The 138,901-nt window shown below is 38.6% G+C and overlaps 6 protein-coding genes and 1 pseudogene across 12 annotated transcripts in view; 3 read left to right on the top strand and 4 right to left on the bottom strand.

The window, feature by feature from the left end:
- Positions 1 to 6,083, bottom strand: part of LOC148867568 (bidirectional sugar transporter SWEET17-like) — a 6,464-nt gene extending 381 nt beyond the window's left edge. The window contains exons 1-7 of one of the 6 annotated variants that reach the window (XM_088980493.1): positions 5,745 to 6,083; positions 5,589 to 5,625; positions 5,269 to 5,479; positions 5,042 to 5,203; positions 3,683 to 3,802; positions 3,567 to 3,586; positions 1 to 12 (exon numbers count right to left, since the gene is read on the bottom strand). The exon at positions 1 to 12 is cut by the window's left edge and continues 381 nt beyond it. In XM_088980493.1, coding sequence (XP_088836619.1) covers positions 1 to 12; positions 3,567 to 3,586; positions 3,683 to 3,802; positions 5,042 to 5,203; positions 5,269 to 5,479; positions 5,589 to 5,625; positions 5,745 to 5,778 — 596 coding nt within the window. In that variant the 5' untranslated portion in view covers positions 5,779 to 6,083. Of the gene's footprint in view, positions 13 to 3,566; positions 3,587 to 3,682; positions 3,803 to 5,041; positions 5,204 to 5,268; positions 5,480 to 5,588; positions 5,626 to 5,735 lie in introns of all 6 variants that reach the window. The other 5 variants (XM_088980492.1, XM_088980491.1, XM_088980490.1 and 2 more) reach the window with 5 other exon arrangements.
- A 25,441-nt stretch (positions 6,084 to 31,524) lies between these two features.
- LOC148867569 (bidirectional sugar transporter SWEET16-like) lies at positions 31,525 to 35,974 on the bottom strand. The gene is made up of 6 exons (XM_088980270.1): positions 35,701 to 35,974; positions 35,575 to 35,611; positions 35,240 to 35,450; positions 34,990 to 35,151; positions 33,492 to 33,611; positions 31,525 to 32,172 (listed from the first exon to the last, which is right to left on the bottom strand). Exons 1-6 carry the CDS (start codon positions 35,891 to 35,893, stop codon positions 31,807 to 31,809), a joined length of 1,089 nt encoding a protein of 362 aa, XP_088836396.1. The 5' UTR covers positions 35,894 to 35,974; the 3' UTR covers positions 31,525 to 31,806.
- An 11,493-nt stretch (positions 35,975 to 47,467) lies between these two features.
- LOC148867570 (dolichyl-diphosphooligosaccharide--protein glycosyltransferase subunit 4A pseudogene) lies at positions 47,468 to 55,299 on the top strand (annotated as a pseudogene). The gene is made up of 2 exons (XR_016108861.1): positions 47,468 to 47,536; positions 54,999 to 55,299. The product of XR_016108861.1 is annotated as a dolichyl-diphosphooligosaccharide--protein glycosyltransferase subunit 4A pseudogene (transcript).
- Positions 55,300 to 58,683: 3,384 nt separating this feature from the next.
- On the bottom strand, positions 58,684 to 86,795 carry MFP2 (multifunctional protein 2). The gene is made up of 18 exons (XM_088976926.1): positions 86,463 to 86,795; positions 83,781 to 83,852; positions 83,622 to 83,687; positions 83,459 to 83,515; positions 83,285 to 83,352; positions 83,116 to 83,197; positions 64,808 to 64,863; positions 64,386 to 64,688; positions 64,212 to 64,298; positions 63,509 to 63,683; positions 63,183 to 63,304; positions 62,949 to 63,112; positions 62,610 to 62,864; positions 62,321 to 62,442; positions 62,088 to 62,209; positions 60,028 to 60,176; positions 59,793 to 59,931; positions 58,684 to 59,064 (listed from the first exon to the last, which is right to left on the bottom strand). Exons 1-18 carry the CDS (start codon positions 86,563 to 86,565, stop codon positions 59,029 to 59,031), a joined length of 2,178 nt encoding a protein of 725 aa, XP_088833052.1. The 5' UTR covers positions 86,566 to 86,795; the 3' UTR covers positions 58,684 to 59,028.
- Positions 86,796 to 96,975: 10,180 nt separating this feature from the next.
- On the bottom strand, positions 96,976 to 97,549 carry LOC148867572 (putative E3 ubiquitin-protein ligase RHC2A). Its single transcript, XM_088976490.1, has 2 exons — positions 97,402 to 97,549; positions 96,976 to 97,307 (listed from the first exon to the last, which is right to left on the bottom strand). The coding sequence occupies exons 1-2, from the start codon at positions 97,547 to 97,549 to the stop codon at positions 96,976 to 96,978; spliced, it is 480 nt and encodes a 159-aa protein (XP_088832616.1).
- Positions 97,550 to 101,349: 3,800 nt separating this feature from the next.
- On the top strand, positions 101,350 to 121,607 carry LOC148867573 (fanconi anemia group I-like protein). Its single transcript, XM_088974945.1, has 13 exons — positions 101,350 to 102,528; positions 102,745 to 102,826; positions 111,115 to 111,303; positions 112,964 to 113,028; positions 113,127 to 113,286; positions 116,830 to 117,075; positions 117,165 to 117,281; positions 117,481 to 117,672; positions 117,775 to 117,856; positions 118,269 to 119,227; positions 119,342 to 119,843; positions 120,700 to 120,890; positions 120,999 to 121,607. The coding sequence occupies exons 1-13, from the start codon at positions 101,492 to 101,494 to the stop codon at positions 121,425 to 121,427; spliced, it is 4,251 nt and encodes a 1,416-aa protein (XP_088831071.1). The 5' UTR covers positions 101,350 to 101,491; the 3' UTR covers positions 121,428 to 121,607.
- A 13,889-nt stretch (positions 121,608 to 135,496) lies between these two features.
- The window catches only part of LOC148867574 (Dynein light chain type 1 family protein), a 6,040-nt gene continuing 2,635 nt past the window's right edge, over positions 135,497 to 138,901 (top strand). The window contains exons 1-2 of the mRNA XM_088974758.1: positions 135,497 to 135,846; positions 135,980 to 136,085. Coding sequence (XP_088830884.1) covers positions 135,685 to 135,846; positions 135,980 to 136,085 — 268 coding nt within the window. The 5' untranslated portion in view covers positions 135,497 to 135,684. The remainder of the gene's footprint in view (positions 135,847 to 135,979; positions 136,086 to 138,901) is intronic.

Consider the following 138,901-nt stretch of genomic DNA (forward strand, 5'->3'; position numbering starts at 1 on the left):
ACCGTTCGGAATCTGTTGATCAAAAACCGCATCGTCATGTCACTTTGCCCATATTATAGGAATGATGCATTTTTCTTTGGACATAAACTTAAGGAGAGTGATGAATTATAAATGTAATCAATGAACTCGTTCATACGGGTGTTAATGGACCAGATTTTGGGTTATATCCGTTCAAATAAAAAATGATTTAGACGTTTACATCGGGAATATCTTCTTATTTGTGTACTTTACTTCATGGGTAGATATTTCCAATGCAAGGTTACAAGAGGCTGTTGGAACAGTGTAAGCACGGATTTGTTCTGATCCAAGCCAAACTCTTGGATGAGGTTCCAGATGGAATTAATCTAAATTAAAAACAATTTGAACAGACTATGGGACATTGAATTCAAGTGATCCAAAATGGTCCAAAATATTCATCAAATCGGATTGGACTTAATCCATCTGTAATACTCATATTGGACCAGATCGGATTGGACCAAAACCGGTTCACTTGATACCTCTACCCGCTCATATATTAGTGGGGTAGTTGTTCTCTTGTTGAAACTAAACTCTAGCTTTATTGGAAGAGATGCAAATTAAATAGGTAAATTTCAATAGAGAAAAATAAATTGGGGCTTATAAGGAAGTTTTCAAATAATACAAACGACAACCATAATTTTTAAAGCATTTTTTCTTAACAAGCAAAATACAGATTTTGGCTCATGACTTATTATCAACTTTATCTAAAAAAAGGTTAAACATGCATACCTCTATAGATTATATTTACTTGTGCAAGGACACATGTTCAAGTAAAGATAGGGTAACACATAAGGTATGATATTTTTATTATTTAACTTTCCACGTCTCACACTCTGGTGGCAGGTAGCCCTTTTCCTTTGGTGGCTTTCACTCCTCCAGGTAGCCTTTTCTGTGACGAATTTCACTCTACTCTAAGTATCCCTTCTCCTAGGTAGCCCTCGGTGATTTGAATTTGTAACATGGTGGTAGGTTCTAATACCAAATGTTATGTGATTGATCAATACGCCAAAAACCTTAAGACTGATAGAATGCATCAAGCCAAGCACTTTAAACATTTAGGATAGTTAAAAGCTCATGTTCAGGTCTAGGGCAAGGTTCATGTTTAGGGTTGATCTTGGGTTGGTTCTTAACTACAAATTAATTTATCTAATTTATACCCTTAATTATCAAAAGGATAATTAATAGAAAATATAAGGGATTCAAGAAAAAAAGGGAGATGATACAAACATTGACGATTGGGGTGGGGGTCTTGAGTTGGCCATTAACCTAACCCATTTGCATCTAATTTACACCCCTACTATATTAGAGAGAGAGAGAGTAATGGTTGCTTTTAATCTCTGATCATGCCCTGTTTGTTTCCATTAATCTCTTACATTTGAGAAAGTAATGGTTGCTTTTAAAAGTACCTTGAAATTTGTGTATCTTTAAATTTTGTTAAAATCTGATTGTCGAGTACTGAAAATGATAATTTGCCATTTTACTCTTAGGGAAGAGCATATTTAGCAATTTAATAAAATGATTATAAAATTAATAAAAAGACTAAAAATTAGTAAAATTATTTAACAATTAAAATTTTGTTAATTTATGAAACGATTAAACATCAATAAAGCTTATTAAAAATTAATAAAATAGATTTAAAATATAATAAATAATTAAAATTAATAAAACAAATAAAAACAACAAATGGTTAAGAGTTGTAAAATTATTGTACATAATAGAGATTGATTAATAAATTATTAAATGATTAAAAATAGTAAATGACTAAATATTTAATATATGAATAGAAAATCTATAAAATGCTTAAAATGTTAAGAAAATAATTAAAAAATAATTATTCCATTTTATATTAACCATACATAAAATTATTATTATGGTTAATATATGGGCACCCTTGTAGAATACAAGGTTGTAAAAAACAAAAGCAACCAAAGGGAAAAAACGAGAATTATATGTATGATAATAAAAAAAAAAAAAAGCGTTCAACAATTGATCATGTCGACATCCCTTATAGACAAGATTGTGTCTTCTAAGCTTGGCTAGAAGGATGTCAGCAATGGTGAGTGACTCAGCTTCTTCATGAGATCTTACGCTATGAGTAACTTCTCCTTGAATTCGAGGCATTGTTGAGTGCCTCAGCTTTATTTCTGGATTCAAACAGATTCTCTTTTTTAAGTCCAAACAACATTAAAATGAATAAAAGGGTAACCAATCAATTTTCCTGGATTCAGCATGGAGTGGGAAGATTTCTTGCTACTCTCTAAAACTCCTAATGTATTCCATAAATTTATTCTTTGACAATGACAACTTCATGGGAGATTTCCATTAGGGACAATTTGGTCCTTCAAGTTTTATCGGTTGGAGTTAATGTTCGGAAGGTAAATTGTTTTTGAAAGTTCAGGGTATATATAAGTATTTTCTCAATTGCACAAAGTATATATAAATAATTGTCCCTATTTTTAATGATTTAATTTAAAAGAAAAAATAGTAACCATGTCTGAGAAATGAGCATTGAAATGAGATGACTCGTGGCCAATTTTATCAAAGCTTTGTTGACCCAGGTAGTCAAACCGTTCAACATGGAAACCAGCCACTAGTTCTGTTTAACATCTAGGCCATTATGTTGCAAATAAATAAATTGGTCATCAAACCATTTGCCCGAACAATCTAATAATCACCAAACCGTTCAACCCGGAGAGTGGTTCACAGTTTAAAAACAAAATACTGAAATACTTTTTAAGAAGTAAAATAACAGAAAAAAAAATCCAAGAAGTAAAATAAGCAACGTCCTCCTATTCCGTCCTTTTTCTCTCCTTTGTTTGTCTTCTTATTCTTTTTCTTTCTTTCTTTCACAATCACCCTTCTCACTCTCTCCTATCTAAAAGTATGCAAATATGACCTATATATCTTCGTAACCTAACCTAATATTCTAATCTAATGTTCAGGATGCAATATACACCTATAAATTGAATTCATCAACTGTTTTTGACTTACTTGCCTCGGACTAGGGCTGTTCATAAGAATTCCCAACCCGACCAAACCAACCAACCCGAACCGATTTAATCCGAGTCGGCCGGGTTTTCATCAGTATCAATCGGTTTCGGGTTGGGCAAATATATAAACCAATATATCGGATCGGTTTCGGTTTTTTTGTGTGAAAACCGAAACCAATCCAACCCGAACCGAACTAGTACTAGTTCAGTAGTTCCTAGTTTGAGTAGTTTACTACTTAATTATAACTAGTCTTCTAATAGAACTAGAAGGCCCATTAGGCAATTACAATTAGAATAGGCAATATATCCTAATTTCTAACTTTCTATAGTCTTTTACATCAAATAGACAACCCATTAGGCAATTACAATTAGAATTCAATTAGGTGTCATTTTGTATAGGAGCAAAACTGAAACCGACCCAACCCAACTCAAACCGATTAGGTTGGTTTGGCCTATTAATGGGTCGGTTTCGATTTCCACCTCAGGTAACCCGATAAGGTCGGATCAGTTGGGAAAACCCCAATAAACTAACCCAACCCGACCCGTGAACACCCCCACCTCGGATATTGACTGCTGACCTGCGAATCAAAACAAAAAGTGATTCACTCTTATCCTCCCTCCTTCCTCTGTGTAATGTGGATACTTAAAACAATATTTAATATAGAACAACTTACTCCGACGAAGTAATCCCCCATGAGCGCCGCATATATAGCCCAAGTGCCTCCATTTAAGAAAAGGAAAAACGAGAGAAAAAATGGCATGTACTCCACACTCTTTGTCGTGACCACTGTTTTCTGCACAGTTTTGACATGTAAATGATCATCAACATTACACACTATAAAATACTATTTGTATAGATGTGGAAAGCCCGATGGCACCGAGAATTCAAAACAGTCAAGAAGCAAGGGTTTTAAAACTGGAACGGACAAGGAATCTGGGTCAAGCAGTCTGACCGTTGGGATTGAATGAATAGTTTGTTCTGACAAAAAATTTAAAAACAAAAAAAAAAAAAAGGCTAAAAACCATTATAGTTTACTGAGCAAATCACAATTTTTGGCCAAAAAATAGATTTAAGGTGAAACATAACTGGTTCTCAATTTCTCAATTTTTACAGTCCAATCATCCAGTCCGGTTTAATTTTGAAAACACTAACAAGAAGATTGACGATTCTACAGCTTTGATCCAATGCCTCTTATCTTGGAGCCCGGATGCCAACTGATGATCTCAAAGCCCGGCCCGTTGCCGGATTTCGTTTGTTAATTTTTTTTTTTTTTGGAAGGCATTTAGTTTGTTAATTTGGGCCATTTATTTAGACACCCCCGTATAATTGTGTGTATTTATTAAAAACTACCTAAATTTTGCATATTACTTAGACGCCCAATATAATTTGAAATTCCTTTACTTTGCACTGTTTTTTCTTAAAAGGTACAATGATATAAGTTGCTTTCAGAATAAATACATCCGGGCCATATCTTTTGCTATTCCTGTCAGGTGATTATTTCCAATAAAAGCAATTATATATTAAATAAAAAAGAAAAAGAAAAACTATTGTTCAGAATTCTTACCCCTACCGTGGGATGATACTTAATAGTCTATATCCTGATATTGGGAGAGAAGGTTTTAGTAAATAGGTTGAAACTGTAGGGGTATGTAAGTAAATGACCTGCTCATTTGACCTTTGAGAATTGGACCGGCGTTGCCTCCAAGTCCGGTGACCCCCAGACACCCAGAGTGGTTGCTAAGCTATGCATCATTGCACGCACCCACCGTGGTCCGTGGTTATCCACCATGATCGTCAGGACCAGCCGATTCCTGATGAGTCAAGGAACAGGGTTCACCACTGCACATGCTCAGAGAGCATTCGTTTTCTACCAGTTTTGTACCAGCCTAGATCTAACGGACTGAGTCAAGTAGATGTTTTCTCCACCTGCTCAAATATTCATTATCTACCAGTTTTTGTAGCAGCTGGATGATGAGCTGCAGCAGGCAAACCACCATGGCCATTATGAGAACTGAGAAGAACAAGTTCTTACCATGACTGCGAGGGTAGAAGCATACATAACTTTGTTGAGGCCTACACACATGATTCCTATTACATCGATACGCAGATCTCCATCCATCGCGAAACGAGTTACTCCGATCGCTGCTGCTAGAGATCCAACATCCATAATCCCCAGAAGAATCGCGATCTTTGCCTGCAAGACATATTCAATCAGAGATAATTAATGAACATAGGATGATGGTGGTGGTGGTGACTTACCCTTATCTTTGCCGGTGCAAATATAAGGAATATCAAAATATAGATAGTTTCGGCCACAACGCCGAAACCGTTGACAGTGGCAACGAGTATGGCACCGGGCTTCACAATTCCATAGTAAGTCCACAAGGCTGAGTTTAACAGGGTGCAAATGTAGGGAAGGCTCTCAAAGTCTTCCGTCGATCTGTTCTTCACGATTCGCCAGAACGTCCCTCTGAAATTACAGTGACGATAGTATTCAAATTCACGTTCAATATTCTAGTACTGAGCATCAATTAATTCTCGTCACTGAATTGTTATTATAATGAGGAGATGCTTCTTACATTGGGGAAAGGAAGACTAAAACAGAGATGATGTTGCCTGCAAAATCAAAGTAATACAGCCCCGATGAGATTAAGAGTCTTTCACGGCAGTACATAAATAAATACAAGGAATGAAAAAAAAAAAGCTAAAGAGATCTAAATTCTAACCAATGATACCAATAATGAATCCGACGCTTTCAGTTTCAGCCATCTTCAATTTGCAAAGAAGGAAAGTATACGTCCGGGGGATTTGCAGAAGGAAGATATAGAAGAGTAGGTGAGGTAACTGCCAACTAGCTTGCTAATAGAGTGAACTCCGGCCGGCCGGACGGTTTCAATCTTAGAAAAGATAGAAGAAGACGCCACAGACCCGTCGCCGGAGAGTCACGGCTGAGTATCGGAAAAAAGCCTCTTAAAGGAGCTTGATTCCAGAGGAGAATTTGCGATCTGCAAAGGAGTTTTGATCTGAAATCACTCCCAAGAGTGTAGGAGACATAATTGAGCCTGGGGAAAGTTGATACTTGATAGTTAAAAGGCTTAAAACAAGCAAAGTTGTGGGCCAATCAATGCCCGAAAATCGGCTCAAACACTGAATCAGGGCCGTTGATTTATTGATATTGCCCTTGATATAGGGGGCCCACAGCACAGCAATACCAATACTCGTACACTCAGGTCTGTGATTTCGCGCACGTTGGCTAAAACCACGTAGCAGCAAAAGTTGATTGGTCGATGGCTGTCGCATCGCAGGAGATGAAGAGCAGGTGACATCAACAGAGAGTGGTATTGACATGTGACACTTGACAATGACATACCTCAAATTATGGGCTCTTCCGCGTGAAGCCTTTTTATTATTGGGGGAATTTGAGTTCACTGCAATTTCCATTTTTCCTAAATGAATTTGGGGAACTAATTTATTTATTCGGAGGTGGAGTGGATCGTAAAATTCCAAAAATATTTTTTTTAGGGAGAATAACGGTTCAGCGCAAGGTCAGAATTTGAAAGCTCAAAGCATTATTGGGGTAGGTGTGAATTGATGTCAATCCATATGTTGGTGCATAAAATCTGGATTGTTGACATTTTGAATGTTTATAGTTTTATATTAAAAATCAGAAATTTTCATTGGACTTGTTTGTATTTTTTTGATTTTTTAATCATTTATTTGCTAAAAAAAAAGAGAAAAAAAAACTTTACATAAAATAATCGGGTTTATCTCTTAATTCAAGTCAAGGTCTGTTTGGTTTGTGATTGAAATTGAAATTGGAATTGTCCATGTTCAAAATATTGATACAAGCTATGGGGCATATCGGAAAAACTTTATTTTCTTTTTTAAAATTTTTTCTATCAAATTGATTCAAGAAGGTCTGTTTAAGTTTAAGGTCTATCTACCCCCGGAACTATATATAGGAATGTATTGAAGGGTCTATACGATAAGTAGTCACCCAGATACATTGCTATATTTTGATCCATACTCTATTGTCATTTTAATTGCAATCATTTGATAGGGTGGAATTTAAATCCAATTTTCATTTCTACGGGAATGTTATTTCTCCATTTGGGGAAATGAAAATCCTTCCCTAAGCTATCCCCCTCCTAAATAAATCTTCCCTTTCAAACCAAACACAACCTTAGGGATATGTTTGGTTTGAAGGAAAAGGTAGGGAATCCTATACTAGGTTTATAATGGTTCTGTCAACTTTCCCTTCTTTTTCTTACTTTTTTCCTTCAAACCAAACACAATCTAACAGTGTAGGGGGCTATGGAATCAATAATTAGGGGCGGATTCGAACCGAGTCGAGCCGAATAGTATGAGGCTTGAGCTCGAGCTCGGCTCGAGTCAAAAACCTGTAAGCTCAAGCTTGATTTGAGAAAAATATTTTATAAAAATAAAAAATTATATATAAAAAATATTATAATATTTTTATTATATATATTATTTATATATATTTGAGCTCGACTCATTTATTAATCGTGTATATAAATTAGGTTCAAACCTCGATTGAAACCGAGCCAAACCAAACTTGAATAACTTGTGAAGAGCTCAACTTGTGGCCACCCCTACCAATAATAACACTCTAAGCCCCATTTTTTAAAAGACAGGTCGGGAAAATTATGATTGGTCCCACAGCCTACTTTTGATGTACTATTGTACAATTTCAAACTAACTGTGTAATCCACTGTTCTCAAAAGAAAATTGATATAATTTGAGCTCTGTTGTGGTTAAATTGATAAATAAATATGACAAAACAAAATGTGAGAATGATAAGGGAGATATTTGGAACTTTGGACATCACATATATTTATGGATGAGATTGATGTCATCGGCGAAAGAATAAATGCAGACCAGAAACTAAAGAGAGCATTCAAGAATAGAAATTCTAAATATTCATGTTTGCAAAAGCAAAACTTGAAACTCGGTGAGGGATTCAATGGTGTTTGCCCTGATGCGGGGATGTCGGCAAAACGTAAAACAAACGAAGCAAATAAGCTTTTTGAGTCAAGTTCTCCTACGGATGCATATATATCAGAAAACACAGGCTGCTATATGCTGGTAAAGTCATGGATCACAGGCTGGAAATTTTAGCATAATTATTTTGAGGGGTCGGGGTTACTGTCTGCCAACTGTGCCAAGAAAATCAAGTTGGATGATGATAATGTAAGGGTTATTTTCAAACCAAACACAGCCTTCGGTAAAGCCGACAGTGGGCTGGATCCACCCAATGGATCCGAACTGACCAAACTCATAATAATAGATTTAGTTTCAATGATTTTGTTTCAATTAATAATCGAGTCAGTTCCGATTCTTGCCTATCCCAAACCGATTCAGACACAAAATCCGTTATTATATATATAATATCTATATTATCAAATTTTAAATTAAATTATTATTTAAATAAACAAATCTAGTTTTTAAGGCTCAACAAATCCAACTGATTGAGGGTGATTTGGCCCGACTTCGTAACAAGGGGACACGTGGGCGTGACTCGACATAGGTGACAACTCGGCATAGTCAGTTCGCTACAAAGTAATACTCCACTACCCCGAGCTAAGAGTTCTTCGAGCTGAAATCATCCTGAGCTAAGGGCACTTCGGTACTCATTCCGAGCTAAGGGCACTTCGGTACTTATCCCGAGCTATGGGCACCTCGATACCAAGTTGCAACTTCAGTACATAATTCAGTTTGGGGTGTACGACCATTAGCTCAAGAACATCAGTTCGAGGTAGAAACCAACTCGGGTATACCGATCTACCTTCAATATAATCCCGAAAGTCTTTCCAACAGTCCCCGGATTCCACAGGACCACGCCTCATATCAATTAAGCATTATCTCCCCGTCTGATCCGGGTGGAAGTGATTAGCATGATCAACTAAAAAAGTTGTCTCCAAATAACACAGAAACAACTTTTATCGTGGCAAAGATCTCGGAACTACTCTGTAAAGCCTGCGATGACTCCATTATATAAAGGCCTCCCTCCCGAGGCCAAGGGACACACATTTTTACTACTTACTAGCTCTCTTGCTCTTTGATTACCCTCAGTTCGCATAAACTGACTTAAGCATCAGAGTGAACTCGTCGAATAACCAATATGGATTTAAGCCTATAATTTTGTTTTTTTTTTTCAATTAATAATGGATGCGAAAGTGATTCTATTTAGACCCGACCGAGACCCAACCCAATGGCAGCCCTGGGCTTAGGTGCATTTATTTCTACGTTATTATAGATATGCTACAGTAATATGTTTTGGAGTTTGTGCTATTTTATTATTAAACCTCCAGTTTTTCCATCATCTTCACCACTAATAATTCAGCTTTTTTTTTATTAGTTTTTGATAAGTCCATTAAAAAATCTGATTGTGCAAACAAACTTCGTTACTGCAAGCCTGTAATATAGCATATCTGAGGAAACGATAACACTAGGATAGTTACTTCTCTTGTCGCTTTTACAGATTTTTACTTTTAAATACGGGGATGCATGGAACGGTCACTTTTATCCATGGTTCTTAAAATCAGATTGGACCAAACAGTTGGACTGGAAAAACAGAAATCGGTCACTTGACTGATTCTGTTTCACCTGCGAATCGTCTTTTAGCTAAAAACCATTGATTTGATCAAAAAATCATTAACTCAAACGGTCAAATCCTTCAAACCATTAGAAACATTCAAACCGTCCAATATAACTTGTGATATTCAGTCATAGATTTTAATATTGAGTGCAAATATAAATATACAATGTAAAACTTTGTATATAGTATTTTCTAAATCTTATATTTGTAATATTCTCAAACTGAGCCTAATTGCTCTATTTCAAGTGCCTAATTGTTTTATCTAAAGCTTCATTCACATATTGATAGATGAATATTCAAGTAAATGCATTTGTCCGGTAAGCATTTTTTAGAAAACACTTATCTGAATAAAAACACTTACCAATGTTCTTCTATGTCCCAGGTAAATGACTAATTTATTTAAAAATATGACATTATTAAAGGGATAATATCATCTTATCATGTAATAGTGATTTTCAAGGCATATGATTAAATAATTTAGGTAAATCTGAGGAAAATATTACTTCCCTAGGTAAATAGACCGCTCAAGAATTATTCTTTTTCATGGAACACATTAATATTAGAAAATGAATACAATTTTTTTTTTTTTTGTGAGAGTTGCCAACTTATCTGCCCCCACTTCTCGGAAAACAAGCGAGACCTTAATGTAGGATTGGTGACCTAATAGAAGAGATGATCACCTGGCACCCCTCCAAATATAAGGTGTGAGATCAAACCTAGCATAAGTGCAGGTTTTCCATGGACCTCACATCATGCACTCTAATGTACTTGCTCATAACTAATATATGATTCAAGAAAAAAGAAATGCTAATATTCGAAAAAAAAAATGCAAAAGGAAAGATAGCAAAGGTAAAATCTATGGTGACAGAAAACACACCACACGGAAATCTAACCAATCAAAACCCCAAAAATTTGAATTCATATATGCTTCCCACGATACATCGCAACTGTGTATTAAGAGTCCATTTGGTTTGCTGGAATAGGGGTCTGGAATCGGAATCGGAATGGCTCATTCTAATTCCAACTGTTTGGTTGAGCGGAATCGGAATCCCATCTTCATTCCTGCAGGAATGGCATTCCTTTATTTGAGGGAATGGCCCTACCCCTCCCTTGGGAATGAAATCCCATTCCTGCTGATTTTAATTCCTATTCCAATTCCTATCTGAATCAAGCAGACTATGGGAATGGACCATTCTGATTCCGATTCTGGAGGATTTTGATTCCGATTTCAATTCCAATTCCAACTATGAACCAAACGAACATTAAGAACATCTCTTAGTAACAACTTCAGAAATTATTCCCAATGCATAGTGAGATGTACATGCTGAGTGCCCCAGTGTCCATGGGATGCATGGGGGCACAGATGTGACCTTATTAAATTTATTAATAAATATCACTTCATTGGTTTCATATTAACACCCTACAACACATCCCAATCATGTACAGAGAACATCTCCCAATGAAAATTGGTCACAAGTTATTCCAATCAAGGTTCAAAATATTGATATGCTCGATACACCATTATGGACGTATCGGGCGAATTGATATAGCTTTTGGTACTTTTTTTTTTATTTTTCTTGCAACTGGTTCAGGGGAGCCAATTTAGGCCTCCTCCACACCCTGAACCGATCAGACCCCCGATACACCCATTATAGGGGCGTATCGAAGGGGTCTTAGAACAACACGTATCAGTGTCGATATTTTGAACCTTGATTCCAATATCTACTAAAACCCAAAACAAAATTCACGAAAAATATATACAGTGAAATTATTAAGTTCTGGTACTACTAACAAGCAAAATTATTAAATATGGCAAGTTGGTTTTCAAGCGGATCTGTTAGAGCAACATATGGGTCCAATTAAGAGAAAGATGAATAAATAATAAAATCACCCGTCTTTTTGGTTTTCAAGTCCGAATTAGTATCGGACCGGCGAATCCGGTCCAGATTTTACCAATTTTCGTCGGGCGTGGGCCATTCGACAGATTGTTATTGGCCTTTAATCATTTAAGCCTTTTGTCCCATCTATATGGAATCCTGACATCACATGCTTCCCCATTTTCCTACATCCCTCTCAACTTATGTCATTTTCATGTTAACGCATCACGTTTGTATTATCTATTTTTTATTTTTATTTTTTATACGACACTACAATTATCTTTCCAATTTTGATAACGTGAAAGGATTAATTACTTATATATATTCTCCCGTTCGTGAAAATTTTTTAAAACCTATAATTTCAAAACATACTTAGGTTCGCAGTCGGAATCAGAAACAAAATCTTTTAGAATTGGAATCAGAATCGTCTATTCCCTTAGTCTGTTTAGTTCAAATAGGAATGACAATGAAAATGAAAATCAGCAAGAATGAGATTTTATTCTCAAAAGAGAAGTAGGGAAACCATTCCCTCAAATGGGGGAATGCCATTCCAGCAGGAATGAAAATAGGATTCCGATTCTGCCCAATCATACAGTTGGAATCAGAATAACCCATTATGATTCCAACTATAGACCCCTATTCCCACGAACCAAACGGGGCCTTAAACATGCCTTGTTGAACTTTCAAGTTTTAACATTTCCACAAATGAATGTAAAGGACAAAAGTATCTTAATTGTTCATTAAATTTTCAAAAAAAAAAAAAAAACGTTCCCTCCTCTTAGAATAACTGCACCCATGAAAAATGACTAAAATATCCTTTAATTGTTAATAAAAAAGTAGTGAAAAATCAATGAAATCGAAATGAGGTATACAGTAAGCAGTAGATTGATTTTCTCGAATCTAAAGGAGAGATTGGAGAAAGGCCTTATTGGCTGGGCTCTAATGGCAGTGCATAGATGCAAAATCATGATGCCCACTGTTTCTCTTTTGATATTAATTAGTAGTGTTTGGTTGCAATGCAAATAAATTTGCATTGATGCAAATCATGGCCGTGCAAATGATTTGAATGTAAATTTTGACTTATTTTTGTTTTAAATTTTAACTTATTTTGTTTGATTGCGATACAAATAAAGTAAGTTAAAGACATGAAGCAAAATAAAGTAAAATCTAATACAAAATTAAACTAGAATTTGTATTTTTTACATTTACACTCTTATATATTTATATTAATGCAAATAAATTTGTACTGCAACCAAATACAGCATTAGGCTCTAAAAAAGAGGACAAGAGGATAATTTTGTCATTCGCTAAAGAAGGATAGAGAGCGAGAACCGTTGGAGACCTGACAGAATAGAAATAGAGGGTAAAAGAGAACATAAAAACTAAAGAGGAAAGAGACTAAGAACACTGAGGTATCTTTCTTTTTTCATGACACATCGCTCCAGAAAAATAATGTGATAAAGTAATATGAAAAATGGTGGGAGAAGATGGAAAAGAGAGAGACAGAGAGAGAGAGAGAGGGAGAGATGAGGAGTGGCAGTGAGATATCTTCTTTGGTGTTTGAACAGTAGTTAGGGCCGGTGGTTGCAGATTTTATGTTGTAGTAGTGGAAAGAAGTATATGAAAAAGGAGAGAGAATGGAGAGGGTGGCCTGCTCTGATGCGGTGATTTCTTTACTTGGTTAAGAAGTTTGAAAGAAAAATTAATAGTGGAGAAATCATATTTGCTCCTCACAAAACATATCTTATACCAACCTCACAGCACATCGTAGTTGTGCATTAGAAACATCTTGCTATGAATGACAATATATAAAAATGTGGGAGAAGCTCCCAATGCACAGCCGATGAATGCACTGTGAGATTGGTGTGAGACACACTTTGTGAGGAGAAAATCTCAATTTTAAAGGATAAACTTGAAATCATTAAAAAAAATGATAGTTATATATAAACAGCTTTTTAAAGGTATAGTTTTTGAAAATCATCTTCATTATTATCCTCAATGCTTTATCTCACTCTATGGGACAAGTTTTTGAAAATACCGGGTATAAACAATCTCTTCAAACCTCAAAATACATACACATATATACATACATAATCTAATTTGAAATATAAAAGAAAAGGTTCATCGATACTCCATCCTGCCGCCGTGCTATTTGTCATTGAGACCCTAAAATTGTTGAACTTAAGCTAGATATATAGGTAACATGACGGGGGTAGGAATTATTTGCTACTAACAAAATGCTCCTAATATTGTCCCAATAAGCCATTGTACCCATGCATTGGAAATCCCCTTTGTCTGAAATGATGGTCAATTGTCACATTGAAAAAAAAAATGAGGGTATAAGAGTCACTTTAATTCTATTATTTTAACTTCAAATTTTAAGTACATCCAAAGACATGGGTGTCATTATTTGACCACTTACTCATTACTAAAAAATAAATCTCTTACTATTTTATTGGAGTGGGGCATTTGTGAAAACTTTTAAATTTTTTATTATTATATATAAACTTTTCAAATCTTAGTGTGGGCACACTGACATATATACATATGGAAACCCCTTGCTTGCTTTTGTTCTCTCTATTTTATCAAAAAAAAAAAAAAAAACAGTTGAATGGTTATAAGATTATGAGGTATATACATTTCGGGTATCATAGTGCCCACCCATAAAAATTAGTATCTTGCCACCTTGGAGCAAATGTTTTCTTTCTGTCAAGTGGGATTGGTGAAGAATCTAGCAGCACTCGGTGAATATCAAAGTTTTTAAAATCGATCTGGAGAATGAATCGATCAGGGTTCCGGTTTTTGGGTTGAATGGTCTGACTGTTTGAATTGAGTAGTCGGTATGTTCTGACAAAAAAATTAAAAACGATATCTGTCACTTGACCGGTACCCAGTTTTTCTAGTCTGACCATCTAGTCCGATCCAGTTTTAAAAACCATATTGAATATCATAATCCAACAATCCATGTTCTGACCATCTAGTCCGATCCAGTTTTAAAAACCATAGTGAATACCATAATCCAACAATCCATGTTGAACTTGAGAACTCTCAATTAAGGGGGCGTTTGATAATGGCTAAGTTATTGAATCAAAAGACTTGTTGTTTTATTTTCAAGAGTTCACATCTGTCCCCATAAAACGTGCCCCAAAAATGTCCCACATGCATATCTTAGTGTACATTGAGAATATTGCCCCTATTTATCATTGAGAGAGATTTTCAGCCATTAGCATCCCGCAACCTCGTTAAAAACCCATTTTCTAAAAGCCAAAAAAATAAAATTTTCATCAAATAACCCGTAAGAGTCAAGAAGAAGCCACAATTTATTGCTTCGGCGGATGAACAATCAATAGATGTTGTATAACCCACGGAATGGAATCTTAAGATTGAATCTAATAAATTGACTTGAGAATTATTTGATCAAATCCATAATCAATCTACCTGTATACAAGCCTCCAATTAAGTAGCCATTAAATTGATGAAACCTTTTTTTTGGTAATTACAATTTTGACACATTTGCAACTAGATCCTCTCTATTATATTATAGGTATAAAAATATCCAAAATCCCAGTGTAATTACTATTCAAGCTGGTTTTTACAAGAAAAAAAAACAATACAAACTTTATGAACAACAAAAAAAAAAAAATTTAAGTTATAGCTTTACCTTTGAGCTTTTGATATCAAGGGTAAATTTAATAAATAAATCAAATTTAGAAAAGATATTGGAAGGGTTTAACCACCTATTCATACAAAAAGAAAATTTGGAAAATATACAATTTAGTTAAAATCAACTGCATGGATATTTAAGACATTTTTATACATCTTTTTTGAGGATTCTAATAAAGGGGGTCTAATTACAATTATGTCAGAAAATTCAGGAGAGGTGATTTTAATTACCAAAGTTCAGGAGAGGTTTCACATTTCAACAGCAACCAAAAACTTCAAGGGAGGTTTCATCAATTTACCCTTAGGCTGTGTTTGGTTGCAATAAATTTGCATTGGTGCAAATTATGGTAGTGCAAATTATTTTAGTGGAAATCCTGACCTATTTTTATTTCAAATTTTAGCTTATTTTGTTTGACTGTGGTATAAATGAAGTAAATTAAGACATGAATCCAAATAAAATAAAACCCAAAATAAAATTGAACGACAATTTGCATTTTTTTTTTACATATTTGCACTCCCATGCATTTGTACTAAAATGAATAAAATTATACTACAACCAAACACAACCTTAAAGTAAAGGATCTCAAGTCAATCAAAATAATATCAGTAGCTTAAGGATGCAATCTGCTATAGGCTTAACCATACCTGGTCCACAAGGTTTTCATATTTTATTTAGGGAGAATGACAGCCCAAAGTACTGTTGGGGTAGGTGTTAGCTCCGAATTGATGCCAATTCATGGGCAAGCGTTGATGCATAGAGTGTGGGTTGTTGACATGTTGAATGTTTATAGCTCCGTAGTGAAAATCCATAATCTGCATTGGGCTATTCGTACTTTTCCATTTAATTTATTGCATATCTAAAGCGGCAAAATTCAAAAAACAAAAATAAATAAATAAAATAAAATTATGCCGATCAACTTCATTACCAACCTAACATGGTTATGCTTTTCTTTCTATTTTAGGTACAACATATCTATATTTATATAGATCAGTAATCATGTGATTGATAGGCATTATTAAGAGAAGTTAAATACAGAAAGTAGGGTTGTTCATGGGTCGGGTTGGGATGGTTTATTGGCGTTTTTCCAACTGACCCGACCTGGTCGGTTTACCTAGAAATGAAACCAAAACTGACCCAGTACTAAGTAAAGCTGACCTGATTGGTTTGAATCAGTTTGGGTCGGTTTTGTGAATGATTCTCTCGGTGTGAACGGTAAAGGATTCAAGTCTAAGAAAGCAAAGGTTGGATGCTTAGAAATTAATGATTTGATGGATTAAAACTGATATTTTATATATCAGAAATTTTATATATAATATGTATATTTCTGGAATAAAGCTGAAATATATATATATAATATCTGAAATATTATATATATAATAAATATCTAAATCAGTTTGGGTCGGTTCGGTTTCGATTTTCACACATAAAAATCAAAACTGAACCAAACCATCGGTTTATATTTTTTTGTAACCCGAAACCGACCGATGAGGAAGAAAAACCGGCCAACTCGAATTGAATCGAACTGGGTTGGTCGGTTTGATCGGTTTGGATCTTGTTATGAACAGCCAATCTTATAACAATCCTAATTAGGTTAAGCTGGGCCCACTCCACTCAGTGGTTGAATTGATTAATCAGCACCCCTCCAAAAAAAAAAAAAACCTGTAGAGTGCAGGCTCCTATTAGGTCAGTAGACCTCACATGCAGCTTGTTTTGTTAAGTAAAATCAGGTCCATTGACCCACTTTTAAGTTATAATAATTAATTAATTATATTGAGGAATCAAACAATATAACATCGAATGGATTAAATGAAATCTAATATGTTAATTATAGTAGTTAACTGAAATGTAATCACTAACGTAAATAAATTAATAATTACTTTATTGTTAACTTGGTTAATTATAGTTATTATAATAAATTAAATTAATTTAGTGTTTTGAACCTGTTGTTGACCCGGATGGTCGGTTAAAGCTATCACCCAATTATTATAGTAATTAAAGATTTCATGATTAATTACAGTAATTATGTAAAATTAATCATAGTAATTATAGTAAACTAACTAATTAACTATAAATTTCAGTGTTTTTCAAAATGTCATTGACCTGAATGGTCAAATCGTTCAATTTGTTCAAATTGAAACCCGATTGCAATCCCAGGTCTGATTTTTCAAAAGAAAAAATTAAGTAATTTTAAAATAACATTTTTATTTTGAATAGTTAAACTTAAATTTTATCAAATAACTCTAATATTTTTATTTTGGAACTTGAATGAGTTTTAAATTAGTAAAAAATTGTAATTCAGCTAATCTATTATTAATTTAAAATTTAAAATTAATGTAATTAGTTTAATTAATTGATTGTTTTTTCATTTCTATCAATTAATAATAAAAATATTCTTTTCAACTTTTTTCATTTTTTTTATTATGTGATTTTAAAACCACTAACAGGCACATCTAATGCTGTCCGGCGTGAAGGACTTGGGTTCAGTCACTATGCAGGAAGACAACATAAGAAGCTCAAGAGCCCCAAAGCAACATTTACCAAAAGCAAAAAGTAAATTTCTGAAACCTCCACTGAAATTTTTTACCATTGCTAAAAACTCTCTTGCAGTTAGGTAATTGCAATCATTTCCTTTGAATTTTCTGTCTTAATTGCAAGTAGACCCCTTTTGGTAAAATCCTCTAAAAGGAGGTATGAAAATGTCCAAAATACCCATACAGTTACTGTTGACCAAAATATTTATTTTCTAAAATTTTTCATCAAATGAATCGCCATTTGGAACCCCGTTAATCTCTTTTCTGAAAATGATTTGTTTCTCAAATTTGCCCTTCATATCAATTGCTCAAAGGAAGGCTGCAACTTTAAATTCTCTATTTCTTTTGTTGTTTATAAAATTTGTATTGCATTTTTCTATAGAATCCAATTTCAATATTAATTGCATGTTTTTTGGACATTTTCGTTTCTCTTGTTAGAGGATTCTAACATAGGGGGTGTACATGCAACTGTCTCGGAAAGTTTAGAGGATGATTATCAAACTTCAAGGGAGGTTTCAACAATTTACCCAAAAAAAGTCCCAAGACATCTCCTAGTCCGATGCTTGGCAAGAACTGAATTGACTCTGCTTTCAGTTTTCTTTTTTTTTATTTTTCATGTTCCCGATGACTGCAAGGTTTATGGTGAAAGAAATGTTTTAAAAACCGATATGGAAATGAAATTGCTTTTACCATAGGATCTAGCTTAGTGGTTCAACCATCCAGGTTTGAATGATTTGATCCATGACAAGATAATAAAATAATGGGAAAATTCTCAATTAGTACCCTGTACTATGGGCCTAGTGCAACTTTGATCCCCAACCTTTCAAACATGCCAATTCAGTACCCGAACTTTTAAAATGTGACAATCTAGTACTTGTCATTAACCAGCTCATTAAACAGCCATTTAAGTGGCATTTGAAAAGATACAAATGCCCTTCAAGTGTTATATAAGTTTCCTTATCAACCATCTAAATGTTGATAAAAAATGAATAGTCCCAAATCCTTACCTTTTTCTATTCAAGAAAGTTAGGGTCACGTCTCAGTCGGCATTCGGGTGACCCCAATATGGCACTAGGCCCAAAGTATAGGGTATTAATCAAGAATTTTCCCTAAAATAATTAAGTATACAATAAAAATGTTACATAATTAGTTTTATTATCTAACCATTAAATAAATAAATATTACCGAAAGAAAATATGCTCAAATACCATTATGGCTTTGAATAAAGAGTATTTGAATTTTTTTTTTGGTAAACTTGAAATACATATTACTCAAAAACAACAACTACAGAACAAAACTGAGATAGTTCAGCTTCATTCAGTCAACTAGCCAGATAGACATAGCCTCAATGAAACACCCTAACTCTCTAATAGAATAACTTCTCTTTTTACAAAAGAAAACTAAAAAGAAACATTAAAACCCACAGTTGCAGCAAGAGTATATTTACAAAGGAAAAAAACATCCTTTATCCCCTTCAGGATCTCCATTAGATAGAGCTTTTAAAAGTAGGGATGCAGATGGATCAAATCAGATTCGAATCAGTGTATATCCGAATCTGATCCGATGGCAGATATTTGAAATCTGACCGGTTCTCATAAATGGTGATTTGAATCCAAATCCGTTAAGGATGTCAAATATCTGAATATGATTCGATCTTATTTGATTATGAAAAATGAAATAAATTATTAAAAGAAAAAACATAGAAGTTTATATGAAGAAAAACAAAAATATAAGCATTTTTTCAACTATTTTCATCATATATATTAATATATAGCATGTCTTTTTATAAAAAAATTACAAAAAAGTGCAATATAAACATATTTATAAATAAATATATTAATATATACATATCCTATTATAAGCAAATATATTTATAAATATATACATATATATAGATCAGATTGAATTGGATGCTTTCGAATCAGATAGGGGTGATCTGAATCTGATCCAATCCAAAAATCCAATAAAGGGTTATCTAAATCCACAAAAATAGGATTGGATTAGGATTATGATCCATTTGCACCGCTAATTAAAAGGGTCAAACTATCACTTCCAAGGACAAAGGGGCCAGAAAAGAAATCTTTAACAAGTTAGATTCCCTTCAGACAAGCCAATTCTTTTTCTTGAATAGGAGAGGAGCTATTACCAAATGGCATTTCCTATTCACTTTTTCTACCCACTCTCTATCCACCGTGAATTGCAGCCACACATCTCTATTCAGGACAGGTAAAAAGTGGGAAGGAAAAAGTGAGTAGAAAATCCAGGTTCAGCTACTACACAAGCCAAAATGATTCCTAATGACCACACCAAAAAAACTCCTGTCTCCACTTTCTCAAAGCTTTCATCAACATTAATTTTCAAAGCATTTTTCTGCTGTGCCATCCAGAACACCCACTGCTACTATCATAATGCACTTGCAAAGAATTTTGACATTTTTCTAGCAGAATCATCTTTTCAAACCAAAGAGGTAGCAACCTGATGATCTAATATGTAGTCGAAACTAATTTGGCATGCTCACAAGAAAAAGAGGTCGTGTAACACTGATGCATTCTAAACACATCTTCAAATTAGAAGGAAATGTTTTTATCTTTGGCTCAATTTTAATACTTCAAATTTCTTTCCAAGCTTTACCTGTTAACCTCAATTTCAAGCATACAATTCAGGTTTGACGATCCATTTTGATCACTTTGCCAATTTTTAGCCAAGAGGCTCATTTGACTGTGAACTTCTCCAACGAGCTTCCTTTTTAAACAAAATGATCCTCCCAATTCCCCTAGCAGATGTTCTTGATGTATAATTGTAATGGCTTTTTTCTTTTTAACCCCAAACCTTACACCAGGTGGAGGGGCGACCACCTTAAATTTTATTAACCATTTTCAAAAGGAAAATTTGTAATAACAGGGGAAGGGCTTAGTTCGCCTTACCCCATTACCCAAGTATACATAGCTCTCCCTCACCATCTTAGACTCACAAAAAATAATAAAAAATTAAAACCTAGCAAAACTTAATTAATTCTAAAGATAAAAAAACCCAAATTATCTTCGCGAATACCACAAGCCAGATCTTTAGGAATTTGAGATTTGTTATTGATCACTTTAAAGTACATTTTTTATCAATTCAGTACAATTGTAATGGTTTGTGGACCGAGTTTGATGAAAGTTCACATTTCCACCCCACAACGTCCCACAGCACATCCTACCATCCTCTTTCAAGGATTTAGTTTTATTTTTACCAAAAAAATAAAAAGATATTGATTTTTCTTGGGATCTTAGGTTTATTACCTTCCTTGGTATGGCTGGTCAGGTTCATCCTTTTTAGTTTTCACTGTTTTATCAAAGAAAAAAAAGTTTTTTTTTTATAATAGGAGAAAATATATTAAAATAAACCAATAGGAAGACATAAACAATAAGCAAAAGAATTCAGATTCAGTCCTCATAAAACCATCTTTACATCCTTTGTAGTCGTGCACTGGGAACATCTTTATATTTATATACGTTTTTATTCAAACAAAGAAACCAAACTCTACCTGCCCTCTTTTAGCAAGTTCATGAGCAGTCTTAGTTGCTTTGAACTTACCGAATTCTAAGATATCTCAACATAAGAAGATAGCACTCTTTGCTTAGGTTATGAGGTATGATACATTTCCGGTATCATAGTCAGACCTAAACATAGGTAACGTGACCTTATTATCCACCTTTAAAAATGAGTATTGCCACCTTTCTAAAAGGAGCAAAAGTTTTCTTTATGTTAAGCGGGATTGGCCAAGAATAACAGCACCCAGGTGAACACCGTGAATCCAATAATTCATGGTGTTTGAACTTTAAACTTGGAAGATAACGGCTAAGGTTGCTGAATCAAAAAGACTTATTGTTTTGTCTTTTGATTGATAAAATAATTAAATAATAAAGTTTTCAAAGCATATAATGCAATATTTTAAAAATCAATCCGGACCCAGAACTATTTTGGCCATCGGCTTTTAAATCAGCGGTTCGACCGTCTAATTCAAATGAATGGCTTGTTTTAATTAAAAAAATAAAAAAATATATATTAAAATAAAAACAGTCAAAATCCATTATCTGGGTCGATTTGTTTGGAGGGGAGACATGCCCCCTCTGTGATTTCAAAATTCCCACAAAACCCATTTAAATTTCATATATATTTTGACCCCCTTATCCATATTTCTTAGCTTTTGACCCCCCTATCCATATTTTTTAAGTTTTAGCCCCCTTAACCAAAAATTCTAGCTCTGCCCCTGGTTCGACCACCCAGATTAATGAATTGCTGATCAAATCAATGATTTTAGGGTGAAACGTTTGCCTGGTTGATTCTCGAGCCAATCAGTCGGACGGTTCGATTCAATCCGATTTTCAAAACCTTGATATAAATTATATAATGACCTATCACCTACCCAATTTCATTTTAAACCATTAAGATCCCACCCTCCTTAAAAACGTGTTTTCTAAAAGCCAAAAAAAAATAATAAGCTTTAAATCAGATTGTTCATTGTGGCAAACAAGTCTATATCTTTTTTTTTTCTTTTTCATTAGAACATTTCTTTATATATTTTTTTTTTATTACTCTAGCGTTTCTATGTATTTTAGAGTTTAGAACATGCGTTCTCTCTACCCAAAAAAAAACCATAAAAAAAGACTTTAAACAGATATTCTCTCTACCTAAAAATTTGACATTCATGAGTAGAAAGGAGCTGATAATATCTTTACATTTTGGCTAATTTTGCCTTTTCTTTAATATCGTTAAATTAAAGCAGGTAGATCATGAGGAAGTTCAAGAAGGCAATGATAGGAATGTCAATGGATTGGGTTAAACAATAAATTCAGCATTATTTAGGTATATAGTATCAGGTTAGGGTTTTGATTCTGACCCGAGTCGAGTCTGGTTTTGGATTACTAGGTAGACCCATTAGATCATGATATCCCTATATTGGTTAACCGCTGGTTTTTTTATATTGGTTAACCGAAACTGAACCAATACCTTTGATTTTTAAAAACATCAAACCAACCGGTTCAGTTAACTTATTTTTCAGTTTGATTTTGGTCGATTTTTTTCAATCAGTTTGATTTTTTGGTTTTTTTTGCTCACCCCTATAAACAGAAGAGGACATAGCCTGCCTAGCTTGCCCCATGCCCAGTACAAAAAGCACTTAACACCACCCTCTCAAACCCACCCTCCAAAGATTAACATAATCCTCCTACAAAAGCCTTCCAAGATCAACCTGGATTTGAGAAACAGAATTAAAAACTTCTCTAAAAGTTCTTTTTCTTTTTCCATGTTAATGGGGTCGGCCGAGAATCTAGCAGCAACATGGTGAAGTTCACAATAGTGAAGAAGAAGGCACGGTTTGTTGCTTGGACGGTTGAACAACCACTCAATATTGTAGAATCCACGGAATGTAATCGGAAGAAGAGTCGATCCAATAAATAAACTAATTAGAATTATTTGATCCAATTCATAATAAAAATTGGGAATATGACCCGTCTTTCATGTTAAATTTATGGGGGATATTTCCAATCCGGATCTCTTGCTCACAAAAACTCAAAAACTCAGTATACATCTACTCATACGGGCATTTAACTACTTGTCAGTAATATCTCCCATACATGTGTACAATGCAAAACCTTATATTTGGTAATATTTTATATATATTTATGTTATACATATTTGCATTTGTACTTGATGAAGGAAGATTTGGCCCGACCTCGCAAATCACGCCACGTGGCAAAAAACAAGTAATTCGGCACTTAAAACAGCGTACCAAGGGTACAAACACCAAAGGGAAGAGACCAGCGGTCCGAACTCCCTACAAGGTGCCCGAACTCCCTACTTAGAGTTTGAACTCCCTACAAGGTGCCCGAACTCCCTACTTAGAGCTCGAACTCCCTACGAGGAGCCCGAACTCCCAAGGTGCCCGAACTCCCTACTTAGAGTTTAAACTCCTTACGAGGAGCCCGAACTCTCCCTTTCGCCCCGTTACACAAAGCAGAGACCCGAACTGGCCCGTCTTATGACAGTTCGGAACCTCCCCCCTTATCCGAACTCAAGACCACCTCACGCACCGCTCCAGGCACTTTGCTTCCAGAGCGTTGAACTGGACGAACCACACCGTACCTGACACCAAAGGAGTCCGTATCCAGGGGCGGCGCACCCGACTGACTTGGGATCTGACGCTTGACGGCCGCACTACAAACGGCCACCTGCCACCCTCACCTATCACCGCTACCTCCAGTTACAGAGACGACTCAAACAAAAAGAGCAGTGACGGTTCTGCCCCAGTAGAGGCGAGGACGCCCGAACTGGCAGAAGCACGGAAATACTCATTCCTGACCTGACGGGAGTCTAGGAGTGAGTGCGCGAGGTGGTTATAAAAGGTTTTCTACTCCCCCAAAGAGGAGGTATGCAAACTTTGCGCTATCTGGTTTTATCTTGCCTTTGAAGGATTCTAACTTAAGCTTCAGAGCCTTTACATCGGGTTCCCCCCGGAGCTTCCTCATCTCGTCCGTTTCAGGTTCCCTGCTATTCAGTTCAGAAGCAAGGTCATTGATATCTAAGACCGGCCGGATCGCGCATCATCAATTGGCGCCGTCTGTGGGAACACTTCAAAAAGCCTCCCTCCAAACTTCCATAACCCCTTTTCTTCAAAAAAACCCAACACTCATGGCCTCCTCCAGCAACGCCGGACGTGGCACGGAGACAAACACCACCGGGGAACAACTTCAAGTCCCCGTGGTGTGCGTTGGACAGTTCACCATCCCCCTTTTGGTGGATGGGATCCCCAGCTTGAATGCGCCACAAGCAGTGGCGCCCGTAAACCTTCCTGCCACAAGCATCCCCTTTCCTCCCCCTATTGAGACAACCTTTACTGAACCGACTGCCGTCCCCGTGGCATCCAGCCAAAACCGGTTGGACGACCTGATGCAGTGCATGCGGGCAATGCAAGCCCAAATGCAACAGTTCCAGCAGCACCAGCTTCACCAGCACCAAGTGCTGCACAACATCTCCCAGTATCACTATCAACAGCAGTTCCCCCAACTGCCACTGAACCAACCACTACTTCCACCTCGCCACCCCGCTCCGAGGCCGGTCAAGGCCTCCCCGCAGGATGGACGCCCCCACCAAGGAAAGGCCTCCCAGCCCCAAAACCCCCCTAACAGCCAGGCCTCGTCCCCAGGCCGAAGAGAGAAAAAAATCATCCCCGCCTTGCAGCTCGCAGGCGGGTCGGGAACCTCGCCCGCGAGATCGGCACCTCGGCGCTCCAAGCCCGAGTTCCCGCTCACGGAAAACCGATTCGGCGCCCTGGCGGCAGACTACCAGCATTCCGGGCCCATCGAGCTCGGCAACACGGAGGCCAGCAGCGCCAATACAAGGCCCACTCAACAACGAAGGTGCCGGCGAAGTCGCCGAACCGCAACCCGTGTCTTGTCAGAGCTCAGAGGCAAAGAAGAGACGAGCTCGGACGAGGTAGGAGCTGCCCCGATTCTCTCGGTTCCTTCCCCCCTCGCATCAGAACTCCTGGTGGTCCCCTTACCCAGAAATTTCAAGCTCCCACCTCTGGACAAGTACGACGGGTCCTTCGACCCCAACGACAACGTTGACGCTTTCCAGTCCCAAATGCACCTCGCCGGGGCCAGCAAATCGTGCATGTGCGTGGCCTTCACCACCACCTTCAGGGGAGTAGCCCGCACTTGGTACAGGAACCTGGCCCCCAGGTCGATAAAGTGTTGGGCCCAATTCGTGCAGGTCTTCACCGCACACTTTGTCACCAGCAAACGGTGCCCCAGAACAGAGGAAAGCATCTTCGGAGTAGTCCAAAGGGAAGGAGAATCCATCTGAGGCTACATCGCGATTCAATGAAGCATGCTTGCAGATACCGCGGTTGGACCCCGCGGTGTAGCTCGCGGCGGCCAAAAGAGGGGTAACGCACAAAGAATTCAAATGGCACATGGTAGCTAACCAGCCCGCAACCGTGGCCGAATTCTTCAAGCTCACGGACAAGTTCATGAGGACAGAGGAAGAAATCAACCAACGAATCGAAGGCGGGAACGAGAAAAGAAAGAGGGAAGGCGAGTCCTCCAACCCAGTCGACAGGAAAACCCGGCCCGGGAGCCGAAGCCGAACCAATCGTTCCGAGCTCCCCTAGCAGTTCGGACGGATTACACGCCGTTAAACACAAGGCGGACCGAGATCTTAATGATGATCAAGGACGCCCCATACGTGAAGTGGCCACCTCGCCTAAAGGGAAATCCGAACGAGAGAAATAAGAATTTGTATTGTAGTTTCCATAGAGACCATGGTCATAGTACCGAGCAGTGTAATAATCTCCGGGACGAGATAGAGGGACTCATCCGTCGTGGATACTTGAGAAACTTTGTACAGCACAACAATAACAATAAAGCAGGTCGGCAAGGGGAGCACGAAAAGGATGCCCCCGAGTCTAGCAACAGACCTGCCGAACCATTGTAGAAGCAGCCTCCGGAAGAGAGGCCAGTTCGGGGAACCATCCATGTAATAGTGGGAGGTTCGGTGGTAGCAGGGTGTACCTCGGCAGCAGCCCGGACTTCAGTTTGCGAAGTGGCCCTCGAAGAACGGAACCCCCCAAAGAGACCAAAGAACGAAGAACCAATCTTTTTCGCAGAGGACGACGCGCGAGGAGTCCACTACCCCCATGATGATGCGCTTGTCATTAAGCTAAGGATCAGCGACTTCGAGGTCAGGCGCGTACTCGTAGATTCGGGCAGCTCAGCGGACATCCTCTTCAAATCAGCATTTGACCAGCTGCAGTTACAGAGGAGCGAGTTGAAGCCCACGAACACTCCCCTGGTGGGTTTCAGCGGATAGGAAGTCAGGCCCCTCGGAAAAATAACAGTACCTGTGAAAGTCGGTACATGGCCTTGTGCGGTCAGACTCAACCATGATTTCCTGGTGGTCGCGACCCCCTCCCCATACAATGCCATAATAGGGCGGCCGATCACGCATATCCTACGGGTGCTGGTCTCCACCTACTATTTGGCCACAAAGTTCCCTACGGACTTCGGTGTGGGGGTAGCGCGGGGCGACCAGCTCGAGTCCCGCAAATGTTATGTTACCTCACTAGTGTGCCGACCTTAGCCCGGCCCGAGGAGGGCGAGGTCTTATAACTATACCTCTCGGCAAGCGACGAGGTGGTAAGTTCGGTACTAATAAAAGAAACAGACCGGGTCCAGCGACCCATCTATTATGTTAGTAAATTTTGCAGGGAGCAGAGACAAGGTACCCGCAGATAGAAAAGCTAGCATACGCACTGGTGACAGCAGCTCAGAAACTCCGCCCGTATATGAATCCACCATCAGATCATCAAAGCCCGTCGAAGCAATGTACTCATTGACGGCCTTCTTCTTGGCATCTTCGATACCTTGGGAAAAGATCTACGTCCTCTCCCTGATGTCCTCCTAAAGATACTCGACCTGATGCTGCAGATCCAGCCTCAAGTCCGCCATGTGCTTCACCACCACTCCCATGGCCTCGGCATCTCTCTGAGACCTCGCCTGCCTGATCCGTGAAAAACGAGCACCCTCTTCGGCAGCACGAGCAGCCTCCTCGGCAGCGCGACGAGCCTCTTCGGCAGCTCGCGCCTGCCTCGAGCTCCTCTCCACCTGAGCCGGCAAGGCATGAATAGAAGAATTCACCTACCAAAAGAGACCAAATGATCAAAAGAACCAATAAAACAAAAGCCAAAGAGCTCTAAAAAAGGAAAACACTTACCACCATGGCATGGTTAACGGCACGGTAGGCCACTTGATGCAGAGGGAGATCAGTCCACGCCGCGACCTCCTCGGGGAAGATAGCCTCTTTACTCTTTTGAAGAGCATGGGTCGGCGTCAATACACTCCTGAAATCCCCAGGGGCCCCCGAGCCCGAGGGCCCAGCTCGCGTAGGAGCAGACCCGGAGTAAGCAGGAGCCCCGGAGTATGTAGGAGCCCCTGTGTATGTAGTCTCAGCATAAGGGCCCCCTACCGGCTCCTGCATCGGAGGGACCACCTCGGGCTCCCTGGGCGGATCTTCTGGCTGATAGCCCGGCACCTCGAGCTCCGCATCCTGAGGCATCTCGGCGCGAGTTCGCTTGGCAACCCGCTTTCTCCTCTTCATACCTTGAAACAAGTGCCCACCCCGGGTCCCTCGCGAATCCATCACACCTGAGAAAAGAAGTTCGCCATCAGTAAAAAGCAAGAAAGACAGCAAGATAAGAGTCTCTAAGTGAAGAACCTACCCGAGCTCAGGCCGGCTGCAATGAGCTTGGCCTCCGTCAGATACTGTTGACACTTTAGCCCAAGCCGCGCCCATTGCCGGAGGCCCTTCGCCGTCTCCTTGTCAAGCGTGACCCCGGAGTCAGGAGCGGCCATCCCCCACCCGGTCTGAAAAGGCCACCCCAGCACACTTTGCACCCCGAAATAGTCCCGCTTCCATGCTGGAACCTTGTTGGGGAGCTCATGTAAAAGCTTAAAGCCCGGGCGAGGAGATAGGTAGTAAGCCCGCCTGCGTCCGGGGAGGGGACCCGCTTGCTTCTTAAGCATCAAGATTGAAGAAAAAATCTCCAAGTCCAACGGAAAGCTCTCGTCGTAGAATAAGGAGATTGTCCCCACCAAGTTTCGAATGGAATTCGGGTGAAGCTGGTCGACTGTCACGCCGAAGTGGTTCAAGACTTCGACAAAGAGGGGATGGAAAGGAAATCGCAGCCCTGCGGCGAGCTGCTCCCGGAATATCACGATCTCATCAGAACCGTGTTCCCAAGGAAAGCTACCCGAAGGTATGAATTAAGCATACTCCCCGGGCAAGTTATAGTAAGTAATGAGGGATTGGAGCCCCTCGGGCGTCATGGTCGAAGGGCCAAACTTGTCTAACATCCGACCCCAACGAGAGGTGGATGCCAAACTACCCGAAGCGCCACGGCCTACGAGCTCGAACTCTTCCTCGAGCTCTACCTCCGGCTCGCTAGGGCTATCAGGGGATGCAACTTGGTTCGTAGAACCTGCATCAGACCCGCTGAAAGTACTATCTGAGCCATCCAAGCTAGACATCGGGAGTGATGTGATCCAGGAAAGTACTCACCCGGACAGAAGCTGTAGACCACAGGAGCTCGGACGAGCGGAAGACCTTGAGCGCGAACTGAAAAACCTGGACGTGAACTGGATGCGAGCTGAAACTCAGACGCGAGCTCGAGAGAAGTGACAACAACTGCCCCCCCCCCCCGTTATTTATGCTCACAGTGACCGAAAGGCAACGGCTTAGATCAAAGCCAGTCCGACGGCCTACAGCCGCACTGACCACACGTCTCCCGAGACCGAGACGTGATTGGTGCACGTCTTTCTGAAACTGACGGCGCCGGCGCACATCTTTTCAAAACTGACGGAACGCCAGCGCACGTCTCCTCAGGAAAAACGACAGCGGCACGTCTTTTTCAAATTTGAAAAGACGCCCACTATCGCGCCCCCCAAGTGACGCGCTTTTTTGAAATTTCAAAATAACGCCCTCGCCGCCACATCTATCAGCATTTAGACAGGCCGGCGTGCTTCCCGCCTAAATGGACGCTCGAAGAAGCTCAAGAAACCCTGACAACGCACCTCGCGCTAGCAGAACCAAGATTCAAAGTGCAGTACAAATCTACCTGACACCTTGCGAACTCCCCGCGCCAGGGCAAGACCGTTAGCACGAGGAGTGGGGGGCAATTGATGAAGGAAGATTTGGCCCGACCTCGCAAATCACGCCACGTGGCAAAAAACAAGTAGCTCGGCACTTAAAACAGTGTACCGAGGGTACAAACACCAAAGGGAAGAGACCAGCGGTCCGAACTCCCTACTTAGAGTTTGAACTCCCTACAAGGTGCCCAAACTCCCTACTTAGAGGTCGAACTCCCTACGAGGAGCCCGAACTCCCTGCAAGGTGCCCGAACTCCCTACTTAGAGTTCGAACTCCCTACGAGGAGCCCGAACTCTCCCTTTGGCCCCGTCACACAAAGCAGAGACCCGAACTGGCCCATCTTATGACAGTTCGGAACCTCCCCCCTTATCTGAACTCAAGACCGCCTCACGCACCGCTCCAGGCACTTTGCTTCCAGAGCATTGAACTGAACGAACCACACCGTACCTAACACCAAAGGAGTCCGTATCCAGGGGCGGCACACCCGACTGACTTGGGATCTGACGCTTGACGGCCGCACTACAAACGGCCACCTGCCACCGTCACCTGTCACCGCTACCTCCAGTTACAGAGACGGCTCCGACAAAAAGATCAGTGACGGTTCTGCCCCAGTAGAGGCGAGGATGCCCGAACTGGCAGAAGCACGGAAATACTCATTCCCGACCTGACGGGAGTCTAGGAGTGAGTGCGCGAGGTGGTTATAAAAGGCTTTCCACTCCCCCAAAGAGGAGGTATGCAAACTTTGCGCTATCTGGTTTTATCTTGCCTTTGAAGGATTCTAACTTAAGCTTCGGAGCCTTTACATCGGGTTCCCCCCGGAGCTTCCTCATCTCCTCCATTTCAGGTTCCCTGCTATTCAGTTCAGAAGCAAGATCGTTGACAGCTAAGACCGGTCGGTCGCGCATCATTAATACTCTTTCCAAACTGAGCCAAAATGGGTGAGTGAATACCCATGTGAACAGATGTGTGCAGAGTTTTTGTGAGAAGGTATTCCCATCTCAGATATTTCTGATATACGGATGGATACTATGCCTTCAGGGTGTGTGAAGGAGTGTACACATAGAAATATATAGAGTGCAAAACCATCTATTTTGTATTTTTTATGTATTTATACTGTAGATATTTATCTTTGTAAAATTTATTTCGTTTTAAAATTTATTTAAACATATTTACATTAAAAACAAACAAACAAACAAAAAGTACAAAGTCGTTTGAACTGTATGGACCCATTCTAGATGCAGGTTAGGGTTGGGCTTTTGTCAGAATTTGTATGGACCCAGCAAAGCCCAAACCCAACGGCCAAAGCAGTGTGAACTGTGAAACGCACCAACCCGAGTTGCACCCTTGTACGCAATGTTGATCATGCTTGTCAGGTGTCAGCCTTTGATTTTACAGTTACACCAAGAGATGACCTCTTCTCGATTTGAAATGAACATCGGATTTCTGGATTACAAATGATATATCACCATCCAACCATGGAAACCAATCCGCCATTGGGCCGGAAGTATGAGGTCGGACCAGACTCAGGCCTAGCACCTTGGGCTGAGTTTAGGAGCTGACCTGGCCCAACATGAGACTAAAGTCTAAGTTCATCCTTCCCAGTGCTTTTGGAATATGGTAGTTAGTGGCAACAGGATTTGATCCCAAGTCTTCACTATAACAACGCAGAGACCCTATCAACTGAGCCACCATAAATTGTTACTCAAAACTCATCCTAACTTGAAAGCCCATATGGCGAATTTGGTCTCTAGCAGATAGAAACAATGATTAGAGTCCATTGTGTAGCTTCCAAAGGCATATTTGAGCCAAAGTGTGGAGATATTTCTCAGCCTGATTAGCTTCTCGATTTGGTTTGGAGTTGAGTCTAGAGTTGTTGGTGGGTCGTTATTGGTGTGTGTACCAACATACAGTAGCCTCAACATTTAAAACCTTAGCAGTGTATCCTTTGTACTTTTCTCTTTCAATGAAAGATTAAAAAGAGGAAGGAATTAACAGCAATCTAGAGTCGATATTAGCAGGGTAGGTCATAATCTTACATACCAATTAAAACCACAACCACAACTTGCTTGTCCCCCTTTGTGTGTTGTCCTTGTAACACTCAGACTAATAGACACACATAATAAAGGCAAAAAGGACTGAGGACTGAGAAATGATAATGCGCTCTTTAATCGTTAAACACAATAACAGGCATTTCAATTGATGACACCCCACAACATAGACCCGGGATCTGCTGCACTCCCATAAAAGTTTAGACTTGAAAGTTGAAACCACTCAGGAGACCAATGCAGAAAATAAAAATAAAAAAGTACAGCTAGCGGATCCAAACATCTTTCATTGTATGTTATGCGTACGGGGGACTTTTATCCTAGGTTTGATTTATTTACGTCGCTGCAGTAGAACTGTAGAAGTAGATGACGATCAATGGTGACTGTGGGTGGTAGTGGTGGTGGTCCCTTTCTCGACGTCGTCTTCGTCGTCGTCGGCCAAACTGGAGTGATGCAATTTGTATGGACTCAAAGAAAGCGTCTTGAGGATTTTGGTGAAGCTGTGCTGCCGAGCAACAGACGACTTGGGGAGGCTCATTCCTTTGTTCAGGCTTCGATTCTTCGTCTTGAACTCGCTGCTATCTTCGTATTCAGACATCTCCACGTTTCCACGGACAAGGTGGGCCGAACCTTCCTCCTCTTTCGCCTCTGTTGATTTTTGGGACGCCGATTTCCTCCTGTAAACTGCGTACAGTATCAACTGAGCCGACCCCAGTACGAAACCGATTGCGTTTGGAACCTACGCATACACAGACGTATTATACTTAGTTGCAAATTGTGAAATTAAAGTTCGAACCAGTCTACGGTTCTCGTCGTCGTAATACTTGACCAATCATGGTATACCACGTCAGCTCCATACATATGGGTTGGGTCCATGCATACTTGACCCGTCTCAATATGGTCCAGACTCCAGAGGATTCGGTAAGTTATTTATAAATCCATTCGTCCATGGACCCAAGCTGGTGTCGGTGTGGTCCATTGGGTGTACTGTGCAAAAGGCCAAATGTTTCATGGCCCACTCGCTTTAACCAACATAAAAATAGTAAACAGTATGATCAACTTTTGCAGGCATATCTGTTATTTTGATCATAAATTTGAGGGTAAATTAATCCTCTCCTTCCACAGTTGCAATTACCTCCCCCTGAATTTTTCGACTTAAAAACTTTTAACAAAAGAAATGAAAATGCCCAAAATACCCACACGGTTACTTTCAAGGCTGATTTATACGGTAGAAATAATACAAAATTTATGAACAACAACAATAAAAAAAGTAGAGTTTAAAGTTGCAGTTTTACCTAAAAAATTTTAAAAAATAAATCAATTTTGGAAAAGAGAATGAGAGGGCTTGGGGTAGTGATCGATATGAAGAAAAAATGGAAAATAAATATATTGGTCAACGTAACCAAGGTTCAAAATATCGATATACCCGATACGCCGGTAGGGGCGTATTGGTCTAGGACCCCTCCATCCCCTGAACCGGTCAGACCCCCGATACACCCACTGTAGGGGCATATCAGAAGGGTCCCGGAATGATACGTATTAGTCGATACATAACGATACTTTGTACCTTGAACATAACTATATATATGAGTATTTTGGACATTTTCATGCCTGGTTAGAGGATTCTAAGAGGGGGTCTACTTGCAACTGTGTCAAAAAGTTCAAGGGCAGCGATTGCAATTACCAAACTTCAAGGAAAGTTTCAGCAACGGTCCAAAACTTCATGGGAGATTTTAGTAATTTACACAAAATAATTAACCATTTTTATCCATAAATTTTATTATTGGAATGGAAAATTTTGCCCTATAATATTTTGACAAGTGAAAAAGTTATTTATCCACTTAAGAGATGAAAATTGATTTAACATAAAACCCGTGTGAAAGTGAAAAAATTGGTTAATTTCTTATTAATCAACTTCCCCCTCTATATACCGAAAAAACCGACTGTGAATTGAGAGTTTGAGAAGTGGAAAATGTATATATTGGAGGGGTGGCAAACAAAGGAAAAGTTAGAGGAGAAAAAAGAAACGAAAGATAAAAGGGAAGACGTAAGACATACCCCAATAAACAAGTCTTTGACGAGCACAGCATAAACAGACCAAACACCCCCATTGAGGAAGAGAAAGAAGGAAAGTGAGAAGGGCATGTAATCCACGCTCTTTGTCCTTATCACCGTCCTCTGTCAATCAAACAGAAACAAGAAAAGAATAAAGTTGAGCTATGCCACACAATCGGTACAAACTTTTTCTTGAAAATACGTGATTCATTAGAGTAGATAATGCAATTGCAAGCGGTGTCTGTTTGTCCGATTAGAATTGGAATCCATTTCAAATTTGGATCGAATATGCAAGGTTCCATCGATCTCTATCTCAAACCCTTCTGTTGCAATCCAACCTGATAATCTCTCTCTACCAAATAGCTAGACGATCTCACATTCCCAACTCTCAAGTGGTCCTAATTAAGGGTGTCAATGGACTGGTTTTGGATTGGGCCCCGTTCAGTCCAAAATCAATTTGGATGGATCAACAAGACATATTGGATAGGATCAATCCGGTCCAAAATATTTATTAGATTGGATTGAATCTGGTCCATCTGTAACAAATTTATATTAGACTGGATTGGATTAAGCCAATGTCTGGTCCATTGATAAAAGATAAGAATATATGTGTCAATGGACTGAGTTTGAGTTGAAACCAACCTAAATCAAAATGAATTTGAACAGATTGGACTGTTTAGACATTGAATTGGACTGGACCAAATTAATTCAAAACATTCATTATATTGGATTAGACCTGGTCCATTTATAATAGACTCACATTGGAGTGGATCGGATTGGACCAAACTCAATCCAATTGAGACCCCTAGTCCTAATAAATGAATTTTGTTCTACACTTCTACTGTCATGGGCCATGACAGTACAAAAATACTTCCTTTGAAGCTTTGTCATCAAGTGGAAAAGGACTAAAGGAATTTATGTGGCTCTAATTCTAAATACCAGTGTTCACAGGTAAAACATGCTTAAATTAATTTAAAAGCAAATTGAGAGAGTGAGAGGCTAACAAAAGTCTAGAACAAATTAATGTACCAAGCAACCGTATAAACGAATTCCTCGTGCAGAGACTTACAACCAAGTGTTAGTGGGAGTGAAATACATGAACGTAGCTGTTGGTTTGGATTTTTTCGGATTATAATTATCATTGTTTATAATTGTATAAAGTAATAAAAATTTGTTAGATATGAACAAACCAACTATTAATTTCACCAAAGAAAATTGCAATTCAGTCATTTATCTTAATTTCAATATAATTAAACTAATTATTAGGCATACAGTTATTGAACTATTCTATATAATGAAGCTTGTCAGCAAATTAATAATAGCAATATTTATCTAGGATATTTTCATAAGTTCCAACACCCTATACCAACTAAAGATATGAGACCGGCCATGTACGAGACTATGAGATGTGTGGTGTGAGATCATGTTGGAGAGTGTTAAAAGGTATTATATATGTTGGCCGGAGATCCTGACTCAGACAGCAAATAAGCGGCTGGCTTACCATGGCAGCTAGTGGTGAAGCATACATGCCCAGTGTTAACCCTGCGCATAAGAACCCCACCACAGTGAGCCGAAGACTTCCATGTATCGCCAGAAGAGTCACAGCGATCACAAGTCCCAGACATCCAACGTTCAAGAGAGCTACCAGCTTCATCAATTTCACCTGTACGCAATGGCCCATGCACTCAGAAACACATACACAGACAGACAGCTGAGACGCGGAGCAACAGAGAATCTAGCTACTTGGTTACCTTTGTATCCTTGGGTGCATAAATGAGGAAAAGAGTGACGTATATGAACTGTAACACAGCGCCGGTGCCATTGACGGTGACGATGAGTAAACCACCAGGCTTGAGAAGTCCATAGAAAGACCACAAGGAGGTGCTCAACAGAGTACAGATGTACGGGAGCCCCTTGAAGCTCTCAGTTGATTTCTTCTTCACCACTCGCCGGAACGTGCCTCTGTCGACAATTAACCCAATTAACACAGACTAGATATTGATGTTGAAACACACTTGAAATCTAATTTCTTTCTTTTCATACAATTAGCTAGAGAAGAGAGCCAAGATATGTCTCTGTTACTCACATGGGAGAAGTGAAGACAAGTATGGAGATTATGTTGCCTGCAGAGAAAGAACGTCCATGAACAAATTAAACAATGAACGAAATGAAGAAAGGTTGGAACTAACCCAGGTGTTAATACAATACCTACCTATGATGCCCACGATGAAGCTTATGCTCGCCATATGAATGCTCGAAGCGAGCAGCAGAAGAATTGAGTGAGAATGCTGGTCCGATACACCTTTCAAATGAGGAGTGGCTCTTTTCGCTACCAAGTATACTCTCTTATAATGCTGGATGATTTTTTTTCCTTTTTTGCCTTTCCCAAAACCAGAATCAATCATACCCACGAGTTAGTGGCGTCTCGACTCGGGACTCCCGAGTTTGGACCACCGTCCACCCATTTCTTTTTCTCTCTCGATTGTTTACTGGAAAGAAGTATTGGCTCCAACCCCTGTTATTGGCTTATTGCATTTGGATTGGAAGTTTTTTTGTCCTCGTAGATGTGAGATCAGGGGCGGAGTTAGATTTTCTTTTTTATTTCGAGGGGGTTAAAACTTAGGAAATATGGATAAAGGGTCAAAATATAAGTGAAACTTAAATGGGTTTTATGAGGGTTACGGCTCCATTCCGCCACCCCCAGTTAGCTCCGCCTGTGTGAAATTTATTTTTTCTTATTAACCCAAAATTATAGTGGCGTCTGGTAAGTCTTTTCATGTGGTCTTTTGAGTTTCAGTCAAAGTTAAAAGACCGAAAATCAGTTTTTTTTTTTTTTATAATAAAAAACCGGAAGGATAAAAAGACTAATGCATGGAAATACCCAAAAAGACAGAAAATGTGAAATTTCGAGAAACTTCAAATAAAATTTTCCAGTCTTTTTACATAATATATAACCTCTAAACATGTTTGCTTTGTAAAAGACTTGTTCCACTTGAATGTACCTACGAAGGAGCACATTGCTTTTACGTTTGTACTTCTGTCTCGGCTCTCAACGAGAGAGAGAGAGAAAGAAATAGAACAAATGTATCACTCGGTGGAATTTGTTTGTGTATATGAGCAAAGAGTACGTTGATTGCTAACTCTTGTTTTGGTTAAGTTGGTGCCGATTGCCGAAATGGCAAATGGAGGAGGTGTCCTCCATTTATCCTCCCTAGGACTGCCTCTACTGTGCAGAGGTGAGTGCCTTTTAAGGGTGTAGTATGACGGTCTGAATAGGCTTGGCATGCCTGCATGTTAGTGAGCGGTGTTTAAAAATAATAATTACTTATTCAAGTAAGCAATTATTTTGAGCCAGAACCACATAAATAAGCATTTATTAGCGATTGATAAGTAAAAAGACCGAAATAAGTGTTTGTTTAAAAAATAAAATAAATGCTCATTTGAAAAGCCTAAAATTTGGACTTATTTTTATTACTTATTCAATGAGCATTTATTTCCTTTTTGGCCCATGATGTCATTTTGAAAATACCCATACTGCTATTTGAAAAGAGTGTTTTTTGGCCCAATATAAGTGCTTATTAGAATAATCATTTATTTTTCAAATAAACACTACTAGATTTAACCATAGTGTCATTTTTGTAATTAAATACTATCAGTATTCTTTGAGCAAACTATCAAAAGCTTGACATTCTCATTGATAAGGAACATTTAACCTCCTTGGTGCATACCCTTTGACACTCTTTGGACCATACATTCCTACAAGGGCAGCCTTTGATTAATTGCTAAGATGGTTGTCAAAGTTCCTAGTGAGCATACACATAAAATGAAGGAATGAGAGATCCATCGTATAGACGTCCAAATCTTGCGGAATAAGGTGGGCAAATTTCAAAAATTTTTCTCTCCCTTTCAACTGAGAACTAAAATCTCTATTTAAAAAATCATATTTTCAATGATCAATCTTGAACCATAAACAGAACCAAATCTAAACAAAAGCAGTAAGAGAGAATTATACCTGATACAGAGAAGTAATATCTCCCAATGGAGGTGTTCACGCCCAAGAAATGATCTAAAGACTGCTCCCACTAAAGATGACACAGTGCAGGATGGAGCAGAATCAGTAGAGTTCTTCTCTAAGAACCTAGTCCTTCGCAGCAAATAGCGGGATGGCACGTGAGCACAGCTTCCTATCAATCCTTTCACAAAGAACTGATATCAAAATCAAATCTTGACTTCTCCCACTGAACTGGAGATCGAACTGGCAAGGTAGGCGGCAAGAAAGAATTCTGCAGGGTTGCTTGGTTCTTTCTTCTGTGATTTCAGCACTAAAGAGGATGTGAATATCTATCTTCTAAAGGTTGTCACCCCTTCCTTCTTTTGTAACCCTAAAGGATCAGTTCCTAATCCAATTAGGAGTTGTTGATCCAAATCATATTTGGACCAAACATCCCATTAGGTGATAAGGATAAGCCATTATCTTATCTGCAGATTAGATCAGCCTTCTCCTAATCTCATTAGGAGGTTTCCAGGTCTGAATCACATTCAGATATGGACTCTCTAAGTGGATAGGGTTAAGACCCTATCCTATTTGCTAATCCATCTCAGAATTCGCCCCATATTTAACTAATTAAATAGCCCAGTTCGAAATGGGCTTTAGGCCCATTAAGGTCAAATGCTCACTTACCTTCCTAACTGCTGCCCAATTGGGCTTCCTTGTATGGCGTGGGACCCAAGCATTGATCTACACATCAACCACATGGGTTCAGCCCAGCCTTTGTTACAAGGCTTGGCCGAATACACTGTTATGGACAATGCACCCTCTGAAACCCATCAAATGGGCTCTATGGGCCCAACACTTACCCTAAATGGTCCCTGGGCCAAGCCACCTTGTAACACCCAGGGACTGTGGGTAGATGCAAAATTAGCCCATCATGCATTATCCTCAATGGTCTTACACTTAACCTCTCAGCCCATAATGATTAAACACTGCCCGATAAGAGAGGACCTCTCCCTCGGCTACAAGGAACAATGTTGAACTCTCTGCTTATATGGATCCCGGGAATTAAAATATTTTGCAAACATTTTAGAAACCATAATATATATACTTTTATATATCATATAAAACATATTTTGCAAAACAAATCTCAACGATTGAAATCGGTTGCCGGCAGTCTTGGTTTCCATCAGAGAGAGTGCATGCCCAATCATTACCTTTGTTCGACAAAGGGGTTGATCATGTCACTATGATCACCCACTCAGATAAATTCTCAGACTGTCCCAACATACACAGGTTTTGACCCCCGCTAAGGATCTCACTGATTGGTACATCAAAGACAGCCCAATCCAACACCTAGTGCAGTATCATAATCGAGTCTAGGGGTCGGGTGTAACTTTTCAGTTTTGCCCATTAATCTCCAAGGTCTAGGCAACACTGGAAATCGGGTCTAGTTCAAAGGTTCAAATGACCCTACACTGCATGTGCCTAGGGTCTCACCCTGGTAGCTGAGATAGGCCACCCCAACCGACTTGGTGGCACATCAGTGTCAACCTTATCAGGATAGGTCTCCCCAAATCGACCCACTGGCTGTGAACGTTCTAAACTAACATGAGTCTCATTAAGTGTCCAGTTTAAGGGTATTACACAGAAACATACCAAGGAAACATGAATCAAATATGTACTTTTATTCATTTACAATAAACTCATAGTGTATATCATTCTGATTGAAGCTAAGGGCATAAAACTCATGGGGATAAAGCATAAATGTCATAAAGAGGAGGCTCAATATGAAGGATGGCTATGGCCGAATGTCCCAATTATAACCTTCCTCCTATGTTTGGGTGTATCAGAATCGTACCATCCCTTGCCCTAGAATTGGGGTGTGTCTTCAGCTAGATAATTGAGTGATATGGGTTAAAGAGAACCATCTTATCCTCCATGTGCTATGAGGTCATGATCCAGTGCTATTAACATTAAACATTGCCATCATTAAACCTAGTTTGGCCCTATCTCGTTTTTACAAGGTTTGTCCAAGTATTAAGGGTTGAGATGACGCACAAACGGTCATTTTTCACTACCAAAACTTTCGACCATAGTGCAATCATACATAGTTTGGTTGATCTTGGATCCATTCGATGAAAGGCCATTGTTTGAGAGTTTCAATTGATATTTCAGAATTTTGTATTAGAAAAGCTTAGGTTAATCAATTTAACATCCAATAGGGAAGTAGTATCAAGTCCATATCTATTCCTCACATAGCTCTCCTCACATCATGTCTCAATACACGGAGGGATTTGGTTGTGAGGTCGGTGTGAGGAGGAGAAAATTCCAATTCAGTAATACTGTAGGCCCTTGACTATAAGACAAAATACTTTAACCAGATTTTTGTTGATGCTTTATTTATTTGTTGCGCAAATCTGAACCAAATACAGTTTTGCACTTGATTCAAGCCTAAATCTCTTCTGATGTATCAATTTTTTGTGCTAAGTACCTCGTCATTTGGTATGCTTCCAAGTGGCCAATGACTCAGAGGCCGAAGTGAACTTTTGCTAGATGAGGATCTGAATGCCAAACTGACCAAGCCGAGCTGGGAGCAGATTAGGTGTCGAGTTAACTGGGTTGAGCTGGGCAGGTTAGGTGCCAAACTGACTGGGTCGAGCTAGGCAGGTTAGGTGACGAGCTGATTGGGCTAAGCTAGGTAGCTTATTAGGTGCCAAGCTGACTAGAGGGTCGAGCTGCCTATTAATCATCGAGCTGACCAAAGGGTCGAGCTACCTATTAGTTGTCGAGCTGACCAGAGGGCCGAGTTGCCTGGTGGCGAACTGGATTGATTGTTGAGCTTCGTAGTTCTTTAGAAACCTACAAGGAATCAATGTCAAAGGACCTGCGGTGGCTAACCCGGCTAGGTCGCTCCGATGCTTAAGTCATTACTCTCATAATAGACTGCGAGCTAAAAATCACAAAGTATGAGAGCTGGAATATGCTTACTTGCCCCCCTCATGTCATTGGGGTTGGTGCCTTTATATAGGCATTGTTTGGCGTGGGCTTCACGCACCATATCCGAGATTTCCGAGAAGTCACCTAAGTGGTCCGAGATTCCCGGAGGCAACCGCCATGCACGTTGACCACCCTTCGGATCGTTCGACACGTGGGCCAACTTTCAAGGATCGTGGGAGTGTTAGGATATGCATGCCGAATTTGTCGGCGAGCACGTCTTGCAGGTCACCAGGTCGGTGCCTGGGACAGGCCGCCAGTTCGCGCCAGTGCCAGGCCGCCAGGTCGGTGCCTGTGCCAGGCCACTAGGTTGGCGCCTAAGCCAGGCCGCAAGGTCGCGCCTGGGCCAAGCCGCCAAGTCGGCGCCTGGGCCAGGCCGCTAGGTGGGACACCATCAACTTGGCTAAGGCAAGTTGTTGCCTAAGTGGTTGCGAGTGTCACCTAATTGTTCTAAGGTGCCATGTGTCACAATATCATTAGAGGGTCAAATCCGCCCTCATCATCTTCCAAGCTTATATCTCTCATAATGTATGTTAAGTTCATGGAAGATGCTTTGGCTGGATCTCCAAGCTTGTAAAATGTGTGTGCAGAGTTTTTACCTGCATAAAATCCCACTACACTTGATTCACTTTTGCACTTATTTGTTTGTAACTATGATTAATCATCCTTACCTTATTCAAAACAAAAATAAACCAAAATTTACATTGAGCCTATTTACACTTCCATGCATTTACATGGGTGCAAATTTCATTTTCACTACAAAGAAATTGAACGGAGTCCGCCACAATTAATCAGCTGCATAGCTCTTGGAATTGGAAGTTGGGATAAAAACAGACCGACCACATGAGCTGAGGTAACGCATATCCTTTCAAGCCCATGATCGTCAAAGACAAAATGAATTGTCCTGGATCTCCCATCCGTTACATGATAAATAAAGGCTCATTTTTAGCCCAGTTTATTTGAACCATTAAGTCGAAATCAGTCAATCAAATCGATCGGCAACCCTGAACCCAGAAATGGTTTTTAAATGAAAAGAATAGAGGAATGGACTTGCATCAAAACTTAGAGCAGCAAAGCCAAGTCAAGCCAGTAATTGGTGGGGTTCAGGTTCAAAATATCAATACGTCCGATAAGTCGGTAGTGGTGTATTGGACAAATCGATACTTTTTTTTTTTTTTTTTTTTTTTTTGAAACCGGTTCAGGGGGTGGCTTAGGGTTCCTCCACCCCCTAAACCAGTCAGACCCCCCAATACACCCACTATAGGGGCATATTGGAGGGGTACCGAAACGATACATATCAACTGATTCGGGTCAATACGTGTCGATATTTTGAACTTTGGTGGGATAAGACTAGAGATAATAATAATTTCGTTATATGATGTCAAGGGTACTCGGTCAACCTGGCCCGACTGATTTATAGGCTAAGAAAAGGGTCCAAGGTTTAAAGTTTCGAAAACGTAAGATGTATTGGAAAGACAATTTAAGAGATATATTGGGATATGTATTGGATACGCATGAATACAGATGTAAAATCAAGATACACATAAATATTTTAGGAAATTCAAATAAATCATAAAAAATATATTATTAACAATACTTACAAGTTTTATATGATTGTAAATAAGTCATTTAAATGTAAAAATCATAATTTAATGTTTATATAAAATGTGACATATAGAGATATAATTAATAACCGTTGAAAATGATGGAATAACTAAAATGTGAAAAAAAAAAACAAAAAAAGCTAAAACGTGAATGTATATACATCAAATTTCAAATAACCAATATAATTATCTTAATATTTATTAGTATAGAAATGTTAATAATTAATTTCAGCATTTATTAATAAGCACCACTAAGAAAATAGAAAATTAACTTAAAACTAAAAATGCATATTGATGAAGGCAGATTTGGCCCTCTAGTGAAATTGCGACACGTGGCACCTCGTGACAACTAGGCGATACCCAGGCAACAACTTACCAAGTTGGTGTCCCACCCGGGCACCGGCCTGGCCAACCTGGCGCAGCCTGCGTGCGGCCTGCACAACCTGGCCGACCTGGATCAGCCTGGCACATGATCCGACCTGGCCGACCTAGCCGATCTGGATCAGCCCGGCACATGATCCAACCTGGCCGACCTGGCAACCCATAAGACGTGCCCACCGATAAACTCGGCATGCATACCCCACGATACGTGGAGGACAGCCCACGTTCCGAAAGTTGGTCAACGTGCATGGTGGTTACCTCCAAGGAGATCGCCAAGGAGCTCGGCAACTCACCAAGGAGCTCGCCAAGGAGCTCAGCAGCTCTCCAAGGAGCTCTCCAAGGTGCTCGGCAGTTCACCAAGGAGCTCGGCAGCTCTCCAAGGAGCTCAGCAACTCTCCAAGGAGTTCATCATCAAGTAGCCACCAGGGAGCTCGTCGCCATAGGCAGCTCACCACTTGCAGGGTAGCTCGGTACAAAAGAGCAGTTCGACATATCGCAGGAAGATCTCCTGCCTGACGACCGTACCTGACAGATCTGGTGGCAATGCCCACATCTCTTGCTAGGCGGCAGCGTGCCTACTGTTTCTAAAAAGCATGGCACGCCTAACGAGTCTGTACCCTGCAACAGCAACCTACACCTGTCACCTTAGTCCTGACAGTAATGGCTTGGGCAGTGGCGGTTACGCCTGATGTGACTGGGCACCACTATATAAGGACTCTGACCCCTAAAGCCAAGGGGGAGAGAATGGAAAAAATGGAGGTAATCCCTGCTCTCTAGCTCTCTCATTTCTCCAATATCATCTTCAAGCTCTCTACAATCAGAGTGCTAACTTAGGCGTCGGAGAGTCCCCGCCAGGAAAATACCCTCGGGTCCTCTGATTCAGTTCTTGCAGGTCCCTCAGTTCCCGTCGCCTACAAAGAGGAGGAAAATATGGAGTTCTCGCAGGTCCCTCAGACCCCAAAGGAGAGAAGATCACCTCATGCAGAGGGCAGTTGGGTTACGCTGCACCAGGGAGCTCCACCATTCTTTGAGTCACAGGCCACCTAGGAGTAGGGACTTCGTCACCAGGTAGCTCACCACCAGGGAGCTCGTCACCAGGTAGCTCACCACTAGGGAGTTCGTCATCAAGTAGCTCACCACCAGGGAGCTCGTCACCAAGTAGTTTGTCACCAGGTAGCTCACCACCAGGGTGCTCGTCACTAGGCAACTCACCACCACGAAGCTCGTCACCAGGCAGCTCACCACCAGGGAGCTCGTTACCAAGTAGCTCGTCACCAGTTTGCTCGCCACCAGGCAGCTCACCACCAAGGAGCTCGTCACCAAGTAGCTCGTCACCAGGTAGCTCACCACCAGGGAGCTCGTCACCAAGTAGCTCACGACCAATTAACTCACCACCAGGGAGTTCGTCACCAAGTAGCTCACCACCAGGCACTTCACCACTAGGTCAAATGACGAGGTACTTAGCCAAAAAAATTGATACATCACAAAAAAATTGGTACGTGACCAGAAACGGTTACATCACATATAACTACAACAAACAAATCAGAGTGGTTTAGTGGCGAAATTTAAATTTAAATTTGCCTTAAAATATAGGAGTAATTAACTAATTAATAAAGAAGTTAGACTTGAATATAGGAGTAATAAACGGCATTAATGAAAGATATTCGATATTAAATATAAATTAATGAAATTAATGGAACAAAGGGGAACTGAAATGATTCAGTTTGTATCGGCCTGTTTCGAGTTTGTATCGACCGATATAGATCCGAAACAGGCCTGTATCGGCTGATACATTCAAAAAGAAACGAAACACATGATTTTTACACATTCCATGTATCGGTTTTTTAGCAGAATGGTATGCATCAACTAATACGTTGCGATATTTTAAACCTTGAAAGGGCCCAATTGTTTCAATCGATTAACCTATTTTGATTTTTGATTAATAATCAATAGTGGTAAGTATAGGTTAGTTCAAATTGATTCGGTTTTAAGGTAGAACCTAGAATCTACCATGTAGAGATCAATTCCAGGTTTTTGGAACCAAAACCTACCTTGTCTTTTTTTGTTTTTTTTTGATAAATGGGTAAGGTTTTATTCAAGAAAGATCAATATGATAATACAATAAACAGATTCTGAACTCCTAACTGGTCTGTAATCTAAATACCTTGAACCTTGTCAAGATCAATTTCAATGTCAATTCTAATCTTGGCAGTTCTAGGGTCTACCCATGGAACCCTTTCTTTATTTATTCAAAAAAAGGAATATTTTCTTTAAAAAAAATAAATAAACGTTGTCATTAAAAATCAAATTAGATAGCTATATATTCTGTTGAGTTTAATATATTACTGTATATACTTTTTTTTACTTTAAGAATTATAAACTTAACATATTTACATGGTCACAATTTGTATCATTTATAATGTTACTATCAAATAGTAGATTGAACGTGAACAAAAAAAATATTAAATTGAAAAAAAAAATTATCAATTCATTTAAATTGCTCAATAATTTGTAAACATGAAGCTGATTTGAGGTAAAAATCCATTTAATTACAGGTAAAACCTACCCATCTGCTCATCCCTAATAATGGACCAGAGAGACCAAAAGACAAACATAACCATTGTCGATGATAACATTATCTAGATCTATGCACCAGACCTCTTATACTCACACCATCTGGCATAATTTCATTTGTTGGATCCAAAAACAAAACCCCAACAAGGTATACTAATGGGTAGATGCTGGTGAAACTAATTTAATATTTGATGGTTGATACCCGTCACTTCTATTTCTATATGTTATTTGATTATCAAAGTGTCTAATGCGCTAACAAGCTAGGGTGAGACTCAAATGAGTTAGAAGATTTTATCATAAATGAAAAACGTGAAATCAGATCTGCTCAGAAGAAAGATTTTTGGTCGTATAAATAAATGGATTTTGTATAGTCATTTGCCTCAAATGAAACAAACGGCAAGAGTACAAAACAGATTGCATTCATGAATCGGAATGAGTGTATTTATGCACTCTACAAACTTGTATTTTGCATTGCTTCCAAACGTAGCTTTAAGTAACTAAATTTACTCGTATAAATAACTTCTCCAACAGCGAACAGGGCCTTAAATCCACCCTTAAAAGTAAATCCATTAAATCTGTTGGATCGGAAAAAACAAATTAAAAGAAAAAAGAAATCACCAGGCTTATGAACCGTTCATCCACTGCACTTTTGATCAAAATCAAGAAACATTAATCTTTTAGAAGCAGCAGAAGCTCTGCTTCTTAGTACCTATTCAAGTCAGCCCAAACAAGTACATTACCATGCAGAACTTTTTTAATGTCAAATGGCTTCAACGTCCAACTTTTCATAATTGACCCATAATAGACAAAAAAAAAATGGAAAAATGCAGCAGATAGTGGAAGAAAGATTCGATTCCGGATCGACGCTCTGAGCATATTAATTTGCATTCACTTAGGGAGAATGACGGTTCAGCCCAGGTGAGAATTTTTAGGCCCAAAGTAACGTTGAGTAGGTATGATTTAGGAATTGATGCTGATTCATGCGGGCGGGCATTGGTGCATAGAGTGTGGGTATTTGACATTTTGAATGTTTATAGATTTATAGTGGAATTCAGAAATCTCCATTGAGCCTGTATGTACTTTTCCTCATAATAATAATTAGGGAAATTTTCCGATTAGTACCTTGTACTTTGGCTCGAGTGACAATTTGGTCCCCGAACTTTAAAATGCGACAATCTAATACCTGAACTTTCGAAATGTGACAATCTAGTACTTGTCGTTAATCAACCGTTAAGTGACATTTGAAAACTCAAAAATGCCCTTCGAATGCCATATAGTTCTCTTTATCAACCATCCAAACATTGACAAAAAAACTAAGCAATTCCAAATCCTAACCTCTTTTATTCAAAAAAGTTGGTGACTGTTTAGAAGAATCTAGACTTTGGGACTGGTCATTTTATTGGCAATGTTTGGATGGTTGATAAAGAAAATTAGATGCATTCTTAGAGCATTTTTGACTTTTCAAATATCACTTAACGGGCTAATTAATGACAGGTACCAGATTGTCACATTTTGTAAGTTTGGGTACTGGATTGACACATTTTGAAAGTTTAGGTAATGGATTGTCGCAATTTAAAGTTTGGGAATCAAATTGTCACTCGAACCAAAATATAGGGTACTAATAAGAAATTTTCCCTAATAATTAATCAGCTACCTCATTAACTTCTTTATATACTTGCAGGTTTCTATTGGCTTCTCAAATCAAAAAAAACAATATATGTTTTTGGAATCAACAAAATGTTGGGTTTTAAAAAAAGAAAACAGATTTTCTAATATAGAAATTTATGAAATGCGGTATTAAATAATAAAATGAAAAGATGTTTTTAAAACCAGATTCAAGAATATGTTTTAATTTTAGATTTGAAAACTAAAAATACATATACAACCAAGAATATGTTATTTTTTTTGTGTGTTTTTTTTTATTTTAAGAAACAATCTGTTTTCAAATCAAATGATTTTGATTTGTTTTTAAAACCGGCAACATGAAAAAACAATTCACCTTGTAAAGCGCGAAGAATTTAATCAGATAATTTTAAAATATATATATATATATATAAAATCATTATAATATGACCACCACTAACACAACACGTATATAACATGGACTTTGGCGTCAAGGAAAATAAATTGGAAGCTAGCATACCCAAATGAGCATAGTAGATGACAACTGAAGAATATCCGATAGAACAGTAGATCCCCATGAGAGAGAGAGAACATCCACTTCCAAGTTCCAAAGTTCCACAGTAGGAGATGGTCAATCCCAAGACTGAAGACCAACTACTGTGGCCATTCTCAGCAACAGCTTCAACCATGAAGACGGAGCTTTCTCACCGCGATCAAGGCGCGGATTTCGGATTGCTTAAACCGAAACGTTATTGGGTGCTTACTCAATATTGCCAAGTCTTTCGTTCTCATTTTACTTGTTAATTTCTCCGCTCCTGTTACACATTTCTCCTTTCCCCCTTTGGCTCTCATTAATTCCCTCTATTTTCTCTTTCAAGGTATGGATTTTTTTCTCTCTTTCTCTATAAATATTTCGTCACGGTTTCGGTTTTCCTATTCTCTTTTTCTTTTTGGAATTTTCCCACGTTCTGCGCTTTGTTGAACATTGTACAGAAGCCGGTCCGACTTATTTAATTTGTTGAAACTATTGCAGTTGATGAATTTCGCTTTCTTCAAGTAGGATTTCTACTCATTCGAATCTCTGCATGATATGGACTTATGTAGGATCTTTTATTCTCACTGTCTCTTTCCAGTGGAAATGAATATCGGTTCATAACTTGTTTATTAGTATCGGATCTGGGTTTTGCTTTGGAATTGTAAATTTTGAAGAAGGTAGAATTTGTTTTCACGTCGCGTTGGTCCTCCACCTCCACCTCTCTCTTCTGTTACTGAGGCCTTTAATCTCCTGTAGAAAGATTTTTGAAGAGAGAAAATTCCAGATGAGAATCAAATCCAAGTTTCTGTTTCTGCTTCAATGGGCCTTTTGGCTGAAGGGGGACTATGTATAGTTTAGCTTCTATAACAGTGATGAACAATCAATGTGTGACCAGAATTTTACCTACATTTCATCACCTCCCTTATGTTTTATTTCCTTCATAAAAGAATGGTAGGCCTTCTCTATGCCTTTCCTTCATAAAAGTTCAGATGCTCCTGACTCCCATATCCCACTCCCCTTTTCCTAGTCATGCCTTGCAGTGGTTACTTTCCACTTAACTCTTAAGAGCCTCAGGTTTTTCACTGGAATATCTGTAGGACTGGCCAATGTTGCAATATCTTGTTTAATGAATCTTCACTGTTAGGTTTTTCTTTTTGGGTGGGTCTCAGATAGAATGTTAAAGTTTCTGCGTGTGTGTATGAGAGAGAGAGATATTAATTAGTATTTATGGCTCCATGCATCAATACTTCTGCTTATTTTCCCCATGTTTTCTGGTTTTGCATTGGCCCCTCCATGTTTTATAGATGACCCTTGCCCCAATCTCTGAAAGCAGTTCTAAATCATTTCTTCAAACTATCCAGTGGAAAAATGCCTTTACCGCACCTCAAGTTTAAAAAGGATGAAATGCTTCCTATTTCAGTTTTTTTAGGAGGCATTTGATAACAGCTGAAATGGATGAACTGAATGGCTTTTTTTTCTTCGTCTTTTAGTGAATAGTTCCTCATTAAGGAGGTTGTGAGCTCTATAATGCCTGAAACTAAAGTTGGGTCAATGTTATGGGCCCGGGCGTAGGATCTCGTCATGGGGTGGTCTGTGGGGAAAACTCCTTGTCTTCCCTTGCCCTTGGCTTTGCGAGTTGACCCTATGGTGGCGGATTGAGGGGTGATTTGTTCAAGAGATCACCTAACTCTCCTTGCTCTCTTTCTTGACTGAAAAATTCGATCCTTTTATTGAGTAAAATCAGCTCCTTAAATAGGAGATTACAAGAGTGTTTCCTTCTTGTATTCGGCTAAGGTAGTCCCTCTCTTATCACAACTTAAACTTCTATCAAAACTCAAACTCCGACTTCTAAGGGAAACACAAAGATAGGGGATAAGAGAAAGGTACAACTGGCGTTGGCGTGCAGGGCTGCTGTGGCCGTATAAGTGTGGGCCCACCCGGATGAGCTATCGTGTGGGCCCGCTCTACCGCTGGCACATGCGTCTCATTATGCTGCTGCCGTGTGGTGTGTGCCGTTGTCGTGTGGTGCGTGCTGATGCCAGGTGCTGCTATCATGCGGTGTGTGCCGCTCGGCGTGCGGTTGGCAGCTTGTACCGCGACGCACTACCGGGCGGTGCATTCCGCTGTGAACGCTGCGGCCTGTACTGCAGCGCGCTACCGGGCGGTGCATGCCGCTAGGCGCGCTGCTGCCTGCGGTTGCGACGTAGCGTGTTGCCGGGTGTCGTGTCCATAACATTACATCCCTCCTGGACAATGAGCTTGTCCTCAAGCTCGAGGTCGGGGTAGGCGTTGTGCAGGTTGGTCCCGGGGATCCAAGTGGCCTCCACTAATGGTAGTCCGTCCCAGTCTACTAGAACCTCGAAGATGCCATGATTGATGCTTGACCGGACAAGAGCTCTAGGTTGAAGGATGGGTCTACCGTCCTTGAGAAGGGGTAGAGGAGGCACTTGCATTGGGGGAGTTCCTATAAAAGGCTTGAGTAGGGACACATGGAAGACATCATGGATTTTTTTGTGCTCTGGTAGTTCAAGTTGATAGGCAATCTTCCCGATCTGTCGAAGAACCTTGAAGGGCCCATAGAACCTTGGGGTCAGCTTTTAGCGGATCCGTCGCCTAAGGGAGAGCGGCCGGTAGGGCTGGAGCTTTAGCCAAACGAACTGTCCTGGCCGGAAGGTGACCTCGCGGTGGTGTTGATCGTAGGTTATCTATCTTCATGCGTGCCTGTGCCTGCTGCAAACGTAAGGAGACTTCAGCCAGTAGGGCACCGCGGTCTTGGAGGTTGCGGTCTACTTCTTCCAACCGTGTTGATCCCGGTTCGTAGGAGAGGAGACGAGGAGGGTCTCGCCCATACACCACGCGGAAGGGAGTCATGCCAAGGGACGAGTGGTAGGATGTGTTATAGCAGTATTCGGCCCAAGGGAGGTAATCCACCCAGCGTCGTGGTTGGTCCCCTACAAAGCAACGGAGGTACATTTCTATGGTGCGATTGACAACCTCCATTTGCCCGTCCGTCTGTGGATGATTGGCAGAGGAAAAGGCTAGGGTCGTGCCCTGTAATCTGAACAGCTCCTTCCAGAAGGTGCTGGTGAACTGTCACTGACAATGGACTCGGGCAGCCCATGTAGGTGGAAGATGTGTGTGAAAAAGGTGTGGGCCACAGAAACTGCGATGTAGGGGTGGGACAACGGAATGAAATGAGCACATTTGGAGAAGCGGTCCATCACTACGAATAAGATGGATTTCCCACCGACTTTAGGCAAGCCTTCAACGAAGTCCATAGAGATATCGGCCAAGATCTGCGTTGGGAGTGAAAGGGGCTGCAGGAGTCCTGCTGGGTGTATGTTCTCCCACTTCTGTTGCTGATATACTGAGTAGTTCTGGATGAAATCCCTAACCGAGCCTCGCATACCATGCCAATGAAAGTCTTCACGGGCATGGTGTAACGTCTTCTGCACCCCTTCATGGGTGGCGTTGTGATGCTGGCAAGGATAGCTGGAATTAAGGGACAATCTGCTGGGAGATATACCCTTCCTTTGTACAGCGCAAGTCCCTCGTGGATGGTCCAGTTTGGTTGGGTCTTGCTAGACTGCAATTCTTGCATCAGGTCTCTCCACATTGGTGATTGGGGCAACATGTTTCTTAGGTCCTCCAATAGGGTCACGCGGGGCTGGGAGACCGCACAGAGGTGTGACGTGTCCTCTTCACGCCTGGACAGCGCATCAGCGGCCCAGTTAGAGGCTCTCACCTTGGGGTATACGCGGAAGTCAAACCCTAGCAGTTTGCTTGCCCAGTGCTGTTGAGGTGGAGTAGTGAGCCGCTGCTCTAGAAGATATTTGAGGCTGTAGTGATCTTTCTTGACAACGAAGGGCCTGCCCCACAAATATGGCCTCCAATGCTGACGACCTTGGCTAGTCCAATCAATTCACACTCGTAGGCCAGTAGCTTGAGGTGCTGATCTGCTAGTTTGCGGCTGAAGAAGGCGATGGAGTGCTCTTTCTGTTGCAGTATTGCGCCGATGCCTATGTCAGACGCATCACACTCCACCGTAAATTCTTGGTCAAAGTTTGGTAGTTGTAGCACGAGGGTAGTGGAGAGTGTGTCCCTTAGGTTTGTAAAGGCAGTGTTAGCTGCTTCATCCCAATGAAATGCATTCTTCTTCAACATCTTGGTCAATGGGGCCGCCAGGAGTCCATAGTCCCTTACAAACTTGCGGTAGTATCCCGTGAGCCCCAAGAACCCGTGGAGAGCCCTAACGGTCTGAGGCTTGGGCCACTCCCGGATGGCTTGAATCTTGGAGTTATCTACCGAGACTCCTTCCCTGCTGACTCTATGACCTAGGTAAAGAACCTGCGGCTTTCTGAAGGAGCACTTGGTTCATTTTAGGAATAGTTTGTGCTGTCGTAGCAGCTCCAGAACTGTCCTTAGGTGACAAACGTGCTCCACCCACGAAGTACTGTAAATTAAGATGTCGTTGAAAAATACTAGGACAAATCTGCAGAGGTGGGGCCAAAATACCCCGTTCATCAGGGCCTGGAATGTAGATGGGGCATTGGTGAGACCAAAAGGCATGACCAGGAATTCAAAGTGGTCGTGATGCGTTCGGAAGGCTGTTTTCTCCACATCTTTAGGGGCCATTCGGACCTGGAAATAACCTGACCTGAGATCCAGCTTAGAAAAGTATTGAGATCTGTGGAGCTCATCTAGCAATTCGTCTACCACCGGGATCGGGAACTTGTCCTTGGCAGTTCTACTGTTGAGCTCCCTGTAGTCCACACAAAATCTCCAAGTGCCGTCTTGCTTTGGCACCAACAAGACTGGTGAAGAGAATGGAGAGCGGCTGGGTCGTATGATTCCCTGTTCCAGCATCTCTGTACACTGCCTCTCTATCTCGTCCTTTTGTAGGTGCGGGTAGCGGTATGGCCTCAGGACAATGGGTCCCGCCCCTGGTATTAAGGGGATCCGATGGTCACACGACCGGCCAGGTGGAAGGCCCTTCGGCTCTGAGAACACGTCTGAAAAATCAGCAAGAAGCCTCTCCATCTCTACGGTGTGCAAGGTGTCGCCATGGAGAGTATGCACCTGTGGTTTTCTTGCTCTCATCTTGGTCCCTTTCCAGGTGACCCGTTTCCCATGTAAGTCAAACGTCATGGTTAAGGCACTGAAATCCCATTGGATGGGGCCGAGGGTGATGAGCCACTTAATCCCCAACACTATGTCGAATTCGTCTAGGGTCAGAACAAATAGATCTGCGAGGAATGGTTCTGAGTCCACCCGGATTTGGATGCTTCGGCAGATCCCTGGATTGTGAACTCTCTCCCCATTTGCTACAGCCACCTGGAGCCGTGGTCTGTCTTCCATTGGTAGCTTCAGTTGGAGCGCAACCTGCTTGCTGATGAAGTTGTGGGTGCTCCGTGAGTCAACCAGAACCCATACCTGTTTTCCTACCACCTGGGCCTGCAGTTGCATGGTTTGGGAGTTTTGGACTCCAGTGATGGCATGGAGGCAGATCTCGGGTTCTAGTGCCGCCTGTTCCTCTTCTTCCTCCTCTAGCTCGTCTACCAGGAGGTAGAATAACCGCTTGCAACGGTGGCCGGCTGAGTACAACTCATCACAGTTGAAGCATTGGCCCTTGGCTCAGCGCTCTGCCATCTCAGCCCTGGATAAGCGTCTGATGGGAGGTGTTGTTGTGCTGCTACCCATGCTAGTTGCAGCTCGGGTAGTGTTGTTGGTGAAAGGGCATTGTTCCCTGTTGGCAGCCATCGAAGGCCCTCCTATGGTAGTCCTTGGGTTCGCCCAAGTCGTTGCGGGACGCCCCATGCTGGACAGCCCTCGGATGATCTGCAGCTTGCACTCGAAGGCTCGGGCCAGATTCATTGTTGTGACCAAGTTGGGTGGGCTCTGCATCTCCACATCGACTCTCAGGGGTTCAAATAGGCCAGCTGTGAACATATCCACCTGCTGGTCTGGCCGAACCGAAGAGGCTTTGGCGAGAAGAGTCTGAAACTGTCGTTGATACTCCGCGATGGTCCCGATTTGTTTGAGGTTAATGAGCTCCCCCAAGGGGTTGCTCGTTAATGGGGGCCCGAACCGGAGGAGGCAATACGACTTGAATAGGCCCCAACTAAGGCCTAGTTCTTCCTGCTCCACTCGGTAGAACCAGAGTTGTGCTTCATCGGTCAAGTGAAATGCTGCCAGGATGACCTTGTCCTTCTCTTCTGTGCGCTGATTGTGGAAGAATTGCTCACAGCAGTACAGCCATCCAAGTGGGTCACCGCTGCCACTGTATGAGGGGAACTCCAGACGACTGTATTTGGGTATGATTGCTGCTGTCAGTGCATCGTTCTATCGCTCACCAGAGCCCTCTATCCAATCTGAGCGGCGGCTGTGGTTAGTAGCTGCCCCTTCAAGGCTCCCTTCCCTGGTGGAGAAGTATAACTCCAGTAGACGCCGAAGTTCCCTGACGTCCTCTTTAACTTCTCTTACCTCTGCGTGATTTTCCACGAGACGGTGTTCCAGCTCGTGAACTTTGGACGATAGCTGCTCCATGTCGCCCATGACGCTTGGCTCTGATACCAAAATGTCATGGGCCCGGGCGTAGGATCTCGTCACGGGGCGGTCTGTGGGAAAAACTCCTTGCCTTCCCTTGCCCTTGGCTTTGCGAGCTGACCCTATGGTGGCAAATTGAGGGGTGATTTGTTCAAGAGATCACCTAACTCTCCTTGCTCTCTTTCTTGACTGAAAATTTCGATCCTTTTATTGAGTAAAATCAGCTCCTTAAATAGGAGATTACAAGAGGGTTTCCTTCTTGTATTCGGCTAAGGTAGTCCCTCTCTTATCACAACTTAAACTTCTATCGAAACTCAAACTCCTACTTCTAAGGGAAACACAAAAATAGGGGATAAGGGAAAGGTGTAGATGGCGTTGGCATGCAGGGCTGCTGTGGTCGGATAAATGTGGGCCCACCTGGATGAGCTGTCGTGTGGGCCCGTTCTACCGCTAGCGCGTGCGTCTCATTTTGCTGCTGTTGTGAGGTGCGTGCTGCTGCCGTGTGGTGCGTGCCGCTATCGTGTGGTGCGTGCCGCTGCCGTGTGGTGTGTGTTGCTGCCGTGCGGTGGGTGCCGCTCGGCATGCGGCTGGCAGCCTGTATCGCGGCGTGCTGCCGGGCGGTGCGTGCCGCTAGGTGCGCTGCGGCCTGTACCGGGGCGCGCTACCGGGCGGTGTGTGCCACTAGGCACGCTGCTGCCTGCGGTTGCGACATAGCGTGTTGCCGGGTGTCGTGTCCGTAACAGTCAAGTACCATAACCTCAAATATTTCATTATTTAATTATTTTATCCACTAAAACACAAGGCAACCCCTTGTGTTTGGTTCAGCCATTTAAACTGTTATCAGCCATCCCTTTAGTTTAGAACTCTTTGTTTTGCAGATTTTCTTTCACCCTTTTACTTCAAAAGCAATTTCATTTTGATGCATGGCATTGCCAATGACAATAAGAGCAGTTTCTGAACCTTCCACCTCCTTGATCTAAGCCATCATTTACAGTATCTTCAAAAAAAATAAAAAAACAATAATAATAACAAAACTGATTTTCCCTCGTTCTTCTTTTAAAGAACTAACAATTCCTATGGAAGTCTGGTTTTCACCAACTATTTCTTCTTCTTCTTCTTTTAAAACTTTTGAAACCCATTTTCTTATAATGCTTTTCAGCGTCATTTCTATTACGTCTATCATGGATTTTTAAATAAAGAGGCTAATTCTGTATTGCTGCTAATGCTATGTTGGGTTCTGTTGTTTTGCTCTTGTGCAGATGATTAATGACGAAGATTTGGGATTCCTTGCCAATTTTATTGGCATTTTTGTATTTGTTCTGGTAATTGCTTACCATTATATAATGACCGATCCCAAATATGAAGGCATCTGAATACTTTTGTCTGTTGACCTTGAACCAATGCATATCAGTTTTGTTGACAGTAACTACTTTATTAGTGGATATAGATCTGATGTAGTTCTGTATCAGGCGGTTTTTTCACCCTGCTCCATTGCATACTCTGTTAAGATTGACCTTTTGTTGCACTAATATTAGATTGCGTTTACCTTTTTGTGGTTCATGTTGACCCCTTAATGTATAAGATATTGGGTCCTTCAAGCTTTGGTGTTGACATGCGCAACTTCTGGTTTCCATAATTTTGTTGTTAGCTCAGGTTTCATAGGGGTTGTTTCACAGTTGATCAATGCAAATTTGTGAAAATACGCGTTGCTACATCATATATGAGTGTCATGTCAATCAGAAAAATGATGTGGGAGAAAGATCAAATTCTATGTTTTAGGTAGGGATGCAAATGGATCAGACCAGATTCAAATCCAAAAGATTCAGTCAAATCTTATAGGACTCATTTGAATTTAAATCTTATTATCTTCGGATTTGATTCGATCCGATTTATTTTTTTTTTAATAATAAATTATTAAAAGAAAAATAAAATATACTAATTTAAATAAAGTAAAAACAACAAATACAAGTATTTTTTAATTATTTTCATCATATATATATATATGTGTGTGTGTGTGTTTATAAAAATAAATAATATAGCAAATTTATAAAATGTATTTATAAATAAATAAATAATATATGTATTATATATATTTATATTTATAAATATATAATATATCAGATCGGATAGGGGTTATCTGAATCCGATCCAATTTCTAATTGGATCATATTATTTGATCCGATCCAAAACCAAATAGGACCAGATCGATCAAATCATGATCCGATCCATTTGCACCCCTAGTTTTAGGTAGAAAATAGAAACGATAATTTGTATCGATTAACTCAAAATGTTTTTAAAGCATGTTGCAATAGTAAAATCTTGGGTTAGCATAAGAATGGCCAATATGTTCAAGAACATGGTATGTGCCTGGAAGCAAGGTTCAAAGCATCGACACATATCGGCCGATACATATCATTTAGGGAGCTCCCCCGATACGCCCCTAGAGAGGGTGCATTGGGGTTCTGACCGATTCAAGGGGTGGAGGATCCTTAAACTAGCACCTCTAAACCGGTTTTGAAAAAAAAATTAAAAAGTAAAAAAAAAGTACCGATATAGCCTGATACGCCCTTATCGGCATATCGGGTGTATCGATATTTTGAACCTTGCCTACAAGTGCCATGCTAGCACTAATTAGATTTGCAAAATTCAATTCCCAGTCTCTAATATCTCTTGGTTATCTCCTCCAAGTTTTTCTCCTACCATACCAGGTCATCATTTTCAGGTTTTCTTGAAAAAGAGGGGAAATTCCCGATTAGCACCTGTACTTTGGGCATAATGTCACTTTGGTCCCTAAACTTTAAAATGCAGCAATTCGGTACTCAAACTTTCAAAACATGTCAATCCAATACCTGTCATTAACCAGCTATTAAGTGGCATTTGAAAAGGCACAAATACCCTTTAAGTGTCATCTAAATCTCCTTATCAACCCTTTAAGTGTCACCCCAACTTTATTGAATAGAAGAGGCAAGGATTTAGGACTATTCATTTTTTCTCAACGTTTGAGTGATTGATAAAGAGAATTAGATGACACTCAAAGGGCATTTGTGTCTTTTCAAATCCCACTTAACAGCTAGTTAACGGGCTAGTTAACGGGTTGGTTAACGGGAGGTACTGGATTGACATGTTTTGAAAGTTCGGGCACTAAACTGACACATTTTAAAGTTCAGGGACCAAAGTGACACCAGGCCCAAAGTACAGAGTACTCATCAGGAATTTTCCTAAAAAAATGATTATAAATAAGAAGAATATATTATAAGTACGTTCAACTCCCAATCCAAAACCATTGGATTTGACTCGTTTAATATCACTTTGAAATTAGGGTTGCAAACCAAGGTTTAAACTCACTTTGAAATTAAGGTTTGACCGTCCAGTTCAAATGACGGTTTGATGGCTCGAGTCAATAGTTTGCTGACCAAATCAATGGTTTTTTGGCCAAAAAGCGGTTTTGGGGTGAAACAGAACCAGTCAGGTGACCGATTCTTGAGTTTCCAGTCCAACTATCTGGTTCAGTTTTGAAAAACATGTTGCAATGATTATACATTTATAATTGGATTGAATATAGATCCACTCATTCACCCCAAATCTAACTTATACATTCCAATCTATGTATAGAAATGTTGTATGTTTAGACACAAAATCTAGTCTAATACCATTTTCTCCATGATAATACAATAATAATGTTATTTTTAATTGATTATATAATATTGTGATCATTTTTAATTAATTTAATAATAGTTTTCAATATCCAAATCCCAAATATGAAGCTATGAACTATACATATATGCAACATGCTCAAGTACTTGGCTTCTTTTGACTCAAGTCCAGTCGACTGTTTTTAAGACCTTACCCCCTTCAAGCGATGATAGTGTAGAGATAAACAGGTAGTCTAACTAAGGGCCTATTCATTTGCTCTTAAGTCTGACATTTCAAAGTGCAATAATTACATTAAGAGGTATATTGGTATTGGTAAACTTTTCTTTCCTCTGAACTCTAAATGCAAAGAATGTTGTTCTTAATTCTGAATTCTGAAAATTATCAAATATCTATTTTGATCCCATATATGAGAGTTTTTGTTTGTATTTTTGAGGATATCATTGAAAAACAAAAAATTGTATGATTACACTTTAAGAGATAAGAGATAATATGAAACAAACCACCATTTTTCTTAAAATTAAAAGATTCCACTTAAGAGATAAAAGTTAAAAAAAAACGAACAGGCCCTAAGAATCCGTTTGGTTCGAAGGCAGAATCAAAATCAAAACCCCTTGAAATCAAAATCGGAATGGCCATGCCTTCAAATTGGGGAATGTCGTTCCACCAAAAATGTGAATTGAATTTCAGTTGGAATCAAATCAAAATGACCCATTCTTAGTCTAATTCCAGATCCCTATTCTCGCGAATCAAGGGGACCCTAAATGTAAGGTGTAAACATTAGGAGTACAAACGGGAGACTTGGACTATCAAGTATCAGCTACCAAGGTACCAAAGCATTTCTAAGTTCTAACTTCACCCAGAACCTAGGGAGCAAAGCCTTCAGCCCATTTATAGCCTTCAACCTGAATGCAGATCCGTGTCTACGGAGCTGACATGGCGTATCATGTCTGGCCTAATATAACCAGAACTGTAGACGATTGTTCCACAGTTTAGCATTCAAGGTTCATTGTTAAGTATAAATATGATGAACAAAAGCTGTTATTAATTGTTGTCCCCTTTATAACCATAGGTGGGTATTTAAATATTTCTTTGATAATATACAATTATGTTTCTATAAAATCAAATGCATTTTATGGAAAATTAAAGAACGCACAAGGTTACTGGTTGAGATTCTATTTACTGAATCGGGAGAAGGCATTAGATTCTGTTTTCTCAATGTATAGGAGTCGTCCGTACCCTATTTCGTTGTTAGGCTAAAACAACAAAAAAAATAAAAAGAAAGAAACGGCATTTTGAAAAGCAGTCTGGAACTGCATGCACCATCACAGCCATTACAAGTTGTAATTTAGGACTAATATCAACTGTAATTCTACTGTTATCCTTTCTCTACATATTGATCCTCCATATCAAAGTAATAAACAGCATTATTGGAAAAACAAACAGGGGCAGATAATCAATATACATAATAGCCTTTGAAATGCAGCCCTTGACTGGAGAAGATAATACCATGCTTATATTCCTACCAATCTTGATACTCCACCTCATTAGCCATTTAGCACTTTGTCCAGCTCCCCTTTCTTAGGCCAGCAAGCTTGTTAACACTGTATCAGGTGATACACCATGCCTTGGTTATTATTATAGCCTAGACAAGGCCTGATTTTCCGGAGCGCTCTGCATTGGTTGTAAACATAGTGTATCAGATGATAATAAAGCAAAGAAAAACCACGATCCATATCCTCAAACAAGTGAGATCATTTCACTAGCATTACCCTACAGCAATCAGGCAAAAGGCCATGGTCACCCATTATGTGACTCTAATAGGTTGAACGTAAGTGGAAAAGATGGATTTTTTTTTGTCGAATTGTATGACAGGTGGCACCAGCACAGCTTCTAGGCATTCTCGCCCCCCCCCCGGTAGAAACCCTCACTCCTTCAAACAGCAGCTTGGCAGAAGAGTATAATGATACAGACCCTCCAATTAGCAAAGTGCATCTTACATTCAGCACAGGAAAAAATGACCAATTGGTTCATTCCTGCCATTTAATCAATTAACTTTCTTTCTCTGAGTTGTATAAATATTTCTATTGGCTCATTAAATGAAAGCATGGGGCATGGAATTTCATATTGGTGATCATCAGGAAATATTCTAGGTACCACATAATCCAGGTAGATGTACTTTAAACCATCCAAGCATGAAAAGGCAAGATATCATCATCCTATGTAATGGGGTGGCTCCACATTGTAGACCATATCAAATAGCCAAACAAAATGCAACTACTTCAAGACTCAGACACATAAAGACGAATACATGGTAGCCCAGAAAAGTTGCCATGCCAAGGGATCCCTTGATAGATCTACAAGCTAACAAGAACCATGAGAAAAAGGTTGAGGTTTCTTACCAATGGAGCTCCTTTAGCAGCCCTCTCTGCCAAATAGGAACAAGGCTTGAAGAATTCTCCATACATCTTTGACCATTCCTCCAATCTTGAGCAAATGTATTTGGATCCAAGAGAACCAGCCCAGAAAATTATCCCTCCCCTGATTAAAATGTGCATACCATTTGATTAGGCTAGTGTTCATTAAGGATGAGAAAGGAGCAACTCAGACTGAACTTTCATGCAACGTAGTACAGACCTGTATGGTGGGAATCCCATACCCATAACAGAAGCAATGTCAAGGTCTGATGCCTTGACTGCAATTCCTTCAGCAAGGACACGACAGGCCTCATTCACAACAGGGAAGAAAATCATCTCTACAATGTCCTTATCCAGTAACTTCATAAACTATGTCCAGGAAGTCCAACCAGCAAAAAAGGAAAAAATAAATAATTAAATAAAACCAGGAGAAATAAAGCATTTAGTCTGTAAATAATGCAGAAATATCAACCACTATAATTGTTATAAGAAGCTTTCTGCTCCACAATATTGAATACTATTGTAGCCTCATATCACAGAGGATCAATTCTGTTGCAGGCCTCACAGCAGTGGCTATATGCAAATGAAATTTTTGTAAAGCTTTATTAGATCCACATCAGCCCCCTACATTGCCAATCCCCTTTTCTGGAAATTTGGAAATAGTTAGATATTTCATATTTGCTTTAACTGGATTTGATCACAGTTCTAAAATCTTCTGTAAGCCATCCTTATATGTGAACCTTGGATGGTTGCCCTTCAAAGTTTATTATTTTCCTCTTAAGCTCTTGAGCATGTTAGTAGTATATTTGTTTGCTTCGCATAGAGCACACACCTTACTGTCTTAAGAAGTTTCTTGGTTGCTTTGAAGAGTTTATTGATGGTGTTTTATAATGGAAATCCAATAAGGGCTCTCACAAAGTCCGAATTAAAATTGTGTTTTGAATTATAAGAAGAGTAAAAGACAGATTTTATGAGCAGCCTTTGCTTTCTTCTTTGAATCTAGACATTCTTGAGGATACAAACTCCTTTCAGTTATTATTATATGCTGACCCCAGTGTTTAAAAAAGCATACAAGGACTAAGCCTTGAGGTTTGTTTCAATACAAGGTTCAAAACAAACAACCTTGAGGCCCAGCTTTAAGGTTCATACCTACAAGTACAAGGAACATTCCTCACAACTTGAGATGCCTTGTTCATGTGTATGGGTATGGGTATTTATTTGTACATACATAAATATGTACATTATATTTATAATGTATACATTTATGATTTTATCCATGCATCAAAATATTTAAAGAGGTATAATTTTAAATTTAATTCTTTTTAACAGTCATTAAATGGTTTGTAATTCATAATATAAGGAATAGTGGAGATTCATGTAGCTGACCCCATAAAGTTGGGAAGGCTTAGATGATGGTGATGATGATTCAGCATCATCTCTAAACAAAATCTACACTTTTATACTTCTCACACATCACCGTATTAGGAAATGCATGTGGAAAAAGTTACCAATAAAAACTAAACAACTGTGCAAGTGTGTTAGAACCACTGTTTCCCTTAAGGATGGTATCTTGAATGCAGTATGCATCATTAAATAACACTTCCTGTATGCTAATTGGTGAAACCCGCAAGATCCTGTGTAACTTAGACAAGATCATCAGGTTTGAAAGTATAATGCTCGAAAACCTGTAATTTGTAAGGGATTAACTAGAAATAACACCAAGATGAGAAGGCACAAAGTGGGTCAAGCCCCCTAATCTCTTAGTGGGCTACTTGACTTACTAAAAATGTACCCAAGTTAAAAGGAAAGATGAATCATAGAAGGGTGATAGGCTGTGTTCCACTCACAGGAGTTTCTGAGAAGTCCACACTTCGGGGATCTCAAACTCATCCTATGTTAACCCCATATGCCTGACACACCGATTCATCAATGAAGAATTAAGGCTGGTTTTTCATGGAATATTGCAAATTATGAATACCTAAAAGGTTAAACACCTAAAGATATATCATGTGGCAGAAGAATCAGACCAGTCTAACTTTGGGATTCACTTCTAGATGTAACTCATTATTAAAGTATTTTGATCAATTCGTAGGTAATCCACTAAGTGAGAGATCTCTCACAGTTCAATAAAATATATTTGAATTAAAAGATAACTTTTGCTAGCCACTTATTTTGCACAATTTGTGGTGTATGCTCACATATGGCGTTCACATTCATTCATGCACATGTATCTCTGTGCCTATATTGTGAAGGAGAGTGGAAGGGCAGAAAGAGAGAAACCTTAGAGTCAACTTTCACACCAGAGATGTGCCTTGCCTTCTCTACATATTTTCCTATTTCAGGGTCTGGGCTAGCCCTGCGCTTGTTGTCATAGACATAGAAACCCTTCCGAGTGGCTTCACCTGAAACAAGTACCATAAGATATAAAAATTAAAAAAAAAAATCTTTCAGAGGGGCAATTTATCCTAAAATAAGTTTAAGTCCCTAAATTTTTCACACAACCCCATCTCTACCTGCTCTCTTATCCTCTTGCATTATAGGGATTAGCATTGACTTATACGATCTCTCAGGAAAGCTCCCAATAAACTGCATACCAGTTGCAATTGCAACTCCAAAACCAACCAGATCAACCAATCTGTATGGATAAAGAAAAACGGTAAGAAAACCCAACAAGGCAATTAGACAACTTTGTGTGTGTGTGTGTGTGTGTGTGTGGGTGTGTGTGTGTGTGTGTGTGTGTGTGTTGGGGGGGGGGGGGGGAGCACATTTCAGGAAACAGTAAAACCTTGATCCATTAAATACCTGAAAGGTCCCATTGGCATTCCAAATTTAGTTATGGCTCGATCAATCTGATAGACATCTGAACCATGTTCAACAAGTAAGATAGCTGCTTGTGAGTAAGGGAAGAACATCCTGTTGACAGCAAAGCCGGTGCAATTCCCAACCACAACTGGGGTTTTCTTGATCTTCTTCCCAACATCTAGCAAGTCAACAATTACTTGAGGAGACGTCTTCTGGGTACGAACTATTTCCAATAGTGGCATGACATGAGCCGGACTGCACAGAAGCATGATTGGCCACATGCCCATGGTTGGATCAAACTAAGGATAAAGAAACCATGAAATACAGTAACAGAATTACCTGAAGAAATGTGCTCCAACAATCCGATCCTGATACTTGCTCCTCTCACCAATCAAGTTCAAGTCAATTGTGGATGTGTTACTGGCAAGTATGCAATGGGGTGGACAATATGTTTCCAGGTCAGCAAAAATTTGCTGCTTTAAAGAGACATTCTCAATAACAGCCTGTTCCAAGTATAAATGAGTAAATAAAATGGTTGCCAAAACCAAAAACTTAATCATGAATTGACCTTACCTCTATAACTATGTCCACATCCTTAAAGCTTTCGTAGTCAAGAACACCCTTGATAAGAGAAAGGGTTTTTTCCAGCTTCTCTTCGGTCATTTTCCCTTTCTTTACACGACTTCGCAAATTGGCTGAATAACTCATGTTCATATGTTAAGTTCAAATGAATTAGAAAAGAGAAGACCATGCACACAGAGAGACAAGGTCTTTAAATTAAATAATAATAGTACACTGACTGCACAAGTAAAGAACATGAATTGACACCAAATAATCTAACATAACATTTGGCCCTAATGTGCAGAAAATTTTCCTATCCTCTTTAAAAAATGTCTCACCTTTTATTCTATCAATCCCAGCCTGTAGAAATTTCTCATTTACTTCTTTCAGGATCACAGGATAATTGCTAAGAATCAATGCAGTTGCAATTCCTGAACCCATTAATCCTCCTCCAAGAATTGCAACTTTCTTTATTCTCCTTGGTACCAAACCCAGATCAGTGATTCCAGGAACCTGTTGAGAGTTTGAATAAAGGAGTTTTACCATTCTTATAGTCTTTCCAGATTGCATGTTGAAAGGAGAGTTGGGATTGGTAAACTAGGATTAAAATGCAATTAAACCCTGAAGAAGCATAAACCATATTTTAAGTGGTAAAATGTAAATGACTGATAAAGATCATTAATCTATTTACAAACATATACACTTTATCAACTCCCAAATAGAAACTGGTCGCTTTCCAGAAATACTGTGTCAACTTGGATGCCAGTGTTCCGGTTTCCAAGTTCAATTTATCCAGAATCCAGATTGATAGAAGGAATGAAATTCATGCATGCAAAATGGGATTTGCAGTTATTTACTCAAAGCCTAACCAAACCAAGTCAATGAACAAGCTTATGAATGTTACCGAGGAAAAGATAAAGTTTCAAGGCAGCGGTTCATTAAGGATACATTCAAAGATAATCAGTTTTACCAAGCTAGGAGTAGAAAGACAATTTCTTACTAACTATAGGCTACAGCAGGATTTTGTTATAGGAGAAAAACCTTTGTTGTTCCACGCTGAGCAAAGAATACATGGACCAAACTCTTGGCAGTGTCGGATCGAATAAGTCCCTGAGAAGCCTCTGCCTCCTGTATAAGCCAGATGTGATATCGATTTATCATACAGCCGCATACTTACCATAGTGTGGAATAGAGAACAATGGAGAGGATCTATACCTTCAAAAGACCAGCACGGGATCCAGAAACTATACCCTCTTCTATAACATCAATGCAAACTAATGGGTGCTTGAGATTAGGAGCTTGTTTTCGGACTTGGGCTCTTGCAAACTTGAGTATTTCCTTGGCCACCCCAAGAGGCTCTAGCTTGTTAGTCCTGTAAAGACTTAAAACCCATGGTCTTCTACACTCAAAAATATCTAGGGCCCACTGGCGAGCGGTATCTATCAATTCATCAGGTGGAGCTATGGCATCCACTAGACCCAAGGAATAGGCTTCCTCCCCTTTTACTGGTTTTGACATCTGTTGTGTGTGTGTGTGTGTGTGAGAGAGAGAGAGAGAGAGAGAGCATGTTACAAAATAAATTTAATGACTGGAGAAGAACTAAAGGCTAACTTGTACAACAAAGGATGAGAATATACCAGCATCATTTCAAGTGCCTTGGAAAGGCCCACAAGGCGTGGAAGCCGCTGTGTTCCTGAGCCAATACAAGAGTGTGTAATTGATAAACAATATCAGAGAACACTAAAAACATGTTAAGGTTGCCCCTTAACTAGAAAACACCATAATTTCAAATCCTTGATGTTTGTATTTGACATGCTACTATAAGTTAATGGGTGCAAAGACGTATGCAGGCATCCAAAATAGTATATATTAAGTCCTGGCATTTTTGTATAAAATAACTTCCCTTTCAATCATACTTGGTTTTGATTGAACCATATAACTTGAAACAAAAAGAGGAGAGGGTAGATACCTTGTATTGAGGATAGCAAACCATGCCCCTCAATACCTCCATGGCTCCATATAATTCCTCATTGCAATAGTGTTTATGCCTTTACAGGATCACAAATTGATATATTAAATCGCACTAATTTAGTTTGTTTGTTTGTTTATCCTATTTTTGACCTTTAGGTTTTATTGTATAGTGGGTGGGAACAGTACTTCACATAATTATGGTCACCTATTTGAAAACGACAGCTCAGTGCATAAGGCTCCCACCAATACGGGGACTAGAGAGGGACAGATGTCTGTGGTGTTACCCCTGTGGATACACAAAGAGGCTGTTTCCAAGATTTGAACCCCGGTAACCCAGGTTGCAATGGACCTATTCACTGATCTTAAATCCTGCTATCTCCAATGATCAATCTAATGGCACCAGGAGAGTCACGTATACAATGTATAAATCTTTGTTCTCCAATTATGGAATAAAATCCATCTATACAGATCAAACAACAATCTAAAAGAGCCTCCAGTGCTGGTTATATATCCGAACTACATCCCTCTATTGATGCTAAGAAGTTTATAGCCTCTCTGGATAAAAGTTCTCCAAAAAAATATGAACAGGATATAAGTGCAGAGACACAGTAGATAAATCTTAGTCTTTTTTATGTGTGGCCCCATATTATTTGTTGTTGTTTTACTGTTAATTATTTGGTTTTCCCTTACTTACAGGCGGCAGGGGTACTTATAGTCATCGTAACTTATTTTAATGACTCATATAAATAACAATTAGTGGGAGCAGCAGAACCATTAATTCTGCTCTCCTTTTCTTCTTTTTCTCTTCTTCTCCTTCTCTTCCTTTGTTTCCTCTTCTCTTTTTCTTTCTATTTTCTTAGCTGATCTCACACTAAACCTAGATCTGTTAACACTGTTATTCCAAGTATAAGCAAGTGAAAATGTGGATCAATCACTTAATAAATTATTGAACATTGGATGCTGCCACGATCCCGGTTAGGGACGTAACGTGAGTTTCGCCTACTTCGAGGGGGACAAGAGACCACCGATAAAAACCAAACGGTTCTAAAGAAAATTCTTCAATTGATATCCTCATATGATACTTACAAGAATATATATAGACTCCAATTAACTCTCAAATTACCATGACTCTCTAGTTAACTAACCCCCCTACAAATAAGGCATTAAACACAAGCACTATACATGTTTCACATACAATTATAGAAAATCAAATTAATCCCTATACGTTACTAATAACGTGTCCCACTTTTACTCACCCCATTTTACTTACCCACTAACCACCTTCAAATCTTACCCCATTATTCAAAAATACTATCTAATATCATGACACATGGACTCCCTTCAATAGACATGTGACTGATGCTTAATCTTATGGACACCCTGTTGTGTTAATGCAGGACCCACCCAAACATAAGCTAATTAGGTGGCTGGCATGGGCCCTAAGCAAGCTGGAAACAGGCCCACAAAGCCCTCAGGTTGCTAATTGAAACTTAACTTGCCAAACAAATTAGGCTGGAAACAACTTAAAGAAATTGAATAATCACTAGACAAATGAAGCAAAAGTGAAAATTAGATGAAAGTGACCTTAATAGAGCATACCAAAAAAAAAGCTGGTGAGGATGTAGAGAGGATTGCATAAAGTAGAAGGAAATGCAGAGGGAAAGAAAGAAAAAAAAATTGGTGGGAAAGTAAGAGGCATGAAGAAGTTGAGGAGATAATACAAAAAACGCAAGAACATTAGAACAATAAAAAAGCAAACCTGGAATATTAAGATAGAGATTCAACATTCAACAAACTAAACTACTTGTAGTAAACTATAGATAGGCAGCACTAAAGGTTCCTGTCGGAGTCAACACTTTTGTTGTAATGCTGAAATTATCATTGTGTCACTCACAAGGGCATTTTTGTCTTTTTTACTTTTAATTGTATGCTTCCTTAATATAAATAAGGTTCTAGCCTAGGCGCCACCATACTTGCTTTTTGGCACCCTTCTCTCAAGTATCATGTCTCACCTGTTGATGCCCCCATAATCACAAACTAGGTGATTGCAGAGGAGAACCTATATGATATGTCAAACAATTCCAGAGATCCTCAGGGATCAGAAGCATTTTAGAGATGAGAGAGGGGTTATAGTAGCATTATTTTCAGCACCTATTGGAGTAGGAGCAGAGGTCATGGTTGGTATGGAAGGGGTACAAAGAGCAAGAATGATGAATATAAATAAACTAATTATCAAGGGAGACTCTAAACTGGTGATGGAGTGGTTGCAAAGTGGGGAGGCAGCTTTATGGCAGTACAGAAACGAGCCAAAAAAGTTCTCATGGTTATCTAGAAAGATGGAAATGAAATTTCAATGGGTTCAAATGACTGCTAATAGTATGGCTGATGAACAAGCAAGGGGTGGAGAGGGAACAAATCTTTTGGGCACAATTGTAAGGATAGCTGTATGGGAGATAATATCTTTTTATCTCTGCCACTAATGCTTGTAACATATACTCCTAATTGACATTAATAAAATGTTCAGTTATTGATAAAAAAAGTTCCAGAGACTTGTGGGAAGATTTCTATACCTATCAATGACCCGGCCTAACATTGCTTATGTTGTAGGTGTCTGAGGTCTTAGATACCTAAAGATATTCCTAGAGACAGGTCTGTTGTTCAAGAAGCATGGACACTAAAAGGTTGAGGTTTATATTGATATTAACTAGGTTGGATCAGTAAGTAACAGAAAATCAACTAGTGGATATTTCACCTTTTATGGAAGAAAACCAAGTATTGTGGCTAAGTCTAGTAAAAATGTAAAATACAGAGCCATGCCTATTGAGTGAACTGGGGTTTACAGTAGATAGTCCCATGTCACTTTATTGTGATAACAAGGCTACCATTAACATTGCAGTTAATCCAGTCCTCCATGATAGAACAAAACACATTAAGTTGATAAACATTTTATTGGGGAGAAACTAGAAAGAGGAGAGGTGTGTACTCCATCACTTGCAAAAGCTTTTACAAAGGGCCTTCATCACTTGCAGCACAATGGTTTTTGTGACAAGTTGGGCACAATAACCCAACTTGAGAATGAGTGTTGTAATGTTGTAATTATCATTATATGTGCCACAAGGGCACTCTTGTCTTTTACTTTTAATTGCATTCAACCCTTTTTTTGAAAAAAGGTAAGGTATTCCGCCCTAATATAAATAAGATTATAGGCACCACCAACCTTGCTTTTTGGCCTCAAACCTTTCATCTTCTCTCTTCCTCGCTTTCCTTCCTACCTTGATTTCTTATGGAATAATAACCTTCATAAGCTTGAACTTGGAGTCAGCACCAAGCCACAAAATTGCAAGAGCAATTCAAATTTATTCATTTATCACCCCAAAAGTCTTTACATAATTTATATAGATGAGCATCCTTTTTTCGATGAATAACAAATAAAAAATTAGTGAAATCTAGAAAGAATTATTTACATATGATAAGCATCCCTGAGATTGTGATGGCCTTTCACTAACTTTATAAATCAAGAGTTACTCCCCTCACTCAAAAATAAACTCTCTTCCCAACCCTTGTTTCATCAAAGCATCTACCAGCCTATTTGCTGATTATAGACCCAAGAAACACAAAGCATTTTGTTGCTTTTAAGCTCCTTTATCTCCCTTATAATGTTTTTGTACTACCAAGTAGTCCTTTCTTCCTTTTGAATCCAGCCAGCCCATCACCACTTTGGAATCCCCCTCAATTAACAAATTTGTATGGTCGAGAATTTTTTCCACTCCAACCCTTGTAGTATTGCTAATATTTCTGATCTTGTTGAGTTCCCATGGCCTATTGGTCCAGGAAAAAAATGTTAGAATATCGTCATCATCCAAGCCTTATTCCAGCTATATGGGATAGGCTACATGAATCCTATTTTGTCAGCCTGTTCTGTTTAATGCCATATTCATTGTTAAATTATTAGTCCTTAAATTTTTTTACCTCTCTTTTTTATGAATGATAGAATTTTATTAATAAAAAAGGGATTGCATTGAGAATTACAAGACAAATCATCCCAATAGGGACACAAGGTGCGATCCCAACCTACAACAACCCAAATTACAACTGAGCCAAAAAAAGTTCAGACTTTAAAACCCCCACCTTTGCAAAGTAATCTGCCATCCCATTTGCAGACCGTCTTTCCCATTGAACAAGAACTGTCATGTCTCTAACCAGCCATTTGAACTTTTTCATAGACTCCTTATACTTCCAACTCACTGGTTCTGGTTCCTTCAGCCACCCTATTATCAATTTAGAGTCACCTTCAATGAGCAGTCTGTCAAATTTTAGTTGTCTAGTAATCTGTACTCCTTGCAAGACTGCTTCAAACTCTGCAAAACCTGAGTCCCCTATTCCAATCGGGCCTGAGAAGACAGCAAAAATATGTCCTTCGTTATTCCTGAAAGCCCCTCCTATACCATCTGGACCTGGGTTCCCTAGGCTGCTGCCATCAAATTTCAACTTGATAAAGCCTTCATCAGGAGGTTCCCAAGCTACCACTGGTCTGTTCCTTGCAGTAAAACTTCTAGGTACAGCTCCCCAGTTTCTCCACAAGTCATCAACAGAGAAATCTGTGAACAGATTTGAGACTTTAACCCAATGTCTAGCTCTATTAAGAATACACTGCCACACAGCCCCCACACTCCTTTCTCTGTCACTGAAGACTACCATTTCTCTCCTCCCACTGTCCCACACTGTTCATATCAAAGCAGCCCTAAGGCATCTCCAGTTCTCCACATGACTTTACCTCTCTTCTTTGGCCAGCTAGAGGTCACGGAATCAAAGAGATTTCCAATCTTCAGAGACACAATCCACCTATGACCAAAAAGATCAAAGACCTTTTCCCACAGGCCTACAACAAAAGGGCAAGAAATTAGGAGGTGTTAACTGCTTTCACGCATGCTTTACATAGGGTACACCAGTTAGGGAAAAGGCACAAGGTAGGTCTTATTTTTTGCAAGGTGTCTAACGTGTTTATTTTTTTCAATGAAAAACTTCCCAACAGAAAGTCCCAACCTTGGGAGAAAGACCTTTAGACCAGAATTCTTTAAATGGGCATGGGGAGTGGATCGGGGCTAAACTGAACACAAACACTAGAAGGAGGTGCAGGAAAACAAACCCCTAGTGTGTGGAGTCCAAATACAACCATCAGGCTTAGAATGATCCAGGAAAACAGAGTCAAGGACTTGCAAGAGCGAGGTTGCCGATTCAAGCTCATTGTATCTCAAGTTTCTTCTTAGTCCCTTGCCCTTCTAGCCCCTTCAACTTGTAACAAATCAGTTCATCTTATGGGTGTTGTTGATAAACCATCTCAGTCTACTTTCCCTCGGTTTATCACCTATTGAGGCTACTCCTAAGTTCCTACAAATGGCTTCATTTCTAATCCTATCCTTTCTAGTTTTTCCACTAATCCATTTTAGCATATGCATTTTTTTCCGTACTCATTTTCTGGACATGTTTATTAACTACCCAACACTCTGCCCCATACAACATGGTTGACCTTACAATTGTTTTATAAAATTTCCTTTTAATACATCCACATTGCTTGTTGCATAAAACTCCAGATGCACCTCTCCATTTTGCCCATCTTGCTCTAATGCTATGCACAACATTGTCCTCAATCTCTTTCTTGTTATGAATTATTGAACCAATGTACCAAAAAAGGCCACATTGAGTTCTCTCTTGGTATCCAATCAGTAGAAATCACTACTTGCAAATTTAGTCAAGTTTCTTGTGAAAGGAAAGAGGGGGAAGATGAAGATTTCAGCAGTAAAGAAGAAAAGAGTAGGAAGTCAACCAGGATTGTAAAATTAACCCTAACCGCCTACCTCTCATTATATTTATACTTAACTTAAAGGATGAGATATTACAATGATGCCCTTAGTAGGGCGGCTACTAATATAGCTGAACAGTCACAACTTAAAAAAAGAAACATAAACTAATGGGCCTAAAGCCCAACAACTTCCTAACTAAATAAAAAACAACTCGGACCAACTCAACACTCCCCCTCAAGTTGGGAGTAAATGTCACACATTCCCAACTTGCGTAGATCATGCTCCAACTTGTTCTTTGCAACACCTTTTGTGAGAACATCAGCGAACTGCAGACCAGAAACAATATATGGAAGACAAACTTCTCCAGAAGTTACCTTTTCTCTAGTAAAATGTTTGTCCGCTTCAATGTGCTTAGTTCGGTCATGCTGGACTGGGTTCTGGGCAATGTTAATTGCTGCCTGGTTATCACAGTATAGCATCATAGGTTCTTCTGCTTGTACACCAATTTCTTCTAACAGGGAACGGATCCAAAGAAGTTCTGAAACTCCATGTGCCATGGCCCTGTATTCGGCTTTAGCACTTGATCTTGCCACCACTATTTGTTTCTTACTCTTCCATGAGACAAGGTTACCCCCAACAAGGGTGCACACTCCTGAAGTTGATCTCCTGTCATCAAGGCATCCTGCCCAATCTGCATCTGTATAAGCCTCTAATTTCAACTATCCATGATCAGTAAACAATATGCCTATGCCCGGGTGTTCCTTCAGATAAGCAAGAATCATGTCAAATGCCTCCCAATGCTGGACTTGTGGAGCATAAATGTATTGCATTACTACACTTACTGCACAGGAAATGTCTGATCTTGTCATACACAAGTATAGCAGCCGACCCACAAGTCTCTGATATCTCCCAATGTCCTTTACTGGTTCACCGTCTGATGCATTGATTTTATGGTTCTGATCAATAGGGGTGTTGATTGCCTTTGTTCCAAGTTCCCCTGTCTCTTGAAGAAGATCCAAGACATACTTCATTTGAGAGATAAAAATTCCATGTTTTGATCTTGCAACTTCAATGCCTAAGAAGTATCTAAGTTCTCCACGATCCTTAATTTCAAATTCTTTATGTAGGTTCCTTTTCAGACCATCAATCTCACTCAGATCATTCCCGGTGACAACAATATCATCCACATAAACAATTAGGACTAACACCAAAGATCCCCTTTCGCTTCACAAACAAGGTGTGATCGGATTGATTCTGAGCGTAGCCAAAAGCAATCAAGGCCTTTCTGAATCTGTCAAACCATGCTCTGGGAGATTGTTTCAAGCCATAAAGTGACTTCTTAAGCCTGCATACCTTTCCCTTTTCAGTATCATTGTAAAACCCAACAGGAAGATCCATATACACTTCTTCTTGCAGATCCCCATTTAGGAAAGCATTCTTCACATCAAGTTGAAACAAGGGCCAAGAGTATGAAGCAACAAGAGAAAGAAGTATCAGAACAGAGGTCGTCTTTGCAACTGGTGCAAAGGTCTCTAAGTAATCAATGCCTTAGGTCTGTGTGTACTCTTTTGCAACAAGTCTTGCCTTGTACCTTTCTATACTTCCATCTACCTTATATTTTACTGTGTAAACCCATCTGCATCCAACTGTCTCCTTGCCTTCTTGTAGATCCACAATGTCCCATGTCTGATTCTTAATCAAAGCAGCCATCTCTTCTTGCATAGTTGTCTTCCACTCAGGTTTGGAGAGAGCCTCACTAACACCCTTGGGTATAGACACTAAATCAAGAGAGGAAAGAAAAGCACAGTAGGAAGGAGAAAGTCCATTGTAGGATAAGTACTGTGAAATACAATGAGCAGTACACTTTCTCTTCTCATTTCTAAGAGCAATAGGAAGATCAAGGTTATCTGTAACAGTGTTAGTAGAATCAATGGGAACTGAAACAGTAGCGGGACCAAGAGGAATACCTGAATCCATGTCAGCCGAATCTGGAGTCTCGAAGGAATCGACAGGAAGTGGTGAGTTTTGTTGTAGTGGAATCAACCTCCTTGTAAAGTCTTTGTCGTAAGTAATGCTGAAAAGCAGAACGCAAAGGAGGTGGCAAGGTAGGTGATACAGGGTGGTGGTCAAGCACAGGAGTAGACACAGGGACTGGAACTAGGAGAGGAATAGACTGCTGACTCACCTCCCCAAAACACTCCCCCTGAGAATGATTCTTTGAGAAGAAGTACGTGGATTCAAAAAATGTGACATCCATGGTAACATACCGGCTCCCAGAGACTGGATCATAGCAGCAGTACCCTTTCTGATTCTCTACATATCCAAGGAAGACACACTTCTTTGCCTTGGGATCAAGCTCCGAGCGGTGAGAACCAAGGATATGTGCAAAGAAGACACACCAAAACACCCTGAGAGGAATATGAAACATCTCCCCCTGAGGAAAAAAGAGACTGAATGGGGTGTTGCATCCAAGTATACGAGAGGGCACCTTGTTAATCAGATATACTGCTGTGAGAACTGCATCACCCCAAAACTGAACTAGAACTGTAGATGTGATCATCATGCTTCTTGCAATCTCAACAATGTGTCTGTTCTTCCTTTCTGCAACACCGTTCTGCTATGGACTGTAGGTACAACTTCTCTGATGGACAACACCATATTCTAACAGATATGAGGCAAGGTGTCTTTCAAAATATTCCCTGGCATTGTCGGATCTGAACACCTTTATTCTTGTTCCAAATTGTGTTAGTACCATCTGATGAAATTGCCTCACCAAGGATGGTACTTCATCGCGGGATCTCATCAGGTAAATCCAAGAGTATCGTGAGAAATCATCCAGGAATAAGAGAAAATAGCGATAGCCTCCCATAGAAGGAACATGGAAAGGGCCCCACACATCCGAATGAATAACATCAAAAGAATAACATCTTTTATTACTAGGTTTGAATGAATGTCTACAATGCTTTCCAAGTTGACAACCTTCACACTCCAGACTTGACAAACTAACAGACTCAAAAAGTTTTGGAAACAAAAAACTCAAAGAAGAAAAAGGTAAATGGCCCAAACAATTATGCCAAAGCATAATTTGAGCCACAGACCCTAACTCACTATCCTTGCTGACATGATGACTCTGATGAGGAGGAAGTACATCCATGAGGTAGATTCCATTCACTTCACGACCACTCCCAATCGTCCTCTTTGAATCCAGATCCTACAAAATACAATGATCAGGTGAAAAAATTACTGAGCAGTTAAGGTTTTTATTCAAACTACTAACAAATAACAAATTAGTGCTCAATCTGGGAACATGAAGGACAGAGAGTAGAGAAATAGAATCACTAATCTTAACAGATCCCTTCCCAGCAATAAGAACATGGAATCCATCAGCTGTGGAGACCCTATCTCTGCCAGAACAGAGCTGGTAAGTTGAAAAAATAGTAGAGCTCTGGATCATGTGCTCTGAGGCTCCAAAATCTATAATCCAAGGAGGTCCCTCCTTACCTGAAGTAGAAACATAATTTGCAGTGATGTGTGAACTACCTGTGTGAGCAAAGGAAATAGAGTGGACTCCACCAGTGCCACCTGTACCTTGCTGTTCGCTTGTAGCTGAACAGGAACTGAATGTATCTCGTTGGTTCAGAAGTAGCCCATACCTCTCAAGTTCTGCCCTTACTGCAGCAGCTGCAACAGACTCCAGAGCAGCTGTAGTAGGAGGGGCCGGAATGTCACCAGTAACTGTCGTGTGTGCACTTCCCTTCTTATTTTTCAATCTAGTCGGCACAAGATGTGGGTGAAGCTTCCAACAAGTATCTCGTGTGTTTAGGCTTCTTACAGTAGTCACAGATCAAATCTCTTTTATCTTCCTTCTTGATTTCACTGCCACCCCGACCTCCACTTTGTTTAGGCTTCACAGCACTTACCATGGCAGACTGATCAGGAATAAGATTTTTCACCATCACATCTCTCCTGCACTCCTCCCCTGACACAAAGGCATATGCCTGGGAGAGAGTAACACTGTCCCTGGAAAGAAGGTGTTGTCGTGCAATATCATACTCAGGATTAAGGCCAACAAGAAATTCAAACACCCTATACTTCTCTAGATGTTTCTTATAAGTAGTTGCATCCTTAATGGTTTCCCAAGCAAATGTCTCTAAATGGTCAATCTCCTGCCACAAGGTTTTAGGGGCTAAAAAATAGGCTGCAACAGATCTATCTCCCTACTTGTAGAAATAATCTGATTTCTCAACTGATAAGCCCTAGACACATTCTCCCTCTGTGAATAGGTTTCTGCAACCCCATCCCATATTTCCTTAGTTGTATTTGCCCATAAATTTTTTTTACTTATATGGGGCAACATGGAATTACACAACCAAGTCATCACCATATAATTCTCCTATACCCATCGGAGTTGCTAGTTTCGGGTTTCACCTCTTCACCAATGATATACCCTAATTCCCCACGAGCACCAATGGCCATCTTTGCAGATTGTGACCATTCTAAGTAATTTGCACCATCCAACCTAACTGTAGTAATGGTCCCAACCCCGAAAGGGTCTCCAGCACCTCCTTTCACTGGTCCCATTTCACTCCCGGGTTTATTTTCAACTCCGTGGCCCTCTATGCTTCTCAAAAAATGTAAAGAAAATAACTGAAATTTGCAACAAGATCAAACAAAACACTTTTTGGAACCAACAACACTGTAGAGAAGATGGGCCGAATGGCCCATAGGTTGTTACTGTATATTATCTTTATGTTCTTCTCTGTAATGGGCCTTATTCTGGGCCCATACTCTTTTATGTTCCTCTTTTGTAATTTCTTGTCCAACTAAGGACCTCTCTTGTAATTACTAAAAGATTAACTTAATAAAAGAGTATTAGAGAGTTAGAGGGAGGTTAAGTTCGAATACCTCATCCTCTAACCCTTCTTGCCGCAGCTCTCTCTTCTTCTCTAATCTTCTCTTGTTGGTTTTCTTTGTTTCAAACACAGCCCCTACTTCTAGGACTGTTTTTCAACTTGGTATCAGAGCAGGCCATTGCTTGGCGTGTCCCTCATGTGGTTCTAGTTCAGCCAACTACATGAGGAGGTTCTAGGGCTGAAAGTTTACAGTCATCCGCCTGGTTCTTGGAGGTCATTGGAGGTGCCCAAGCTTCTACACACTTGGAGAAGGGTTCGGTGTCCAGGAAGAATCAGAGAACAAGTTGTTTGGCCTGATTTGAAATCAGAGAAAAAGGTTTTTCGAAGTCATCTTAGAGGACAAGTGTTCAGCCTGGTTTATAGTTCAAACCAGAGACTCTCTTACTGTAAGTCTTTGCTCAGTTGTTTCTGGGTTATTGTTTTTTTACTGTTCTGGACTGTTAAAAGCCCGAAGTTTCTTTGGAAATAGTACAGCTATTCGGCTATCCTCTGGTCTAATTTAATCCAGAGATTTCTGGGTTGTTTTTCATTTCTTTTCTGGACTGTCAAGTAGCCGAAATACCTCTGGAATCACTACTGCTGAGACTGCTTCATTCGGCCCACTGTTGCTGGACTGCTTCTACTCAGAAATTTCCGGGTTGCTTTGGAGGTCCTATTCGGCTGATTATTGGGTTGGGATGCTGTCAAGACTGTTTTAAAACTAAGTGATACTAGTCTCATCTTCATTCCAGCCTCTTCTTGGACCTATACTGAACACTTTGAAGTGGTTTCTTCAGTTAACAGTAGGCTGTTAAGTATTGCACACTGAGTGTTCGACAAAAGGTCTCTTAAGGACTGTGGTCTTTTTTCTTCCTCTTTGGGACAACGGCTGTTAGAATCTAAAATACCTTGTGATTGGAGGTTGTTGGGTGTCCTTTGAAGGCTGAAACAGTAAAGAAAGAACTACCACCAAACTTTGCATGATGGATTTCTCAAACCTTGAAAACAATAATGTTGCTGAATATGGGCAGATTTTGGGAACCCCAATCGATTCTATGTTGGCTGTAACTACAGTCAAGCTTGATGGGACCAACTACTTGGCTTGGTCACAATCAGTGAAAATCCATATTTGTAGCAAAGGAAAATGGGGTTTTATTTCTGGGAGCAAGAAAGCTCCTTCAGAGGATGATCCATCTTATGAGAGATGGGTACAAGAAAACTACACTGTGATTGGGTGGCTTGTGAACTCAATGCAGCCACAGATCAGTCAACATTATCTGTGGATGAATTCGGCTAAAGAAATCTGGGATAGTGTTGCAGAGACTTACTCCCAGAAGTTGAATGTTGCTAGAGCTTACAAACTGAGAAGTGATGTAAAGAATCTAAGACAAGGGGAGAAGTCACTTGCAGCATACTTCTCAACCTTAAAATCTATATGGCAAGAGGTTGATTTGATAGAGGCTGTGACATGGGATACCTCTAAGGATGCTGAAACATACAGAAAATTGGTTGAACGGAATAGGGTCTTTGAGTTCTTGACAGGGCTGAATTCTGAATATGATATTACAAAGAAAAACATCTTGTCCAAAGAAGATGTTCCATTGTCACAAGCATATACTTTGGTCAGCAATGAAGAAAGTAGAAGGCAAGTGCAGGTTCAAGGAGTTGGTATCAATGATCATTTTACAAATATGGGAATTAAACCCAAAGGGGTTACAGAAGCTCACAGTGGCACAGGAAGGAAGGAAGTGGTGTGTGAATATTGTAAGAAGCCGAAACACACAAAGGACAAGTGCTGAAAATTGCATCCCAATCTTGTACCTATCAGATTCCAGAAGAAGAATGATAGTAGAAAGACAGGAAGTGCACATGCAGCCACAGGCACAGATACAGAGGTTGAGTCTACCAGTGCACAGTTGGCAGCCATGAAAGCTAAATATGAGAAGTTTGGAAAGATGATCAGTCAGCTTGAAGGTGTATCTTCATCATCCATCCCTTCTGGAAGTCCAGCCACCATTGCATTTGCTCACTCAGGTATAAGGGCTTCCGCTAACTATGCATCCACCTCAGGTAAACACAAAACCCCTTGGATCATAGACTCAGGTGCTTCTGATCACATGACCAACCTTTCCACTTTATTTGTTTCATATGATTTACTTCCTGACCGTGACAAAATCACCTTAGCTGATGGTTCTCTCGCCCCTATTTCCGGCAAGGGAACTGTCAAGGCTACAGACTCCTTACTCTTATCTTCCACTCTTCATGTGCCTAAATTAAATACCAACTTATTATCTGTAAGTAGCCTGACCAAATCATTGAATTGTTGTGTAACATTTTTCCCTTCTCACTGTGTGTTTCAGGACCTGAAGTCTCAGAAGGTGATTGGGAGTGGCCATGAAGCGAATGGAATATACTTGCTCGACACCCCTGGCCAATGCTTTGGTCATCCCAAGAATGTTGTTTTTGGTTCTACTTTTTCAGAGTCTGTTAGTCAAATTATGTTGAGTCATTGTCGGTTGGGTCATTTACCTTTTTCTGCTTTAAGCCATTTGTTTCCAAAACTGTTTAAGGGAGTCAGTGTGTCCAATCTCAATTGTGAGTCCTGTCAGTTGTCAAAGCATTGTAGAAAAATTTACCCTGTGAGCAATAAAAGATCCTCTTTTCTTTTTCATATTGTGCACTCTGATGTGTGGGGGCCATACCATTTATCCTCTATGGGGGCTTACAGATATTTTATCTTGTTTATTGATAACTTCTCTAGATTCACCTGGATATACTTAATGAAATCCCGGGATGAAGTCCCAAGACTTGTGAGGCAATTTCATGAGCTTGTTCTAACTCAATTTAATACCAGAATTAAGGTTTTCAGATCTAACAATGCAAAAGAGTATTTTGAAAAGAGTTTATCCTTGTATCTTTCTAACATGGGGGTTATTCATCAAAGCTCCTGTGTTAGAACCCCTGAACAAAATGGAGTTGCTTAGAGGAAAAATAGACATATTGTTGAAGTTGCAAGGAGCCTTTTGTTTGCCTCACATGTTCCCACAAGATTTTGGGGTGATGCTGTACTTACTGCTACCTATCTCATAAACCGTATGCCATCCAAGGTATTAGGGTTTAAATCCCCCTTCAGTCTTCTTCATCCAGACAAGGATCTCTTCCCAATTCCTCTTTGTGTGTTTGGCTGTACCTGCTATGTTCACATTCCAAGTGTGCAAAGACACAAGTTTGAACCGAAAGCCCACAAATGTATCTTCCTTGGTTACTCCCCCACACAAAAGGGTTATTGTTGTTTTGATCCAAAGACTGGCACCCGACATGTCTCTATGGATGTTACCTTTAATGAACTTTCTCATTTTTATGGTTCCTCTCAGGATGGACATTGTCCACAGGGGGAGAGTCCGTCACAAGTTTTTGCTCTTCCTCTTCCTGTCCCAGTTGAGTCTCTTGACAAACCTGTATCCTCACCAAATGAGTCAAAGGAGGATCAATCACTTCATATCTCTTGTCCTAGGGACCCTATTTCTTTACCCCCTCGCCCTATCCATAATCTCAAAGTGTATCAAAGGCAGAGATCCAGGAATGAGCAAGTGGTTTCCTTTACAACAGATGAAGCTCATACATTCCCAGTCACAGATGAGATAACAGGTACTGCTTCAACTCCTTTGGAATCATCTTTCCCAGACCTTGATGTCCCCATTTCTGTTAGGAAAGGGAAGCGGAAATGTACTGCACACTGCATTTCCAAACAACTTTCTTATGACCTGCTTTCTACTTCATACTTTGCCTCTCTCTCTCTCTCTTTTGTTGCTTCTAACCCCATTCCTAGGTCTGTTTCAGAAGCTCTTGGGATTCTAGAATGGAGAGATGCCATGGAAACCGAAATGGATGCTCTACATGCAAATGGTACTTGGGAGGTGGTGGATTTGCCTGAAGGGAATGATCCGGTTGGGTGCAAGTGGGTTTTTATCATTAAATACAGGGTTGATGGAACTATTGAGAGGTACAAGGCTAGACTTGTTGCAAAAGGCTACACACAGACATATGGGATTGACTACTTGGAGACTTTTGCCCCTGTTGCCAAGATGACATCTGTGAGGGTTCTTTTATCTCTGGCAGCTCACTTTGATTGGCCTCTCTATCAGTTTGATGTAAAGAATGCATTTCTGAATGGTGACTTACATGAGGAAGTCTACATGTGTCTTCCCCCAGGGATGTATGGGAAAGATATGCAAGGAAAGGTATGTAAATTGAAGAAAACTCTTTATGGTCTTAAACAATCTCCTAGAGCCTTGTTTGAGAGATTTAGAGTTGCACTTGTTAAATTCGGCTATGTTCAGACATAGTCAGATCATACTCTGTTTGTGAAGAAAAGTAGATCTTTAGCAGTGTATCTCATTGTGTATGTTGATGACATTATAGTGACTGGTGATGATGCCTCAGGCATTCTGGCTCTTAAGTCTTTCCTCCGTACAGAATTTGAGATTAAGGATCTGGGGGAGTTGAGATACTTCCTTGGCATAGAAGTTGCCAGATCCAAGGATGGGATTCTTATTTCCCAAAGGAAATATGTTCTTGATTTATTGTCTGAAACTGGAAAATTGGGTGCAAGACCAACTGCAACTCCCATTGATATGAGTCACAAACTTTCAGCTACAGATGGAACTCTGTTAGAAAACAAAGGGGTTTTTCAGAGACTTCTTGGGAAGCTTATGTACCTATGCATGACTAGACCAGATATTGCGTATGCTGTCAGTTGCATTAGCCAGTTCATGCATGCTCCTAGAGATACTCATATGGCAGCAGCAGAACGGATTTTGTGCTATCTGAAAGGCTCTCCAGGTAAAGGAATCATATTTACCGAGCATGACCACCTGAAACTTGAAGCCTATACTGATGTTGATTGGGCTGGAAATATGGATGACAGAAGATCTACTTCAGGATATTGCAGTCTGGTGGCTGGTAATGTTGTCTCTTAGAGGAGTAAGAAACAATCTGTTGTGGCCAGATCCTCTGCAGAAGCAGAGTATAGAGCCATGGCACATGGGGTCTCGGAATTGTTGTGGCTAAGGTCCTCAATGGAAGAACTTGGGATTGATCATGACAGACCCATGATGTTGTACTGTGATAATCAGGCTGCCATCAACATTGCTCACAACCCGGTACAACATGATCGAACCAAACATATTGAAGTTGATAGACACTTTATTCGAAAAAGAGTCTCCTCCAGAGAAGTGTGCCTTCCATTCGTTACTTCTGAAGGACAATTGGCAGATTTTCTCACCAAGGGCATTTCCAAGGCAAGACTTCATCATGACACTGGCAAGCTGGGCATGATTGACATCTATGCTCAGCTTGAGGGGGAGTGTAGAGAAGATGGGCCGAATGGTCCATAGGCTGTTACTGTATATTATCTTTATGTTCTTCTCTGTAATGGGCCTTATTATGGGCCCATACTCTTTTATGTTCCTCTTTTGTAATTTCTTGTCCAACTAAGGATCTCTCTTGTAATTACTAAAAGATTAACTTAATAAAAGAGTATTAGAGAGTTAGAGGGAGGTTAAGTTCAAATACCTCATCATCTAACCCTTCTTGCCGCAACTCTCTCTTCTTCTCTAGTCTTCTCTTGCTAGTTTTCTTTGTTTCAAACACAGTCCCTACTTCTAGGACTGTTTTTCAACTAACACCTTTCTGGTGTCCTAGACTTTCTTCCCACAAAAGATTCCTTTTCTGTGGGACGGGAGAAGAGAGAAGAGGCAGCCGCTCTCTCTAGAAGCCTCCAAGTCAGGCAGGACTTGAATCGCCCCTTACAAAAAACTCCAAGGACCCTTAAAAATTAGGGCACCACTTCCTAGGTCAAAATTGAAGAGTCCAACAGAAACAAGACTCTTCCCCTTTCTCCAGTTTTTCCTGATTTTGATGACAAACCCTAGACCAGCTACAGGGCACACAGATCCACCAAAAAAATCCAAAAACGGGGCTTACCCGAGAGCTTTAATCGGCCTCTTAAATCACCATGCAGCCGGCCGATCTAGGGCTGCATGAGAGAACAACTTCAAGGAACCTTCGGCCCGCTCTGATACCAAGTAGAAATCACTAATTACAGATTTAGTCGAGTTTCTTATGAAAGGAAAGAGGGGGAAGATGAAGATTTCAGCAGTAGAGAAGAAAGGAGAAGAAGAAAAGAGTAGGAAGCCAACCAGGATTGTAAAATTAACCCTAGCTGCCTACCTCTCATTATATTTATACTTAACTTAAAGGATGAGATATTATAAGGATGCCCTTAGTAGGGCGGCTACTAATATAGCTGAACAGTCACAACTTAAAAAAAAAAAAAAAACATAAACTAATGGGCTTAAAGCCCAACAACTTCCTAACTAAATAAAAAACAACTCGGACCAACTCAACACAATCCTAATTGCACCCTGATTTTCCATTATTATTAAATTTACTTGCCATACATTTTGTTCTAGTCCTATATTCTAAGACGTTGGCCCATAAGCTTAGTTTTGTATTTAATCCTTCATTAGTTTCATCAACTAAAATGATGTCATCAGCAAACAACATGCAATATGGGACCTCCTCCTGAATATGGTAGTCAATTCATCCGGAAAACAATGCTAAGATTCCTCATTACAATTTCTGAACAATGCTCCCATTCCCAATTGGCTCTAATTTCCACTACTGCATCCATCAAAGTTTAGTTTTATTAAGTGTGCTGACAATGGTTCCATTGAGGAGCAACAGCGAGACGAGCATCTAATCTTTTTTATATTTACAATATAATTATCTTCCTAAAAAGGAAATACTTGCAAGGAAAGGAAAGAAATTGAAATCCATATAAATCTGAAATACTTTCTCAGTCTCTATTAAATCCTTGATTGATATGATATTAAATCAAATCTTTGATTGAGAGAATTTTTCATGAGCCCCATTTAAGCCGGCCAACTACTGCTGGAATGATGGACTGTGAGCCCATGGTCTTAGGACTAGACCTTTTTTAGCCCATTTACTTCTCTCTATCTCATGCCGTGTTTGGATCATCCACTAAATCTTATAAGACAGCACCAGAACAGAACTCATGAGATATGGGACAGTTTAACAGAGCAACAGGTTACAGTTTACAATCTAAGACAATAGGGAGTGCATAGAAAAATTGGTGTGCTAAACCAAAAATCTATTTCATCTTCACTGAATTTTCATGTTGCAAAAGATAAACTATCCTGCTTCACACCGTCATCTAATTGTTAATACTGTATAAACACAGACTAACAACCATACCTCCAAAACCAGGAATGATTCCAAGCTGAAGTTCGGGCAAGCCTAGCTGTGCAGTGGCAGTAGAGATGCGGGCATGGCAGGCCTGTCAAGGAAAGAATAACCATGTCAAATAATGTGTATGACAGCTCTCTGAAACAAACTGTAGGGTTGCAGCACTGCCAGCACAAACCATTGCAACCTCTAGTCCACCACCCAAGGCAAGACCATCAATAGCAGCTACAGAAGGTTTTTTTGCTCCTGACAAAGAAAAAGTAACCATGGAAATGTTTAATAGAAATCTTGTCCAACATTAGTAGATAACCATTACAATATAGAGGAAAACAATGAAGCCCAAAATAGGCACCTTCTAAAATGTCAGAAATAAATTCTATTGATACAAGACCGGGTGTTGACTCCTTAACTGCAAGTCAGAAAAATGGATTATTAGTAACAAACCACAAAAATGGAATATTGGTAATACAGTAATATGTTATAATATATATATATATATATAACAGTAAACATACTCTTGCCAGCCTCATGTGAAACAAAAGCTGAGATATCAAAGCCTCCAGAAAATTTGCCTTTTGAACCTGCTTAGTTTATGCATGTCATGAGTGGCATACCTTTGTCAATCATCTCAAACACTATAAGAGATATCCATTGACCATATATATCACATTTACCTGTAATAATAATTGCTTTAACATCATCCCTTTGCAGTGCTTGATCATAGTGCTCTTTCAGACTGAACAGTACTGGAGAAAAATATCAAACCATGTAAATCAAAATAGATGAGAAAGAAAGGAGTAAATGAGAAGTCATAAATTATTGGGACTTCTAAAATGAAACTCCTACCTAAACATTCAAATATGAGGTTTGGAAGTGTAACATTATCAGATGAATTACACAAATGAAATTAGAATTTGAAAACCAGAGAAGCAAAAAAAGGAGATGTATATGCCAAAAAATATTAATTAAATTAAGAGTTGAAATTGAGAAACAGGAACAATCATGTTGATGGAGCCTTACTTTCAGCAAGTTTCTCAGCTCATTTAGAAGTTATAGCAGGACAACTATACTCAACCTTGGGTTTTTTTCTCCTTTGAAATTTAATTGCAAACCGAAAATCAGTAATCAATCAAACCTTGTACTCCTATGACACTTCTCTTGTGGCTTTAACCACAAAATTAAATCAACCTTAAGAGCCTATTCCACCAGAGTTGCCAACAGGGTACAAGAAAGCCTAAAAATTTTGTTCTTAATGCTACAACCTGATTAATATTAATTAGATTTCTAAATAACTCAGTACAAATAATAGGCTTAATTAAGTTCAGATTTCTGGTTTCAAAATATGAGATACTTTATTTGAAAAATACTTCCTATAAGGATAAGAATAAAACTTCATTGCTTATAATACAAGTCTTTTCATGGGATGGGAGTTTCTTTTTATTGTTAACAACGATGGTAATTTGATATGAGAGGACTTGGACTTCCTTATTACTTGTTGAGAGTAAGGCTGCAACCACAGAGACAGCCCTGCAAGATATGTATGTTTTGGAATTATCCTCTGGAGATTGTTGCATATACTGAATGAAATTCTGCTTCTCTTGGACTCTTATCCTACAGCCCTGAGGTGATTTTCTAGGTATTTGAATGTTACCCAATCCCTAGCTATTGGGATCATTCAGGGTGGAATGAAAAGCTAGTTCTGAATCCTGATTACCATAGGAAACCTGTAAATCCAACTGCTTGTATTAATTTGTGATGGACTTGTGTGAAGCATGAGGAAATACAAGCCTATTGGTACTCCTAATCCTAGTGCCCCTAATGTCATTCTGGTTCCAGTCTACCAGAATAATAATGATCCTGAACAATCCTAGAAACAATCAGGTGCAAATGCAGATTTTGCCCGTGTCAGATGTACAAGGTTCTGCTGTTCATATGCCTAAAAGTTTTTCATACACTTCATAGTATCAAATTCATAAATAATTTATTGTAAACCTTTGCTATTCTCTTTGCATCCTATGGCCAACTCTTTTGGGTGTAGGGTTCCTTTCACATTAACAAAATTCATTTAGTGTTGATGATCAAAAATAATATTCAAACAAGGTCTTGGTATCCTTGATATTTGACGCAGCAGAAAATTAAGCCAATGTTTAGCAGTATATTCCCAAGTCTTAAAGCATTCCATTACCTCCAACAAGGTTCGAAGTATCAATACTTTAATCCCATGGAAATTCTTTGCATTTTTTTTGTCTTTTTTGGATGATAATTTGTCAATGGTGATGTCACATCATCTATTACAGTTTGAAATGGTTGAAATCACCCATTTGTTGATATTTAGCACATTGGTGGATTCAAAAAAATTATACCTATCGTGGTACAACACATAACAATATGTATTGATACTTTGGATTTTTCCTCCAAAAGGATTAAATTTACCTAAGCTTCTTCTTCATCGATTACAATTACTTATCACTATCCCAGTAGCAGTGCAAAATTTGTGGTGTAGTCTATATGATGCTCCTGTCTGCTATTGTCTCACCAAATTATTTTCTTAAGGATGGTATCGGTGGCCCAGAAGTAAGTTGTGAGCTTAGAATGACAATGTTTGCTACACATGGAATCGTCATTCATCAACGCCCTTTGCTGGGCCTTTCTTTTTTTTTTTTTTTTTTTTTTTTGGAGAATCATGTGTGCTTCTATGCTTGGGAGGAACCTCAACCACAGGACTAAGTAAAATGTGTCCACTCAACAAGTGCCCACCATCTAAGCAGAAAATGTAAAAATAAGATTGACGGCCTTGATAATGCTCAACTAGCGCATACCATCTCAACAAATAAAATGAAGATTAAACGACCGATGAAGAGAACATTAAGATACAAAGTTCCTAATTTATCATGTATATGCCATGCTAATTGCAATCTATTCTCGGCAATCCTATGTTGTTTCTCATACTGCATATCCCAAAAGTCATCCAGATTAATATAATAGGTGAACGCATTAAAACGTAACCAGGAAAAAAAAAAAGCAAACGAGTAATAAGACAATTATGGTTTCGTGTTGTGGTATTTCAATTATTTAAGGCATAGATTAATTTCTCCTGAAGAATAAAATTACGAAAACTGAGCAGCATAAAGAAGGGAATAAAAGCAAAACGCAGCACATTTAAGTGCAAATGAACACGCAGAAAGCCCACCCCAAAAACAAATTAAAAAGTATATAAATAGAAATTAAAACCAAAATATGCTGTATAGAACTGAAAATCACATATAAAAATGGAAAAGGATAAACACGGTAAAATGGAGCAGAGGGAAATCTTAACGAAGGCAAAATATGTATATTTAGGAATTGCAGAAAACTACCATCCGTGGAGAGGGAATTGACAGGTGGGTTGATAATGGTGATCAGGGCCACCCCGTCAGCTCCAACCTCCATTACCGTCCTTCCCTTTGCGCCACTGCCCATCTCTGATCTCTCTCTCTCTCTCTCTCTCTCTCTCTCTCTCTCTCTCTCACAAGCTAAACGAGATGGGTCGAGTTGGTTAGACTGGCTTTTAACGTGTTTAAGTCGTTGACGACGAATGACGATGATGGTATTGAAGTTCCGTGCCCGCTGCAAAAAGCTAGCTTAAAAGAAGTGTAGTAGATCCGGACTTCTTTCTGTACCGTGGCGTTAGTTTGTCTGCGTTGCGTTGGTTTTTTTTTTTATGTTGAAATAATTAGCTATAAAATCCACCTCAGCCCTTCACTACGAAAAATGTTATAATTAAAGGGCAAATTTTCAATTAGTATGGTCCCCGAACTTTAAAATGAGATGTCAATTTAATACCTGTCGTTAACCAATATGTTAATAATCGTCCTTGACATTTGAAAAGGCACAAATCTCCTTTGAGTTTTATTTAATTTTCTTAAATCTTTGCCTTTTCTATTCAATAAAGATTGGATTAAGTCTTAAGGGGCATTTTAGTAATCCTAATTTTCTTGAATAGAAGAGGCAAGGATTTGAGATTGTTTATTTTTATAAACATTTAGATGGTTGATAAAGAAAATTATATTATACTTGAAGGGTATTTGTGTCTTTTCAAATGTCACTTAATGACTGATTAACAGACTGGTTAATGATAATTACTAGATAAGCACGTTTTGAAAGTTCGAGTACTAAATTATCACGTTTTAAAATTTAAGGACCAAAGTGACACTAGACCAAAAGTAAAAGGGTACTAAAATAGTGTCCAAATAGAATTAACTATGGTACATTAATTCATTAATATTCATTAATTTTAGGGTAAATCATGAAACCTCTCTCAAGTTTGCTAATTGCAATTGAACTTTCTAACATATTAGGTGTTTAGCATCAGACCACAATAATGTTGTGTGTGTTTGTAAGCATCGTTTTCTCAATGCTGCCATATAGGTTGTTTTTTGGGAAAGCACCTGGTTTTGTTTGATACCAATGTTGTATAATCGTTTTCAACATTGGTCTATATTATCCAATGTCAAAGATGATGCCACATCATTGCACCACTAGTCGCAACGAGATGTTTTATGAGAAAATATTGAATTTGGCATTTATTCATACCACGCTTTTCCAATTTCTAAGGCGTGGCTTAGAACAATTTTTTTTTTTTTTTGAAAAGTGATACCAAATAAGAAGTCATTTTTCTGAAGCACTGTTTTTTTTTTTTAATGATGCAGTGCCTATGTGGCACCGTTTTCTCAGAAAACGACATTGATGCCAAACAATGTCATAGTTTCAAGTATATCCCTTCTTCAAAAAATAGGCATGAAAATGTCCAAAATGCCAATGCATGGGTATTTTGGATGTTTTATTGATTTTTATTAGATAATTGTAGGAACTACTTGCAAATGAGTCAAAAAATTTAGGGGAGGCGATTTTAATTATCAAACTTCAAGAGAGGTTTCAGCAACAATCAGAAACTTAAGGGGAGGTTTTAGCACTTTACCCTTAAACTCATATCTCAATTAATTTAGTTAAAATCAGTTTATTTCTCATTGTGGTAAAATACACTGTTTAGCATTATGTTCAACCAATTTAGAATCATTTGGTTTACATTCCGAATTGAAATCAAAATTCATTTATATTGCATTTGGAATGGTCTATTCTTATGGTAATTGAAATGAGAAATGGAACCGCATTGAATGGGATTCCACTCCCAATTGAGGGGAAGGAAATGATCATTCTCTCATAGTCTCAAACATGGGAATATCATTCCACCAAAAATGGAAATGGGGTTCCAATTCCGTTTAACCAAATAGTTGGAATTGGATGGGCCATTGCGATTCCAATTCCATGCCCTTATTATTGAGAACCAAATGGGCCCTTAATCTATTGGCACTGCAAAAAGGTTGCCCAGGCCGCTGTTTGTCAGGCTCTTTCCTTCTCCTTTTCTTGAAACTGTGCTTCATTTTGATTTGCAACTAAATAAGAGTGTTTGGTTCGCAGAAATAGGAGTCCAGAATCGGAACCGGAATGATCCATTCCCATTCTAACTGTTTGATTGACTAATAGGAATCCCATTCCCATTATGGTGGAATGGCATTCCCTCATATGAGAGAATGGCCATTCCCTCCCTCTCCCTTGGGAATGAGGATCCATTTCAGTGAACTTTGATTTTGATTCCAACTTCAGTCTGAACCAAACAAGTGAATGAATTAATCTATTCCAATTCCCATTTTAAGGATTTGGATACTGGTTCTGATTCTGATTTCAACTATGAACCAAAGGGGCCCTAAATTCATTGACATTTTAAAACGGAAAAAAAAAAATTACGTTTTAGAATTACAACATTTTATAGTTTAAAACAGACGTATTTCTGGTAGGAGTATTTGTTGCGTTGTTGATTATGCCGGAAGCCTAAAACAAAATTGCAGATGCATACCAAGATGCCAAATTTGAAATTTGATAATTTTCTCTTCTATAATTTTATTTCTTCACTCTAAATCCACGTCATCTAGTTAGATGGAAGATTTTAATTTTTAAGTGGTGGGGTGATGCGCCCAAGGTTCACGCCTCCCAAAGTTATCCACGTCTTGATCGTCAGCAATCAATCGCTTTCACTTCTATTGTATTATTTATTGTTTAGCACCATGCTAGGTGAGCTTCAACGGTTTTTATTTCGGGGGGATGATTTTAGGAAACTACTACTCAGATCTCTCCAAACCAACCTCACATGACATATTTGAAACGGATTTAACCTAACACTACTCAGATCTCTCCAAACCAACCTCACATGACATATTTGGAACGGATTTAACCTAACACTTTGCCTGCTCCCCCCCCCCCCCACCCCACCCCACCCCACCCCACCAAAAAAAACCCTCCGTGCACTTCGTCTTGTCCGCTGCTCCGGTTAGACCGCCACGGATAGCCCCTTTTCTCTCGCCATTAAAAACCCCGTTGTAGTGGTGGCTGTATTCCTAAACTCAAAACATTTCTAGTGTTCAGTCACAAAGACAGCAAACTCGGGATCCCAATGGATTCCATCCCTCTCTCTCCTCTATTTGCCGCTCTGGTTAGACCGCCACCAACAGTTCCTTTCCTAATGCCGTTAGAAACCCCTTGTTGCAGCGGCGGCGGTATTCCTAATCTCAGAACACTTCTAGTGTTCAGCCACTGAGACAGACAACTCGGGATCCTATTGGGCTAACTCATTCCCTCCCTCCCCCCGCCCCTCTCTCTCTCTCTCTCTCTCTCTCTCTCCTGTCCGCCACTCCGGTTAGACCACCACTGGCAGCCCCTTTCCTCTCATCGTCAGAAACCTGTTGCAACGGTGGCGATATTCCTAAGCTCAGAACACTTCTCGTGTTCAGCCGCAGAAACCCCTCCTGCCCAAGTCTCTAAGCGACATTATTTATCAGGTTGACTAACCAAAATCGTTCTTATTTTTAAAACCAGTTCCAGCTTCTTGCTACATTGGATAACGTTGTTAGAGGCTAGCTCTTTTCTTCTCTTGGCACCAATTGTTATTAGGTGAAATGGGAAACATGATCTCTCTTATTACAAAGTCCAGGATTATTGTCATTTAAAACCAAATGTGTCTCTATAAATGTGGTTAGGCTTTTGTTGAACTAGGATTTATTTCCCCTTTTCATTGTTTTATTTAGAAAATTTGAAGAAGAATAAAGGGTAAAATAGTATCATTTGTCTTTTTGTTAGCGTGCACGAACCATAAGGGAAGTGCTAGTCAATTGCCAAAAACAGTAGGGGTAGCGTTAGTCAATTATTTAAACCATAAAGGTAGCTTAAGAAACTCATCATATATATATATATATATATTAAACATTGGGTAATTATTCATTTTTGGCAGCAAATAACAATAAATTATATGTTGTTTGTCAGAGTTTGACCGGACTATATGCGAGTGTTTGGTCATTTGTGCTTGAAGAAAACTCTTTATTTACTAAGTTTGTACAGCCCGGTTGTCGTTAGTGCTCGGTGTTGATTGTCATCAATACATCTTAGTCTTGGTGCTCAAACCCTTGGAGTAGGTCTTCCGTGCCTAGTTTTCCCCTTGAAGGGCCATCTTGCCCAAGATGACGGCGATGACCCTGACCGGGGGAGCTCAGGCTCGGGGCTTGTCGGTGTGGTGCAACTATTTTATGGGTTTATGCTCATTGGTATCAATGAGCCCACTGAGGTATCCGCGTTGGACGAGATCTTCCAGGTGGTAGTGAAGGTCGTAGCAGCTTTCGATATTGTGGACGTGGTCTTGGTGGAAATTGCAATACATGTCCAGATTACTCTTGTTGCCTTGGGTTTTCATCTTTTTGGGCTACTTGACAAAGCTGCGGTAGCGGATATGCATCTGTATCTTGGCCTACGGAGCATTGAGTGGAGTGAAGCTATGATACGTCAGCAACGAGGTTCTCGACCTGCGGTCATATTAGCAGTCTTGCCTCTTGCCTTCTTGGTCTAATCTTCAGCTGCCGTGGTCTCACCGCTTTCGGTCGTGTTGGTCTTCCTCCTCCCTATACAACGTTTAGGCCTCTTCGATGTTCATATGCTTTTGTGCGTGCTTCATGACCGCAATCAGGTTGGGCGGAGGATTCTTTTGCAAAGAGAAGTTGAACATCGAGGATAACAACTTGCTCGTGATGGTGGTCACGGCCACCAACTGGTCTAGTGCTCGAACTTGAAGGGGCTCAATGTTGAACCTCACCAAGTATTCCCTCAAGGTCTCTTCTTTCCTATGACGTACTCGCATGAGCCTGGCTAGTGCCTTTGATTGGCGGTGAATTGCGCTAGGAACTATGTCTCCAATTGCTTCCAAGAGGAAATGGACCGTGGCAGAAGGGAGGCGTATCGGGTTCTGGTGACTCCATGAAGAGTTGTGACGAATGTCTTGCACATGAGACCCTTGGATGAGTCATGCAACATCATCATCACATTAAACCCTTCAATATGGTCGTTTGGGTCCGAGGCCCTATCGTACTTTTTGAACTGAGGAGGTTACCATTCGACTGGGAGAAGCTCATCGACGATCTCTTGGACAAAGACGAGCTATTTTGCGGGTTGTTGACCACGACGTTGCTCTGTTGGTCAGGCCGTCGATGGGGTCGTGTTGTGATCCACTTGGCTGCATTCCAACTCGGTCAATCGTTGTTGTAGGTCCTTGATTTCGAGGTTCCTTTCCGTTGATGCCATGTTGATGGACTTCTCTACTTTTGGAGTTGCTTGCTGATCTCAGAATGAGTTGGATTCAGCTATTGAGATTGGAGGCTACTACACACGTTGGTCAAGTCATTCTCACACCGGAATCCTTGTGACAGAGCGATGTGATTTACTGCGGGCATCGCGCACATGAGGCCGAGCTGGGGGGTCTAGGCCCGATGCCGACCTGCGTGGTGCCTTTTGGAGTCCTTGGTATGAGGATCGGCCATGGCAGGCACCTACGCGATAGGGCGAGTGGCTTGGAGCGTGCAACGGTTGTCCCAATGTCTCCATCATGGTGAGGATACGATCAAATTAATGTTGCATGGTGAGGTATTGTGCGGGGCCGACTGTTGTCTGATGTTGACGTTCCCAAGGCGAAAAGTTGCAAAGTGAGCAGGATCCCCAATATGGGGAACGGGCTCTAGAGCGTTCAGATTTGTTCTTAGGCATTATTGCTTTTAGTGCTCAAAAAGGGGTTTGGGAAATGACTTTTTGTACACTTCCCACAAATGGCACCAATTTGATGTTGTCTGATTCGAGGTGTTCTAAATTGAGGACACGACCAGATAGTCTTGCTAACTAGATGAGGCCAAGGTGGAATGACGAAACTGTGCACCAAGATCTGCAACCAGGAGAAGGGTTAGAAGTCCAATGAGTTATTCCTAGGGTAGGTACTTCGATGCTCGAGTCAGTAGGATAGAGAGGGATGTGGTCAGGACAAGCAAGTGGAGATAGTGCAAACAGGTATTCAAAGAGTGCAGAGTTCTAAAAGTCCCTTACCTCGAACGAGGAATACCTACTTGTAGTTGGGCGTCTGTGTCCTAGATGGATAGGGCTTTTAGGGTTGTTGAGATGAGGGCATCCACTGAGGTTGTTGGGAGGTTCCCTTTTCCCCGGAAGAGTCTGCTTCCTTGTCCGTGTGGGGTATTCCTTCTTAGTTGTGCTATTCAATTACATGTGGCGTTGACGTGGCCCGAAGGGGGCAACCACAAAGATAGCCACATAGTATCTTTGGCTAGCTCAACCATCACCCGAACACTATACCCTCCAACCATCCCTACACATGAAAATGCAACCCCCACCCCCCCCCCCCCAAAAAAAAAAAAAAAAACTACCCTCCCTGAGGGTGGGGCAACTTAAGTTGGTAGGGTGAGCCCAAAATTCACATATTGTTTCATGTTATTAAGTAATAAACAAACAAAATAGCATGAACAAACTTCAAAAATTCCGATTATTTGATTGAAACATCCTTGGATTCAAAGGATTTTTAAACTCAACACATAATGCATAAGTTTATAAATACATTTCAACAACAAAAACCAACATCCAACACTATAAGTATTTTAGTAAATATAGTATACATTTTAGGGAGGGTTGTGTTTAGCCTAATACCATATTCTATCCAAACTAAATTAAAAATCTGTTTTTCAAAAAAAAAACTCAATAAATTAAGTAGGGACAGGTACCCACCGAGCAAGTGGAAATTATCATCCATATATTTATGTCATGTGAGGCCATATTACAAGTTATATATAAGTAGATTTTGAAACTAACAACAACAGATTAGAAAGAAACAAATGCCAACAAAAATAACAGAACCGATCACAACATCTAATCAACACCATTATCAACCACGGGACAAGACTAACTACCTTTCGCTATCTAAACATAAATCATAAATGCATCCACCAACCTATAGTAATTTAATTGCAAGGACCACAAGTGTTTTGAAATTGGTGTGAGGAATGCTATGTAGAGGAGAAATTTGAATTTATCCAAACCACTATACATATGCAAAATATCTTTAATTAAAAATAACACATCTTTTCGACCATGCTAAATATCATTTAAAGATTCCACTAATAAGTTTAAAGCAATCTGATTCAAGGATGGCGTTGTTAAAGATCTCTATTTTTATGAACTTTAAACGCCCAACCATTGTTTAAAGTATCAATGTTATATGTCTCATACTAAGCATATCGTATCTATCTTTTGGGGTCCAATCCATCTGTTTTTGGATTTTTTTAAGGGAAATTTCCATTTTAGTACTTTGAATCAAGGTTGAAATTATCATTCCAGGACCCTTTTGATATGCCCCTATAGTGGGTGTTCAGGAGTCTGACCAGTTCAGGGAGTGGAGGACCCCTAAATCGGCCCTCCTGAACCGGTTTCAGAAAAAAATAAAAAAAAAAAGTAAAAAAAAATAGCACCGATTCGCCCGATACACCCCTAACGGCATATCAGGCATATCGATATTTTGAACTTTACTTTGAATTTTGGGGGTAGTGTCAAGTTAGTACTCGAACTTCCAAATGTGTCACTGTAGTACTTAAACTTTCAAAAAGTGCCAAGTTGGTCCATGTTGTTAACTGACCATCAGTTATCTATTGAAAATGTCAAAACTACCCTTCAAAAGAAAACATTGTTCATTGTCTTCTACCTTGATGCTGAACCAAGTGTCTTCAAATGAAAAGATAGAAAAAACATGAAATATGATAGAGGGAAACAATAACTGAAAGTAAAGAAATAACTAGACAATAATGTGTTTTAGATCTAAAGGTATAAGACAATGACTTCGTTGGTCTAGAATCTCAAACACCTCAACTGGTTCAGTCTCAAGGCAGAAGACAATGAATAGTGTATCATTTTCAAAGGTAATTTTGGCATTTTCAACAAATAACTGACGATCAATTAACAGTAGGGACCAACTTGATACTTTTTGAACATTTAGGTACTACAGTGACACGCTTAAAAGTTTGGGTACTAACTTGATAGTACCCCCAAAGTTCAAGGTACTAAAGTGAAACATTCCCTTTTTTTAAACATACATACATACGTGCATACATACATGCATATATACATGCATGCATACATACATAAATACTTGCATATACATACATGCATATTTGGACCATTCCTCCAATAATAGCAACAACTTCTCCTTGCATAGCTGATAACCCCCCGTGGAAAAAAAAAAAGAAATGAAATGAAAAACAATATAACAATGTTTATAAAACTAGACCAAATAGGGCAATTAGAACGGTTGAACTATGACAGGCTGCCCTAGCCTGGTTCAATCATACCCCTCAAACCCATTGTGTGTAAAAAAACTAGCTAATGGGTGACCTCTAAACTATTACATCACCATGGGTCAATTAATGCATGGTCTGGTTCTCTGTACATTAAAAATAAATGCCAACATAAAACAACCTTCAGTGTTTATGATGACCACTCCATAGGAAGAAGAACCATTAACAGGTGTTCCTTGTCTATGTTAACTTTATACCATCCTTCATGTGGGGGCTTCCACAAGAATTTTAGATCATTTGCTAGGAGATGGTTCAACTTTTGGGTCATTGAAAACCTTGAAGTGTATAATTGAAAATGAATTGGTTTATTAAGACAAAATTGCACTCAAATTGGGAGTAATACGTCTATATGTTAATATATTTAAAAATGTGGTTGAATATATTTGGATCTTTTTTAATATGATTGTAAAGAATCACGAGGGGTGGGGATCCCCGTGGAGATGGGGGTGGGGATAACTTTGTCCCCGTTAGCGGGGATGGGGACAAGGACGTGGATGGGGATTTTTGTAGGGATGGGAATGAGGAGAGGCTCTTTGTCCACACCCCACCCTGTTGTCATTCCAAATCAAACTAATGAAACTAACCAACTTGATATCTAGCATTTACAATCTACTTTGGTTCAACAATTTACCAACCCAATTGGGTTGGATCAGTTTTCGCTTTAGCCATTTATAAACTAACTAAAATTGAACGAGTCGGCCATAGATATATATTAATACTTTATATTTTAAAATATATTTTTTTAATATGAGAAAGTGGAAAATTTCCAACATTCTTAGGCTAAAATAGTTTATATCATAAATTTAATTTTTTAATAATGCCATTGTAATTTTTTAAAATTTAAACTTAATTGTTAAATTTAATTTTTTAAATTTAAATCTTCTGAATTGACTGACCAAACCCAAAATTGACCCAAACCGATATAACATGAGTGACCAACCCCCCAACCTAACTAGGTTGATTTGGTTGGCCAAACAACCTACACCTGAACCGAACCAACCCGTGAACAATAGTTTAATCTCCAATAATTATTAAAATATTTATAGCGAAAATACATAATAAATTAATTTTATAAGTTAAATAATAGTATTTTAAACTCCAATATTTATTGAAAATTTTCTATTAAATAACAAAACAAAAATATATTTACACATAACTATTGAAAATATCTTTATCACAAAAAACAATAAATAATTACTAAAATACAATAAATATTAATTTTAGAATGGATAAATATATAATAAATAAAGGTTAGGTTTTTGAAATTATTATTAATAAACAATATTTTTTGAAAGTTGCTTTCTAGAATTATTAATTGGTATAAATGAAATTAGTTATTTACAGTATTATTTATTTATTTATTAAAATAATATCATTATTTAAAATTTAAAATATTAATTACTTGTTGAATTCAATAATCCATAAAATTGTAGGACTATTAATACATAATTTTGTTATTTTAATTATTTAAAATCTAGTTAAGTTAAACATTTTATTATTTAAAATACTTAGTTATTTAACTATATATTTAAAATCTTAATCTATTTATTATAATTCAAAGTTATCCAATAACTATTTAAATTATATTATTAATTGATTTGAAATATTAAATTTAATTTTTTGTTATTGAAATGTTTAAATAATATTTTATTTTTAATGTTATATTTTATTATTTGAATAATATTTAGATTGAATAATCTAGAAAATCATTGTTTGTACATAATTTTGTGATGAACTTTGTAAAAATATATAATCTTATATCTATATCTCCACGTGCGGATTATAAAGTAAGCGTGTGAGGATAATCTGTTATTTTGCACGTGATTCCCCTTCCAACGTGTGAGGAGATTCAGCTTCTTAGAAACAATTCACATCCTTTGCATTTAGGATGCAAAAATTTGCACCCTCTCTCTCTCTCTCTTCTCTTTGTCTCTCCCGCTCTCCCTCTCTCCCCCCCTCATTCTCTTTGTTTCTTGGTCTTGCAGAGGGTTAGGGTTTCTATTTGTTTCTATTCTCTTTGCAGTTTGTGTTTGGTTTAGCAGAGTTTTGGGGGACTAATATTTGGTCTTTGGTCCTCTTGCCATGGGTTTTGCTTCAGTTTTGCTTGCTTGCACTAATGGCGGGTGGTTCTTGCCGTCACTTGTTCAAGTTCAAAGGGCTGCGTGCAGACAACACAGTGAGACTCAGTGATAGCATGGTTGTTGATAATCTCAATGGTCGGCATGGACTCAACGACAACCTTTGACACCAAGGGATGTTCACAGTGCCTTACTCTGTTGATCTCAATATAAGCCAGTTGTTTGAGAAAACAGTTAAAGCTTGAATCCATCAAGAAATCCGAAATGCTTACGGGTAGTATATGGAGTCCTGAACCAGAGCCATCATCGTAGTAAAGCTCAAAGTTTCCCCTCTTTCCACCACCGCCTTCAGTGTCACCATGCAAACCTTGGTGGACAATAACAGGGTTAAAAGGTAAACGATCCACCAGTGTTCCTTCGTTTGTGGTGGAACCCTAGATTCGTACTCTGAACGCCAGCACCTATCGGTTTCTTGTGCAGATCAAGGGGCTCAATGATTTCCCCAATAAATCCCTCATCACAATCAGGGCAAACAATAGTTTCTAAAGTCGAAACCCTAACAAATCGATTGCATCTATAGCACCGGTACGAAGATCCAGCCAAAGCCATCTATATAAACAAACCTAGAAAAACTTTTTTATGTAGATTAGGGAAGCACGGGAAAGAAATCTGATAACACAAACCCTAACAAATCGATTGCTCCACACAACCACTTCCTTGAAACACTGGCCTTGGTCATTGAAATCTCACATAGAGATTTAAGAAATCAAGCTATAAAAGCCCTTAAAGGAGAAGAAATATCCAAGATTTTCACATCGATGAACAAATTCAGCATATTAATGAAGAAAGAAACCATAAAATTCCTTGTGTATTTATGGGATTATGGGTTCAGTTCAGAGGTTTCATAACAAGAAATTTATCTTATATCAAATATTAATGTGATTTTGTGTTATTTTATTGTACAAATTTTGACAAAATAACTTGAAAATTAGTCTACGATTGCAAAAGAGTTAGCGCCCAACAACTTTAATTTATTAATAAGTGAAAATCAAATTTTCCATTTTACAAACATCAAATAAAATATAAAATAAAGGAAGACTAACCTAAATTGTATGTCAAATTACCTAGAAACTTAGCAAGAAAATACTTTATCTTTCACAAACCCCTACAACGAGGGCCCCTTTGCTAGTTATTATTAATATAAATGTTATTAAATTGATTATAATTATTTGTTGTCTCTTTAATAAATATTTTAAAGTTATTATATAATTTTGTTAAGATATTCAAATAATTCTTAATTTTTTTAATTCAAACTTTCTTTAGATAGATGTAGATAAAAAAGTGGGGGAGAATTAGAGATAATTTAGGAGATAAATTCTTTACTAAATTAGAAATAACCTAAGATAAAATTGGGGATAGTGGGGGAGGTTGTTTAGGATAAATTTTAGGATATTAGATTACTTGGGTTATTGGAACATGTGGGAGAAAGAGAAGGAGAGAGATTTTATGAAGATTTCTTTTGGGAAAAGTAGAGTTTCTACTTGGTAGTTTTGAAAATGACATGGATTAAAAAAATAAAAAAATAAAAAATAATGATAAATTATAGACTTCCTTATTTTAATATAGGGCAACTTTCTTAAATTACCTCTACTGTTTAGCTAATTGATTCATGAGACCTTTGCCACAAATGAAAGTTCAGGCCGAGGTATTTATCACTGACCCATAGGTCTTTGGTTCTATATCAAATACCATATTGTATCAAATGAAAATATTCTTAAGCTTCATGGCTTTGACAATGACGTTCACCTTATTACTTAGTGATGGGTGATGGTCTCTCAAGTAAAGCAGTTGCAAATTAGGGGTATCTTTGTTATACACAAAATATAGAGGATAATTTTGTAATTGACGCTTGAATAATTGACATTTCGATTGCCGTCACTCGAGATTTCTTACTCACTTTTCCTATCCACTCTCTACCCGTCGTGAATTGGAGTCACACATTTGTATTATGAATTGAGAGATGTGTGGCTAATTCATGACAGGTAGAGAGAGAGCTAAAAACTTGTTTATGGAACCAATTTAAAGTTTTGGTTGGGATTAGACAAATATGGCTCATCACGAGAGATTCTATTCCGGTTCCTTCAGAGAACAACAATGTGGTGATTGAATGGTGAAATTCTTTGGATGCTAATGTTGATTGTCCTAAGAGTCCATTTGTGAAAGAAAAAAAAAAACTGTTGTTTTACTGTGGCATATTTGGAAGAACCGAAATAACAAGACTTTCAATAATAATGCAATCCCCCCTCTTATAATCACTGAGAGAGAGAGAGCTAAAAACTTGTTTATGGAACCAATTTAAAGTTTTGGTTGGGACTCAATGATTGAACCTAGTAAACATATCATCCATGTCAAGTGGGTAAATCCAAAAGAGGATGTTATCAAATTAAACTTCGATGCTTCTTGCATTAACAACCGATGCACCATTGCTTGTGTGGCCAAAAACCACATTGGCCAGATTTTGGATTTCAAAGCCTTTAGAATAGGAGTTGCAACTATTAATCTAGCTGAAACTTGGGCTGTTTGGGGAGCTCACAATCTTGCTCTCAATTTCCATGAAAAATCCATCATCATTGAGGGCGATTCAAAGTTAGTTATTGACAAATTGAAGAATCAAGTGGATCTTCCATGGAGACTGAGAATGATCATTGAAAGTTACAGGTCTTTGATCGAGAGGATGGATAGCAATGTTGAATGCGGGCATACCTATCGGGAAGGGAAAAATTGGCTTGCTAATTATGCTCATTCCAACCTTTTATTCTCTTGCTTCTTTGCCTTTCTATTTAAAGTGTATTTTTGTACTAGCATTTGGGGATGTAATACCCTCTTTGTCTGTTGCCACTTCTTTTTCATTATTGATTTATTATTTTCATCAAAAAAAGGGAAAATCTATGATCACATCAGATGAGATAGCCCAATCAACTTTCGACTTTTTGTTTACGTGAATATGGGTTATCGAAAGTAACCGGTTTTAAAAGCAACAATTAAAATCACATTTGAAAACAGAAATTCATTTTAAGAAAGACGTTAACTTAGGAAAAAGTACTAACTGTCATTCTCCCTGATATCTTTAGCTCACTACCCCTGTTGAATCATCGCTGATAACAATGGTTTCTCTTCGGTGTCACCTCGTCACCCTTGTGCTTCTTCTAGTGATCCTCATCCTCTTGCTCCCTCACACTGTCAAATCTAATGGTAAGCATTGTCTCTCTTCCTTTATTTTCTTAATTTTGCTCTTGTAGATCTTTTACTTTGATGGGTTTATCCTGTTTGGTTTTATTTCTCTACCAATTTATATATGTTCATCATTCTTTCATTCTTGTGTGATTCGGGTCTTCATTTCAAGTTCCAAGCATATGGGATCTCTTTATCTTCAGTGGCTGCATTGCAAGTCTGAGTTTGTTGATTAATGGGATTTTTCTGATAGAATAACATTCGTTTGGATGCCTGGTTCTCCTAAAACGTCATTAGGTGACGATCTGAACGCATTGTGTCTGAAAAGGGACTTGGATATGGGGAGAAAAATGCATATTGCAAATATCTATTTGACTGGGTATCATGTTCTGCGGTGTTAGTCTCTCTCTCTCTCTCTCTCCCTCTGGTAGTTCAATGATTAAAAGAATTGGCTTTGAGATTTTTTTTCCTTTTTCTTGCTGGGCTTTTGTCTGTCAGACAAGTGCTCTAAGAGGATACAGGAGAAATACATCCGTAGAGCATGATCATTACTAGATTCTAGTCTAGGTCTAAATTATTGTATTTTAGATCTAAATGTTGTTGGGAAGGAGATAACAAAAGATGAGAATTAATAATGGGTCGTTCAAGGATCTAAGGCTTCGCATCACCTTAATAGTTGTCTCAACTATGCTAGTTTTGTCATGAAATAGAACAGGAGAAGGTTCTCTTGTGTTTGGAAGTCTATAACAAATTGTTTACTGTGTCTTGAATATGATTCCCACAATTTATATCTTGAATTACTGGAAGAACATAAGAATGTAACAGAGTATAAAAAACCAATTCCAAATTTTAATTAACGTATAAAAAACCAATTTCAAGTTACTTAAACAAACCCGGTAACTGCTGTATACGTGGCAGCAGTACAGATTTTAGATATGATATGATTTTCATATCATAGTCGGACCCGAGTGGATGGGAAAAGTGAATAGGAAATCTGGGTCGTCTGAAGTTCGACGGAATCCGGATTTGCTACTCGCACCAACCTCACAGTGCCTCCAGTCGCACATCGGAAATATCTCCCGTAATTTGTGTTGGTATTCGTAGGGAGATGTCTCTAAAACACGGTGGGACAGGGTTGTGAGGTCTGTGAGGTGCTCTACGTGAGGAGCAAATCCCAATTTCCCTCGAAGTTCTCCCGCGCGATTGCGCGACGAAAATGTTTACGACCCATTTAATTTAAATGAAGGCGCCGGCCTCTCTGCACGGCATTTCTGCAACCCCGCCCGGCGCCCTCACTCCATACCTTCCTTTTTCTTTAATATGACCATCACCGGAGAAGAAGATCCCTCCAACCGACGACTACCGCTAACCGATGACGATATCGTGCGCCTGGCGCAACAATATCACCAAACCTGCGCACCCCTACCGCCTTTCTTCCAATGTTCCACTTCTCATCCTATAATCGTCTCTTTCCTCCACTCACGCTGCAACTCCCCTTCTCCTTCTGTCTCCGTTACCGAGTACGTCTCTTCCGTCGTGTCTCTCATCTCTTCAGCTCCTCATAGCTCCTCTCTCTCTTCCCTCCTCTCATCTCTCATCCTAGCATATGTCCGTCTTTTCGACTCCCGTAAGATTCCTCGGGACCGGAACTCATCGAAGATCATTAGTCTCTTTGCTCTCCACATCGAGAGCATTCCAAGGAAAGATCTCACTTCCATCGTGGATGTAATTGTTTCCGGTTTACCCCAAATTGCTGATCCCGACGATGCGCAACTGCTCGATCTCCTTCCTCAATCCCTTGGCTTGATTCGATCGTCAAATGAAATTGAAATGGCTCCTGGTTATGTCAATTCAGTACTTGACCGCATCCTCACAACTGACTGGTCGAAGGTCTTGCTGGTAAAGATTGTTTCTCTCCTCCGTGAATTTTCATTTCTAGACAAGGTTCAGGCAAGGGAGTTTTTCGGAAAAGTTTTTGCTGGAATGAAGGGAGTGGATTTGCAAGACTTGCCATCACTTATTTACCAGCTTCTTGTATTGGCTTCCAAAGGGTTTAGTAAGAAGGACGTTATACAAGGGATTGTAGGGTTCTTCGGGACCAAAATGGGTTCAAATGTAAATTCCATAGTTAGGCAGGTTGAAGGGACTGTCCTGTTACATGTAAATTTTGCAGTGAAGCAGGATCCTTCACTGGGACAGGAGGTTTTGGGACTTGTAAAGTCGGATCTCAGAGCTGTTAACCATTTTACGGTCATTGTTCTTCTTTCGGTTGCAAGGGTACGGAGGTTTAATGAGAGTTCCATTGGAATTCTGAAAACGGCCGTGCTTTCATCTTATCGTGAATACAAGTTCTCCAGGTAATAGTTAAGGACTCTGGCATCTGGATTTGATAATCCTGTGTTTCGTTTGCGTTACTTCGGTTTAAGCTCAGAGAACTACTTGATTAATGGGTATATAAATTATTCGTCATGACTTTCTACATGTGGTATTGTAGTTCATCGATTTATTTCTGGAAGGACTTTTCCTCTTTATGGTATATTTTGTAAGTTATAACTCCACCCTTAAACTTGCAGAGATTGTAAATGGCTACCGGATAATTTGAAGGAAGAAAGCCTCCATACTGTTAAAAGAGTACAAAAAGCAGTGACAAGAGCTGTAATTTCCACTTGCTTTTCCCTTTCTTTGCACTCAAGCAATTCTAAGCCCTGCATATTAAATATTTCCCTTATACGGTAATTTGCTCCACCCACAGTGTGTTTGACATGGATATGTTTTCTACCATTGCATTTAAACTTTAAATAGTTTACTTACCACATTGGTATTTTAGTATAGAGGGAAAAATATTATGTTTGTTGATGCCTGTCTACGCCAGCAAAATAGACTTCTTTATAAGGGGCAAACAAGGTTCAAAATATGAACATGATATGCCCACATGGACACATCATTTTGGTATCCAAAGGCATGGGCATGTGGCACAGGTGGATTGGACATGATTGTGGAAATTCCACCTGTGCTTATAGGCTATCAAGCATATTACTTTGTATCATGTCATATTGGTTGATATTGAACCGATACTGATTGATATGGATCAATACCATGAACCAGCTGATGGAGTCTCTGTTGAGTATGGACCTATAGTGGCAGTCATGGCCACTACTAAAAGTTTCTGGTCATTGGCATGGGCCAATGAATTGCTATTCAATGTTCATTCAAACTTTTTCGGTAATTTTTATAGGCTGTCCCGACAGTTTGAATTACCAACATACATCCAATTACACCAGCATTCTAACTTGTTCGATCTATGGATTCCCCCCCAAATTGGAAAAATCTGAAAATTATGAAAATTTTATATGTTTTAAATGATTTTCATTGTAGGAAAGAACTATAAGATGATTCTTCAATGCTCTATTAAATTCATTGATCTAACAATAGCTTATGTAAGAAATGATTTTTTTTTTCATATTTTTTAGGAAAATTCCAAAAAATAGAAAACAATCTACTTTATATATTCTAAATGATTTTTATGGTAAGGAAGAACTATAAGATGGGTCTACCAATGGTTTGTCAAAGTCACTTGATCTAACAACAACTTAATGTGTGTTGTAATGAATTTTTAGTAGATTGGAAGCTCTACATGTTCTAGACTTGTGATATTGTTGATTATAATGTATCTCTTTATATAAACTATTAAAGTGTGCATTTTTTATGTGTTTATACCTCATTCATACTTATAAACTTTAGATTTAGTGTTATTGATGTATTTGTGGGATTTTTTAAAAATTTGCCAAATGTATCCAAACATATCAAAGTGCATCACAATACGTATTTGTATCCAAGCTTACTGATATGATACATGATACCAATATTTTGAACCTTTTGGGTGATCATCAAAAACACTATTTTGATGTTCCTCTTATGATGTGACACATTGAAAAATAAACCCCCCCCCCAAAAAAAAAAAAAACAAAAAAAAAAACTGAGTTGCTATGCTCAAAACATTTTTTAATAAAAACATTAGAACACTTTAAATGCCTACTCAACAGTCAACACATCTATGGCAGAAATTTTGCAGAATTATGTGGCATGGCGTTGCTGATTATGCACAACACTGGTAAAAACACCACAATGTCAAACAATATCACAATGTCATAGCTGCACAAGTTAAGTTTGTGTTTCCACTAGCTATATACTTCATTTCTTTTTTCTTTTATTTTCCTTTTTCCCCATAAAGGTTGCCAATTTTAAGCTATGCAGTTTGATTTTGTGGCTGATGTCAATCCTGGATCAATGTTTTAAAAACCAAAACAGAGGTCGAATTGTTTTTGCCTTTGGGTCACAAGTTAGTGGTTTGACCGTCCAGGTCGAATGGGTCAGACCTTGCCACATTAGCATTTTACATCATGTGTGTAAACACATATTTTTATCAATAATTAATGCGTAATTATATTCTACGTGTAATATATGCATTATTTTATTTGTCAAAAATATTGAAAATTGTGATTTGAGGCCAAAAAGAGTTTCCCCCCCTGTGAAAATAGCAAGGTAAGGTGCCTATGGCTCCCTAGGATGCATAGATCTTGAAAGATTAGCCAAAATAAAAAAAGACCACCCCAATTGGACATCGGAGCACAAAGTTATGGCCTCTGGAAGTTTGCATACATATTTAATATGCAACCCATGATCTGATCACTGGGTCAAATGGGTCATCGGTCTGACTTGACGGGTTAACAGTTTTGACCTAGTTAATGGTTTTTGAACATGTTTTGACTGCTGCTATAGTAGTCCGAACCAATAAGGAGAAGAAGAAAGAGAAGGAGAAGAGGAAGAAGAGAAGATGAAAGAATTGTCGAACATGATAGACTAAACCCTATCAGTCAACCTCTTAATAGTGATTAGGCTCTAATTAATTGTACAAAGACTAAACTGCCCCCACTTAAGTATGGGACAGAGAGTTTCTAATAAGCTGCCACATAAGCACATAACAAAGGTGAGTTGACTAATCTACCCTTATTCGGCTAACTCTAACACTCTCCCTCAAGCTGGAGAATATGTCATATAATCCCAGCTTGTTACATATATAGTTCACTCTCTCTGAGCTTAAGGCTTTTGTAAACAAATCTGCCCACTGATCACCTGAGCCTACATGTTCTGTGCTTATCTCTCCAGTAAGAACCTTCTCCCTCACAAAGTGGCAATCAATCTCTATGTGCTTTGTTCTCTCATGAAAAACATGGTTGGATGAGATATGGAGCGCAGCTTGATTGTCACAGTACAATTTCATAGGTTTATCCATGTGGAACCCGATTTCTTGTAGGGGATTCCTCAACCATACTAATTCACATGTAGTGTGTGCCATGGCTCTGTACTTGGCTTCAACACTGCTTCTACCCACACCGTCTGCCTTTTACTCTTCTACGTCACAAGATTTCCTCCAAGAAATGTGCAGTAATCTGTAGTAGATCTTCTATCAGACACAGAGCTTGCCCAATCTGCATCTGTGTACCCAACTACTTCAAGTTTTCCTCCTGGTTTATACAATAGCCCACGGCCCGGAACTCCCTTAAGATATCTTACAATTCTAAGATTTGCATCCTAGTGAGATATACGAGGGTTCTGCATAAATTGGTTCACCACACTGACTGTAAAGGAGATGTCTGGTCTCGTGATAGTCAAATAGTTTAGCTTCCCCATTAGTCGTTTATACCATCTAGGATCATCAAATATTTCCCCTGTATCACTGCTCAACTTAACATTTGGTTCCATAGGAGTCTCAGCCGATTTTGCACCTAACAATCCTGTTTCGTCCAGTAGATCGAGAACATATTTTCTTTGGCACAGGTTTACACCTTATCTTGATTTAGCAACTTCTATACCCAATAAATACTTCAATGTCCTAAGGTCTTTTGTTTGAAAATGATTTTGCAAAAAGACCTTTAGTTTGTCAATCCCCAATTTGTCACTGCTAGTTATGACAATATCATCCACATAGACCGCTGATAAAATCTTTCCGGCTTCTGAGTTATAGCTGAACACTGAGTGATCAACCTAGCATTGTTTCATTCCAAAATTCTTCACCACTTCACTAAACTTCCCAAACCAAGCACGAGGCGATTGCTTCAACCCATAAATTGCCTTTTTCAGTCTGCACACCTTACCATCCTCCCCCTGAGCAACAAACACAGGTGGTTGCTCCATATATACCTCCTTCATAAGGTCACCATGAAGGAAGGCATTTTTGATGTTAAGTTGAAATAGGGGCTAATCATACATAACTGCCAGGGAAATTAACACACGGACATAGCCAATCTTAGCCACTAGAGAGGTTTTCATATAGCCCACTCCATACAACTGTGAATAACCTTTAGCAATAAGTCTGGCCTTCAGACGCTCTATACTACCATCTGGCAAGTATTTAACAGTATACACCCATTTACAACCCACAACATGCTTACCAGGTGAAAGAGTAGTGAGTTCTCACGTGTGAGTATGCTGAAGAGTAGAGAGTTCTTCCTCCATTTGCCTGCCTCCACCCAGGTGAACTAAGAGCCTCTTGGACATTGTTAGGTATGGAAATAGATGAAAATAGTGAAACAAACTGGCGATGTGAGGCGGAAAGGCGAGATACTGAAACAAAATTGGAAATGGGATGGAGAGTAGAACTACGTTTATCTTTCCGTAAGGCAATGGGTAGATCAAGTCCTGAGGGTTCAGCAACAGAAGCAACGACAGGATCCGCGGACAAGGTAGAAGCTGGAGGAGGGGCTGGTGTCGTTCGACGTGTATACACTTGCCGAATCGGTGGTCGTTTAGTAGGGATCTGCACTGGATGAGGTGACGAGTCAACTCCAACAGGAACACCCGGAACGGGATCACTAACCGGAAGAGGAAGAGGAAGTAAAGGTGGAGACGAAGATGCTTCAGTTCTTGAGAAGAAGGGAGCAAACTCAAAAAAGGTGACATCAGGACAGACATAGCACTTCCGAGTAATGGGATTGTAACACTTGTACCCTTTTTGAGTCCGAGAGTAGCCAAGAAAGACACACTTAATGGAGCGTGCATCCAACTTGTCTATTCCAGGACTCAGATTGTAAATAAAGCACACAACCAAAGATACGAGGTGTTAATGGAAAGGGAGACAAGGTGGGGAACAAGATAGAGAAGGGAGACCGACCATGAAGAATAAAGGAGGGCATCCGATTAATGAGGAAACACGCAATAAGTACATCATCACTCCAAAACCGTTTAGGAACACTCATATGATGAAGAATAGACCGAACCGTTTCAAGGAGATGACGGTTCTTCCGTTCAGCCACCCCATTTTGTTGAGGAGTGGATGCACATGAAGTTTGATGAATGATGCCATGCTGTTCTAAATACTGTTGAAAGGAAGTAAGAAAATATTCACGACCATTATCTGAACGAAGAACTTTGATTGGAACACCAAATTGTGTACGTATTTCAGCATGGAATTTTTGAAAAATGGAAAATAATTCATTCATTTCTTTCATTAAATAAATCCATGTCATTCTTAAACAATCATCAATAAAAGTGACAAAATACTTGTAACCATTATAAGACTCTATTTTGATCGGGCCCCAAACATCTGAATGAACAAAAGCAAAAGAACAAAACATACGACTTTCAACTCTAGGACTGAAGGAAACACGACGATGTTTCCCAAACTGACACGACTCATTGTAACACCGACAAATGACTCAAAGACAGAACTAGTATCTTGAGTGCCTTGAGAAAAGGATGTCCCAATCGAGAATGCCACTGTAGAGGAGTGAGTGAAGTCTGAAGTGCAATTGACGATCCACCACTGTCGAGATAATACAATCCACCAGCTTCATGCCCCCCACCAATCTTCTTCCCCGTCTTGAGATTCTGAAAAACACAAGAGGAAGGGAAAAAAAGTAATAGGACAGTTAAGAGTCTTCGTTAATTTACTAGCAGACATAAGATTGAATGGAAACTTAGGGACATATAGAACAAACGATAAAGAAAGAGAAGCCATGTCAACATTGCCAACACCACAGGTGGGAGAGGAGGAACCATTGACAAGGGTAACAATTTGAGATGTGGAAGTTTCAGAGAGAGAAGAGAACACACTTGGAGTCCCGGTCATGTGATCAAAGGCTCCAGAGTCAATAATCCAGTGAGAGGTTTTAGATGACAGGCAAGCTATACCTGAGTGGGCAAGAGTAGCAGTAGTGTGCTGTGAAGTAGACTGAAGGAACTGCTCATATTCATCACGCGGTACACTCACCATCTCCTTCCCAGAAACAGATGTAGATGTGGTAGGTCCGCTTGTTGATTATCACTGACGTCAACCCATCAGCTACAACATGATTGGCCCATGTAGAGGGAGAGCCATGGAGGTCATAACAAAAATTTACCGAATGTCCTTCTCTGCCACAGTGGGTAGACTTCCTTATAGAGTTGCTTTTTCCTTTGCCACGACCTCCCCTTGAGTCACGACCATCACCACAGCCAAATATGGAACCACCACGACCTCCTCGGGAGGCATGTCCTCCCCCTTTTGTACCATGTCCACCTCCTCTAGCTATCACAAATGCTGATTTATCGGACTGTGTGGGATTCTCTGTCTGTTCCAAAAAAATCCTACGAAGCCGTGCAAACACTTCCTCAAGTGTAGGAAGGGTAGAGCCCCCCAATATTTGGGCCCTAACTACTATGATTTCAACCCCACTAAGAACCTTGTGACATCTAGTTGTTCCCTTTGTTGTTGTTGAACCTTAACATCTGGAGTGAGAGGATGATAGACATTGAGTTCATTTCTGAGGTTCTTCATACTGGCATAGTACTCTTCTAGGGTTTTATTTCCTTGTTGCAGATCAAAGTACTCCTGATAAAGCTGATATACCCTTGTAGTATTATCTTGCCCAGAATACAGCTTCTTGGCATATTCCCATATGTCCTTAGCTGTATCTAAGAACATGAAGTTGGCACTTATTTTGGGTTCCATACTATTCTATGGCCATGCCATGATTTGAGCATCTTTCTGTTCCCAATCATCAAACCCTGGAGAGTCAACCGGTGGTTTATCTTCTTTCACATGCTTCACTTTCCTCTTTGCCTTGAGAAAAACTTCCACTGACTTGGCCCATGGAACATAGTTCTCACCATTCAGTTTAATTGAGGTCATCTGTACACCTAGATAGTCAGAGGAAACCACCACACTAGGTTTTTGATCACTACAGCCATCTCCCATTGCTGCCATTATACTCTTTCAATGTTGCCTCTAATCTGAATTCCCAGTCACCAACTAAGTACTACTGTCAGGAGTTTGATGTTCCAGAACCTACAGCAGCCTAAACACAATGATAGATACACAAGCCTTTGTTCTTGTCCACACCACTACTGATTTCACAAAACCACAAACCACACCGACATTAATTCAGCATTTATTAGCCACATGCAAGCCCTCTTACAACTACTCAACATAGGTTATGCATCACAAGCACCACCACATAGCCGTAGCTGTCACACACGGTACAGACCTGTCTAACACTTTTAAGAGGGCACTACAAGACCAAAGAGAACTCAACTAGTGCCATTGCATTACACCTTGCACTATTTGGCCACCTACAGTAGCCCCTACACCATTCGGCCACCTGCAGCAGCCATTACACCATTCGGTCACTGTAAACACAGCCTGTTGGATTTTTTTCCAAGAACCAGGGCAACAACCAACCTAGTTCTCTAGGTTCTGATCAGTCGCAGGTTCTTGAAGATTTTCAACCCAGAAATACCAACAGCACAAAGAGAAGAGATAACCAATCTTCTTTTGAGAGCTTCATCCAACCATTCACTGCTGAAGTCGTTTTCTTAAGAAAGGAGGTTCTGCGCACCAGAGAGAAAGAAGAGCTGGGATGTTTCAGGCCTAAGACGAACCAGTTTTCTCCATTGATAGCCCAGAAAAGAAAAGGAGAGAACTGAAGCACGGACTGAAGTTGTCACGAACTGAAGCAGGTCATGAACCCCGTTTTGATACCATGTTTCTACTGCTGCTACAGTAGTCCGAACCAGTAAGGAGAAGAAGAAAGAGAAGGAGAAGAAGAGAAGAAGAAGAAGAAGAGAAGAAGAAGAAGAAGATGAAAGAACTGTCGAACCTGATAGACTAAACCCTATCAGTCGACCTCTTAATAGTGATTAGGCTCTAATTAATTGTACAAAGACTAAACTGCCCCCTCTTAAGTATGGAATAGAGAGTCTCTAATAAGACTGCCACATAAGCACATAACTTAACAAAGGTGAGTTGACTAATCTACCCTTATTCCGCTAACTCTAACAGAACAAATTCCAGGTTTTACTAGAATTGGACCCAGAATCATGGCTGGGTGATGGTTTGAAAGGTTGAATCGGTTGGGTCAAACTGTTGGGTTGAGTTCTCTAGCCGTTACAGCAGTTGGACACCATGCAATACTTGATGGTACTGAACTTGCTGTAACATGCTGATGATGCTCCAAGTGGCAAGGCTTAAATATCCAAATTTATTCCTTAATTATCTTCTTCTACCATATTTTATATTACCTCATGTAACTTAATATTTATTCATGATTTTATTCTGGCCTTGGTTGCTAGAAGTTGGCATTATAGTGCACTTTTGCAGACTTGAATACTTGGTGATAAACTGCTGATGCCACATAATAACGTAATATTATCTATTGGATAACCTTAAAATAATGAATTGTTAACCACATGAACTAAATGGGGTGGTTCCCTATATTACATGCCATGGTTGCATTACATGTTTTCTGAATAATTGCATTTAACAATGTTTACCTGATTTATTTATATGACCATTAACTTTGCATACATAATGTTTTCTGACTTAATGCATTCAAAAAACAATGCAGTCCTAATTTCTATACATGACCATTAAAAATTTGCATGCATTGTTCTTTCCTGTATTGTAGATTAATGAGAGCAACTATGGAAGGGAGCACATTGTACCTAGCATTGTAGAATTTGGCTTTGTTTTGCTGGAATCAGTGGAAGAGAGTCACAATGAAGCTGGTGATTTGAATGGTTTGATGGGCGTTGAGGAGCTTAGTATTCAGATACTAAAGACTCTGTTTGAGGTCCATGACATGGCACGGAATGAGGTTGGTATCAAGGTTCAAAGTATCGATATGCCCTTGTGTATTGGCAGAAGTGTATCGGTACTAAAAACCCTGCATGTTTGTGATTTTTTTTTTCAAAAATTGGTTTTTAGGGATATTTTTAAGTATATATTTTTTTTTAAAAAGGGGGTTCTTGAAACACCTGTAAACAGGTGTATTGGGACCCCAACGATACAATACGCCCGATACAGAGCGTATTGCATCAAAATTTTGAACCTTGGTTGGTATAACATCCTGAAATGACTGAAAGTATGTACAAGTACATTGTCAAGGGTTGAAAAATTGGTTTGGTTTTCCTTCTTTTCTCCCTCTTCTTCTTCTCCTTTGGTTAAATTAACTTGCATTTAGTTTTAACTTTTAAGTTATCCAGCAATTTAAAAGTTTTAGCCTATCAAAAAAAATATACAGTTAGTGCTATTCAGCAACATTCTTCTTTTTTTTTGGTCTGCCACCAAAATAACGCTGGAAGCTTGGAAACTTCTCCATCAGTGGAAGGTCATCAAATCATTTACCCCTCCAAAAACGAACTCTTGATCCCTCTCCTATGTTATAGCTGATTCCTTTTAAAACTCTTCATAGGCTTTCTCAATCCCTTTCCAGACTGCACACCCATATGCTTAGGTACCTCCTCTTGGATCTTGACCCATATTTTATTGATAAGGCCCATCTTATACATAAATGTTATGATAGCATGGTTGTTGGTTTCTTATTCTCTTTCCTTGTGTAAAATGATCTTCCATTCTTCAATTTCTTCTTCTTGATCAATATGGTGATTGAGGTACAGGTTTCTGGGTGATTTCTATTGCAGAAAAGTGAAAAACTTTGACAATTGATCTCTTAGTTGTCAAGGTGCTAAGTTAAGGTTGGACAACAAGGGAGTGTGTTGTTGCATAATCAACTAAGCACCTGCCCACCTTCCCAGGTGTGGCCTAGGTGATATTTTTCTATATTCAAATTTGGGCGATTTTAGTTGTTTCCCTTTTTATGAATTAGTTTGTTTCCCTATTTGGCATAGCAACCAGAAAACATTATAAGTGGTCTAAAATGAAAGGATTGGAAATTAGAAGTAGAACTAAAATCACATTACATAGCTCATGAAAAACTAGGAAATGGCCTCTATTTTGTTAACACAAGAGGTAGATATAAAGAGAATATGCATGTGTTCTAAACCAAAGATCAAGAGAAAGCAAACATATGGAGGGATATAGCCCTTTAATTTTGAATGCAAGGAGAGAATATGCAATCGTATTAGTTGCAATGAGACAAAAATGAAGGGGCAGATTTGGTCACAGTTAAAAAGACAAAGGGGTAATTACAAATGATTTAAGAAAAGGACAAAAGGAGTAAAGTCCATTTAATGGCTCTATAATAAACATTAGTCTTTTTTTGATGCCCTTTTGCACTCCCAATATATAGAAATAAGGCAATACACAAGGCTATCCAAAAAAAAATGCCCTTTCACCTAGACAATGCCTTGACAACTAAGATTGATTCCTTACATGACAAATCAAGTTAGAAATTAACACACATGCATCTTGTAGAAAAGGGACTATGATTTCTACTTTTCCTGTCGAGGTTAGATATCATGTAGTATTTTTGTTAAAGTAAATTTCTGGTGTTTAATTTAGTTAATGTTTTGCAGATTATTGAGCAATGCAAATTCCGTATCCTTTCTTCGAAGCCTGAACAAAGCATGGCAATCATTAAGTAATTGCATTTTAAGTTGATGCATGTTTTAGTCGAGTTTCGTGCTCATTGTGGTTACTATATTCATTGATATTACAAGTCTGTATCATTCTATGCAGATTGCTCAGTTGTCTGGTTCAAAGCTACCCTTACCCCATGTTGGAACATGTTGCACGTCTTAAGGAACTGCTGGACTATTTTACCTTTATGCATGGAAAAGTTGCAACTTCTCTCATTGTTGCATTATTGCCTCTCATCAAACTTAGCCGTGAGCTTCAGGTAATAGTTCTTCAATTTTTTGATCCTTCAAAAGCTAAATATGATAGTGGTTTGCAATAGCAAGAGGAAGTTATCATTTTATGATTTAAAGCAAGCTTATTAAGTTGCAAATTTCATTTTATGGAGTAAAAAGGAGCTTTTGTGAAAAATTAAATCACAATAAGGATATTACTTGCATCGCTGGTTTTTTTTTTTCCATGTTACCTTTGTTTTTTGATGATTCAATGGATTGGAGAGCTCTTTGGAAGTGGTGATATATATCTCCTTTGGAAAGTTTACTATTTATAGGAAAAGATATGAAAATTAAAGAATAATCTTGAGAGTACCTAGAAAAGGCTTCCTTTCAGTTGGTAAGTTTATCAAATTCTATTTCAGTATATGCTCTTGTAATCTAGGTCCAGTAACAGTGGCATCTTTTGGGATGCCCTATTGGGGGTGGGGGGATGATTGTTCTATTGTTCTTGGTTACACATGAAGATCAGTGAGACAAGGCTGAATTTTTAGCTCTCTTTCTAGGTTTAAAAAGTGTAAGAATGATTTGGAAACCTCTTTAATAAACTGAAGCTGAATTTCAATGGTAGCTCACTGGGTAATCCAGGAAGGGCAGGAATAGGAGGTGTTTTTAGAAACCATGGAGTGGTGGTGGCATAATTTTTAGGACCAATTGGTTTTGGAGATTCAGTACAGGCTTAAATGATGGCTCTTACATGGGTTAAGATTTGCAGTACAAGTTGGAGTAAGGGAATTGGAAGTTGAAGGAGATTCTCAGTTAGTAATCTCTTGGTCCAAGAACTTCAGATCAGTTCCGTGGAAATACAGATATGCTTTTAGGGAGATTAATACCTTGGCAAAGAAATTCAACCTTCTTTTTGGTGGATCAGAAGGGCACCAAACATAATGGCAGATACATTGGCAAAGCAAGGAGTTGATAGACCTGGCTTGTTTTGGGCAAAATTGTAAACTGAGGTACTTTGGGCTGCTGAGAACCTATTAGCATTATTTTGGAATCCTCTGTAACTGTAGCTTGAAAAATCTTGGGGATGACATCATAGTCACGTATTGTAATGCTACAGATTTAATTAATTTTAATAAAATAATTATCTTTTGCTGATAAAAAGAAGATTGAGTCTTAGGAGCATTACAATAAAAGGTGACTTAGAATACTCCCATTTGGGGTCAGCAAATTGTATGGTCAAGTTGTCAGGGCATATTTGTGATTAGGCACCCTTGATTGTGTGCCTTGCCTGAATGTCTTGACTTGTAGCAACAATGCACCTGCCTAGTCAACTAGCTGCACGCTTAGGCAACAGAAATGGCAAGGCAGGTACCCTATTATAATATCATTCATATTGCTACATCTTACTAATACACTCATACATTCTATTATAAACCACAATTTTCATTAATATTTTGTTTTAAAGTTGTACTATTGAAATTTAAAAGATCCAAGGGTCTTTAGAAGAGAAAAAGAAAGAAAAAAAGGAGCATAAAGATGTTTCATTTTTTTCCTCTATCCCCCCCTCTCTCTTTCTCTTACATCAAACAAAACAATGGATCCTTGAGAGTATCTCTTTTTTCCTTTTGAGAAATGAAATTATACTTATGAAAAAAATTATAGCCTTCTTTAGTTGCTAATTTGATATGAAATTACTTCAGTAAATACTTATTGTATTAGTATTATTTTTGAAAGCATTGGAATTAACAAATTTGAAATACTATTATCCTAGATATGATTTTCCATCTATTGAGTGGAAACTTAATGTTCTTAATAAAGAAAATTGCTATATTTTTTTTTTCAATTAATATGCATGCTGAATGGTATATAAAACTAATCATCCAAAATTTAGTTAGTTTTGGATATGAAATTACTATTTTTATTTTATGAAATTCTAATCACCCAGGTGCCCTGCTGTTGTCCAAAACCGCATAGATGCCTTGGCAACTAAGGTCAACCTTCTTCACTGAGGGGTGAAACAGAAGTGTATATCCTGGAATTAGATGCTACTTATTTTTTGACTTGTGGTTATTTTGATTTTGATTTTATTTTTTTGTTTTCAATAAAGTCATATTGTTTGTTACTGATTGACAAGAGAGGAGAAAAAATAATAAAAAAAGAACACCTTACAAGTTTAGGCAATCCTTTTTGAATATTTTTATTGCACCCTTGTAAGTTGCAATTATTTCCAACCTAAAATTTCCTTTATATGACATTGTTATAAATACAATGCCCAAAGTGTCAACATACTGTTAGTTAAATATATCTTGAATTTCAGTTTGAACCTGTAAAAAGACCTTGTCTCCCCCACCAAAAAAAGGATGGATCATGGGATACCCCTTCAATGTTGATGGGTAATGGATTGCAAAGATAAGATAAAAGTTTCAATGTATTGCTACATCTTACTAATACACTCATACATTCTATTATAAACCACAATTTTAATTGATATTTTGTTTTAAAGTTGTACTATTGAAATTTAAAAGATCCAAGGGTCTTTAGAATAGAAAAAGAAAGAAAAAAAGGAGCATAAAGATGTTTCATTTTTTTCCTCTATCCCCCCCTCTCTCTTTCTCTTACATCAAACAAAACAATGGATCCTTGAGAGTATCTCTTTTTTCCTTTTGAGAAATGAAATTATACTTATGAAAAAAATTATAGCCTTCTTTAGTTGCTAGTTTGATATGAAATTACTTCAGTAAATACTTATTGTATTTATTATTTTTGAAAGCATTGGAATTAACAAATTTGAAATACTATTATCCTAGATATGATTTTCCATCTATTGAGTGGAAACTTAATGTTCTTAATAAAGAAAATTTCTATATATATTTTTTAAATTAATATGCATGTTGAATGGTATATAAAACTAACCATCCAAAATTTAGTTAGTTTTGGATATGAAATTACTATTTTTATTTTATGAAATTCTAATCACCCAGGTGCCCTGCTGTTGTCCAAAACCGCATAGATGCCTTGGCAACTAAGGTCAACCTTCTTCACTGAGGGGTGAAACAGAAGTGTATATCCTGGAATTAGATGCTACTTATTTTTTGACTTGTGGTTATTTTGATTTTTAATTTTTTTTTGTTTTCAATAAAGTCGTATTGTTTGTTACTGATTGACAAGAGAGGATAAAGGAAAAAAAAAAAAAAGAACACCTTACAAGTTTAGGCAATACTTTTTGAATATTTTTATTGCATCCCTTGTAAGTTGCAATTATTTCCAACCTAAACTTTCCTTTATATGACATTGTTATAAATACAATGCCCAAAATGTGAACATACTGTTAGTTAAATATATCTTGAATTTCAGTTTGAACCTGTAAAAAGACCTTGTCTCCCACACCAAAAAAAGGGATGGATCATGGGATACCCCTTCAATGTTGATGGATAATGGATTGCAAAGATAAGATAAAAGTTTCAATATTTAATTCAAAATTTATGAACAAACTTGTCTGTTCCATGAACATTTCAATTTCCAAGTTGATGGTTTTTCCTGCCTTGCAAAGGCTGTTGATGTTTGTTTCTTGGATGCACATGCTACAGGACTATACTATTTTGGTTGTGCGGAAGGCTATGTTTAGACGGGAAGATGCAGTTCGTATTGCTGCTACTAATGCCATCATCGGTTTGATTTTGGTGGCTACTCAAACAAAGAGAGATGGCTTGGATCCTTTTCAAGAGTCATCCAGCCAAGCCAGTTGCAGTCAGCAGGCTGAAATTTCTCATGGGATGGGAGCAGGTCTATTTCAAGAGCTGAGTGGTTTGCTTAGGAGATGCCTTTCTCAGGAGGTTGGCTGTTATCTTATTTCCATTCTTCTATATTTGTCTAGATTGGTACTCTTTGTTTGTGCTTATTATTGTTGGGTTGTTGTAACCAGGCAACAATTAAAGAGGTCATGTACCAGGGGCTTGTGAAGCTTGTGTTGATGGACCCAGTCATGTCAGGGCCTGTCTTTGATTTTCTTTTGCCCCACTTCCTTCGCTTTTACAGTGAGGTATCAAGTTCACTAGCTAAGCCATTTTCCTGAAAATTCATTGTGGCAGTATAGCTTCCTTGATCTTTAAAAGAACCCCGAAAAAAGGAAAAGAAAAGAAAAAGATTAAATAACATACCTAGCCTTTTTGGGTATTAATTTCTGATTTCCTTCTTCCATAAATTTCCTGACACTTGAAACTGAAGCATGGTATTGGCAGGAAACAGAAATCAAACTAAGTATTAGCAGTTGTTTTAAATCAGATGGTGGCAAAGTTTTCCTTGAAGAACCTCTGGATTGTCTTCTCTCTTGTATCTCTTGGATTCTTCTGTTTCAGTCACATGGTAAAACTGATTGCCAATCTGAGAGGTCATGGACTTGTTTTGGCTTCTCCCTTTCTCAAGAGCATGAGGTATTTTTGTCATTTAATTGAAAGGAGCTATTCATTCTAACTATGCGAAAAAAATGTCAATACAATTTTTTGTACCCGAACCAATCTTTTGAACTACTGCAGGCAGGAAGAACTTTGCCAGCCGAATCATTTCGTATTGCTTTATCAAAGATCCGGAAGCTTCTGAGAAATGGTCGTTTGGAAGGTTTGAGAATCCATCAATCTTACATTGTCTATTCCCTTATTTTAAATTTATTTGAAGTCTAATTGCAGTTGTTAGAAGTTTCTGGTAAAAGCAGCTTGAGGAGGTCCTGAACCTTTCTTTTCTTTATGTTGAGGTTTCATTAGGGAAACCTAGGAAGCAAATGAAAAAGCAAGGGAAATATTAATTGGAGTTTTTTTTTTTTTTTGAGAACAATAACCTTTGATTGTTTGCCATTTACCTAGTTCTGATAAAAATAAGAATTTCTTAGCTATTTTATTTAAATAGGTAAAAATTGTTGACAGATATTGTGAATGATGGAACTTGTACAAAAGATTATTGTAAAATGTCGGACATGCATTTTCATAATCTTGCTACTTTTTATTAACATCTGTTACTTTTCATGTCAGATCAGATATTTTAGGTCAGATCCAGGATACGGGCTCTAAATGTCTTGAAGAAGAGAAGGGTAGTCAATGTGCTTTGATTTTATTAGGAATCATGGAAGTGGTGCTAAATGCCATTGCAACAGAGGTGGAAAGTGCAACAGATGCAGAAAAACTGGATCTTGAAAAGGAAGTGATTGAGTTTGTTGATTTGTATGACTCCCTGGAAAAGGATGTATGTGCAACAAAGCAAGGTAATGGTATTAAAAAGGGTACACCAAGGACCACTACTAATGATGCTGCAGATAGGACTGATGCTAAAGGGTGTCGTTTTGGCCCCTTAAAGTTGTCTCTAGAAAGAAAACCTTTCTTGGCAACTTCAAGTATCTACCAGCTGTTACTAACAGCACTGAAGTTATATAATATTGAAGGCTCCAATGCTTGTGAATTTTCCCAGAGCCACAGTCGGTCATCATGCAAGACATTAAATAGCTGTTTTAAACTGATACACTTTGTGTTGAAGACTTCTCTTTGTCAAATACAATCTTTAACTTCCATTGCAAAGGATGATCAATTAAAAACTTTGATCTATGGGGACATCAAGGTGCTGGGACCTCCATTGCTGAAATTGGTATGGCTGCTCAAGTCAGGGAGAAAGTTGGGTATGGATCCAAAAAAAGAAACCAAGGGAAGGAAAGTTGCAGAAGATAGAGAGGAACAGATCTACTTAGCCTTGATTTGCTTGAAGGAGTTGATCATGTTAAGTTTGCAGGGACATTCATTGACTGGTTTATTTGAGGACTTGGTGTCTGTATCCACACCCAAGGATGATTTGGAAAATTGCATGCACGATGACCCTAATAATGACTCTAAGCTAGCCTCAGGCATTGAAGATCAACAAACCAAAAGCAGAGAATTGTTGATTGAGGAAAAGATAAAGCCACTGTGCTCTGAGTTTCTTGCACTTTCACTTTTTCGAACATCTGAGGTAAATGTTAAAAAAAGCTCCATCTCTGTCACAAATGGTAGTTGTCTACTTGTTGCTGGAGTTTTCCTCTTTATTTCTTTTCATTTCTAGAACAAAATCCATCTTTCATGGTAGGTTCTCTTTGATATGATATTGATGATCGGGAAGAAACTACCATGCAAGCTAAGGGACTATCATGCAGCTTGGGCTATTTCTATCTGCAAAAGCAATACTATAGTGCACTCTGGAGCTGCAAAAGCTTTATTTACACTTGCCATCTGTTTAAACTCGCCACCAAATGATTTCATTTTAGCCCAGGAGATGGCTTCTGAACTCTTAAAAGTCATGGGATCAGAAGAGTGTGATCCAGTGGAGACATCTGATGCTTATCCTATCATAAACCATTCAACAAGAACTACAATAGCTTCTCTCTTACTACAGCTAATTGATTCAACCATTGCTGACTTGGATTGTGCTGTAATGAAACTGAAGGCACACTATGACAGAACTCAAGGAAGCACTTGCCTTGTTCAGCAAGGGCAGAAGGCACCTGGTCTAATATTGGAAGAAGCTATATACTCAAGATCTGAAGCTCTGGTGAATTTATTTTCTTGTTTTGTGGCAATGAACCTCAATGGTATGTTTGCATATAAAATCCCCTTGCATTTGAGCATCATATGACAGGGTATGGCCTAGGCCAGTCCCAAGACTATGCTGATTTTTATTTTTTCAGCTTGAGATATTACTATTGTTTCTCTATATTTTTTTCCACATATTTTGTCTTCCTTGTTACAACCTTTTTCGGAAGCTACTTTTAGGTATACATTTGCCTATGCCTAGTCACGTACAGCTCTATTTATGTTCTCTACATCCTCTTCATCACTTAAAATGTACCAGGAATCAATTTATTATACATAATTTGTGTGCAACATTCTTTAAAATTTTTAAAAAATGTACGTTATGATTGGAGAAACTAGTATGAGTTAACATATAATTCATTTACTAGAGACTGTCATTTATTCTACTTATAAAGAGAATCATTCTAGATAAACATTTATATATATCTTTTTAGAATACGAGTCATTGATTGTATAGATTTTTTTAATCAGTAACAACCATAAATTTTATTAATTATGATGAAAGAAAAAAGAATGAGTTTTCCAAAATGAGCCAATCATCTCACTTGGGCTAGCGCGAACTCCCTGCCCCTTGACCCTTGTAACATTTTTTACATTTCCTTTTACAACTAATATTCTCGAGCAATCATCTCCTGATATGGTTTGTATTGGAAATTTCTGTTACCAGTTCCCACCAAGAATTCCTTTTTAGCAATCATCATGTGTACCCACAATTTATTAAATATATGCTTATTTTTATCTACAAAGGCATCCTAATTTTCTCTTAATAAATATAAAAATGGCCATTAAACAGTTTGTTCCCAGATAGATTATAAATATATCAGATGTTTATAAATGCATTGCTTTAATATGTAGATTCTCAAGCAGAGCAGTTATTAAGATTGGCTGCAAGGTTTTACAAGCATTTGGCTCGTATGTCAAAACTACGAATTGCTCCTAAAGGTTGCAAGCAGCTTCCACCTGGGCTTAAATTCCAGAAACACGCAGAAGTAACTTGCAAAAAGCTCACAGGTCCACTGTATGACTTTGTTGCACTAATACAAAGGGTATGGACATTGCAAGTTTCAGGCATTGCTAACCTTTATCAATTATCAACTACACACATTTTTATATCATCTCAATTTTCAAAGTTTTCTTTGTTATTATACTTGCAGAATCAACAAGAGAATGAACGCAACAAAGGAATTATCAGTAAGATTAAAAGAGAGAATAGATGCATTCCTGACTTGATTTTCCAGATAGAGGATTATGAGAAATATCTCATCCAACTCAGCAAGGTGAGCAAAGTTAATTTGTTGAGACACGCTAAGCGGAGCACTGCAAGAGACTTTAAGATACTAGATACAAAGAAAATAACTAAAGAACAAGATGCACTGGAACCTGAGCCTAATCCTGCTATTTCCACCGAGTCCCAGAATGTATCATCTGATGAAGAAAATGGGTCTAAGAAGGCTTTATCACCTGAATCTAATAGTGCTATGGCTCCTGAAGATTCTGCATCTGATGAAGATCAAAATATCAGTCTTAAAACCAAGCGGGCAAAAATGAACAAGGTTGTGCAGGATTCTGATGATGAAGCATAGCCAGAAGAAAACATAGATCTTATGAACTTCTAGTTTATACTAAATTCTCACTTACAATCATATGTAAAGTGATTTTTAGGCAGCAAATACATGGGGAAAGAGTTTGATGATGGCATGGCAACGAAAATTGTGAAGTATCCACCTAGGTCATTGTTCTATTTGAAGAGTCCGATTTTTTTATCCTTGTGTATCTTTTTTATTATGCTTGGAGAAAGAAGTTTCTAGGTGGTTATCCCGGTTAGGGGTGCAGGTTGGGCCGGGTTTATGGTCAACCCAGGCCTGGCTCTAAAATTTGGACTTAAAGCCCGAGCCTGGACCAAGCCCGAGGTCAAGGTATATTGATCTTTCCCAACTCGACCCAACCCACACTATAATATGATGCACTTGGTTGGGCTCAGACCCGGGCCGGGCTCAGGCTAGTCAATGAACCCACTCTAAAGTTTTATTTACACACATATATATACACACGTGTATAGTTGGACCAGCTTGGGCTTGGGTTGGGCCCACCCAAGTTGCACTCCTAATTCTGGTTTGATGCAGTACCAATCTGAGGCAGGTATATTGATCTTTAATTTTAATTTGAAGTAGAAGCTAAAGAAAGGTTGTCTTCTGATAAGGATCTTACAGAACCTTCTAATTGTGCATATTTGCTAAGTAATTTATATTTAGGTATATATAATAAAAATATGGGATGATATTTTTATACCTATTTTTTGTGTATTACTATGATGTAAAAAATGGTTTCTGTTTTCTTGTATTACAAGGAGAACTTCATTATCATACAAGTTGCTTGGCTGGTGCAAAAGTACCAATTGTGTATTATAATATTGATGTATACATTTTTTTTAAGTTAGGAATTTGACCAAGACCAATAAGGCACCCTGCAGACTATGCATCTCCATTCTCTCCAATTCATTTGTTTCCATTTTCCTTTTTTATTTGTATTCGTGAATCATGCAATGATACGAAGAATTAGCTTTCCTTGAAAAGAGACCATTTCCCAATGCTGGTCCTGACATTTGGTGGACTCGGAAGGAACTGGATAAGGATTTTACATCCAGCATATTTAGCACTAGAGGTTAGCATTGCTCTGCTAAAACTGAAAAACTGAACCCCGTTGTAATATATTATTTGCATTGCTAATAAATTGTGCTAAAGAAGTGGCTTTTTTTTATTGCTTTTGGTTTTGTACCGAGTTGTATTCGGGAATAGTGCAAATACAAATATGTTGGTGCAAAACCTCATATGGTATTTCTAAACCTTGTATTTGTAATGTATATATTTGTACTTACACTCTTCCCAAGCTAAGCCTTATTTGCAATGCAAATTTCACCTGCTCTGGCATAAGTGCATGGGAGTGCAAATAGGTTGAGTGTAAATTCTGGTTTACTTTTGCTTTAGATTTGACTTTGTCTTGTTTGTTTGTGATAAGTAAAAGAGGAATGAATAGAGGTAGCAGGGATATTTGTTTGAGAGTGAGGTAGTAAGCAAGATGGTATCTACTAGGGTAAGTTGAGGTAAGAGGAAGGTGGTGAAGATTTTGATTCAGTTTTTGGGATGCAAAATTTGTGGTCAATAAGTGTAAATGAGACAAATTTATATTGGATAGGAGTACAAATCGTAATTGCAAATAAAAGATGCAAAACTGAACCGGGTGATTGAGAATATGCTTCATTTTTCAAACGTTGCATGGTTGTTCTAAAAAGGTTCTTCATCTCATAATTAATTGTGCTGGAATGTAATTTCTGAATTGTATTAAATTAATTTACGTGCTCATTATCACACAAACTATTTAATACTGTAGCATGGCTGCTAGCGGCTTTGTGTTGCACAACCTATGTTCCTGGTCAATCGTATAAAGGACTTTTCATGTTGTAGAACACCCCTAAATATGTAAAACCTTCACCTTCAATTCTGCATTTATAAGATATAACATGTTAAGCACAGTTTTAATTAATCTATTTACTGAACCTTTGTTGTGTGTTTGAATTTTTCTCCAGCTAGTGACCTTGATTACTTCCTTTTTTTCATTTCCTCAAGGGCTTGACGGCAGTTTATTTTTGTGTAGTTAATTATGATTTTCATGCATGAAGTTCTTTTGCCTACCTAACTAGGGGGTGGTTTTCAATATGAATGGTTTATTTTTGAAAGAAAAAAAGTAGCTTTTATGTTAGAAAAAAAATTATGTTTGACGAAAAATCTGGCTAGCCCAAGAATTATCGTCAATTAGGGGTGTACAATTGGTCGGTTTGGTTTGGTTAGAACTAATGATCTAATTGACTATTCGATTTTACTCTCTCTCCCAACTGAATTGAGTTTAGAACCAAACCGATCATAACTGAATTTGTTTTGGTTTTTGGTTCGGTTTTAATAATTAATGGATAATTAATTGTTAGTCTTTAGGTTTAAATAATGAATCTAGGTCTTAATGAACAATTAATACAATTATAACTATACTCATTTAGTGATTAATTATTAAAACAACTATACCCATTTTTCACAAACAATTAATGAACAATTAATAATTGATCTAGGTTTTAATACTTTAGTTGTTTAGAGTCTCTAGACAATTAATTTACTATTATTAATTAAAAACTAGAATATGCCTAAAGCTGTAAAGCACAATGGGGAATTGTGAATTTGCCATTGGAAAAGATAATAATTATGAATTGATAAGTATAAAGTTTTAAATAGAATATTATATATTTAATAGACTTAATTAGATACAACCACTAGTTCGGTTTTTGGTTTGGTTTGGTTGAAAATCTTAATCAAACCGAACTGAAACTGAAAACCGATTTTTTAAAAAACAAAAAGCCATACCAAATTGACACATGAATTAATTGAACCAAACTAGTTTATTCGGTTTGGTTTTTGGTTTGTCATCCAAATTTGAACATCAAGGCTGTCTGCTTTGCCTCTTCATATAACCTAGGTGATATTTGGCATCAGTGTGATACGTGCATGTGCATGCATGCACTAGGCGCACAGCAGCCGAAGACCCGGTCAAAGTGGGTAGCAGTAGAAGACCCGGTCATGTTAGCTCTTAGTTGTGGATAAGCCTTAGTCATTCAGTTTTAGTTCTATTAGAATAGATAAGTCTTCAATTCTGTTCCTAGATAAGTGCATTCTGTTTAATAGATAAGTGCATTAGATAAGTCTTCAATTCTGTACCTAGATAAGTGCATTCTATTTTTTTTGTTGATAAGCTCCTAAGATTAAGGGTAGTAGTTCCTATTTCTACTCCCAGTTTGTAGCACAATAAGGCTATAAATATAGACTGAATGAATGGAGTTGGCATTGGCTTTTCTACACACAAACCCTCTCTCTCTTCTCCTTATTCTAGATCTTTCTCCCTCTTGTTAGATAACTTGAGCATATCACAGTGATAATTTTTCTTTATCGATTTGTCAAAATTTGGTTAAATTTGTTATTTGGTATCATTTTTGCCATGTAAGCTGATTTTTGAGAAATTGACTTTAGTTTGTTTGGTACTGATTTTCAAGGGCCGATTTTTCTTCTTTTTTTTTTGTATTAGAGTTATTATTCAATGCCATGTTGGATGCCATGTCATCCTCTGAAAATTGGGATCAGCTAGAAAACAGAAAATCACCAAAAAAGGTGATCCCCTAAAATGGTTGATTTCAATAATCTATTTTTGTCCAATTTCCTGAAAATCATCAAAATCGGCCAACCAAATAGAAATTTCGACACTGATTCCTCTAATGTTGATGTGGCTTTGGCATGGTAGTGATTTTCAAGAAATCATCATGAATGCCAAACATTACCTTAATTATCCCCATAGTGATTTCAAAACAGCTGAACTAGTTTAATTGAATCTTCAAGAGGAATTTGGGGGTTGGTGTTTTGTGAGTTGCCAAGAGCATATTCATAAACATTGGATTCTGATTAGGGAATTCCAGGTGATGTTTGACATTGATGATGATTTTCCAGGAATCTGAGCCATGTAATATCCATATCAGAATTTGAATAATCAGTGATTTTTTTCTTGTTTGTTTGGCCAATCATGCTGATTTCTGGAAAATAAGCCAATAATTGGTTATTGAAATTATCCCTTTTCAGAGATCACCTTTTCTGGTGATTTCTTGCTTTTTATCTGATTCTGACTTTTTGAGGATGACATGGCATCCAATATGACATTGAATAATAACTCTAATACAAAAAAAAATTGGCCCTTGAAAATCAGTTTCAAAGTCAAAGTCAATTCCTCAAAAATCAGCTTACATGGCATAAACATAACCAAACAACAAATTTTGATGATGTTTTAAAAAATTACGATTTCAGAAATCACTGATTTCTGAATAATCGGCAAGGAGAAATCATTATCATTGCCAAAAATACCCCAATTTACAAGATGATAATCGTTCCAAAATCAGCAAAAAGAAATCCCCTTCCCCATTATGTGATTTCTGGAACTAATTTTAAAGTACAGTAGGTGATGTTTGGTACCATTGCCAATTCTTCTTTTCTCATAAATCACTGATTTTTTGAGATAATTGATTTCTCAGAAATCAAAAGAACTGTTTGTTACCATTAATATCATATCAGCTGATTTCTGAAAATTTTGTAATAAATTTGTTTGATAGGAATTTTTTATTTTATGGTAATTATCTCCCTTACCACGTCATTAAAAAAGTAGGAATTGGCCTCAAAAGAGGAATAATGAAAAATAATGATTCTTCTTTTACGTCCAATTTTGATAATCATTTTCTAAATGATTTACTACCAAACAGCAAATTCATCATTTGTGACTTTGATATATGGCATCGACTTAAAACCGGCAACACTAACAAACATCGCCCAATTTTTTTTGTTTACTTTTCAGTTTTCTCTTGTTAAAAAGTTGCTTCTTTTAAAATTTAAAATTTTAAATGGAGCAATCAAAGAACGTCGGTGTGCATGGGTCCCACTCTGAATCTATCACTATTCATTTATTTATTTTTTTAGTTGAGAATAAATGACCATTGCTGATGTAATGTGCAATGCATATCCACATGGAAAAACGAGAATCAGTTCACGTTGGCGTTGGAAAGATGCAGTTGCACCAATAAATAATAATTGGCCAGAGGCAGTCACATGCAAACAGAGGCACACATGGTCTAAGGAATTCACTCATTCTCCATCTCCCCCCTCCTCCGTTGAATTGGGATCTGCTCCGAGGTGGGTCCCTTCCTTTAATTGGATTTTTCTCTCAAGTCTCAACTGACATAACCTTTCATGGGATGGGAAACATGTCAGACGCCACGCCAGCACAAACGGGAGATATGGTAAAGCCGTACTTCCATCCACCAGAGTTTGAGTGTGTGTACTCTGACGTGTAGACGAAGCATTTTATTCTCCATTATCATTTTGGATTTTGGTAAGTGCAGACTGCAGAGCACTGCAGGCTGAAGAAGTTACGTACCACTGCCCTCTTCCCGCTTCCCACAAATATTAGCCACGTGGCAAAGGAGTTGAACCTCTCTCGGTCTCAGCTGTCTGTATCCAAATACTCGCAAGATTTCCCTTCCTGGAAGGATATACGGCTCTCTGGTCTCTGCCTCTCTACGACAGTTGTTATCAGAACAGGTAAGATGATCATTTGGCTTGTGATGCGTTTTGGGATTTGGAACTTTGGAGTCACGCACCAGCAAACATGTCCATAACAGCACTTAAGTAAAGGGGAAAAAAAAAAAAGCCAATTCTGCTGGTTTCAGTGTGCGTCTGCAAACGAGATGAGTCATGAGTGTTTGCCGGTATTCTGACGTGTTGTTACGTTTATTTCTTTGGTTTAATACACCGGAGGTTCTCAAACAGCGCCAGCGGTTGGTGTATGTTTGGAGTTAGGATTGGTTTCCCACACCAACTCTTACAGTCGTGCATCCCAAACATGAAGCAACACATGGGCGTCTCACAGGCACATCTACCGTGCATTCGGAACATCTCCCGTGAATAATAATTAATAAATACGGGAGATGCTCCCAATGCATGGTACGATGTGCGTGTGAGGTGCCAGGTGTGAAGAGCAGATTCGGTCTCCCCGTGAACTCAATATAAGGCTGCAGTGACCACTTGGGACATTATTGGAATTGGATACAAATATGAGGTAGGGGAAACTGGATTCAGTCAATGCAAAGCCCCTTCCAATAACCATCATAACCTTGCATTGAGAATATCTCCTCATGAAATAAAGCACACAAGTATGGAGATATTCTCATGCAAGACTGTAAAGGATGTTCGAATGGTATTCAAACAGGCCTTGCACTGACGGAAGCCGATCTCGATGAAAGATTGGTATGGAATCACTATAGGGTGCCAATCTGGACTCTTATGTTTGGTATCAATGCCATTTTCCCTCCCATTGACTACTCTTTGGGTTCAATATAAAATTGTTTCAGATTTTATGCATATTTTATATTAATATTTAATGTCACTTCGGTGCTATTATATGCCATATAGGGATGCAAATGAATGCATGATTTGATGCCGCACATCTTGAGTTCACATCTCCGCCCCATAATGCCCCACAGCGCATCCCCAAAACACCTCCCGATGATGACATTATCGGTTCTGGTATATTATTAGGAGATGCTCCCAATATGCGGTGGAGATGCGCTGTAGGGCGACCCCTTGTGGGGTGGAGATGTGATCTCGCACATCTCATCAAGAGATTGGAATCCACCATAAAGCTAGGGCCTATGATGTATGGGATGTGTTTTGTTGGTAGGAGATTCAGATTCAAAGCATGCATGGCAATGAAATAGTTCACAATAATGCGTTGGAAAGACATTTCTGCTACCACACCTAGGGATGCAAATGAATCGAACCGAATTAGGATAGGTGTATGTTCAAATTCGATTAAAAAAGAAACTCACTTTATCTGAATTTGATTCAAACCTGTCGGATATTTGAGTCGTCCTATTCAAATTCAATTCAATAAGGTTAACGACCAATTCAAATTTGATTCGATTCAAGTTAAATAGAAAGGGGAAAAAAAATACAACCCTAGCTACCCTGTTAATCCCTGAAAATCTACCCTGTTCTATCCCATTCAAGTCATCGCATGAAGAAGGAAAAGTAGACTTACCTATTATGCCTTCAAAGTTTTGCAAATAGCAATCAATGGTAATGGTTTAGGGCAGCCTAGCAACAACCTCATTAATTGGCAACATTTCCATATACACGAGTCGGATAAGGTGCAATTCAGCATTTAAAGCCCTAGAAATTAAGAACTCATGATTAGTTGAAGATGCATTTTAGCATTTAAGCTTTGCAGCCCTAGAAAATGTTGAAGAGGAAAGAGACGAGGAATAAATTACCTATACTGAATTTTTACGGTTTGAACATGAAGATTATTGGGATGTTCTATAGTGTGGATGGGAAATTGATGAGTGTAGATTGATCCACACCACATCCTATGGCAGGGACTAATCCACACTACACCATAGTCCACAGTTGTTCTGAATTGTGGATAGATTGTGTGGACTGAACTAGTTCACATCTATAGTGGCGTTCTATAGGTGTGGTTTAGACTTTTTGATTCCATGTATCTAATATACATTTCATGGGAGATCTACACAGTTGATCATAAATGTATGAGTTTTGCATTTTATATGGTAAAATAAATTGAAAAAAGGGCATCAATATGTAGATAACAATTTCATTTTTTAAATGATTAAAAAATATTATTTTAAATATTAAATAAATAAATAAAATATTATTTTAAATATTATTTTATTGATAAAAATATTAAAACATTAATATTTAAATAATGAAAAAAGAGTTGAGAAGGAGAACTGTCGGACTTGTGTGCTAGAATTAACATTAAAAATTATTATTTTATTGATAAAATATTAAAAATAAAAAATTTAAAAATTATTAAAAGATTAAATAAATGAGAGTAATTTGACCAATGTAATGCAAATGCGTTATACTAAAACCTTCCCACAAACTGTCCACACCATAGTGTGGATCATCCATGAACAAATACTATGGATGATAAATTGGGGTGTGGCCCGTCCCTGTTTGCGCTATTTTGTGGACAGGGACCATCCACACATAGTAGAACGCCATGTTTTACCTTGGACAAGCCCAAAACGGTTCCGTCCACAATATATATACTACCGAATGACACCTATATGTGTGAGTAGGGAGGTAAGGCAATAATATAGTTCAACCTTAAAGAAAATTGATGGATTTGGAAAAAAAAGAGGAAGGAGAGGAGAGGTTGCAAGGAGCTATAAACAAATTTAGAGCTATATCTGCATTATTGGAATGAGAATAGTACCATCATTAAAAGTTTTGGAGTTCCTATTTTTCTAGACCACCCATAGAACAAAAGCTAATTTTTCCTTTACGAATAGAGTTTTGCTTTCTTTTTTAGTGTATTAAATCATAGGTGTGCTAACATTTGAAGTTCAACTAATTCTTACGTTATGGGCTTATGGCAATGGTCCGTTGCATCTCAGTGCAAGAACACCAGCTTGTTGTATTTTCATTGTTGGGTGAGACTATGCTGTATGGGTTATCTTAAGACTATCGGTTGTAGTTATGTATTCTTTAGCATACCTTACCTGATATTTGAGTGTGGGTCTTTAGACTTGTGATGCGATGTAATTTAGTTGTGATCACTTACTTCAGTGTCTACAACACAATCTCCATAGGGTTTAAATCTATGTACTTACAATATGCAGCAAACGTCGGTCACCGGTAGCGAAAAGATAAGAGACCACAACAAAATCTGTTGGAGGCTCTTAGGTTTGATTGGTAAAAGATATAAGGGATTTTGATGACCATGTGATTGCATACAAGAATGACTGGTTAAGTTTATGGTTTGGTAGATGTTGTGTGTGTGTGTGTGTGGGTGAGAGAGAGAGAGAGAGAGAGAGAGATCTTTGACTTTAGTATTGGGATAAATTGATGGAACCTCCCTGAAGTTTTTGGCAGTTGCGAAAACCTCCCCTCAAGTTTGGTAATTGCAATCATCTCTCATGAACTTTGGGACAGTTGCAAATAGACCTTTGTTAAAATCCTCCGATAAGAGGCATGAAAATTTCCAAAATACCCATGCAGTTACTACTGAGGTTAATTTCTTCAAAAAAAAAAAAACTTTATGAACGACAAAAAATAATGTTTAAATTTACAATTTTGCCTTTGGGCGATTGATATGAAGGACAATTTAAGAAAATAAATCAATTTTGGAAAAGAGATTGAAATGGCTTGGGGCAATAATTGATATGAAGAGAAATTTTGGAAAATGAACATTTTGGTAAAAAATAACAGCATTGGTATTTTGGATATTTTCAGCCTCTTTGTTAGAGAATTCTTATAGAGGGGGTCTACTTGTAACTCTTTCAAAAAAAGTTTGGGATAGGTGAATGCAATTATCAAACTTCAAGGGAGGTTTCAACAATTTACCCCTAGTATTGTTGAGAATTTTACATTTTATAAGTTGAAATTACAATTTTAAGTTGTAATGAGTTTGTTTTTTAAAGGGTCATAAACGTCTTTCAAATAAAACATATATATAATGTACAAAAAATAGGGTCATATTTACAAGAACACCCCTATAGTTTCATGGATTTACTTAAACATACCATATAGTTTTCATTTTACTAAAACCCATATAATTTACGACCTATTTACTTAACCGACCTTTCAATAAGAAGTGTTTGTTTTGCCATATGAAAATAGTAACATTATCACTTAAACCGAGTGAAAAGTGTTTAAGGGCATGGGCCCATGATTGTTTATTCCAAAATTACCCTTAACACTTCTTCATACAAAAAAAAAAAAACAAATAGAGCCAAATAGAGTGGTTACTTGTGTCTTATTAGGAGCAAAAATGGTATTTTCATTTTTTTCATTTTCTTTTGGTAAATTTATTAAAATAGACATTAGGGTCAAAACTTTCAATTTTTGTTGTCATCTAATGGTAAGGGTGATCATCAAGAAACTAAAAAACTGAACCATATAAAAAATTCCGGTTAATTGAACTGGTCGATTCATTTTTGATTTAGTATTTTCAAAAAATCAAAGGTTCCAATTTGGTTTTGGTTAATCAATGTGGTGGTTAACCGAACCGATTGGTATACATATATATTGTGCATATTTATGTATATTATATATTTATATATTTTATATTGTCTATATAATATAAATTAATTTATATGCATTATATATATTTATAATATATAATATATTATTTATAATATAATATTTTATATGTATTTTCAGTTTTTTACTATATATTTTTATAATATAGATTATAAATGTAAAAATAAAAAAACCAACGAACCAAACTAATGATTCACCGAAATGGTCAAGTGGTTAATCAATCAGCTTCGGTTTAGTTTTAGTTACAAATTTTCCAAAAACCGATAATACTGGTCTCGTTTGAAAAATAAGCCCCTAACCGAACCATGAGCAGCCCTATCTAATAAATGGTTGATTGGTAAAGTAAATTAATTATAAACTATATGGGGTGTTTTAGTAAAACAGAAACTATAGGTAGCTTTTAGTAAATCCATGAGATATTTTGATAAATGAATTTAAAAAATATTAAAAAATATGTTATATAATTGATGGATTCAATCAGATTTTTCGGATCAGAGTTGGGGGGTGATCCGAATTCTTTCCCCGACAGATTGTATTTTCTGAACCAATTTGGTCCAATAATTTTATAAGACCAATTCGAAGCTGGCAAAATGGAGTCGAATTCATATTCCAATCGGATCAATCCAACCCATTTGCATCCATAGAACACCTATAAAGTAAAACATGTTTCAATATTGCTGAATGGCCATATACATTCTACATTCGGTGAACAGTGACAGTGTTACATTCTATTGTTTTCGATTTGTGGTATTGACGAAAATGACACCAATCTGTTCATTACATCGAAGATTGGAGAAAGGAACGGAGAAATATCAATGATTTAAAGCCATTGCACCAAGGTTTTAAAAACTGACATGGAAACGGAACTATTATGGCCACTGGTTTCTGGGTAGCCAAATGGTTCGAATGGTTTAAATACTTTAATAGGTGATATGTCATCTTACCTATTAGATTGGAATATTAGGGTAAGATGCATATAAATATAAGAGAAATAAGGTTTGACCATTTTAGAATGAGAGAGATTTGAGAAGTTGTCGACGGTTGAGAGAGTTTAGAAGAGAGAAGAAGAAGAAGAGGAGGAGGAGGTCACTTGCAGGCTGAAGCGGCGACGGCGATGGTGATGGCGAACTACAATAGCAATAGCGGCGACAATGGTGGCAAATTGGCGATGAAAGTAAATCTAAGATTTGTCTCAGTCTCCTCTCTCTCTCTCTCTCTCTCTCTCTCTCTCTCTCTCTCTCTGTAGATATGTCATCTAGACTGCTCTTCTAGATCTCTAAATGTGAGATCTCTCAGATCTCTCTCATTGTCTCACACATCCCTCAACTGATATCTCTCTCTAGTAGATCTCAGATCTAAGAGATATTCTTCTCTTTTCATTTTTGTTCTAACTTGTCAGAAGTAATAAACTGCAAAACGTTCTTCGGTCAAACCATCCAAGTCAATGGTTCATTGACTAACTCAACGGTTTTTGACTAGGGACCGAGTTTGAGGTAAAACGGAACCGGTTGCCTGGACAGTTTTCGATCTGAATGGTCTAACTGTTCTAATCAACAACAGTTCAAAAACATTGCTTTGTACAGTTTATCGGATCGGATCTCATCCCATGATTGAAAGCCTAGAGCTCAACCCAATCAGAAATCCGATCAGATCCATGGTATCGGATTGGATTCAGATTTTATTGCAGCCTGTTACATTGATAAATAAAATAAACAATTTTAAAAACTAACCACTTTAAATTATTACATAAAAAATAAACTTTACATAAATGTAAAAAACTCGGGCTCAGTTTGAAAGGAGTGCAAATACAAATATGTAGAGTACAAAACCTTATATTTTGTATTATTTTGTATATATTCGTACTGTACATATTTGTATTTGTACTCCTTCCAAACCGAGCCTCAATAGTATAAAATTTATATTTGTTGAACGGATATAGTCTACTCCAATCATTCAATAGATATAAGCTCTAAATTTCAAATTTGGTCCAATTAAATATGGAGTATCAATCCAATCGAAAATAATCAGATTGGATGTTAAGGTTGAGTGACTTTTTGATGTCTATTGATAACCCTACCTCCGTGACTCCTCTTACATATTAAAAAATGTGTTATTTAGAATTGGGCCTACAAAGGCCCCAGGTTTGGATGGTTTATTTGTAATTTTTTTTTTTATCATAAGAGTTGGGATATGATTGGCAAAAATTGGTGTTTTTTGTTCAAAGAGCTTTTTCCGAACTTGGGCAAGATTTATAGTATATATGGCATTAATGTTGTGCATGGGCTCAACGATCCACACACATATATTAAATGATAATAAGACCCTATTTGGATTCGGGTAAACAAGAGGGGAAAGTTGGTCAATGGGTGTTTCTTTTCCATTGACCAACTTTACAATGTGCTTTTTACATTAACTAGTAAGCCCCACGGTAAATAGAGTTTCATTTGTCCCGGTAAAACTTACCCATCTACTAGGTGCGAATTGGGTAAATAACTTTTATATATGGGAAAATACTTATAAAATATAATAGAACAATTTATATCCTGTTTAAAATTATTAAAAAGATCTTTATATTACTTATCTGGAACCAAAAGAGCATAGATAAATAATTTACACAGGTGAGTATTACCCACTAAACATTTACTTGAATAACACTTACCCGAATCAATAAAAAATTTGTAAACAAAGAGGCTTAAATAGATGTGCATTGGGTTATGTGCATAACTTTACCACTTAGAAGACATACGCACAATTTTAGTCATAAGAAATGATGATAGTGCCAAGCACCACCATGTTAATTAATTAATGCAATGAATATGCAAGTAAAGATAAAAGGGTGAAGTTGTATGAAACTTGAATAAAGGAGGGTTGTATCACCACATGGATGGTAAACTATTGCCAAGCACTCCTCACGGTGATGATTTTAAATTCTTTTACGAAATTGGTGATTAAATTTAAAGATTGAAATATTAAATTATTATACAACCACAACATACATTAAATAAGCCAAAGAAGCTTGGACATCATATAGTAAAATACATGTAAGAAACTGAAGAAAGATCATTCTCTTGCGGGGGAAGAAAAAGAAAGGTGCTGATTTTAGCATAGACCCAATTATAATTGATTTTTAGGCTCTGTTTGTTTGTGATTCAAATACTGAATCAGGGTATTTATGTATCTGGATTCGTATTTGTTAGCATTTGTTTGATACATAAAAAAAGTAATGATTAATAGATCAAAAATATGTTTTTTGATACTTTACACTCTAAAAGGAGTACTTATTTTTTTAATACAATTTTATGTTCTTTTGATAATTAACTTTTTGACAAAATTAAGATGTATCAACCGTATTTACATTCATGAACCAAAAAAAAGTATAAATATACATCGTAGATATTTACATTTGTATCGCAAACAAAAGAAGCCTTAATTTTTTAAAAGACATAAGTTCTACTACGACCAATATATGATATTATTCTAACGCTTTAAGAGAGGAGAGGGCCCTCTTTTCCTCGACAAGAACAAGAAAAAAAAAAGGTTGGGGGCCCCCATCTTATTGGCTAATTCACTAATTGGTAAAAGTAGCCCATCATAAAAGCTTCTCTGCAATATTTTTTTTTTTTTTTTTTTCTTTTTCTTCTCCTTACTTTATTCTGTGTTTGATTTGAAAGAAAAGATTGATAGGAAAATGTGGGAAAACCCATCACCCATGCATGCAAGGCATTTTCCTTCAAACCAAACACGGCAGTGACCAATTTACTCGCATTCTTTGTGGAAAGTGAAAAATGAAAAACTGGGGTTGAGTTTCGGAAAATTCCATCTGGATAGTCGATGCAAATACCTCAGCTCTCTAAAATGAAAAAAAAATAAAAGATTCTAATTCAACGGCTATTAATGATTCACACTCACTGTCATGTCGTTAGATCCAGATCTATTGTATCAGATTCTAAAGTAATGTGGTCACTTGTCAAGCCAGGCCCTACACTACTGTTGACGGTCCGTCCATACATTACAGTCTTCAAGAATAAACACAGGCACACAGCAAGTGGGAGAGAGAGAGAGAGAGAGAGAGAGAGTTCGGCTCCGCTAGCACTCGGCTGATCTGCCTCACGGAAGAGTTTCAGAGAAAGGAAAAAGTGAAATGACGGATGAGGCTAGGAGAGGGGTTAGCTTCGTCAAGCCCTCCTCCGATGAGAAGAAGTCGCCGGCGGCATCTGCGACGGGGGTTGTCAGGAAAGTCATCGTCAAGAGTGCCGACATGAAGGAGGACATGCAGAAGGAGGCGATTGATTCTGCTCTAGCTGTTAGTTCTTTTTCTTTTCTCCCTCAAAAATTCCGGAACCTTCTTCCTCTTCTCGTTTTTTTCCCTGATATCATTAACTTTTGTTCTGTATATCGTGTTGGTCTAATCTTTCCGTCGAAATTTGATTGATTAGGCTTTTGAGAAGCACGGTGTCGAGAAGGACATTGCGGAGCACATCAAGAAGGAGTTCGATAAAAAGCATGGACCGACCTGGCATTGTATCGTCGGTCGCAATTTTGGTATCCCATCTACTCCCTCTCTCTTCGGTCTTTACTGTATCCCATCTTTTCGTCTGCGTAATAATTAAGTTGTTTATCGGAGAGTATCAGGAATTGAGTTATGCTTTTTTTTTTTGAACAAGCCATTCTTTCCATTTAGGTTCTCGTGGCACTTGGGGTGGCTCGTAATGATTTTTTATAATGCCTCAATTGAGTTTCGGTGGAGGCGAGGTTGATGTGGAAATCGATAATGCTCTTTGTTTTTAGTTTCGTGTATTGCAGTAACACATCCTTTGCGTAGTTTCTATTGTGGTCACATGCTAGATGTAGATGGTGATATATAGGGTTTGCTTGGACTTGCCGCTTTGAATTAAATTTTCCTGTACTTTCTAATTTTCTTTCTGCGGTAACAGGAAGAGATTCTCGCATTTTTTCCTTTCTTCCTCTCTTCCAGGTAGTAGCAGAAAGTACATTTCTGGTTCTATATCCAAAATGACGAGCGCTAGAGTAATTGCGTCGAGATAAGAAATAAGAGGAGATGATGAAATTTAAGGGATATTATTTATTTCGATTCACTAGGACCTGCATTCACCATTCAGTTGAGTCTGTGACATGGTGAGTATATTGTTGGTGATTGGCATATGTCAGGATCCGAACTTTTCCAATGTCCAAGTTATATAAAATAGACCAAGTATCAAAAGATTGAGATTACGATATTCAATTTCTGGATTACTTTGTGAAAATGGCGCTACTGATTTTCATTGTGAAATAAAGTGAGTTGTGGGGTAGTGATTGAATGTATATAAAGGAGCAGAGTAAGTGCCTAGCACTGACATGCGGGTTAAGTGTTGGGGCAAAAATAATTAGAGTAGGCTGAGTTAGGTCATGATTCAGGGTTTAGGGCTAGTTGCAACTTTGCAGGGCTAGACACATTGTTTGGTTTAAGGGAAAATTTTGGTTTTTTGGAAGCCTGGGTTTGATGATGGATGTAATGTTTACACTTGAAGAGATGGCCATTCACATTGCTTTTGGTCCATTAATATGAAGAACTAAGGCTTGATGGTAGTGACATGGCTTATTAGGGACTCCAGGTTGTTCCAATATGACTTCCTAAAAGCAAAAGAACTTGATAAAGTAGGAAGGGGGTGGCATAGCAAAACCTTGCAGCTTGCGATTTTGTTCCAAAGTGGAGTCATAGAAAGAATCAAGCAAGAAAATTTAATGGAGCTAGACCGCTGCTTATGTACAAGGAACATATCTTAGTAAGCAGCAGATAGTATCTAGATGTACTCACTTCATAAATACCTGGGTATAGGACTGTAAATGGATCAGGTTTGAATCGTATTTAAGGTAGGTCCAAATTTTATCCTTTATATTCAGATTTGAATCAAATCTTACCTGTCAGATGTATATTGGATTCTAATCTAATTAGCGTTGCAATTGGATATTGAATGGTATTAATAAATTAAACTAAAAATGATCAAAATATTATATGCTATTAATAAAACGAATGGGACATCATTAACAAACATATTGAAAATAAGTTTTATGAAACTTGATAGGAATGCCAATTTTCCCATCCCCTACAGGTACACGACTTCCCTGACCTGGTGGGGTTGGGGATGGGGATTGCTTTGGTGGGTCGGGGATGGGGGTGGGGAATGAAGTCCCTGCCCTGCCCCAACCCCAATTATATATATAATATTATTTATATTTAAAAAATTTCTTTTATACTAAGAATTTGTTTTTCAAGAAATAATGTTAATTAAAAAATTTTGGTGATTCAGGTCCCTTCAAGGAACCCGACTCTGTCAGGGTTCGGGGATGGAGGACAAATTTTAACCCCGATGGGCATTGGGGTCGGGGACGGGGAATATGATCCCCGACCCAAACCCATGCCATTGCTATTCCTAGTAATAGATAAAGTATAAATTTTAAGTATATATAAGCATATACATTTAAATTAAAATGAATTGGATCATATCAAACTGGATGGGGGTGGACTCGTATTTGATCAAATCATAAACGGGTCAAATTTAAATTTGGGTAAATGGAAACAATTTGCTGCCCTAGGTGGGTGAGTTGTATTTGTACTGGCATAACATTCAAGACCAACGCTTTCTACTTTCTAAACCTTTTGCTACCTAAAGAGGAGTATAAAGTATAAAAGATGTAAGCATAGGTAGACTGAAACTAGCCAGCTATGCTCAAGAATTAGTTTATTGTACGGAACAACAGATACAATGTCCCCTGCTGTCTAACATCCTTCTTCCTGGGGGTCATTCCCATTAACCCCTTTTCTAGCTAGTGAATCTGCTACAGAGCATATCTGACCCATCTAAATGGGGGCATATATGTTGGATGCATAATGCTGTTCCTCGCTGTTACTGTGAAGGTGCATCCATAGGCCTTATTCCTTGGTCCTCAATTGCTCAATTACAACTTGAGAATGTGCTTTTATCATCCTCTTGTATCTTTGGATGTAAGTGATCTAAGATTGTACTTTTGTTGGAGAAAATGGCTGATAACATGTGAAGGTTTACCCTGTATGAATTATTCTAGGATATACTAAGTTTTGTATTTGCTTGAAGTGAGATCCGGTTAATTTCTGATTGGACAAGATATGTTTCAACTTTTATCTCATGGCTAGAAATATTGTATAAATATATTCTTAGGGTCCGTTTGGTTTGCATCTGGAATCGGAATCAGAATTGGAATTGTCTATTCCCATAGTCTGTTTGGTTCAGACAGGAATGGGAATGGGAATTGGAATCAGCAGGAATGGGATTTCATTCCCAAGGGAGGGGCAGGGAATGGCCATTCCCTCAAATGGGGGA

The sequence above is a fragment of the Nelumbo lutea genome, chromosome 3 (genome assembly GCF_056320005.1).
Source record: "Nelumbo lutea isolate HS-2025 chromosome 3, American lotus-T2T, whole genome shotgun sequence".
In the NCBI taxonomy this organism is placed as follows: domain Eukaryota; kingdom Viridiplantae; phylum Streptophyta; class Magnoliopsida; order Proteales; family Nelumbonaceae; genus Nelumbo; species Nelumbo lutea.

Excerpts from the sequence above, each read along its gene's own strand:
- LOC148867569 (XM_088980270.1), bottom strand. The coding sequence starts at position 35,893 with ATGATTGATTCTGGTTTTGGGAAAGGCAAAAAAGGAAAAAAAATCATC. Across the intron at positions 35,451-35,574 it reads CTTGTCTTCACTTCTCCCAT|AGGCACGTTCCGGCGAGTGG; the intron begins GTGAGTAACAGA and ends AATTGTCGACAG. Across the intron at positions 35,152-35,239 it reads ATGCACCCAAGGATACAAAG|GTGAAATTGATGAAGCTGGT; the intron begins GTAACCAAGTAG and ends CATTGCGTACAG.
- MFP2 (XM_088976926.1), bottom strand. The coding sequence starts at position 86,565 with ATGGGCAGTGGCGCAAAGGGAAGGACGGTAATGGAGGTTGGAGCTGAC. Across the intron at positions 60,177-62,087 it reads GTGTGAAAGTTGACTCTAAG|TTTATGAAGTTACTGGATAA; the intron begins GTTTCTCTCTTT and ends TCCTGGACATAG. Across the intron at positions 59,065-59,792 it reads CTGCTAAAGGAGCTCCATTG|AGCGCTCCGGAAAATCAGGC; the intron begins GTAAGAAACCTC and ends CAACCAATGCAG.
- LOC148867573 (XM_088974945.1), top strand. The coding sequence starts at position 101,492 with ATGACCATCACCGGAGAAGAAGATCCCTCCAACCGACGACTACCGCTA. Across the intron at positions 117,673-117,774 it reads CCCTTTCTCAAGAGCATGAG|GCAGGAAGAACTTTGCCAGC; the intron begins GTATTTTTGTCA and ends GAACTACTGCAG. Across the intron at positions 117,857-118,268 it reads GAGAAATGGTCGTTTGGAAG|ATATTTTAGGTCAGATCCAG; the intron begins GTTTGAGAATCC and ends ATGTCAGATCAG.
- LOC148867572 (XM_088976490.1), bottom strand. The coding sequence starts at position 97,549 with ATGGCTTTGGCTGGATCTTCGTACCGGTGCTATAGATGCAATCGATTT. Across the intron at positions 97,308-97,401 it reads TCTGCACAAGAAACCGATAG|GTTTGCATGGTGACACTGAA; the intron begins GTGCTGGCGTTC and ends TTGTCCACCAAG.